This window comes from Entelurus aequoreus, linkage group LG16 (genome assembly GCF_033978785.1).
Source record: "Entelurus aequoreus isolate RoL-2023_Sb linkage group LG16, RoL_Eaeq_v1.1, whole genome shotgun sequence".
NCBI classification, from domain to species: domain Eukaryota; kingdom Metazoa; phylum Chordata; class Actinopteri; order Syngnathiformes; family Syngnathidae; genus Entelurus; species Entelurus aequoreus.
Window position 1 is genome coordinate 30004031 of NC_084746.1, and position 107508 is coordinate 30111538.

General features: G+C 39.7%; 4 protein-coding genes and 2 long non-coding RNA genes across 13 annotated transcripts in view; 2 read left to right on the forward strand and 4 right to left on the reverse strand.

The window, feature by feature from the left end:
• Positions 1 to 5926, reverse strand: part of LOC133630822 (bcl-2-related ovarian killer protein homolog B-like) — a 19639-nt gene extending 13713 nt beyond the window's left edge. Inside the window, exons 1-4 of one of the 3 annotated variants that reach the window (XM_062022589.1) lie at positions 5702 to 5926; positions 5491 to 5541; positions 4808 to 5109; positions 158 to 286 (exon numbers count right to left, since the gene is read on the reverse strand). In XM_062022589.1, the coding sequence (XP_061878573.1) occupies positions 158 to 286; positions 4808 to 5030 (352 nt within the window). In that variant the 5' untranslated portion in view covers positions 5031 to 5109; positions 5491 to 5541; positions 5702 to 5926. Of the gene's footprint in view, positions 1 to 157; positions 287 to 4807; positions 5110 to 5490 lie in introns of all 3 variants that reach the window. The other 2 variants (XM_062022588.1, XM_062022587.1) reach the window with 2 other exon arrangements.
• Positions 5927 to 17454: 11528 nt separating this feature from the next.
• Positions 17455 to 20489, reverse strand: LOC133631327 (uncharacterized). Of its 4 annotated transcripts, none has more exons than XR_009821442.1 (8): positions 19539 to 20483; positions 19342 to 19462; positions 19114 to 19248; positions 18707 to 19027; positions 18164 to 18624; positions 17932 to 18038; positions 17767 to 17839; positions 17455 to 17667 (listed from the first exon to the last, which is right to left on the reverse strand). It is a non-coding gene; the product is annotated as an uncharacterized LOC133631327 (long non-coding RNA). The 4 variants fall into 4 exon arrangements; XR_009821441.1 differs by having other exon boundaries at positions 18164 to 19027; positions 19539 to 20282; positions 20429 to 20444; XR_009821443.1 differs by having other exon boundaries at positions 18164 to 19027; positions 19114 to 19268; positions 19539 to 20489.
• A 4655-nt stretch (positions 20490 to 25144) lies between these two features.
• On the forward strand, positions 25145 to 44040 carry LOC133630823 (elongation of very long chain fatty acids protein 1-like). Of its 2 annotated transcripts, XM_062022592.1 has the most exons (8): positions 25145 to 25483; positions 25765 to 25859; positions 28166 to 28356; positions 28447 to 28527; positions 32438 to 32494; positions 32602 to 32707; positions 32786 to 32925; positions 43141 to 44040. In XM_062022592.1, the coding sequence occupies exons 2-8, from the start codon at positions 25799 to 25801 to the stop codon at positions 43456 to 43458; spliced, it is 954 nt and encodes a 317-aa protein (XP_061878576.1). In that variant the 5' UTR covers positions 25145 to 25483; positions 25765 to 25798; the 3' UTR covers positions 43459 to 44040. The 2 variants fall into 2 exon arrangements, with proteins under 2 accessions (XP_061878576.1, XP_061878574.1); XM_062022590.1 differs by having other exon boundaries at positions 32602 to 32925.
• A 2635-nt stretch (positions 44041 to 46675) lies between these two features.
• Positions 46676 to 70718, forward strand: LOC133630825 (uncharacterized). The gene is made up of 3 exons (XR_009821349.1): positions 46676 to 46876; positions 56329 to 56502; positions 70411 to 70718. It is a non-coding gene; the product is annotated as an uncharacterized LOC133630825 (long non-coding RNA).
• On the reverse strand, positions 67098 to 87342 carry cdc20 (cell division cycle 20 homolog). 2 transcript variants are annotated; one of them, XM_062022593.1, is made up of 11 exons: positions 87193 to 87342; positions 86760 to 86958; positions 83546 to 83691; positions 78883 to 78979; positions 77701 to 77826; positions 77414 to 77610; positions 77240 to 77334; positions 76945 to 77179; positions 74271 to 74396; positions 70743 to 70860; positions 67098 to 67515 (listed from the first exon to the last, which is right to left on the reverse strand). In XM_062022593.1, the coding sequence occupies exons 2-11, from the start codon at positions 86944 to 86946 to the stop codon at positions 67346 to 67348; spliced, it is 1497 nt and encodes a 498-aa protein (XP_061878577.1). In that variant the 5' UTR covers positions 86947 to 86958; positions 87193 to 87342; the 3' UTR covers positions 67098 to 67345. The 2 variants fall into 2 exon arrangements, with proteins under 2 accessions (XP_061878577.1, XP_061878578.1); XM_062022594.1 differs by having other exon boundaries at positions 87178 to 87329.
• Positions 87343 to 93322: 5980 nt separating this feature from the next.
• LOC133631328 (uncharacterized) lies at positions 93323 to 103615 on the reverse strand. Its single transcript, XM_062023508.1, has 6 exons — positions 103480 to 103615; positions 99065 to 99247; positions 98754 to 98993; positions 94361 to 94459; positions 94219 to 94236; positions 93323 to 94146 (listed from the first exon to the last, which is right to left on the reverse strand). The coding sequence occupies exons 1-6, from the start codon at positions 103544 to 103546 to the stop codon at positions 94052 to 94054; spliced, it is 702 nt and encodes a 233-aa protein (XP_061879492.1). The 5' UTR covers positions 103547 to 103615; the 3' UTR covers positions 93323 to 94051.
• Positions 103616 to 107508: the final 3893 nt, after the last annotated feature.

The following is a 107508-nucleotide window of genomic DNA, read 5'->3' on the forward strand; positions in this document are numbered from 1 at the left end:
GGGGCGATGGAGGCAGGTGGGGTTTGAAAACTCCCCATTGTCCAAAGTCGGGGATGACAAAAAAAGTTTGAGAACCACTGGACTAGTGCTCCTGATGTAGGCAAATGCAGCAGAGCTATGACGAGCAAGTTTGTGGCCAGTAACTCCAATTGTGTACCTGTGGAGAAGATCTCCGTTGCCACGCCGATGAAAGCGTCCGAAACCATGTTCTCCATGGAAACAGAAATGTTGAGCTGCCGAGCCACGTTCCTGTACAAACCGGGCAGTATGCACTCCAGCTCGTCACCTAGGAAACAGGGAGAACCCACAGACAAGAAAGAGGATCAAAGTTAATATGAATTAATGAAAAGTAATCATCACAATGTACATTATTCTTCCTTTAAAGATATTAATGCTTATGCTTAACGTTGCATTTGGACGCAACACAAAGTACACTGTGTGTGAGTTACAGATAGAAAAGCTGAGTCACTTTGTGATCTGTGGTTTGGTACCAACTTTTTGGTTTGGTTAACTTAATATGGTATCTTAGCAATTTTTTGGTGCAAAATATTTTTTCCAAAAACCCTTCTTTTAAAAAGGGGGCTTGTCCTATACTCAGGTTAATAAAGTACATCATACATCCCCATACAGACATTAGTTTATAAAAACATTAAGGAATAGCCGTTTAAGTCATGTCTTTTTTTCCAGCATTTTGACACAATCATTTGTATGCGTTGATGTCACAGCTTAGGATAAGAATATGCTTTGATATAAACATTGTTTGCTATTCCTTACGCATGAAGCGTCCTGACTGGTCAGTTTAATATGTATAACAGACCACTAAAGTAGTAGTATAGAGACACAGTTCTCCTATTGTAAGCAAACAGGTGTGTGTGTGTGAGTGACAGGAAGAAAACCTAATTTGGAAAGAAGTCATTTGGTCCATGTATGAAACTCAAAATAAGACGACCCATCTTTTTCCAAACGTATCCACATGCATGTGTGTGAGTGAGTGAGTGACGGGATCAAGCGCTGCGTTTCCCTTGATTGTAAAATATCTCAATCGAGAGGGGCGGCGGCGTGGTCGGGGGGGGGGGGGGGGGGGGGGCGTGGCCAAGGGCGTGGTTAAGAGGAGAGTATATTTACAGCTAGAATTCACCAAATCAAGTATTTCACATATATATATATATAATATATATATATATACAGTGTTCCGTTAGTTTCGGCGGTAACTAGTAATCTAACGCGTTATTTTTTATATTCAGTAACTCAGTTACCGTTACTACATGATGCGTTACTGCGTTATTTTACGTTACTTTTTATGTATTATTGGCTTGAAACAGAAGATCTGAGTGTGTTTTGTGGCAGCGCTACGGTGTCGTTCTTCTGAATCTCTTGTGTCACACGGAGGAGCCGCGCTGTGTGTGTCTGAGTGTGGGAAGGAGGGAGGGGAGGGAGGGGTGCGCGCAGCAGCATTCGTGAGGGAGGGGTGGAGACAGAGAGCGAGAGAGTTGTTAACGCGCATGCGTCGCCAGGCTCAGCTTTTTATCGATAGATTTATCAGATTTAATTTTTTATTATCTATAGCAGGGGTGTCAAAAGTGTGCCCTGGAGGCCATCTGCAGCCCACAGCTAATGTTTTAAAGGCCTACAGCACTTTCTAAAAATACTATTAAAATAAACAAAAACATAACAAAAGTGAAATAAAAAAGCTTAAAGGTGAAATGTAATTTAGAAAACGTTACAATGTTGACTAATAAAACAAAGCTGGGTTTTTTTTTTTTCAAACTGTCATTGCTCAAAACATAATATTGAATCAAAATCAATGTTATTATGAATTATAGTACACACACTCTGTCAATTCTCTTATATACTCTTTATTTCTAGACTTCTAGAGTGTTTGATTATCACATCACTCTAAATTAGGGATGTCCGATAATGGCTTTTTGCCGATATCCGATATTCCGATATTGTCCAACTCTTTAATTACCGATACCGATATCAACCGATATATGCAGTCGTGGAATTAACACATTATTATGCCTAATTTGGACAACCAGGTATGGTGAAGATAAGGTACTTTTTTTAAAAATTTGTAAAATAATAAATAAATTAAAAACATTTCCTTGAATAAAAAAGAAAGTACAACAATATAAAAACAGTTACATGGAAACTAGTAATGAATGAAAATTAGTCAAATTAACTGTTAAAGGTTAGTACTATTAGTGGAGCAGCAGCACGCACAATCATGTGTGCTTACGGACTGTATCCCTTGCAGACTGTATTGATATATATTGATATATAATGTAGGAACCAGAATATTAATAACAGAAAGAAACAACCATTTTGTGTGAATGAGTGTAAATGGGGGAGGGAGGTTTTTTGGGTTGGTGCACTAATTGTAAGTGTATCTTGTGCTGTTGACCTCTTGGCCAGGTCACCCTTGTGAAAGAGATCTTGATCTCAATGGATTTTCTTATCTGGTTAAATAAAGGTTCTATCTTGTGTTTTTTATGTTGATTTAATAAAAAAAATAAAATTTAAAAAAATTTAAAAAACGATACCGATAATAAAAAACCGATACCGATAATTTCCGATATTACATTTTAACGCATATATCGGCCTATAATATCGGCAAAAATAAAGTTCACAAACATAAAGAGGGATCCTAGTGGGCCAGGCCAATATTTCCTGATCTCTAAACTAAAACTGGGGAAATGTGTAGAGTGTTCTGGGCTTCAGACATGATTTTATTTCAGAATTCCTTGAGAGAAAAAACGCCTGGTTAGGCTTTGGTATGTAAAAATAAAGTTAAAGTACGTATTTCGTTTACAGCTATGTTGTTATTATGCTGTTTGTTTCTTATGTATGTTATGTTGCAGCTATTTAAAATAGTTTTGTCAATTTGTTCTGGCCTGAAATAAATTGGCCCTTTGAAACATATCTTTGTCTTTGTGTGTTGTATGTAGACCACATTGCTTAGCAGAGTTCAGTGATGCAAATGCATGTCAAGTTGATCAACAGATTGTATTATTCTCCAGTGTAATAACAGTACTGAAATGAAGGCTAAAAGGGCATTAATGGGAGCTTTAAAAAAAGAAGTAACTAAATAGTTACTTTTCACAGTAACGCATTACTTTTTGGTGTAAGTAACTGAGTTAGTAACGGAGTTACTTTTGAAATAAAGTAACTAGTAACTGTAACTAGTTACTGGTTTTCAGTAACTAACCCAACACTGTGTGTATATATATATATATATATATATATATTTATATATATATATATATATATATATATATATATATATATATATATATATATATATATATATATATATATATATATATATATATATATATATATATATATATATATATGTATAAAATACTTTACTTTCAGTGAATTCTAGCTATATATATATTTTATTTTAATTTTATTATACATATAAATAAAAGACATACTTGAATTTCAGTGTTCTGCAGGCTATCCGGTAGGTGGCAGTATTGTCCTGTTTAAGAGTGTCACAACATTGCTGTTTATGGCAGAGGAACTGCTTTACAGTAGACTAAACGTGACTGCTGTTGTTGTGTGTTGTTACCGCGCTGGGAGGACGTTAATGAAACTGCCTAACAATAAACCCACATAAGAAACCAAGAACTCTCTCTGCTTGTTGTGCACTCTACTCTCTAAAATCCGTAGATGTTATGACGTCATTGGGCAGGCAAGCTGCTGGGAAAGCGGACGTGAGAACGGCTGTCCCCACTCAGGTCCGCATTGAGCTGGAGGGGGCGTGGCCTCCAGCTCCGGCTGAATACCGGGAGTTTGTCGGGAGAAGGGAGGTTGTCGGGAGAGGCGCTGAATACCGGGATTCTCCCGCTAAAAACGGGAGGGTTGGCAAGTATGTGCATGGCAGCCCCGAAAAGTGTTGCATGTCACCACCCGGCAGCTAAGAATGAGGTTATGAGCACGCTGTGAAAGTAAACGTCAAGAACTCAGCCAACACGCCTCGTCTGCATTATTTATAATTAGACAGACAACACATATACAGTGTGATTTTGTTTTGTTTACAAGGAAAGAAAAACAAAAGTTAAAAAAGGGAGATCATGTCATATATGTTGTATATATATGTATGTGCTGCGGTTGCTTTAAGAATGTTGCGACAGCTGCCGTAAAGGAGGTGCGTTGCGAGCCTGGTTGCTATGTTTCCGGTTGGTCGTAAAAGTGTTCGTCATGTGTTTGTACCCTGCTCAAATCTTTCAGTAAAGTTATTCATTGGATTATACCTTTTGTTTTGAACTTTATTATGACTTGGAGCGCTTTTTCCGGTCCATTGTTTTTCCTGCTTTCCCTATCTGCGCCTAATGACTGAGCTACGTGACGTCATTTCTTGTGATGTCACACGGGGCATTTCCGGTTGGGACGGGATTCGTTCCCAGGGATTCGAATAAAGAACCAACTCTTTTCTTTACTATAGTGGTTTCGATAACGGGTACCGGTTCTCAAAAAGGGATTCGAGTCCGAGGACTCGGTTCTTTTCTTAACGAACAACCGGGAAAATCGGTTTCGAGTATCATCCCTAATTGTGAGGTTGTGTATTAGTGTTCCTAAAAATCAGATATACCAGCCCCCAGAAACATTTTTTTCTCTAAATTTGGCACCCCCGAGTTAAAATATTTGCCCAGGCCTGTCTTAGGTAGACTGATAGCAATGACAGACACAATTCTCCTTATCACAAGCCTGCAGAAAGATGTGATATTGCTGTTACTGATTGCTGCTTTAAGGTTACAAGCGTTCCCATAAAAAGGCATAACTTTCAGAATTGTCCTACCGAGAGATAGAAGCACAAAAGACACTTCGGCGAGGGCATCGTTCGAAGGCTGTAGGTTGAGTTCACTTTTGGACCATGCCAGCCCGTTTTGGTTGAGCCTGCAGAAGATGTAGTCCCGGCACAAGGCTTTGGACTGGGACACCAGCTCTTTCTCCGTCAAAGATCGGTCGAATACTTCCAGGACTTCTGCTGCAAACACCGTGGACTTGCGCCAAACCTCCATGACCTCCTGCCGGAGATCTGACTCAGGGAGTGTCCGGCGTCTGCAAGTGTGTGTCTCTCAGGAACAAACTCTAAAGCAACTGGGAGGATTTGAAAGGAGAGCATTAATTACATTGATAGAAGCAAGGATAATTGGTTTAAAAAATTCACTTTTTTATTGCTAGGCCACGCAAGTCACACCACATTCTTCCACACTAGACTCTTTATTTGAAGAATAATTACAGATAAAGACATCTAGGGTGACAAATCTGTGCAGAAACTTACATAAGAATAACGCTGTAGGCGTTATTATTGTGAGTCACATGGTCGAAATGGTGCTGTATGTCTTGCATTATGCAACACTAACCTCACAAAACATTACTTTTCTTGGTTGAACATTACATTTACATTCACAAATTTAAGGAAGATACAAATAAAAGAAGCAAATAAAATGCATGTCATTAGGTAAAGAGCACGCTCACCTTGCACATTCCTTGACGTGCGGTGCAGTTCTTTCTATCCACTCCAACAAGCTTTTGGTGGCGGTTTTAGCCGAGAAATGTGGAAAAATACAACTGAAAAAACACCAGAAATCGCCCTGCTAGTGCTCATTTCTAGCAGGTTCCATGTCGAGTTTCTGCCTCAAGCTCCTTCAAGACGCCAGCCGGCATTTCCTTGCCTACTTGTGCTTACCTGTTGTTCCACCTTGCAGGCAGGGTGCGCTCCATTCACTGACAGGAAACAGCCGGAGGGACGGGTTTGGTTTCGCCCATCCCATAAACAAATTCCACCCTCTACGGGCGGGCATTACAACATACAATCTCTTTGCACACATACATTCGCTTTGTACACAAAACATAATATAGTAGTCATTAAACTAGTGAAAGTCACATTGAAATCAATTTTTACGTAACTGTTCCCTGCTGGTGCGTAAAACAGAGCTCACCGTCATCCAAGTACCGTTGGATGATGTTCTTTGTTTGTCCGCTTGATGTCGCTGTTCACTCCAGTTTTTTTAGTTAAAAAAATAAAGAAAAACACAATTATGTTGCAGTCATTAATTATTTAAATATTCATTATTTCATACAACACATGCATTTTGGTCCGTGTACCTTCCGTTCGTTCTATTTAAAATTCTTACATGCAAATCCAAAAAAAAATTCGGACCATTTTTTCTATTTTAATTTCTAAAACAAAAGTTATTTAATGACGCTTTTTTAAAACGACAATAGTACTCCTGCTGAACAAAGATGTTCAGCATGTTTAGCGTTATGATAAAAACGTGCTAAAAGCAAAGGAAAAGCTAAAATACTGCTTCCGGTTTAATTTGTCATCACACAGATAACCACGCATTTTTGCATTTTGGATGAACATTTTTTTCAATTTTTGTGTTTATCTGGAAAAATAAAAATCCATAAAGGAAAAATAGCACAAAATCCAATTTCATGGCAATATTTTAATGAAAATCAACCCTTTTTTGTTTGTTTTAAATCTCCCATATATAATACAAATCGAAAAACGGCTCTAATTTTTTTTAAAATTGCGTTTCAGAATTGGAAAAAGAATGAACGGAAAGTACACGGACCCATGTTCATATTTAAATTGTACCTTCCGTATATTATATTTCCAAATCTGAAACGCAAATCAAAAAACAAAGTAAGGGGCTTTTTTTTTTTTTTTTTACTATATACGGCAGATTTGAAAACAAACAAAAAAAGGGTTCATTTTCATAAAAATATTGCCACAACATTTGATTTTGGACTTTTATTTTTCCAGATAAACAAAAAAATCCTATTCATGTTTGAACCAGAAGCAGTATTGTAGCCTTTCCTTCGCGTGTAGCATGTTTTTAGCGTAACGGTAACACCTTTGTTTAGCAGGAGTCCTATTGTCGTTTTTAAAAAGTGTCATTAAATAGTTGTCCAACTTTTGTTTCAGAAATAAAAATAGAAAAAATGGCCCAAAATATTTTTTTTTATTTGCATTGGCCAATTCGCAATCGAATGAATGGGATGTGCACAACTGCATACAATGGTGGTCCAAACATATAATTAAAGACTTTTGAAACCACATCAAAAGTCTAAAAATATGGCTTAAAAAGTGGAACAAAGTTAGCATAGCAAAAGATGAAATTGGAGCCTTAAGAACAATTATATTTGAAGTCCCCTCCCCATTACAAAAATGTTTACATTTTTTTAAATTGTAAAAAAATGTTCTTTTATATATTTTTAAAAAAAAATCTAATTTGATGCAGGTTTTTTTCATATATTTTTTTGTGAAAATAACAATTTCAACATAATCAAAACATAAAATTATACACCTTCCAATTAAATTCCGACCAAATTTTGAACTTCATACCTCTGCCCTGCAATATGAATACTATTGCTGTGCGCCACAAAATTTGACATCATAATATTGTCTGTCTATCCGTGTTGGCCCTGCGATGAGGTGGGGACTTGACAAGGATGTACCCCACCTTCCGCCCGAATGCAGCTGGGATTGGCTCCATCAACCCCCGCGGCCCAGAGAGGGACAAGCGGTAGAAAATGAATAAATGAACGAATAAATTCTATCAATAACAGAGCCAGAAGCAACTGGGTAAAATGTCATAATAAGCGCCTTGGCATTCATTCATTAACATTTTACAAGCACTTCTATATGCACAACGGGGTTCCCCAAATACAAAACACAAAACCAGTGAAGTTGGCACGTTGTGTAAATCGTACATAAAAACAGAATACGATGATTTGCAAATCCTTTTCAACTTATATTCAATTGAATAGACTGCAAAGACAAGATACTTAATGTTCGAACTGAGAAACGTAATTTGGCAAATTATCATTAACTTAGAATTAAATGGCAGCAACACATTGCAAAATTTGGCACAGGGGCATTTTTACCACTGTGTTACATGGCCTTTCCTTTTAATAACACTCAGTAAACGAGACCAATTTTTGAAGCTTTTCAGGTGGAATTATTTCCCATTCTTGCTTGATGTACAGCTTAAGTTGTTCAACAGTCCGGGGTCTCCGTTGTGGTACTTTAGGCTTCATATTGCGCCACACATTTTCAATGGGAGACAGGTCTGGACTACAGGCAGGCCAGTCTAGTACCCGCACTCTTTTACTACGAAGCCACACTGTTGTAACACGTGCAGAATGTGGCTTCGCATTGTCTTGCTGAAATAAGCAGGGGCGTCCATGAAAAAGACGTTTCTAGGATGGCAACATAAGTTGCCCCAAAATCTGTATGTACCTTTCAGCATTAATGGGGCCTTCACAGATGTGTAAGTTACTCATGCCTTGGACACCAATACACCCCCATACCATCACAGATGCTGTTTTTTTAACTTTGCGCCTATAACAGTCCAGATGTTTTTTTTCCTCTTTGGTCCGAAGGCCACGACGTCCACAGTTTCCAAAAACAATTTGAAATGTGGACTCCTCAGACCTCAGAACACTTTTCCACTTTGCATCAGTCCATCTTAGATGAGCTCAGGCCCAGCGAAGCCGGCAGCATTTCAGGGTGTTGTTGATAAATGGTTTTGGCTTTGCATAATAGAGTTTTAACTTGCACTTACAGATGTAGCGAGGAACTGTATTTACTGACAGTGGTTTTCTGAAGTGTTTCTGAGCCCATGTGGTGATATCCTTTACACACTGATGTCGATTTTTGATGCAGTACCGCCTGAGGGATCAAAGGTCACGAGCCTTGCCGTTTACATGCAGTGATTTCTCCAGATTCTCTGAACCTTTTGATGATATTACGGACCGTAGATGGTGAAATCCCTAAATTCCTTGCAATAGCTCGTTGAGAAATGTTGTCCTTAATTTGTTTGACAATTTGCTCGCACATTTGTTCACAAAGTGGTGATCCTCGCCCCATCCTTGTTTGTGAATGACTGAGCATTTCATGGAAGCTGATTTTATACACAATCATGGCACCCACCTGTTCCCAATTAGCCTGTTCACTTGTGGGATGTTCCAAATAAGCGTTTGATGAGCATTCCTCAACTTTCTCAGTCTTTTTTGCCACTTGTGCCAGCTTTTTTGAAACATGTTGCATGCATCAAATTCCAAATGAGCTAATATTTGCAAAAAATTAACAAAGTTTACCAGTTTGAACATTAAGTATATTGTCTTTGCAGTCTATCCAGTTGAATATAAGTTGAAAAGGATTTGCAAATCATTGTATTTTGTTTTTATTTACGATTTACACAACGTGCCAACTTCACTGGTTTTGGGTTTTGTATCATGGGGCCCTACGTGCTGCCTGTGATCTGCGTTTAAGGCGGGGCAGCCCTTCATAATACGCATGTTAACCTACAATGCTTGGCAAATGTATTTAACACAGTTTCACCCGAAAAATACTAACTTTCCAATTTAACATCTTTTTCCACAAAGCCTTTTATCATGTTATGTTGTAGTCCATCCATCTATTTTATTTTGCTTATCAGGGGGTCAGCAGTCTTGGTAGGGAACCTCAGACTTGCCACATTATCCAGTTCAACAGGTCCAAATCATCAGACAACCAAGTCATTCCCAGCTTATCCATCCAGCGTGTTTTAGGCCTCATCCCGTCAGGGCATGCCCGGAACACCTCACTCTCTGTCTGCAGGAGCAGTGTCTCAACTCTGAGTTTTTCGAGCATGGGCGTAATTTTTTCCCCTGCAATTTTTAATGTCCAAAAATAATGTTACGCTATTAAATGAGGACAAGTCAAACACTAGCGCCAGGCGGAAAACGGACGCTCAGGCTGAAGCTTGTTCCTTTACACCGCTCACTGTTATGATCCGCTGTCCGGATCATATTTCTGTTTACGTTTTGTAGTCACTTGTGTTTTTCCGTTAGTCTTGATCTCTTTCTAGTTCCTGTTTAAGCACTTCTGAGTTTGGTTACCATAGTTACTGATTGCTCACACCTGCCTCTGGTTAGTGTTCGTGATGCGCACCTTTTGCCCGGGCGCTAATCAGAGGGCTATTTAGTTTACGCGCTGGCCTCACTCGGCCTGGTGGTCTTGTTTGCTCCCATGCAACAAGTTACGCTCTCGTTTACGCTCATAGTCTGTATTTTGTTACTAGCATCTTTTGGCAGCTCTTTTGTTTTCCGTGCCGTGGGCACCGAGCAGCATATTTTGGTCTGCAACTAAAATAAATAATTTATTCTTACCTACAAGCCGCTTCCTGACATCCCTCTGCAATTTGAAAAGACGACCTCCAGCATCACTATGCCTCGCAAGCATAACAGAAGACCACCAGCAGACAGTCTTTTCGAAGAGGGCGTGGAGGATTCCGGCTACGAGACGTGGCTGGTTTTAAAGGCGATGGAGAGAGAGACTCTCCAGTATTCCCCTTTGGAGCGCGAAGACCTTTTGTGGGGGCCTAACGGTTCGTTGGTCCAAATCGACTCCATCTGGCCCGGGGATGTCCACTCACAGCCAGCCCGAACGCGTCAACAAAAGCGGAGGTCACCCAAGAAGACTTCGGCTCGTGGCAAAGACGCACCAATCCCACAACTTTTCCCTCCGGAGCACAGCCAGCTGCAAGCAGCCCAGGAATCCCCTCTTCACTGGTCTGGTAATTCCTTCGATCACTTTACCAAAGATTTCTCTGACTGGCCTGTCAATCACGGGAACTTCAGCTATGACGTCATTCCGTCGGCGCCCCCTGATGACACGCTCCCTGATGACGTTGCCCCGTCCACTTGTGATGACGTCATGGACAAAGACATTTTTTTAAATTCTGTTCATTCTTGCTGTCAGCCACTTCCTAATGACTTTAATTCAATGATTAAACACTATCAGGACATTTTTGTAAATTTTAGGTCTAGTCAGTCCCAGTCACCACCTGACTTTCAAGCTCTACCTCCAGTGACTTTGGTTACGCCCCCAGTAGCTATTGCTCCGCCCACATCACATATTTTTTCCCCCTGTTCTCCCACCCAGTCTCTAGTGGGGGGTGCAAATAAACAATTTGGAGGGGAGGATTCTGCCCTCCTCCTGACCTCCCTCCACCCACCCCTAAAGACTGTTCCAGACTGCACAGAACACGTCTGGTATCCGCTTCTTGAGGGGGGGGGGGGGGGGGGGGGGGGCTAGTGCTGGGAGCTGTGCTACGGAGGTAGCAGAGCTGCGCCCAGCCAAGCCGCAACCCCCTGCCCGGCCACCGCCACCAGTCCTTCGGCGTGCTAAGCCGCAACCCCCTGCCCGGCCACTGCCACCAGTCCTTCGGCGTGCTAAGCCACAACCCCCTGCCCGGCCACCGCCACCAGTCCTTCGGCGTGCTATGCCGCAACCTCCTGCCAGGCCACCTCCGCCAAAGTCACGACCAACACCTCCAAGTCTGGTTTCCACACCAGTACCTCCAAGTCTGGTTTCCACACCAGTACCTCCAAGTCTGGTTTCCACACCAGCACCTGCTCCAAGTCTGGTTTCCACACCAGCACCTGCTCCAAGTCTGGTTTCCACACCAGCACCTGTCCCCAATCTGGTTTCCACACCAGCACCTGCTCCAAGTCTGGTTCACGCACCAGCACCTGCTGCAACGACAGCGACTCCTGCTACAACGACAGCGACTCCTGATGCAACGACAGCGACTCCTGCTGCAACGACAGCGACAGCGACTCCTGCTGCAACGACAGCGACAGCGACTCCTGCTGCAACCACAGCGACAGCGACTCCTGCTGCAACCACAGCGACTCCTGCTGCAACGACAGCGACAGCGACTCCTGCTGCAACGACAACGACAGCGACAGCGACGACAGCGACGTCGACTCCTCCTGCTTCCACGGCGACGTCGACTCCTCCTGCTTCCACGGCGACGTCGACTCCTCCTGCTTCCACGGCGACGTTGACTCCTCCTGCTGCCACGGCGACGTCGACTCCTCCTGCTGCCACAGCGACGTCGACTCCTCCTGCTGCCACGGCGACGTCGACTCCTCCTGCTTCCACGGCGACGTCGACTCCTCCTGCTGCCACGGCGACGGCGACCCCTCCTGCTTCCACGGCGACGCCTCCTGCTTCCACGGCGACGCCTCCTGCTTCCACGGCGACGCCTCCTGCTCCCACGGCGATGCCTCCGGCTTCCACGGCGACGACGCCTCCCACAGCTTCCACGCCTGCTTCGCCGACGACGTACCGACATCCTCGTGCCCGGCGGGCCGCACCTCGGCGCCACCCACCTCCTCGTGTCCGGCGAGCCACACCACAGCGCCGGCCACCTCCTCGTCTATGGACTTTTTATGGACGCCTTTGGCGCCAACAGCAGCGACACCCAAGACTTTGTTGCAGGACTCAGAGGCTGCTGAACTTCTGGCGCCAATCACGCCCACCTTCTTGGCGGCCACAAATGTGGCCTTTCCGTGGTCGCCCGCCTCACCTGCGGCAGCGGCGTTCCATTTTCCGCCGCCACCTGACTCGTCCCCGTTGGATTCGGGGACACGTGGCCTGGCGACCCTCCGCCAAGACCACCCTCCCTTGACTTGTGAACTGCCTTGTAGTTGGGGAGGGGGGGGGGGGTTTAGTTTTTCCAGGGGACATCTGGGATCTGTCCCTTAAGGGGGGGGGGGGGGGGGGGGGTACTGTTATGATCCGCTGCCCGGATCATATTTCTGTTTACGTTTTCTAGTCACTTGTGTTTTCTGTTAGTCTTGATCTCTTTCTAGTTCCTGTTTAAGCACTTCTGAGTTTGGTTACCATAGTTACTGATTGCTCACACCTGCCTCTGGTTAGTGTTCGGGACGCGCACCTGTTGCCCGGGCGCTAATCAGAGGGCTATTTAGTTCACGCGCTGGCCTCACTCGGCCTGGTGGTCTTGTTACGCTCTCGTTTACGCTCATAGTCTGTATTTTGTTACTAGCATCTTTTGGCTACTCTTTTGTTTTCCGTGCCGTGGGCACCGAGCAGCATATTTTGGTCTGCAACTAAAATAAATAATTTATTCTTACCTGCAAGCCGCTTCCTCACATCCCTCTGCAATTTGAAAAGACGACCTCCGGCATCACTATGCCTCGCAAGCGTAACACTCACAAGCTCATTGATAGGCTTTCTGACGTCTGGACTCCTGGACCCCACGATGCACTACTCTCCGGCACTCTAGAATCGACCACCCCATGGAGGCTAACGAGTGTGATCCCCCTGTGGTTGGAAACGGTCATCTTTCTTGAAAAGAGGAACCGTTCCAGACTTCCACGCAGTGTTGAAGAGACATGTCAACCAAGACTGTCCCACTGATGTTATAACATGTTGTAGTATTTAACATATTGGCACCTCAAATTAAGAGTGTTTTGAGATAAGATCTGACCCTTCCCTAATTGTCATGCTTTGAGCAAAATAAGATAATTGACATTACGAATGTCACAGTGAACTCCACAAGATCCGCCCAAAACATCCGGACTTACTTGCCAGCATTACCTTTTAGCTCGATACCGACATAACTGTGTTTTTCCAACCATGGGAAATGAGTAGGTGAGTGTTAATGGCAGTGCTGAGCAGAAGAAGTGGATGATACACATGGAATAAAAGCATTTCTTTTAAAAAAAGAATGCCAGAGGGCCGTGTGTGCTTTATCAGTATCATGCAGTATCATGCTTCAAACCCCACTTTGAAAAACTGTACACTACAAAATGTGCTCATTGTAGCCATTAATCCTGATTTACTCATTTTCATTTAAAAAAAAAAAAGAACTGTTGATCTATATTTCTTTCTTTTTTGTGTGTTCTTTATTGTTAATAAGGATGAAAAGTGGTTCATAGGTGTTCTTATAACAATTTTATAGACAAATGATACTATTTATAGTTGCGGCAAAGAGTAGGGTGGGGTTGGGGGGGGGCACGAAATGTTTTCTTCCTCCGTAGGGGGGTCGTAACATAAAATAATTGAGAAGCACTGAATTCCCTGCTTGGCACTCAGCATCAAGGGTTGGAATTGTGGGTTAAATCACCAAAAAATAGAGATTGTCCGATAATGACTTTTTTGCTGATATTCCGATATTGTCCAACTCTTAATTACCGATTCTGATATCAACCAATACCGATATATACAGTCGTGGAATTAACACATTATTATGCCTAATTTTGTTGTGATGCCCCGCTGGATGCATTAAACAATGTAACAAGGTTTTCCAAAATAAATCAACTCAAGTTATGGAAAAAAATGCCAATATGGCACTGCCATATTTATCATTGAAGTCACAAAGTGCATTATTTTTTTTAACATGCCTCAAAACAGCAGCTTGGAATATGGGACATGCTCTACCTGAGAGAGTATGAGGAGGTTGAGGTGGGGGGCGGGGGGTAGCGGGGGGTGTATATTGTAGCGAGTTAGTGCTGCAAGGGGTTCTGGGTATTTGTTCTGTTGTGTTACGGTGCGGATGTTCTCCCGAAATGTGTTTGTCATTCTTGTTTGGTGTGGGTTCACAGTGTGGCGCATATTTTTAACAGTGTTAAAGTTGTTTATACGTCCACCCTCAGTGTGACCTGTATGGCTGTTGACCAAGTATGCCTTGCATTCACTTGTGTGTGTGAAAAGCCGTAGATATTATGTGATTGGACCGGCATGCAAAGGCAGTGCCGTTAAGGTTTATTGGCGCTCTGTACTTCTCCCTACGTCCGTGTACACAGCAGCGTTTTAAAAAGTCATACATTTTACTTTTTGAAACCGATACCAATAATTTTGAAACCAATACCGATAATTTCCGATATTAAATTTTAAAGCATTTATCGGCCGATAATATCGGCAGTCCGATATTATCGGACATCCCTACAAAAAATTATTCCCGGGCGCGGCCACCGCTGCTGCTCACTGCTCCCCTCACCTCCCAGGGAGTGATCGGGGGTGATGGGTCAAATGCTGAGAATAATTTCGTCACATCTAGTGTGACAATCATTGGGACAGTACTCGTCTGCACCATACTGAAGGAGAATGAGTCAATAGCGCCATCCGAGAATGGTAAAATAATATTTAAACGGCGGACATGTATTTATGAAAATATGGAAAAGCTGCTGATGGTGTATTTGACAGAGAAGCAGCTGGATAGAGATACCGCATAAGTCCACTGACTCTACAAGGTAAATGTTGTACATTATTATTATATCACTTCATAAATTACTGTAGTCGTTTGTACTACAATCAGTTGTATTGTTTGTTTACAATATTTCTTATCTATAAGTTTTTTAGTTTTTTAAAAGCATGTTACATGTTAAAATTGTGCTGTTTGGGGGAGGCAGTTCTAGCACCAGTTAAAATGGTTTCAATTCATTTCAAAGGGAGACATTGATTTGAGAGACAAGTGTTTTGAGTTAAGAGCTCTGTCACAGAACCAATTAAGCTTGAAAGCTAAGATACTACTGTATTACATTTTTAGAATATGCCTTAGACCACAGGTGTCAAACCCAGGGCCCGGGGACCAGATGTGGCCTGCCGTTTCATTTTTTTTGGCCCTCGAAATCCTGGAATTAATATGTATGAATAAAGTACTGTAACTTGTCTTACTAAATGTATTATTTATTTCTATTTTGGCAGAAAAAAAATACATGTACTCCATGCGATCGCAAATTTTGTTAAGTTAAATATTATTTAATTATGCAAAAATATATTATCAAACATTCAAACCATTTTTAAATACAAATAAATACTAATAATAATTATTTCAAAGCAAGTTATCCATCAAATTGTGCAATGTAAAAGTAACAATAGATTTCATGGTAAAATTGTGAAATTGACTGTGTTTTTACAGCATTTTTTTCTAAATGAAAAAAGCAGTACTTTTTTCAATTTAATAAACTGCGGTGTCGTTTTGGCATTTACAGTAATACACAGAAAAATCTACAGTTGTTGATTTGCGGTATAAAAATTTTTTAAAAAACCTGGCAGCTGAGGTGCCAAACTTTTACTGTAATAATGCAGTTTTTTTATTTACAGTAAAAAAACAAATATAAATTTTAAAGTAAAATTCTGGCAACTGAGTTGCCTTTTTTTTTTTTTTTTTTTTTTTTTTTACAATAAAAACAGCAGTACTGTTTTTCCATTTACAGTAAAATATACAACATTTTAAGGTGAAATTATTGCAACTTACCATATATTTTTTTTAATTTTGATTTTTTTTTTAAATCTAATAAAATGCATAAAACAATTGTGTGATAACAGTGTTCTCTGTTAAAATCAGCCATCTGGGGCCAAACAGAACTGTGAAGTGGCCCCCAATGAAAATGACTTTGACACCTCTGCCTTAGACCAATGAAAAACAAGATGTGGGCCAGGATCGGACACTGATGTTTTGACTTTTATCAATACTCAATGTACTTGTGCAATGTACTCTGTTCATACCGTAATTAAAACATCGACAACATGAATTGTAATCCAAAGAGGTTCATTAGGTCTTCAAAAAATTATGCAATTTTACGTGACAACATGAGGAAGGCAACAGTTGTGGTCGAAAACCGTCAGGTACGGAAATAATCACACAGGTCTGGCTGTAAGAATAACAAAATTGAACATACATTGTAAATAGAAAGAAAAAAAACATCCAACTCTTAAAAACAACACTCATGTTGCAGAAAATCTCCTTCCATGTGATTATAAAGCGTAAAAGAAAGTTGCACTCTATGAAGTCTCCATATCGTCATAGCAACCCAGGTCAACTTGCATGAGTCAATAGTTGCAATGTCTATGATTAACTACATTGAAACATAGCAATGTCACATATTGTTGTGGCACACACTATGACACACTTTGTTAAAAATCTTCCCAAACATACATGGAATCTTGTTTTTTCTCTCCGTCCAAACAAAGAGCGCATGATGGAGATTCCAACAATGTCAGTGTGTCACACTGAGCGGAATTTATTCAACCAGTTGGCCATGTGACGCGCGTGAAGTAATCCTGAGTGATGCACGTGTGTCCATTCATGAATCTTACAAACCACTTGACATCGCCATAATTGGCTAATTGACAACGAATGTTAATCCTGGGGGTTTAATTTGTTATCTGCTTAGTCCGTTGTGCACTCGGGATGGCATGCATTGTGGTGTCACTGTTTTGGAGCATCTTATTTTCTACTGAATAAGCAAAAAAAACCAAGAGTTGATATGCTTGCTGTGTCACAAGACCAGGGGGAAACAGATAGCTTGATTTAGTGCAAACCAATATGGCCGCTGGAAAACAGCTGACTATGTAGTTTTTCCTGTTAGAGTGACAATAGTGTTAGCGCTGCCCCAGGTAACAAGTGAACGTTATGTGAACGTTAGGACAACGTAGTGGCATTGTTCTGGGAACGTTAGTTTATAACGTTCAAAGAACGTGAGGTTGTGGCGTTCTAGCTTGGTTAGCAGAACGTTAGTCAAGAACGTTTGGCTAGAACGTTCAGGGAACTGTTTAGGAACATGCTATTTACATCTGTTTTTATGCTATATTGTCAGGAATAACACTCAAACAGAAATTTCAACATAATTAATTCTTTATTAGTGATAGTGATTTCAACAGAAATAATTCTTTATTAGTGATAACTATAATACAAATGGAATGGAATGCAGTGGGCTTGGTCATGCGCGTCAGGGTATCCTGGCCCTTCTTGGTTCTCTTCCTGGAAGTAAATCCATCCATATTCTTCCGCTTATCCGAGGTCGGGTCGCGGGGGCAGCAGCCCAAGCAGGGAAACCCAAATCCTGGAAGTAAATAATTATCACAAATACAACAAAGACAGCACTGGAATGTAGATTAATTGAATTGAATTAAAACATTGGCATAATTATTTTATCATTTACCTCTCATCTCACTCTGTTCTTTTGCTTGTTTCTTTTTCCTTTTTTGTCCTCCCTCTTAATTCCTCCTCTTCTCCTGCAAGTAGTTATAATTGCAAATTTAAAAGACATGCAGTGGAACTTCAATAAAATGGAATTCAAAATTGGGATATCTTATCTTCTCCGTACCTCAAATTTTGAACCTCCCTTTCGAAAAGTGGCCAGTTTCAGGACCTCTCCAAGCTCACAATCCACTTCAGCTGTGGTCGTCTGCTTGTAAACACCCCTGCATGCCTCTGCAATCACCAGCACAATTTAGAATTCCCTTTAGAATAAATACTGTAATAATAACAGCTAGATCGACCTTGTGAGCATACATGCAACATATGCTCAAAGATGCAAACCTATTATTAACACTTACTATTTATTATTCTGTAAAGGGGCAAGTCCTCAAACGCCACTTTTCCTGACTTTCCACGGAGGCCAAGCTGCTCCAGGACTTTGTTTGTGGCAATTTTCCTCAGCATTGTCCTCACCGTGTCTGCCAAATTCTGCCCACCAAGAGCAGTAAGAGCTTTCACCTATACAAATAAATAAACAACAATATTGTACTTGATTATAAATTGTTTTTTGATAACTGAGCAAGATATTTTTGCAGTGGGGAATTAAAACTAATTCCCAGCTGCTTTCTGAGCAGAAGATCAGTGTCGAGCCGTTCACAGAAGGCCTTCAGCTGCTCAAGAGTCTCGAAAGGCTTATCAATGAGATCTTGAACATCCACAGATTCTGGCCCCACAGACTGTGCTGCCAGCCCTCTCAGCATGCGCATAATTTCTCCCTGGTTCTCAAGTATATTTTGAACTTTCATGTTCAATTGGAAAACTGCAAAGACAACAAAAGTCAAAGAGGTAATTCGTATTACTGCCCGTTGTAACAGCCTGTTTAACACCACCTATCAACTAACGTTCACTGTCAAGGGCATTCCTGCTGCTTCTTGGAGCGGTCTGGTACTGACTCGTACTGGCTGGAGTGGTCTGGTACTTGCTTGAGCTGGATGCATTATTCCTGTCTGGACTGAGCCTGGAAGTGCTGCTTCTCGCTGGGCTGTGAGGTCGGCCTGGATGCCTTGGAGTGGTCTGGTATTGGCTGGTACTGGCTGAAGTGGTCTGGTACTCGCTGGAGATTGGAAAGTTAAATGGTGGGAGCTCTGGCAGTGGGGGTGCCTGGACGAGGATCTGTGGTTTCTCTTTTCTGCACTTCTTTTTTGGCCGAATTTCCTCTTCGTCTAAACCAACGAAGACAATAAAATTTATGCACCACTAAGTAGTGTTTGAGTATTGTAAGTAAACAGTCTTTGAAAAGTGACTATACCGTCAGCATCAAACACATCTTCCTCATCGTTTCTATAACGTTCAGGGGTGATGTGGCTCCGTTTGGTTGACACTTCTTCTGGGCTCGAAAACATTTCAGCTTGTTTTTCGTATTGAAGGGCCTTGTCAAAGTCTTCTGCAAAATTTCAAAGTATGCTGATGACTCAAGATGAATCTAACTTATGTTGTTTAAAACATACATGATATGACTTTGACAATATTCCCTTACCAGTCAATGTTTTCCTGAAAACTCGAATTGGCAGCCTATCCCAGACTTCTTTGTCAGGAATCTCAGCTTTCCGGATTCTGGAGTGGGTAGGATTTGGCCTTGGCCAATAGCAGAAGCTATTCTGAAGATAAAATAATCCAGTCATGATGAATGACATAATTAATAATAAGCTACAATATTATGCCTATGCACAGTACTTTTCAGAAAAAGTAATAACCTTTCCATGATCTTCTGTCCATATAGTTGGGACAACAGCGACTGAACGTTCACCAAGGAACTCAACGACCACAAAAGAAGGAGCCATCTGGAAAACTTTCTTGAGTAGCTTCAAAAGGCTGTCCAATGCATTATGTTTGACATGATATTCGGTTGCTAACAAACTCAAATGATCTTCAAAGCAGTCACTATCACTCTCATTTTCTGAATCAGATGACAAGGTGACATGATGGTCAATTAGTCTCCAATCAGCATCATTTTCATCAGGCTCATCACTATCAGGGCCACTGTAGGTGGCATTGTCAGCACCCGCGGCAGTGCAGGAAGCAGTCTCCGCAGCATCCATGTACTGAAGGGTTGTCACTGTTTCTGGAGTTGATAAGATTGTCGTGTCATTCTCTTGCTCGCTATCATCACTCTCTAATTCTAAAGTTGACTGTCGGCATTGCTTCTTCAAATGCCTAGTTGTGGCAGCCCATCTACGCTTATAAGCCCTCTGTTGAAACTTCTTCATTGTGTTTATTCTATAAAAAAAAAACCAAGGAAAATGGGTTGCCCTATTATCGCCCACACAGAACTATAACGTTCACGGAACGTTCAGGCAGCATTCAAACCATGACACTGACGGGACAAATTATTGTTTAACTAGGCTACAGATAAATCCACCCTTCTTCAGAAGTCATTCGTTGGTCTTTGGTCAGTTTGGAAACTTTATAACAGCCAACCTGCACGAGAAATGTATGCATTTGACACAACGCTAAAACCGTAAAATGGTCTGAAATTAATCATGTAGGTTGGAAATCGTTATACAAAAACGTGCTTCGTATTTCACTCTTTCAATCTACTTATATGTGATAAATGGATGGCGCACCAAATTGCTTTAAAATCGGGATTCTGGAAATAGTTAGCCTTCGTCCTTCTTTGTCTCACGGAGCAGCTTCAATTGTGAATGCGTGCAGTCTTCTTCTTCTTCTCCTTCTTCTTCTTCTTCTTTTGATTTTTATGGCGGTTGGCAAGCAACCTTGTGTGTGCATTACCGCCACCTACTGTGCGTGCAGCCTTGACTCAGCCGGCGTCAGATTGTTCACAAAACACAACACTTTCGCAGAAAGTTAGGGAAACGTTACAACATACTGTATAAAAAGTAAATTCGCGAAAAAAACACTTATAAAATCCTAACAGTTGCTGTTTCCATTGCAGGCAAATTATATTTGGTATATAGATGAGAACGTTCTAAGAATGTTCTAAGAACGTTCTTAGAACATATCCAAAACTATAGTTTTTGGATATGTTCTAAGAACGTTCTTAGAACGTTCATAACGTTAGGTGTTACCTGGGCGTTAGTGGCATTGTTCTAGAAAGATCTATCTATCTATATTTATAATTATGTATATATGTTTGTAAATAAATGTGTGTTTTTAATTTCTAGATCTTTTTTTTGTTCAAAATAATAAATTTAAAAAAAGTTTTTTATATATATACAGTACTATGTGTGGTGTAGTGAAAATATTTTAATATTTCAAAATAAAATATAATATAATATTTATTATTTTAAAATAAAGAAAATATTTTAAAATGTTAATACATTTTAACAAAATAATAATACCAATTCTATTGGTCATAAAATACATTTTGATTGTGTTTTTTCAACTACAAAAACACAATAAAAAAACAGAAAATTTAGTTTGGAAAACACTGTGTTTAAAAAATGTTTAATATGTTAATTATCTGAGTCTTTTGATGAAATTATAACTTTTATTGTCTGTTACAAAACACAAATTCATCTTCGACCTTCTAAGAAAACTTACAATAAAAGATGCCAAATAAAATTACTACATAAGACATTGACAGAGAACTAAGGGATGCAAAAGAACCAGTTTTATCTGTTAAATTGCCAGATAGTGATCTTGTACAACTATCTCATAGGGAATAGTGAAGAAAAAGAAAAAAAGAAAAAACAAGGACAAAACATGTTTCACTCAAACTGTAAATCAATGTCAAAAAAAGGATTGTATTACATTTAAATGCATTTGAATCTAATACAATCCTTTTACAAACCATATTTCACTCAAACTGTAAATCAATGTCAAAAAATGATTTTTATTAAATTTAAATGCATTTGAATTTAATAAAATCATTTTTTTGACGTTGATTTACAGTTTGAGTGAAATATGGTTTGTCCTTTTCCCCCCTTTTTTCTTGGTTAAATGTTTTTCTATTGCCAGTAGAATATGTGTTTTGTTTTTTTATATTAAGTTTAAAAATAAAATAAAAACTGTAAAAACAGCATGCAGTACATGTGTTTTTGCAAAAGATGTATATATTTGTTTGAATTGACATACAAAAGCCATAAGACAGTACCAGAGCAAGCACCGTATGTAAAAACCTAAATAGATAGAAAATAAACTATCCTCAATCATCTTAAATCAGTTAACATGTGTCGGTCACAATTTGTTGGCCAGACAATGCATGAACATTTAATAGTTTAATTGGCTTTTAATTGTTATCATCACATGTGAAGCCTTTTTTCTGGCAGAGAATTGTTCCTTTATCGTCAGCCTTCTCCAAAGGTCAATGCTGTGAAACTGAGTGGTTACGTATGCAAATGAGTTGAGTTTCAACACAATTTGAAGTATTTGGGGGTACCAATAGGAGAGGAAGTGCAGCAGGGGTTGAAAGCTCATTCATGCTATGCGAGTACGACTGCACACATAAGTCATCAAAAAAAAGCATTACTTTGATTGATTATTTTCATGAAATTATGTGCATTTGGCCCTCCATCAAACAATAACAGATAACCGTGGCATGCCTCCTGTACGGATTCCTTTCATGCTTCTAGGTCCATTTTTTATTTTTTTTGAGGCCTCACCCCCCTCGGGAAACAGGTTCGACCAGAGGCGCGGGGAACTCGTCACCGGCCTGTATAGGAACCTGCAAGGAGCTCCCATGTTGCATTGCTGCTGGAAGGGATGGGCCACATGTGACACTCGGTCACCTTTGGTTCATATCTGGCTGCAGGGAGCAACATGGAGCTTTCATGGCTGACAAAGCTTTTGGAAAAAGACACAAAATATATCCATTGCATGTGCTCACTTTATTGCTACACAATGTATGTTCTTTGCTCTCCCACTTAGAAAATGGTCACATGTTAAAGGCAGGACGTGAACAAATGATCAGTACCTGCTGAGACATGGAGAAGGGTTCAAATTAAAAAAGCTATGCTTCTTCCTTAAGAATTTCTAAAAAAAAAAAAGCATTTTGTGTGTTTCCAGGCATTATTTCTTTTTTTTCAAATGCAGAACAGTAAAAAAAAGAATATTTGGTTTCCAAGACAAAAAGTGTACTTTTTTTGGAAAAGCTAATACTTACACTCAAACTTTTTAAAATGTATTTTCTCAAATAAAATAAAAATATTTTTATTTTTCAGTAAAGTCAAATTGTACTGAACTATTTGTTTTGTGTGTTTTGACATAAGTGTTTCACACAATGTTTTTTGTTGGAAAAATGTTACAGCAATGCGCTTTTTAAAAAAGGATTGTATGAGTCCAAAACTAATTGTAAAATGTGAAAACACATCATGAAATTCTTTAGTTAAGTCAATTTAAAAAAAAAAAAAAAAATTGAAACTTTATTTCCTTGATAAAAAGACGTATATTTGTGTTTTATTTATTTTTAGTAAAACTGTTTTCTTTTATAGGAAAACATATATATATATATATGAACAGTAATATATACAGTACAGGCCAACAGTTTGGAGACACCTTCTCATTTAATGGGTTTTCTTTATTTTCATGACTATTTACATTGTAGATTGTCACTGAAGGCATCAAAATTATGAATGAACACATTCTCTCGATGAGTTTCAAACCTGAAATGGTTTTCCAACAGTCTTGAAGGAGTTAGCTCATCGAGAGAATGCCAAGAGTGTGCAAAGCACTAATCTGAGCAAAGGGTGGCTATGTTGAAGAAACTAGAATATAAAACATGTTTTGAGTTATTTCACCTTTTTTTAAGTACATACGTCCACATGTGTTCATTCATAGTTTTGATGCCTTCAGTGAAAATCTGCAATGTAAATAGTCATTAAAATAAAGAAAACGCATTGAATGAGAAGGTGTGTCCAAACTTTTGGCCTGTACTGTTTATACATAATTTGTTGCAATTTGTTTGTTTAAAATTTGTTTTCAATGTAAAGAAAATACGTTAAAAAAAATTGACAAAGTCAAATTGTACTATTTTTTTACATTTTTGTTTCAGTAAAAAAGTTTTTTCCCCATTCATAAAATGAGAAAATATTATGTATATATATAAATGGGTTATACTTGTATAGCGCTTTTCTACCTTTAAGGTACTCAAAGCGCTTTGACAGTATTTCCACATTCACCCATTCACACACACTGATGGCGGGAGCTGCCATGCAAGGCGCTAACCAGCACCCATCAGGAGCAAGGGTGAAGTGTCTTGCCCAAGGACACAACTAGGATGGTAGAAGGTGGGGATTGAACCCCAGTAGCCAGCAACCCTCTGATCGCTGGCACGGCCACTCTACCAACTTCGCCACGCCGTATATATATATATATATATATATATATATATATATATATATATATATATATATATATATATATATATATATATATATATATATGTATATATATATATAAAATTTTATTATATATATATTTTTTTTTTTTTTTTTTTTTTTTGCAATTTGTTTTTCAAAATATTTTTTCAATTTAAAGAAAATATGTTCGAAATGTTACTTTTTTTTACATTTTTGTTTCAGTAAAAAAGTTGTTTCTCTATTCATAAAAGAAGAACATATTTTTTTCTTTTATGTAAAAAAAATCCCTAATTGAAAAAAATATTTCTGTTCATCAAATATTTAAAAATTAAAATGTCTTAAATGTTAAATTGTCGTAAATTCTGTTATATCTTCTTCTTGTTTTTTGTTTTTTTTTCAATTAAAACAAAAAATATTTGTAATTTTTAATAAAGTCTAATTTGACTTCCCTTTACTTTTCAATGACATTTTTAACTTCAACTTTCAAATAAAATTCCAGTATTCAAACACCACTGCAGGAAAGAGTGAAAAACTGTTTTTCTCGAGGGGAATCTTGTATTTTTTAACAAGTAGAGTCAGGGGTCCCCAAACTTTTTGACTCGGGGGCCGCATTGGGTTAAAAAAATTTGGCCGGGGGCTATATATATATATATATATATATATATATATATATATATATATATATATATATATATATATATATATATATATATATATATATATATATATATATATATATATATATATATATATATATAGTCTTTATAATCCGTTTTGTCATTTGTCATTTAACATCAATTAACATTGATGTTCATCAACATCAAAATTTACTTGGGACTTCCTGTGGGCCGGATTTTGGATGCTGGGGTCCCGCGGGCCGTAGTTTGGGGACCCCTGAAGTAGACTCTTCCAAACTTTATAATTCCACACCTTTTTCTCGTGTATTTGTGTCTGTCTCTTTAAATCTCTCATTGATGAATCTGTCCAATCACAGACCAGCAGAGCGAGGCCAGGTGGGCGGAGCCTGCCAGTGAAACAGGGTGTGGTCCTGAAACTTGCCTGCTGTCTAGTAACACTTTAAATGGACTCGGGTGATTGTGCTCCCAAAGTCATCCCAGCCTCGCTTCTCTGACCTTCTTCCACACACGTTAGCGAGCGCCTAACACACCTTTTGAGCTCTTCTTGGATATTTGTTCCCGCTGGAAACTGAGCTCCAGGTGAGAAGCTGAGTTGGCTTCCACCCTACCGACCTCCTCCGTGCTGTGGCTGACCCATAGGCTCCCTCCTAGGGGTTGATTGCCTGCCGGCCCGCCCTGGCTCTTTTAGCTTCTTCCCCGCTAACAGGAGCTGAGGACTCAGCAGGTAAAACCCTAAACCTTTTTGTGTCCTTAAGCGGTAGAAAATGGATGGATGTATTCTTCACTATAAGTCTTTTAAAGTTTTTCTCATAAGCCTCTAAGTTGTTGGCCTCACCTGTCTGACTCGCTCAGTTACTATCTAATTTTATTGTACATGACGACACAAAGAACCATTCATATCTAATCTTGATCAAAAATCACCTTTTTATGGATTTACCTGCCTCCCAGCAGCTGCCTCCTGTTTGTTCAATGCTGTCTAAACATTGTGTTGAAATATTTGAACAGGCGGGTGTTTTCAGAAAAGAGCTGAGCATTCACCATGCTGTGGGAAGCCTGGTCGAATATTTTAGACTTCCACAACGATCTACTGTCAAAATGCGGTGAGTTTTCATTGATGTAAATGGAAATAATGACGCCAGCCCGCCTTTTGTAAGCGCGGCGACCGCTTGCCCAACAGGCAAGGTTAGTCATTGTATTGTTATGTGAGGATGCATATAAAGAAAATGCAGACTGAACGCACACACTTTGCCTGGAGACTGCAGTGTTTGTTGTACTCAGTAGTCTCCACTTGGCTGCAGCAGCCCTCAGTCTCCTCACAGTTAAAACTCCTGTTTGTCTTTTTTATTTTTTTTTCAGTTCCATGCAGTGTTGATACATTGTTTGAATACTGGACATTTACTAGAGGCTTTTTTATTGGAAAACAAAATATGAAAACACACACCAACAATTTCAGTTGAAATTATAAGTAAAATAAATTCATGAATACATTTTACAGTATGCTGTAAAAAAAAAACAAAAAAAAACAGACTGAGATCATGGTAAATAAAGGTAGCTCAGTCGTCAAAATTTAACTGTAAGAATAAAAGTGTAAAAAAATGGCATGTCAGCCACTAGAATTATACTTTGAAAAAAAAACTACTATTTTTATTTGATAAGAAAACATCCATCAATTGTATAGTAAAATTTCTGCATTTTTTTTTTTACCTAGATGTTTTTTTTATAGTCTACTCTAAACAAAATAATATTTTACTTATAATTTTAAAAGTACATTTTTTTATTTTAATTTCAAAAGGATCTACTTTTTTTCCTGCAGCTGTTACATATACTTTAATATTGTACATGGTAATTGGGATTTGTTATATTTTGTACATATTATATAGAAATATAATAATATAATATATCAGTATATATTATATACTGTATATATAATATGTAAATATTACATATGTTATATTTTATGTTGCTACTATGGTACATTTTTAGTCTACTTTATACCTGCATTACCCTTTCCATCTTTTGAAACTGAGCTACTGTGGACCAATAAAGTTTGTCTAAGTCTAAAAAAACATCTCTAATACTAGCCACAAAAATGAAGGTGTTTTTTTTGTTTTGTTTTTAACTTTTTTTTATCAGGGGGAAAAATAAAACCATAAATATTTGCTTTAATGAAATCCAACATCTGTACAGGAAAAATTAGTATCATATTTTGGGAAAAAAGAAACAAACAAAAATATTGAACGTGATTTTAGTTTTTATCATACTAAAGAGTATATTTTCCAACAAGAAAGAAAAAGAATGAAATAAGAAATGGCATATGCTTTTCTGGAAAAAATCAAATAAAAAATGCATGAAACAAACAATATTTTTCCTTTTTGGGGAGGTAAAATATTTGACTATTTTTGGAAAATTAAAAATACTGTACTTTACTTTAAAGTTTAAATATATTTAAATAAAAAAGATTAACACTTTGTTATTGACCGTAAATAACCTTTTTAATTTGAGAAAAAATCTAAAACCACAGAATATTCCTAAACAAACACACACGTTGAATATATGTTTTTCATTTTAATCAAACAAAGGTATCGTTTTAACAGGAAGGAGAAGAACAAAATAAAAAAGTATTTGATTTTCTGGGGGGGAAAAGGTAACACAATTATTTCACCAGATATATGTTTTAATTGGGTAAAAAAGTTGTAAAACCATAAGTATTTTCTTTTTCCAGAAAAGCAAAACATTTGTACTGGAAACAAAAAGTACCCTTTTTGGAAAACAAGTCTTTAAACAAAGAAACCGGAAATTATTTTAATTTTCAACGAACATTTATTTACAACAGGAAAAATTATGAAATAAAAATAATAAAATGTCCCTTTTTTTCTTTTTTGGAAGACTGGGGGCTATTTAACAAACACATCTTTGAATTAAAAAAAAAGATCTAAATATTTTTTACATGGAAAAACAAAATATGGTCGTAACCTTTTAATTTGGAAGAAACAAAGTCTAAAACATAATATCTCTAAAACAAACCAAAAATTAAAAACATATTCAAATCAAATTTTGGGGGGAAATTGGACATGATTTTCATTTAAAAAAATATTTTTAATGACATAACTTCAAACATTAAAATATATTTAATACAAAAGGGAAAAAAGCATTTAACTGGGAACACGATAACTTTTTAATAAAAATATATAAAAAATGTGAAATAAAAAAATGTTTGCGAAAATAATTGGAATACTTTTGTATATGTGCCATTACTAAACTCTATGTTCTAATTCAATCTTAAACCATCAAAATACCTGCAGTGCCATTGTTTAGATTCAGTTGTTTGTGTCCAGCATTGATTTAACTTCTAAGCGCGCCAGAATGAAACTTTCCTGTAGTAAATGCTCAAATGTGTCCTTTCCAGACCCGAGGGTCAAAGACTACCCGTTGGTAAGTTGTCCCGTCACGATGACCTCCATCTTGGTGTCCTATGTCATCTTGGCCGTTTACGTGGGACCTCGCCTGATGGCCAACCGCAAACCTTTCAACCTAAAAACGGCCATGATCGTCTACAATTTCAGCATGGTCCTACTCAACTCCTTTATCGTCTATGAGGTACTTGCATGAGTAAATAATGTCCCGCCACTGCGCCATAAATCTTTTTCATTGCGTAACGCTCCAATCTGTCCCCATTGGTACGCACAGTTCATGATGTCCGGATGGGCCACCACCTTTACATGGAAATGTGACCTCATTGACCCTTCCAGCAGTCCGCAGGCACTTCGGGTAAGACGGCAAATCTTTTGATTAGAAAGTCAAGTTTATTGGGTTAGTGTTGATGTCATGTTGTGTGCATTGATTACAGAATATTTTCACCGTCAATAGAAACCCATAAATGCGCAGAATTAGTTCTTTTAAACTTCTCAAAAATCGTCAAATGCCTAAAAACAAACAATCCTCCCAATTTCAACAAATATACAACTAATAAGTATAATAAGAGTGGATGAATAATTTTTTTTTGTTAATTTCTGACAGTTATCTAAAAAAAAAATGAGCAAAGAATTTACCGAATATTTCTCTAGAATTTTCAAAAAGATAGACATAATTCTGTTAACTAAACATTTTATTTTTTTTGAGAAATGAAAATGTCAAAACACCATATTTCTTTTCTTTTTTAGTATTTTTTTAAATTGGGGGAAAAAAAGGAAAAAAAAATGATCCTCCCAATTTCAACAACTATACAACTAATAAGTATAATAAGAATAGATTAAATAATTATTTTTTTAAATTTCTAACAAATGTATCTAAAAAAACGAACAAAGGATATACCAAATGTTTCTCTAGAATTAAATAGATATACATACTTCTGTTTTACTGTTTTGTTTTGTTTTTTAGAAATGAAAATGTCAAAACACCATATTTTTTTCTTTTTAATTATTATTTTTTTTAAGTTGGGGGAAAAAAATGCCTAACTCTTTGAATAAAGAAATAAAAAAACAATAAGATCTCGATATATGTATAAGAGTTTTAATTGTTTGTTTTTGAATGTATTGTAAACTGGTTATAATCCCTCTACGGGGAATATGGTGTCCAAAACTAAAATGTCTCGAAGATTTTTTTATTTTTTTTTTACAATCCCCCCAAAAAATAAAAATGTTTAGCCATCCTGGATTTTAATCAATCTAAAACAACAACAACAACAAATGGAAAACATAGAAAGCCAAAAAGTACATTTTTAAAAAAACCTGTTTAACTGAAAACAAAAAATATATATTTGAACCCTTGGGTTACAATTTAATTTAAATACCTCTTGTGATGTTAAAGGGGAACTGCGCTTTTTTTGGAATTATGCCTATTAATCTCAACCCTTATGTGAGTCAAGCACACATATATTTTTTTCTTTTTTTATGCATTCTAACTTGTAAATATACGCTAGCAAGAGTCCGCTAACAATTTAGGTATAATGGGATTCACTCTATTCTCATGCTTATAAAGCGCTATAAAGACTAAAAAACTCCAACATTTTATATAGAAGCTGTAAGTATATATGTAATGTAGTAACAGGCACATTTTAAATAACATTTAATATTTACGTATTTTGGTCATGTTAAACATGGGACGGCACAATAATTTCACAACGCTCACTATTTACTTTAGCAACAACTAATCACGGCAGACTTCATAAGAAACGACGACTCCTTTGTGACTAATGATGATCCAGAACGTTATATTTTTTAGCCTGAATATAAGGAGGATGATCTACAAGTTTTAGAAGCTGTGTGATAAGCAAACCCAGCAAGTAGCACTATTGCTAAGAGCTAAACAAGACATAAAAACTAAGAACATAATAAAACAATCACTTACTGTACAATGTCTGCTCTCAATGGGATGCCGACTGATGGGATGTTAATATATTCCCATTTAGATGAAGAATTAATCATACGCAGATTCAAAAATAAAAAATAAGTCAAAAATGGTGGGTGCAAACAAGCGTTTTGTGTGTCATCTCCAGGTCTACGTTAAATGACCAACTTCTTGGTTTATTGCCACAACCTGTGAGAGGCATGATTTATAATCTAGAATTAACTTTCACCAACTCGGAGGCGATGCAGCAGCTCACCAGCTCAATACGTCAAATTCTGCATAAGCTAATTAGCTCTCTGTGATCACAGCGTCGCTAAAAGTAGTTCCTCAGCGTTAATGCTTATAATAACAATATCACTAATACTGGGTTAGTATGTAGGTCTCACCATATAAATGGGGTATTGTCAGGTTTTGGATGCTTTTAGAGAGCTTAATGGGCGCAATAGACTACTCTAATTAGCTTCATTGTTAACCACCTTGTACTTGTCGAATATTACAAATTAGAATGCATGAAAATAATAAAAGTTTGTTTTGTTGTCTTACACAGGGATTGTGAATGATAGGCAAAAATCCCCCCAGAAGTGCCGTTCCCCTTCAAGGACAAAAGCGGCCTAAAATGGGTATAAAGTTATAAAAATAAAAGCTTTTAAAACATTTTTTCACTCAAATCAATTTGAGTGTGGGGAAAAGACAGACACATTTTCAATAATATTTATTATTTTGACCTTTTGAATAAATAGATAAAAAATATTAAAAATATATTGTATTTATTAATTTATTTGTGATGAGTATGAGATTACAAATTTTGGTTATATAATGGCTTAATGGGGACATTTTTGTCCTCACTAGTACATGTTGGGTTTAAATCCATTACCAGCATCAGATTTTTGATTGACCTACAAAGACATTTTGAATTGGAATTATAAAATTTAACATGAAAATAAATGTTAAGGAAAAATTATTCAATATGGAATAACAGAACCAAAATGATGGCCAAAAAGAAGCAACTCCTAAAATGACAAAAAAAAAAAATCTCTTATGTATTCAAAGGTTTGAAAAAAAAGGAAAATGTCAAAACGCTGTCGGTAAAATGTTTAACATTTAAAAAATAATGAACACTAAAACAGTTTTAATTTGTTTCAATAAGTGAACAATTCTGGAGGAACATGTTTGTAATTGCTTATTTTTCTTTCTTTCTTTCTCTAGTTTATTTCGAACATAAACACACTTACACTATAATACATCACACAATTTCATATCATTTCATTTTACATCATGCCCGAAAAGGAGTAGGAAAAAGCAAAGCTTATTTAATCCTACCCCTTTCCCCACTTCAGAGCGTTTACAAATATATAGAATCATTTACTGACCTTTTTATATAATAAAATAACATATGTGAATTAGTATACACAACAGTTTTGTAATATGTAATTAATTAATTCAGTCATTATTAACATACTGAGATGAAGAATATCTTATTTTCAATAAGGTTGAAAGTATTTCTCTTCTTTGTACTTTGTAAGCACTATTATTTTGAACAACCTCTTAAACTGGATCATATCAGTACAATGTTTAACTTCTTTACTTAATCCATTCCATAATTTAATTCCACATACTGATATGCTAAAGGTTCTAAGTGTTGTACGTGCATAAAAATGTTTTAAATTATTTTTTCCTCTTAGGTTATATTGCTCCTCTTTAGTTGAGAAGAATTGTTGTACATTCTTTGGTAGCAGGTTATAGTTTGCTTTGTACATATTTTTAGCTGTTTGCAATTTTACCAAATCACCGAACTTTAATATTTTTGACTCAATAAATAAAGGGTTTGTATGTTCTCTATATCCAACATTATGTATTATTCTAACTAATCTTTTTTTTGCGAATGTAGCGCACATTTGTAGTTATTTCCCCATATTTCTACACAATAACTCAGATATGGTAACACTAGCGAGCAGTAGATAATACGAAGAGATTTTTGGCCCAGGACGCGTTTTGCTTTATTCATTATTGAAATGTTTTTTGCCACCTTATGTTGTATGTTTTGTATATGAGATTTCCAGTTCATTTGATCATCTATTAATACTCCCAAAAACCTTGTTTCTTTTACCCTTTTTGAATGTATATTGAATGTAATCCCTCCAGGGGGGTTACGGTTCCCCAAACAAAAATACATTTAAAAAAAAAATGATGTATGCTATTGTGGATTTTTTATTTTCTAACGGATGAAATTTTCTAAATTGTGACTACGTGAGCCGTTTTGTAAAGTATAAATTGATGAATCCATGACCTGATCATCACAACTCATCAGCTCCTCTTTTACCCTTCCTTTTAGATGGTGAATGTTGCCGGGGTCTTTTTTTTTTCCAAGTTCATTGAACTCATCGACACAGTAAGAAATGTTTACATTTCTCAAAATCTTTATTTAAAAAATCTATTGTGTTTGTTAGCCTGATGATGTATGCTGCGTAACTTGAAGCCATCTCGATGTCATTTCAGCTATTCTTTGTGTTGAGGAAGAAACAAAACCAGATCACATTTCTCCACGTGTTTCATCACTCCTTCATGCCCTGGTCGTGGTGGTGGGGCGTGTATCTGACTCCTGGTAGGAAACGTCCAATACAAACCGCACAGTCAGTGTTAAACATAATGACAACCTCACATCAATCCTCACTATGTCCAGCTGGAGGAATGTGCTCCTTCCATGCCATGATCAACTGCGGCGTCCATGTCATCATGTACACCTACTACGGCCTGTCTGCCGCTGGACCACGCTTCCAGAAATACCTGTGGTGGAAGAAGTACATGACTGCCATCCAGCTTGTAGGTGTTGTATACACACTCACTGGGGTCACAACATTAGATACGTCTGCACAATTCCACAAAAAGTGTCCAAAAAAACATATTTTCTAGATCAGTGGTTCTTAACCTTGTTGGAGGTACCGAACCCCACCAGTTTCATATGCGCATTCACCGAACCCTTCTTTAGTGAAAAATAAAATGTTGGGGTTTTTTTCAAATTCAAGACAAAGTTATATGTTTTTGGTAACACTTTAGTATGGGGAACATATTCTAAGTAACAAAGACTTAATTTAGAGTTTTTTGGACACTAGGGGAACATATGCTGAGTAACAAAGGCTTAATTTAGAGTTATTTGGTTAGGGTTAGAGGGTTAGGGCCAGGGTTAGAGGGTTATGGGTTATACTTGTATAGCGCTTTTCTACCTTTTTAAGGAACTCAAAGCGCTTTGACACTATTTCCACATTCACCCATTCACACACACAGGCTTATGTTAGGCTTATAATAAGGCCATGCCGAATAATGCATTAATAAGTACTTAATAATGACTAGTTAAGAGCCAATATGTTACTAATTTGCATGTTAATAAGCAACTAATAAATGGTGAATTTGTTCTCCATACTAAAGTGTTACCATGTTTTTTTACTGGTGCACAAAATGAACCGTACATGAACATCACCTTGTTCAAAGAACAAAACCAACACAGTGCATAAACTCACAACAAATTACACACCTGCAAATCAGTCTGACTTCTGCTGTTGCCGTATCCGTAATACGCCGATAGGGAGAAGTTTTTATTTACACAATGAGTCGGGTGTGTCTTGACCTCCGCTGAACCCCTGAGCCCGACTCACTGAACCCCTAGGGTTCGATCGAACCCAGGTTAAGAACCACTGTTCTAGATGTATAATTAAGTTTATTTCAATTATGTTTAACCAATTTCTTTGAAGTGTAACACATAATCCAACGTGCACGAAAAGGAGTAGCAAAAAACAGAGCTTTTTGTATGTATGTATGTACGTGTACAGTATATATGTATGCATGTATGTACGTGTATTTATATACATTTTTCATGAGTTGAACTCGGGCAGCACGGTGGAACAGTGCCTCACAATACGAAAGTCCTGAGTTCGATCGTGGGCTCGGGATCTTTCTGTGTAGAGTTTGCATGTTCTCCCCATGACTGCGTGGGTTCCCTCCGGGTACTCCGGCTTCCTCCCACCTCCAAAGACATGCACCTGGGGATAGGTTGATTGGCAACATTAAATTGGCCCTAGTGTATAATTGTGAGTGTGAATGTTGTCTGTCTATCTGTGTTGGCCCTGCGATGAGGTGGCGACTTGTTCCAGGGTGTACCCCGCCTTCCGCCCGAATGCAGCTGAGATAGGCTCTAGCACTGCGACCCCGAACGGGACAAGCGGTAGAAAATGAATGGATGGATGAGTTGAACTCAAAAGATCTAAAACTTTTATTATATACCCTAAAGACCTATTCCTCTCAAATATTGTTCACAAATCTGTCTAAATATGTGTTCGTTAACACTTCTTCTTTGTCAAGATAATCCATCCCACCTCACAGGTGTGGCATATTAAGATGCTGATTAAACAGCATGATTATTGCACAGGTGTGCCTTAGGCTGCCCACAATAAAAGGCAACTCTGAAATGTGCAGTTTTGCTTTATTGGGGGGAGCGGGGCTGTCAGAAAAACAGTTGGTATCTGGTGTGACCACAATTTGCCTCAGGCAGTGCAACACATCTCCTTCGCATATAGTTGATCAGGTTGTTTATTCTGGCCTGTGGATGTTGGTCCACTACTTTTCAATGGCTGTGCAAAGTTGCTGGATCCTGGCAGGACCTGGTACATTCTGTCGTATACGCCGATCCACAGCATCCCAAACATGCTCAGTGGGTGACATGTCCTGTGAGTATGCTGGCCATGCAAGAACTGGTATGTATTCAGCTTCCAGGAATTGTGTACACATCCTTGCAACATGGGGCAGTGCATTGTCATGCTGCAACATAAGGTGAATGGTACAACAATGGGCCTCAGGATCTCGTCACGGTATCTCTGTACATTCAAAATGCCATCAATATAATGCACTTGTGTTCGTTGTCTAACATACACCTGCCCATACCATAACCCCCCACCCCTCCATGGGCCACTCAAGTCACAACGTTGACATCCGTAAACCGCTCTCCCAAATGACGCCACACACGCTGTCTGCCATCTGCCCTGAACAGTGAAAACCGGGATTCATCCGTGAAAAGAACACCTCTTCAGTGTGCCAGACACCGTCTAATGTGAGCATTTGCCCACACAAGTCGGTCACAACGACGAACTGTAGTCACAGCAAGACAGATAGATAGATAGTACTTTATTGATTCCTTCAGGAGAGTTCCCTCAGGAAAATTTAAATTCCAGCAGCAGTGTACAAAATTGTAAAAAGTAAATAATGGGGGTATAAATGGAGACAATAAATATAAAATAAGAATATAACAAGAGAAACTAGGCTGTAGTGACCATGTTATGAAAAAGTATTTCACTGTTCTTGTTTTGCATCCCCTGTCATCCTAGTACCCCCCCCCCCCCCCCCCCCCCCCCAATAGTCTATTAGTCCTGCACTTGGGATGAAGCAGTCTAGCACTAAACAGGCTCCTCTGGCTACTGATAACAGTATGCAGAGGGTGACTGGCATCATCCAGGATGCTCACTAGTTTTTCCACAGTCCTCTTCTCTGCCACCGTCACCAGTGAGTCCAGTTTTATTCCGATCGTAGAACCGGCCCGCCTGATCAGTTTCTCCAGTCTGGAGCTGTCCTTCTTAGATATGCTGCCCCCCCAGCACACTACGATGTAGTACAGAACACTGGCAACCACAGACTGGTAGTACATCCACAAGAGTTTTTTTACAGATGTTGAAGGAGTGCAGCCTCCTCAGGAAGTACAGCCTGCTCTGTCCTTTCCTGTACAAGTGGTCTGTGTTAACAGTCCAGTCCAGCTTATTGTCCACCCACACCCCGAGGTACTTGAATGAGTCCACGGTCTGTACCTCGACTCCCTCGATCACAATAGGTTGTGACCTTGGACTCGACCTCCCAAAGTCAATGACCAGCTCCTTGGGTTTTGTCGGATTGAGCTGCAAGAGGTTCCTGTGGCACCAGACAACAAAGTCCCTCACCAGACTCCGAAACTCCTCCTCTCTGCCGTCCCTGATGCACCCGACGATGGCTGTGTCATCCGCGTACTTCTGGATGTGACACAGCTCTGAGTTGTAGCAGAAGTCAGCGGTGTACAGGGTGAACAGAAGAGGGGCCAGCACCGTTCCCTGCGGTGCTCCGGTGCTGCTGATCACAGTGTCAGATGTGATGTCCTTCAGTCTGACGTACTGTGGCCTATCGGTGAGGTAGTCTGAAATCCAGGCAACCAGGCAGGGGTCCACTCGCATTCTGTCCAGCTTGTCCTGGAGAAGGCGGGGCTGGATAGTATTAAAGGCACTCGAGAAGTCCAGGCCCCGATAAAGACAACAAGTATGCGGATGAGCTTCCCTGAGATGCTTTCTCACAGTTTGTGCAGAAATTATTTGGTCATGCAAACCAATTTTGGTTTGGCTGGTCTCAGACAATAATGGAGGTGCACCTGCTGGATGTGACTGTCCTGGGCTGGTGTGGTTACATGCAGTCTGCGGTTGTGAGGCCAGTTGGATGTACTGCCAAATACTCTGAAACACCTTTGGAGACGGCTTATGGTAGAGAAATGAACATTCAATGCACGGGCGACAGCTCTGGTGGACATTTCTGCAGTCAGCATGTCAATTGCAGGCTCCCTTAAAACTTGCGACATCTGTGGCATTGTGCCATGTGATATAACTGCACATTCCAGAGTGGCCTTTTATTGTGCACCTGTGCAATAATTTTGCTGTTTAATCAGCATCTTGATTTGCCGCATCTGTGAGGTGGGATGGATTATGCCCACTAACACAGATTTGGACATATTTGTGAACACTATCTGAGAGGAATAGGTCTTTAGTGTATATAGTAAAAGTTTTTGATCTTTGAGTACAACACGTGAAAAATGGGAGCAAAAACAAAAGAGTTGCGTTTACTGTATATTTTTTGTTTAGTATATCAAGTTGTCATTTTCATTTATCATATTTGGATAATACTAATCATAATAATACATCATTGTTTTTACCTGGTGACACTCATACATATATATATATATATATATATATATATATATATATATATATATATATCTCAGTCACGATCAAAAGTTTACATACACTTGTAAAGAACATAATGTCATGGCTGTCTTGAGTTTCCAATACTTTCTACAACTCTTATTTTGGAGCACATACTTGTTGGTCACAAAAAACATTCATGAAGTTTGGTTCTTTTATGAATTTATTATGAGTCTACTGAAAATGTGACCAAATCTGCTGGGTCAAAAGTATACATACAGAAATGTTAATATTTGGTTACATGTCCCTTGGCAAGTTTCACTGCAATAAGGTGCTTTTGGTAGCCATCCACAAGCTTCTGGCAAGCTTCTCGTTGAATTTTTGACAACCCCTCTTGACAAAATTGTGGTTCAGCTAAATTTGTTGGTTTTCTGACATGGACTTTTTTCTTCAGCATTGTCCACACGTTTAAGTCAGGACTTTGGGAAGGTTATTCTAAAACCTTAATTCTAGCAATATGTTTGGAGGAGAAAAAGTGAGGCCTTTAATCCCAGGAACACCAAACCTACCGTAGAGAAAGGTGGTGGTAGTATTATGCTCTGGGCCTGTTTTGCTGCCAATGGAACTGGTGCTTTAAATGGGACAATGAAAAAGGAGGATTACCACCAAATTCTTCAGCACAACCTAAAATCATCAGCCTGTTGGGTTGGGTCTTGGGCGCAACTGGGTGTTCCAACAGGGCAATGACCCCAAACACATGTTAAAAGTGGTAAAGGAATGGCTAAATCAGGCTAGAATTAAGGTTTTAGAGTGGCCTTCCCAAAGTCCTGACTTAAACGTGTGGACAATGCTGAAGAAACAAGTCCATGTCAGAAAACCAACAAATTTAGCTGAACTGCACCAATTTTGTCAAGAGGAGTGGTCAAAAATTCAACCAGAAGCTTGTGGATGGCTACCAAAAGCACCTTATTGCAGTGAAACTTGCCAAGGGACATGTAACCAAATATTAACATTGCTGTATGTATACTTTTGACCCAGCAGATTTGGTCACATTTTCAGTAGACTCATAATAAATTCATAAAAGAACCAAACTTCATGAATGTTTTTTGTGACCAACAAGTATGTGCTCCAATCACTCTATCACAAAAAAATAAGAATTGTAGAAATTATTGGAAACTCAAGACAGTCATGCAGAAACATTTTTTAAAATGTTTTACTGGACTGCAAGTCATTGATTTGCTCAAAACCTGGTGACAATAAGGCCCAATCCCATGGTTCATTCTCTCTTATTATCACTAGCACTCATCCACTACCACTACACCCTCGAAACGAAGCAACAAGAGGTAGAGCTTTGTAATCTTCCCTCAGAATTGTGAAACCACTTAGGGCCAGTCCCAATATACCCCCTCGTCCTACTTTTTAGTCCTATCCCTACATTTTGCCCATTCCCGTGAGGGTAGTGGTGTCCCAATGACTCTTTGCATGTAGGGGTCGTGGGCATAACGAGAGGTAGGGGGTATGAATCTAGCCCTTCAAAGCGAGGGATTGATCAGATGCTGACTTGTTCAGGTCGGGCCAGAGAATATTGTACGTTAGTTAGTAACATTAGCCACGCTAGCTAACGTTAGGCTAAAATACTGACGAAAAGCTTGCAAATGTGAAACCTTTAACGTTACATACCTTTTTTTAAAAATACAACAGACAACAGTTGTCGATGGCTGCTTCTTCTCTGTGTAGTTCTTCGTTTATTCATCAACCGAAGCATGATGAATGTTAAAAAACAACCTTGTCCGTTAACTCTATGGTGGGACTAGGGTTGTATATAACTAACCCTAGATATTGAGGTACTAATGAATGAAAAAAGGTGCTACTGCCTTTGAAACATACTGGTCCTCTTTTCCATCCACATATGCTGCTGTGCGGCGGTGACGTTGCTGAGCCGAGGCACATGAGTGTGTCAACGCCCACACGGCACATACAAGCAGAAACAGTGTGGCGAGGTAGAATGGCAACAAAAACGTCAATTCTACTTGTTAATAAAGAGGATGCGTGAAGCTCAATATGGAGATATTTGGGCTTCAAAACTACAGATAAAGGTGACTCTTTAAACATAGAAGCGCTGCGCTGCAAGTGATAATATGCCTCACCAATGCTGGCAATACAGTATTATCACATTTGCTTCAAACTTAGGTAAACATTTATACAACAAGCATTCAGTCGTGCACAAGGAGTTTAAAGAGTAACAGGTAATGTAGTTGCCGACATGAACGACATCTTGCAGCACTTGGTCTTCACAAATGTTAAGTCGCCTACATGCGTTGGCTGTCCATTTAGAAAAAGGTATAATGTTTAAAGCGGAACTGCACTTTTTGGGGAATTTTGCCTATCGTTCACAATCATTATGAAAGGCATGACAATGGATGCATTTGTAATGCATTCTAAATATTAAATAAATGCAATGTAAAGTCTGCTTACAATGAAGCCTATGGGAGCCGCTCTATTTTGCCTATAAAGCTCTTAAAAACACCCAAAAACCTCCATTAAGGTTTCATAAGTATATATGCAGACCCGGCTGCAGAAAAATATTTAAGAATAATTATAGAGTTGGTCATTTCTATGGTATTAATTGTAATGGACTGTTTTAGATCCAATAGTGATGTGCTATACCCTATTCTTGAGAAGCTACATAGAAAATCAACTGTTATTTGTTGATGCACATAATAAATATTAATCAAGTGTTTGGATGTATTCATTAAATCAATGTTTTCTTGGTTGCCAAAAAGTTATTCAAAGTAAAATTATAATGACACCTAATCTGTGCACACATTACTAGAATGCCCTTAGGAGATGCACAGATGACATGTGTCAATATCAAAATATTACTCTGCATCACCTTGGTAAACATAAATTGTTTGGGGTAGATTGCAGCTTTTTAAAGGGTACTTCAACACGTAAACAGTAAAGTACTGTAGGTATTTTTTAATCATATATGTAACCCTCTTAAATGAATACATCCAAACACTTGATTAATATTTATTATGTGCATGAACAAAGATCAGATGTTATTGTATGTGATTTCTAAACAAGAAAGAGGTATTAGCACATGAACATCGGATCAATAACAGTGCTTTACAATCTCATTATTACCATAGAAAGGGGCCAACTCTGTCATTTTTCGGACACAATAAAGGCTTAAATAATTTCAAACACATAGCCTTACGATAACCACAACTATAAGAGTTTTCCCTACATGTAGTTAGTAATCAGTTGTGAACAGAAGAAGCCCGAAAGCGGTATGCGCTTTTGCAACGTGGTGACGGGAATCAATTTTTGACACTGAATCAGTTGTTGGCGCAACACTGATAGTAGCAAATAATACATTGGACTTACAGCTGTGTCGATGTCAGAATCGATGACTGGCCTGCTGATGGCATAATGGCAGTAAAAACTAAATGTGTCCTGTTCGCTGTCTCCCTGGTGTGCAAATATTACATGTTAAAGCCACACATATTGGTTTTGGTGGTGACTTCCTTATCCCGCAAGGAAAATAATCTGATTGGCTCTCGTTAATACCTAACCCCCACCCGTCTTTCAACGCCATTTATGAGCTGTGATTGGATATATTCCGATTGTGTTCCACCCATCGGCAAGACGAAATTAGATATGATTGGATTTCGTTTTGTCTTGTATTTATACTTTTACTAGCATGTCAATTACCATATTTTTCGGACTATAAGTCGCTCCGGCGTATAAATCGCACCAGCCGAAAAGGCATAATAAAGAAGGAAAAAAAACATATATAAGTCGCACTGGAGTATAAGTCGCATTTTTTGGGGAAACTTATTAGATAAATTCCAACACCAAGAATAGACATTTGAAAGGCAATTTAAAGTAAATAAAGAATAGTGAACAACAAGCTGAATAAGTGTACGTTATATGAGGCATAAATAACCAACTGAGAAGGTGCCTGGTATGTTAACGTAACATATTATGGTAAGAGTCATTCAAATAACTATAACATATAGAACATGCTATACGTTTACCAAACAATCTGTCACTCCTAATCGCTAAATCCCATGAAATCTTATACATCTAATCTCTTACGTGAATGAGCTAAATAATATTATTTGATATTTTATGGTAATGTGTTAATAATTTCACACATAAGTCGCTCCTGAGTATAAGTCGCACCCCCGGCAAAAACTATGAAAAAAACTGCGACTTATAGTCCGAAAAATACGGTACTGGTTTTATCGTCTTAGTCAACGTGCCTTTGTTTAGATTACTGATCATCTTATGTTTACCTGCTCTGATGTAAAATAAATTAAACAGTTTCCAGCCGAGGACTGTATATATTTAATGTAGTAACAGGCACATTCACAATAACATTTAATATTTATATATTTTGATCATTTTAAGCATACGCAGCACATTCATTTAAAAAACGCTTCACATCGTTTGCTTATTTTTGAACAACATCATTGATTATTACTCACTGCAGACTTTATGAGCGCCAGCAAACACAATAAAACATCACTTACCCTGCAAGGTCTTTTCACTGGGATGCTGACTGCTCGGATGTTCATATATTATTATTAGATTAAGAATAGCTCATAATCCTCATGAAGAAAGGGGGAGTAGAACCACGTATCTTTTTGTGTTGTTCTTGCCATTTCCGGGTATACATTCATTAATTTTTTCATTAATTTATTTATTTCAGGCAATGACATAAAAAAGTACAAAGTTGACAACACATAATAATATAAATTAATATAGTGCAAAAGGTAATGTATAGTATGTAATGCATGATTGTCCAGTTTTGCCTGAAAGGGAGTGGGAAGAAGATAACTTGGCTGTCAAGGTCAACTTGTCAGGATATGTCCTCATCCTTCTACTATCCGGGTGAGAGGCATGATTTATGATCTACAATAAAGTTTGACGAGCAAGGAAACAAGGAAGCAGCTGATGATGTCAGCAATGCCGCGCAAACTCGTGATCACGGCGGCGCTATAAATAGTTTGTCTGTGTCAGCGCTTATAATGGCAGTATCACCAATACTTGGTTAATAATCAAATCATGAAATTAATCAATCATTCAATCAACGTTTATTTATATAGCCTTTACTCACAAATGCTTCAAAGGGCTGCACAAACCACAACGACATTTTCGGATCTGATCCCACATTGTAAATGGAGTGTTGTTGGCGCTTTTTGGATGGTTATTTATTGGGTTTTATGAGCCGATAGAGGACCTCCCATTGGCTCCATTGTAAGCGGACTTTGATTTACAGTCATTTAAAAGTTAGAATGCATTAAAATGTGTGTGTGTGTGTGTGTGTGTGTGTGTGTGTGTGTGTGTGTGTGTGTGTGTGTGTGTGTGTCTCTCTCTCTCTCTCTCTCTCTCTCGCTCAAAAGTTTGGAAACACCTTGTCATTCAATGCGTTTTCTTTATTTTAATGACTATTTACATTGTAGATTGTCACTGAAGGCATCAAAACTATGACACCTGTGAGGTGAAAACCATTTAAGGTGACTACCTCTTGAAGCTCATCGAGAGAATGCCAAGAGTGTGCAAAGCAGTAATCAGAGCAAAGGGTGGCTATTTTGAAGAAACTAGAATATAAAACATGTTTTCAGTTATTTCACCTTTTTTTGTTAAGAACATAACACCCCATGTGTTCATTCATACTTTTGATGTGACAATCTACAATGTAAATAGTCATGAAAATAAAGAAAACTCATTGAAATGAGAAGGTGTGTCCAAACTTTAGGCCTTTACTGTATATATTACTTTTCACATTGTCATTATGGGGTACAGTGTGTAGAATTTTGAGGACAAAAAACTGTTTTATTTTGAAATAAGGATGTAACTAAAGTAAAACCGATAGATTATTTTATTACTAATGATTACTTCACTGACATTGTTACTCGCAACTGTGCATTTTTTAATCCTCTGCGAGTATTTCCTAATACAAAAATGTCCACTGAGTTTGACAGATTTTTTCTTATTCTTTTTTTCCTTTACACACTTAACAATTTCCGCCTGCTGGTCCACACAGATGCAGTTCATTCTGGTGTCGGTGCACATCAGCCAGTACTACTTCATGGAGAAGTGTGACTACCAGATGCCCCTGTGGATCCACCTCATTTGGATGTACGGCGTCCTCTTCTTCATCCTCTTCTCCAACTTCTGGGTGCAGGCCTACATGAAGGGGAAACGACTCCCCGTCAAGGACCTCAAAAGCAGTCAAAAGAGCTCAGTCGGCGAAGGCGTCGGCGTGGTAGCCAACGGCAATCCCCAGCAGCTCAATGGTGATTTACACCACCACCACCTCACCAATGGGAAAGTGCAGCTTGGCAAAGTGAAGGAGATCTAACTCTACTCTACCACGGCTGTAAAATCACCAAGTCTAGTCTTTTGCTGATTCACTTTTGTTGGGATATGAATGGCATGTTGTGTTGTTTTGCCAGTGCTCTGGTTTCTCTCGCCACGCTTGTTGTGTTTGTTGCCACACTGTAATACGCACGCACACACACACACACACACACACGCGCACACACACTAAGTATGAACATTGGTGCTCCCCCTCTCACGGGGATAGTGTTCCAATTTCTGACAAGATGAGCCTCCTTTATAGAGAGTATCACACACGTTCCACTAAAGACTAGCATGTGTTGTGTAAATAACCTCTGCCAAGTTTACACCGAAGGAGTTAAAAAAATGTGCATTGTGTGTCATATTTAGATTTTGTTTATTTATCTTTTTGAAATAAAACACATTTTAGATAAAGGTTGGTGTCATTTGGAGCGCAGCCACAGTTCAAGTTTAAATTTCACTGTTTTGTTACTGTATATTAGGTTTTGCATTTATGCTTAACTCATTAAGAACAGACGAGGATTTATTTTTTCATGAAGATGTAATTTTTTTTTCTTGTCTAACTGTTGCAAATTTTTTTATTTTTTGAAAAATTCAATTCACTAGCTGACTGAATTGACACTGCACTGATACTGTCTTGGTGTTTTATAATGGCGCTAGCTGCTGGATTAAAAATGTCACTACATTTGACCTGTAAATGTAATTAATAATTAGAGATGTCTGATAATGGCTTTTTTGCCGATATCCGATATTCCGATATTGTCCAACTCTTAATTACCGATACATACAGTCGTGGAATTAACACATTATTATGCCTAATTTTGTTGTGATGCCCCGCTGGATGCATTAAACAATGTAACAAGGTTTTCCAAAATAAATCAACTCAAGTTATGGAAAAAAATGCCAACATGGCCCTGCCATATTTATTATTGAAGTCACAAAGTGCATTATTTTTTTTAACATGCTTCAAAACAGCAGTTTGGAATTTGGGACGTGCTCTACCTGAGAGAGCATGAGGAGGTTGAGGTGGGGGGCGGGGGGTGTATATTGTAGCGAGTTAGTGCTGCAAGGGGTTCTGGGTATTTGTTCTGTTGTGTTACGGTGCGGATGTTCTCCCGAAATGTGTTTGTCATTCTTGTTTGGTGTGGGTTCACAGTGTGGCGCATATTTGTAACAGTGTTAAAGTTGTTTATACGTCCACCCTCAGTGTGACCTGTATGGCTGTTGACCAAGTATGCATTGCATTCACTTGTGTGTGTGAAAAGCAGTAGATATTATTTGATTGGGCCGGCACGCAAAGGTAGTGCCTTTAAGGTTTATTGGCGCTCTGTACTTCTCCCTACGTACACAGCGGCGTTTTAAAAAGTCATACATTTTACTTTTTGAAACCGATGCCGATAATTTCCGATATTACATTTTAACGCATTTATCGACCGATAATATCGGCAGTCCGATATTATCGGACATGTCTATTAATAATGTAACGCACCCCTTATAGGGGCCCCTGGCAGGAGCCTCCAAAGCCCACAGTATGTTCAGAACAGCGTGGCCAGGGTCCTGATGAGCGTGCGAAAGTACGAGCACGTCACCCCAATCCCCGCCTTCATTGAGTACCAGGTCCCCTTGCATACCCACCACTGTTTGCACGGTGATGCCCGCACTTACTTCACCGACCTCAGGAACACATCAGAAAACCACTGTCTGAGCTAAGTGCAAGTTAAAAGTGTAATATACAAAGCCAAAGCCATTTATCAACAACACCCAGAAACGCCGCCACCTTCGCTGGGCCCGAGCTCATCTACTGTAATATGGACTGATGCAAAGTGGAACAGTGTTCTGTGGTCTGACCAGTCCACATCTCAAATACATTTTAGAAACTGTGGATGTTGTGCCAAGCCGCGTGTTACAACAGTGTGGCTTCATAGTAAAAGAGTGCGGGTACTAGACTGGCCTGCCTGTAGTCCAGACCTGTCTCCCATTGCAAATGTGTGGTGCATTATGAAGCCTAAAATACCACAACGGAGACCCCGGACTGTTGAACAACTTAAGCTGTACATCAAGCAAGAATGGGAAAGAATTCCACCTGAAAAGCTTCAAAAATTGGTCTCCTCAGTTCCCAAACGTTTACTGAGTGTTGTTTCAAGGAAAGGCCATGTAACACAGTGGTAAAAATGCCCCAGTGCAAACTTTTTTTGCAATGTGTTGCCATTAAATTATAAGTTAATGATTATTTTGTCCCAAAAAATTTAAGTTTCTCAGTTGGAACATCAAATATCTTGTCTTTGCAGTCTATTCAATTGAATATAAGTTGAAAAGGATTTGCTAATCATTTTTATTTACGAATTACACAACGTGCCAACTTCACTGGTTTTGGGTTTTGTAGTAAAATGGAAAAGAAGAACATTTACCTTACCTGACGCTGTAAAATCAAAAATAATCTCAAACATCTCATGAATTTGTTATTTTGATTAGATGACAAAGAAAACGACTGGAACTGAATCCTAAAAATTGTGTTTGCACGGATGACAAAATTGGAAGCTTTTTAGAAAAATGCTCAGAGCTAAACTTCACTTTAGGCTTAGTGACATATCCTGTTCCTTTACTGTGTGAGATATTAAAAGTGTTGTTATTACTAGTGGTGACTGTGTGGCACACTCACTGACTGCATTGACACTAGCACCGCTCACGCTGCACACCAAATCGGATTTGTGTTTGCCCTCAAGTGACAGACAAAAAAGCCAGTCTAAAAGCTGCAAAGTGTTTTAAATCTGATCTTTTCGCATCAGATTCAGTCCAAATCCGATTGGAATCCGATCTTTTCCAATGTGACTCCAGTCTAAATGCAATGTATGTGACTTTTTCGTCAGCTTTAGGCAAGCTATGTCACCCGTGTGCGCGGGGAAAGACATGGTCGCCAGCGGAAGCGGATATTTCATCACAACAACCGGTTTCGGTCTATTGACCGAATTTTCGGTGCATCACTAATAGGGATGTAACTTTAAACGGTATAAATTCCCGACCGTTAATACTACCGTTTAAATGTTTAATTACCGAAAAGTTGTCATTTATTAATGCATTTTAGGCAACGCTGCTTATTTCCTGGTAACGGAGTCACAGCAGCGCCGGCGCATGCGCAAAGGCGTCATTCGGCTTGAAAAAACATGACGTAACACAGCTACACGGACTTTGCTACGGAGATTTACCCTCGGAGTAAACAGAGGGGCCGTTTTCTTTTGCTTCGTTTTCGTGGAGCCTCGTGTGCGTTCAAGAGCGCGCTGCTGCAACATGTGTGGACAATATTGGAGACAGATGCACTTGTTCCCACACTAAAAGTGTACAGCGAAGGAGAAAACTTTTTGATGTTGCTTTTATTTTGTCAATACGGCGTCCATCAGCTGCTGTGACTGAGAGTTAATGAGGTGAGGAAACATGCAGCAGGCAATGTCACAACTTGTTTTTAAAGTTTTTTACTTTGTTTACTGGGATGCTCACTCGTTCTTTATTTATTTTTCTAACTGTATCAGTGTTCAAATAACATCAATACTATCTCATCAAATTGAACGCAGGCTGTGAAGATTGTGTATTTGATGTGCGAGGTATCACTCCTGTTTATTTTTGTTGGCCAAACTGTTGCACTGAACCACTTCATGTTGTTAGAGAAGTTCAAAGCTTGTTTATTAGACTTTATTGCCATTAGCCAAACAGCTTTGTGTTTTATTTGTATATCAAAATGTAAACTTTTTTTTTTTTTTACATTACTAGTGGGGTTTTTTCATATCACAAAGGTATTACTTGAAAAAACATTTATATGACATAGCGTTTTGTTAATGTTTTATTGTTTTGTGTACAGTGATGTCGAGGCCCCATTGGGGCTACTTTGGGGCCACAAGCGCGTTTACATTGAAGGCATATAAAAATCACATTTTACTTGCGAAAAATCTGATTGAAAAAAATCAGATTTGGGCCAATTTGGCCTGCAGTGTAAAAGTGTGTTGATGTTTCATAATGGTGCCACCTGCTGGATTTTAAAAAAGTCATTACATTTGACCTGCAAATAAAATTAATAGCAGGCATATGTTTATTTTAAGGAAATGCAGGCCCCGGCCCTAACCAATCTGGCGCCCTAGGCAAGATTTTAGGTGGCGCCCCCCCCACATCGGCAGTGAAGTGTATATACTCACAAGAAACCGAATAGCTTTGTCTTTGACCTTTTTTTTTACTTAAAGAAAGCAAATTAACAATCAGAATAGTTAACAAGATTTTAAAAAATATGGATGAATAAATGAATACAAAAAATAAAAAATGAATATATGAAATACAATGTTTTTTACATACATAAACACAAAATAAAACGTGTCAACAAGACTTGTTGACACGTTTTATTGCAAGTTGCATAAAATAAATTAAAAATATGATATAAATAAGGCACTGCACAAAACAAGATATCAAACCAGTATGACTTTAACAACTATATTACAAAAAAAGGGGATCTACAGAGTTCTCTATCTGTGCTTTTTAATATTGCATTAACTAGAATGACTTACAAATTACTGTACACCAGGGAGTACTGTAATTACCTAACGCTACATTATTATTTTCCATAACAATTTAGCCTCCTCCACAATATTAACCCGACGTTAAAACAGAACTAGCTATTTATTGATTAGCAATTGCCGAATCATGTAGCATTAGCTTAATACTAAAAAGCCAGGTTACTATCACATTCTGTAACAGACAAATAATTTCATGTAGGCTAACGTTACCTACCTGCTACCTCTGTCTTTTTCTCGTTTCTCCTCCTCTTCTTTTATCTTTTATCTTCCCTGGGCACCTGACAGTTTTGGCCGTTTTGACATCTTGTGTTGATTTTTTTATGTGGTGACGTCCAAAAAGAGTCATGATATGGGAAGGGAGGGGGCGCACCGTGCGGGGGAGCGTAATGTTGTAACAAATAATATTTATATTAAATAGGTTTTATTTTGCATTTTAATTAACGTGGGATTATTTTATGTATTTAGAAATAATAGTACCAACTTTTTTTCTTTTTTTTTCCCTCCAACATTTGTGGCACTGGCGTGGCGCCCCCTGATGGACGGCGCCCTTAGCATTTGCCTATACGGCCTATGCCACGGGCCGGCCCTGAGGAAATGAATATGAAAGGCACAACTCTGATCAATGACTCAAATAGTTTAAAAATGGACATTTACATTATTTGGCGCTACAAGATTCAAATAATCCCAAACTTTTTCTGAAGTTGACAGAGGTGAACAAAGTATACTGTAGGAAGTGACGTACGTCACTTCCGCCTACCTATCCCCTAGCAACCGGGAATTCGTTGAAAACAAACCAGCTCACAGCGAACACAGCATTGACAGAAAAAGCATTTAACGAGCGTTGTGGCTTGGAAGTCGGCGTTAAATCCTTCATTCACGCATTTTACTTATTCGCATATCGTGTGAAAAAACTAAAATGTATTATTTGCGTCAGACTCGTCTCAGTGAACTTTAAAGCTTCTCAGGCTTAGCTTAGCTTGCTAGTTAGCTTAGCCTGCGCGCTACTAAGAAAGAGACGCGGAAGTTATCAACAACAAGATCAAGTGTTAGTGTATAAAATATTGAGAGATTTGAGGGCTACATGTATTGTTTAACTACAACAAAGGAGAGTTTAAACAGAGAAGGGGGAGGTGGCAAAATAACCTAATAAGGAAAGTAATACCAAGATTAGGGGTAAATAATACTGGAATGTCCGGCAAAAAACCCCAAAAGAAATCAGACTGACCCCTAGTAGCCCGGTCCTTGTAAGTTGTAGCCTTATGAAGGCGCAGTACAGCAGGCGAATAATGTACAAAATATATGTCTTTGTATTGAAAAGTTTTGCAGACAGCATTTTGCAACTGTCTTGAAAAGTTGATTAAATGGCAACATGAAAATTATAGGGTTTATTGGTTTTTAAAAACCCAACTGTTAAGTGCAAATTTAAACGAAACCGGTTTTCGAAAATAGCTAGCTAGGCTATAGACTATATAGTATATACCGCATGTTATTTTTGTACAACAACAACTTCAGCTGTCGAACGTTATAAGGTACAAATTCAACAAGTACAACGTTAGCACGGACGGTATAGCCAAGTTGTGGTTAAGAAGGTGGATTTTTGTTCCTTATATTTACCAGAAACGAAGTGATCCAAACACACGACCCGGGACTTTGGGGGACTCCAGTGAGAACCGTCCTTGTTTTCCCGGTGTAAAGCTGCGGGCCATTTGTCTCGTCTCTGTGGGCTTTTATCACGCTTTGGCAGAACAAAATACAACCTTTGTTTTCCCTGTTTCCAGTTGTGGTTAGCACAACCAAAAACAACACAGTTTTTCGGCATTTTGGAGGCAGAATGACGGGTTTAACCAGCGTAGGTCGACAGGTTAAAGAGCAGAGGTGGGACCAAGTCATTGCTTTGCAAGTCACAAGTAAGTCTCAAGTCTTTGCCCTCAAGTCTCGAGTCAAGTCCCGAGTCAAGACAGGCAAGTCCCGAGTCAAGTCCAAAGTCAAGACTGGAAAGTCTCAAGTCAAGTCACAAGTCCTGCATTTTGAGTTTCGAGTCCTTTCAAGTCCTTTTAACCACAGACTAATATTTTTACACAGATTGTGTATGCTTTTAAACCGCTGTATTTATTTATTAAAACAAGTGCATTTGAAATAGCAGGAAAAAAAATAGTACTGACATTGCAATTCATAATAGCACTATTAACCAGTCATTTTAATAGTTTAAACAATTTTAAACATTTAACTCATTCCTTTACAGAATAAACACATTTGCAAAAACAAGTGCAACTGTACTTATTTGTACAAAAGTGTTAACATTGTATTTCCATGGCATATTGCATTGTAACTAGTTCCACAGCAGTTTCTATTCTGTTCTTACCTTATCTCATTGATCTCATCTCATACTGTATGTGTGTTTATGTGTGCATACACATGAAAAACATAACAAATACATGAACATAACAATGAACAGAGTTGTACTTTTTAGATGTCAGGGCCCTATGCAATATGTACACATATTCTTAATATAGTATACATTTTAACTGACCTTTATTTGACTATGTTTGTCTTTTTGTAGGTGGCTAAAATATGCTGTGCTGCTGACCGCCGTCTAACGTTATGTTACTGTGTGTGATACATTGACTAACGTAACATTACATGTAGGTACCTCATGCAACCCGGCTTAAAAAAATCACTTGACAAAAAGTATGAATAAGGTGGCAAACTGCAGTGGACGCAACATATTCCTGTGTTTGAAATGACGTTATAACCACAGACATCTTGTAAGTAGACGCAGTATTGGTTGCTGTGACGCGAGCAAATTGCATCTTGAAGTGGTGATGAGGAGCCGGCGAGCAGCCTAAACTGACAGTTGACAGGTAGAAAACAAAGATGTCGGGCTGGTGTTCAGCGTTTTCCTGCTCAAATGAGCGGACTGTTGAAAATAGGGAATCGGGGGATTACTTTTCACAAGTAAGATTTAACATTAATGTACTATTGGTTGTATTTTATGAAAATAACATTACCACAGAGTTGAGAAGGAGCAAAGATCTTCAATATTTGTATGTGAAAATCACAAATACATCTTCTGGGGGAGGATGACGCCCCTACAGGGGTTTGGTTTACAAACTTTCAGCCCCACCTAAAACAAAATTCACAAGCCGCCACTGATTATGATGCATTCTCATTTTAGGCAAAATATAAGACAATACTTTCTTAACAGTATAATTGTAAACAGGAATAAGTCTTCAAGTAACAATATTCAAATACTAACATTGTTGGGTAAAACAGAATTTGGTTTTATTCTGAATCCAGTGAAACAGATTGGTGGTTTTAGCTGATATAAAGACTTTCAGGTGTTTATATATGTTTAAGTATTTGGCAGACGCTTTTATCCAAAGCGACATACATAAAAAATACATATATAACAATCATTGTAAACATTATCATTTAAGGTAAGAATGTAATACAAAATATCAATACAAAGTGTCAAGACAGAATAAACTCTCTGCTGCTGCAGCAACAGAGATACGGTCTATAAGATATATAGATATCTAATGTATTCATACATTGTTTATGTAGGATATACGCATGTATATATAACGTAATCATATTGTTTCTTCAACTTAAAAATAGCTGACCGTTTTTTTCCCCCTTCTCTGGGTTTATATTCCCAGTTTTGATCTCGGACGTCTGGTCACTTATAGCATATAAGAATATTATATTACTGTTAAGCAAACTATGAATAATAAAACATGTGTCCGTTATCATAGCTACACGTATGACAAAAAAGCGCGTGAAAATGAGTGGTATTCAGTGAGGTAAGATGAATTAAATGCGCTGACAGTTCATTGCTCCTGCCAAATGAATTGCACTGAGTGGAGCGGATCACCACTCCAAGATGGCGGCCCCGCGTCTCGTCTGCGCCAGTAGGCAGTAGCGCTCGATGCTGCGTACCCTTATAAGATGTCTATGGTTATTACGTTAGCAGTGAGTTTACAGCCTCACTGATTTAACTACACAGCAAATAAAAGTCATGTTACTTAGCCAATAAACGTTAGCTTACATTCAAAACTTACCCTTCTTTGTGCAACTTCAAATGTCGAACGAAGTTGGAAGTTGTTGCGTCTTCGTCTGTAATATTCGAACTGCGTGATTTGCATACGGCAATTCGTTTTTTGTAGACCAAGTCGTAGTTTTTATACCCGAACGAAACCAACTTTGGTATAAATCTTTCTCACTGGCGCGTTGTTTGACAACTCTTGTTCATTTGTTGTCCTGCAATTTGATTGGCTGGATGCTGTGTGATGAAAACAATGTAGATCTAATTTGATTGGCTGTTGTACTGAGAGCACACACACTGACACGCAGCACACACGCTGATAGACAGACACGTACAAAATGAAAGCTACGGAGCGCTCCCAAATAACTTTTTAAGCTTTAGGTTTTGGGGAAAGTAGCAAGTCATGTCAAGTCAAAAGGCTCAAGTCCAAGTGAAGTCACAAGTCATTGATGTTAAAGTCTAAGTCGAGTTGCAAGTCTCTTTACATTTTGTCAAGTCGAGTCTAAAGTCATCAAATTCATGACTCGAGTCTGACTCGAGTCCAAGTCATGCGACTCGAGTCCACACCTCTGTTAAAGAGTAATGGCAACGGTTTGTTTTCAACGCCAGTCTGGTTGCTATGGCTCGAAGAACCCGTATGTAGCTCGGTTGCCCGGATGTCGGCCCTCACCTATTCAATTAATAATTATTAAAAAAATAAAAAAGGCTGGAACTGAATTCTAAAAACATTTGTTTGTATTGATGTCAAAATGAATGCACAGCAGCTGAACTTTTAATTTCTACGGAGCCCCCAAATTTTTATTTTATCACTTTTTATTTCAACAGACTCTTGCGCCGTACCTGCTGTCAAAACTGTAAAGATCGACTGCACACAGTTTCTGTCTTCACAATAAAAGCCTTGCTTCATCCTGCATACGCTAACAAAATAAGAGTCTCAGAAAGCTAGCGTGCACAAGCGGAGTTTGCCGCAAATGTACTTCTTGTAAAGTGTATTTTAAAAAAAGTATGGAAGTTGGACAAATAAGAGGCCAAAAAACAACCGAAAGGAGGACTTTTTTTCTCCTCCATTTGAAAATGTGGAGAAAAACCCCCCCACCCCCGACGAAGGGGGTGGGGGCGGGGGGCGTGGTTATTTTGATTGATTGATTGATTGATTGAGACTTTTATTAGTAGGTTGCACAGTGAAGTACATATTCCGTACAATTGACCACTAAATGGTAACACCCGAATAAGTTTTTCAACTTGTTTAAGTCGGGGTCCACTTAAATTGATTCATGATACAGATATATACTATCATATATACTATCATCATAATACAGTCATCACACAAGATAATCACATTGAATTATTTACATTATTTACAATCAGGAGTGTGGAGGGGTGGGGGGTATGGACATCAAGTAGTGGACATAGAGAGAGAGAGAGAGAGAGAGAGAGAGAGAGAGAGAGAGAGAGAGAGATCAGAAGGCATAAGAAAAAGAATCTGCATTTGATTGTTTACATTTGATTATTAGCAATCCGGGGAGGGTGTTAGTTTAGGGTTGTAGCTGCCTGGAGGTGAACTTTTATAGCGGTTTTGAAGGAAGATAGAGATGCCCTTTCTTTTATACCTGTTGGGAGCGCATTCCACATTGATGTGGCATAGAAAGAGAATGAGTTAAGACCTTTGTTAGTTCGGAATCTGGGTTTAACGTGGTTAGTGGAGCACCCCCTGGTGTTGTGGTTATGGCGGTCATTTACGTTAAGGAAGTAGTTTGACATGTACTTCGGTATCAGGGAGGTGTAGCGGATTTTATAGACTAGGCTCAGTGCAAGTTGTTTAACTCTGTCCTCCACCTTGAGCCAGCCCACTTTAGAGAAGTGGGTAGGAGTGAGGTGGGATCTGGGGTGGAGGTCTAGAAGTAACCTGACTAGCTTGTTCTGAGATGTTTGGAGTTTAGATTTGAGGGTTTTGGAGGTGCTAGGGTACCAGGAGGTGCATGCGTAATCGAAAAAGGGTTGAACGAGAGTTCCCGCCAGAATCCTCAAGGTGCTTTTGTTGACCAGAGAGGAAATTCTGTAGAGAAATCTCGTTCGTTGGTTAACCTTTTTGATTACCTTGGTTGCCATACAGCTAGAATTCACCAACTCGAGTATTTCATATATATTTCATATGTATATATGTATGTATGTATGAAATACTTGACTTTCAGTGAATTCTAGCTATATATATTTTTATTTTATTTTATTTACATAGAAAAAAAACAACAACTTGAATTTCAGTGTTCCAGTGGCTATCCATTAGATCAGTGGTCCCCAACCTTTTTGTAGCTGCGGACCGGTCAACGCTTGATAATTTGTCCCGCGGCCCGGCGAGGGGGGGAGGTGGGGGAGGAGGGGTGATTTTTTTTTTTCATGAAAAAAGTAAAATAATAAACGTGAATCCACTGTGTACTCATATGGACCTTTATCAGCACATTGCGCCAACAACATAACATGAGTATAACATCAACGTCTCTGGTAACTTCCTCTCCGCCCATTACATAAATAAAAAAAATCACGTGGAAAAATATATAAATGACAAGAATTAGCAATTCCACACTACTTTCATTATGAATGTTATTTTTCAACAGCTGAAATAAAGTTGTCAGTTTGAACCGTCAGATAAGCCTCCTGCATGTTTGTGTGCCCGAGTCGACTCACAAGCTCCTCCTCTCCCTCACCTCCGTCTGCCCAAACGCGCTCTGATTTTCGTTGCTATGGTAACGTTTACATGCCTTCAAAATAAGATGCAGATACAACATTAAAAACAAATATAAAGTGCATGAGATTTTTAACTCACCGTAACGCTAAATCAATGGGAGCCCTGAGCTTGTTTCTCTGCAACGAGACGGTCCCAACTGGGGGTAATGGGAGACAACTGGGGGTAATGGGAGACAACTGGGGGTAATGGGAGACAAAGACACCCGAAGTGTGCTTATATGTCCAGTCTGCTACGTTGTTTTGTTTTGGTGGCTGTCACTGCAGAAAATCCCGCTTCACACAGATAGGATGTTGGAAATAGCAACAGTGTTTTCAGTGCTGTGGTGGCGATCTCGGGGTATTCTGCCATGACTTTAATCCAGAAAACAGGCAGAGTTTTTGTCTGAAACACACTTTTAAGGCTGCCGTCATTTGCGATCTCCAGCATTTGATCTTACAGACATGCTGGGTTCATCTGATTTGTTGACAAATGGGTCGCGGATCCATTCCTTGGTAGTTCGTGGGTCTTTTGAAGTTGGGAAGTGGCGCTCAAACTCTTTTAAAAGCACAGACAGGTGATCGTGCAGCAGCTTGGTGAATGAAGGCGCAGGCTCAGTCTCACGCCAATGTTTGAAACATGTCCAGGTTTTTGGGTTGGTGCACTAATTGTAAGTGTATCTTGTGTTATTTATGTTGATTTAATTAAAAAAAAAAAAAAAAAAATTAATAAAAAATTCTTCTGCGGCCCGGTACCAATCGAGCCCGGTGGTTGGGGACCACTGCCCTAGATGTTATGACGTCTTTGGGCAGGCAAGCTGTTTATTTTGTGGGAAAGCGGACGTGTCCCCACTCAGTCTCAGGTCCGCATTGAGCTGGAGGGGGCGTGGCCTCCAGCTCCGGCTGAATACCGGGAGTTTGTCGGAAGAAAATTTCTGCCGGGAGGTTGTCGGGAGAGGCGCTAAATATCGGGATTCTCCCGCTAAAAACGGGAGGGTTGGCAAGTATGCTGCGTGTGCGTGCATCTGCGTGTGTGTGTGTGCGTGCATGTGCGCGTGTGTGTGCGTGCACGTGTGCGTGCGTGTTGAGAGTAGTTTGATGCAGAGATGTCTTTTTTTCATGTTGTGTAGTCGTTTTCATGAGAGTAGATTTTGAGATGAAAGATTTTGCTCTGCTGTTGTTATTTTGTAGAGGAAAATGAAAAGTTAAAAGTCAATGCTTTATCAGTTATATTTGGTGATGGTAATTATGCATTTCTATTTGTGTTTACACTAAAGGAGTGTCAGTTCTGATCTGATTAGCTATTGATAAAAATATGATAAAAATAATATATATTTTTACAGATTAAAGTTCCAGCACAATGCTTTATTTTTCTACTTCTTTCATGTTTTGAATAGAGAAATGTAATGCTTAAAAAAAGAGTAATGTTTAAAAAGGTGCAATGTTTAAAAAGTATTGTTTAAAAGTGTATGTTTTTGGAAAATTGCATTACAGACTGGACTTGAATGAGTGAACATCGTGTCCGTGTTTCTGTTCAATATTCCCCCCTCTACAGGGCTGTAACATTTTGGAGGCACCGCTGGGATCGGGTGAGACGAGGTTCGACTTCTGCCAGCGACAGACGTCCCCAGCTCTCATTCAGTCCCGTTCAACTTACCCAGGGAGGCAGCATCCAGTGACTGAAACGGAGACGGTTGGAGTGTCTACAACACAGCACAAGCAATCTGAGGTGAACTTAAAGCACCAGGAGCGCCATTGCCAAGGTTTAGCACACAAACTACCACTGCAACAGTCTAAAAGAACTGTGTGTCTCTCTTGCTATTGCTGGAGATGCTCTTAAACATGTGGAAGGAAAAAATAGAGCATCGTTAATTACAATGATAAGTAACCACCTGCAGAGAGAGGAGTTAGAGCAACTTGAGGATATGGGAATGGCAGAGCTCCTCCCCTTCAAAGACGAAGTAGACAAGATCTGTAATAAGGTAGTACCAAAGGAAGAGCCAAAAGGACCTCAAACCGCCTATCTCCTGGCACAAAGAATTTAAAATAGCTGGACAAATTGGAGAACCAGGACAAAAGGACCGCCTCACATTTTCCAGCTTAGCCCGACAGATTGAGCATGGCCTTCTCAAAGGTTTCCCAGAGACTGAAATTGTTGATGCTGTCATAAGAGCCATTGTTCCAGGAATGCAGTTACGCAGCTACTTAGAGGGGAAAAGTGACCTCACGTTACCGACTTTGAGAAGAATACTTCACTGTCATTACCAAGAAAAGAGTGCCACAGAATTATATAAGCAGCTGTCATCTGAAGTCCAAGGCACAAAAGAGACTTCTCAAAACTTCCTCATCCGTGCTCTCGATCTAAGACAGAAGATTCTGTTTGCCTCACAGGAGGCGGAGTCAGGCTTAAGGTACGACCCAGTGCTAGTGCAGAACATGTTCCTTCACTCAGTTATGACTGGCTTGCAGAATGATAATATCAAACGGGATCTCCAGCCATATCTAGAGCAAGCTCGTGTTCCTGATGAACTCCTGTTTGAGAAACTGAATACTGCATGTGCCTACGAAAGTGAGAGGCAAGACAAGAAAAAAATGACAACACCACAGCGACCTGTAGCTGTTCACTCTGCTCAGTCTGACCACAGTCCAGCTGAAAAGAAGGAGAAAACAAGCCAGTCAAGTCACAATAAGAATCAAACTGATATTCTCACAGAACTGCAGGAGATGAAAGCTAACATGTTCCTCTTAAAATATCTTAAAGCTGAAGTGGCTTCCATTAAAGAGTCTATGCAGCAGCCCTCTTACTTCCCCAGACAGCACCCAGATCCATCAGCTGCACCAGATTGCCCTCCACATCAGTCAGCACCAGTTCACTATCACCCACCACAGAGACACTGGGCCACTCCTGCCCCCGCAGCACAACACTGCTATCTTTAAGTCAACCAAAGGTTTGGCAATCAATATGCTCCGCCCACACCTGCACCACAGCGTAGAGCAAGATGTTATGCTTGCCAGCAGACAAACACTGAAGACTGCATTCACTGCTTCAAGTGTGGCAGTAGTGAACACTTCGCAGCTGGTTGCAGAATGGGAAGATCAGGTCCATTCAGAGGGAGTGGTTTAAACGGGCAAGGGTCACCCCAGCGGGGCAGGGAGTGACCGTCTCATCAATCGTGTCCCGAGTTTGTGCAAAGTGTGGTGTACATGGAAGAAATGTGAGGCTGAGACAATGTGCAACATGTAAAGGTGTGTTATACTGTTCAAAAACATGTCAACATGAACATAGGGAAGACCACAGGAATGAATGTACAACAGCCTCATGCAATACAGTCCGAACTCCACCACAAAAGAGAAAACAGGTCAAAGTCGCTCCACTCGTTGGAAGGAGATATTTAATTGACTGCCATATTCAAGGTCAGCAGGTTAGAGCTCTGTGGGACTCTGGCTCACAAGTGACTGTAGTGAGTGAACAATGGAAAACAGAGCACTTACCACATGTAACATTAAGGGACATTTCTGAACTTCTTGAAGCTGATGAAACTTTAAACCTCATTGCAGCTAATGGGGGAGACATGCCATACACAGGATGGATAGAGGTGACATTTAAATTAGCTACAGAAGGAGTCCCTACAGCAGAGGTCATTGTTCCCACCCTGATCATTAAAGGTAACAGTCTTTCTCAACCTATCATTGGCTCAAATGTGATTGGACTGATAGTTGCTACTGAACTGCAGCACGATAATGCCACCAATAAACAGCAGCTAATCAAAACTGTCCAAGCAGCTTTTCCTGGCTTTGGGATGGATCAGGCTGAAGTTTTTTTAGAGCAAATTACTGCTGAGCAGCAACCTCATGAGCATGTAGTTAAGACGACCAGAGAGCGAGTGCACATCCCCAGACACACCTCTGTAAAAGTAGAGTGTCAAGTTTTGACTGCACCTTTACAAGAGGAGACAACACTGATCTTTGAGCCTAGTGTTAATCCACAATGGCCAGAGGGCCTTGAGTTTACTGACACTGTTGTGATGTTGAGGAAGGCTGCAAAACCATTCATACTTGTCGACGTGCAAAACCCAACAGATCATGACATCGTGTTCACTGGCAGAACTGTTATTGGGACGGTACAGCAAGTTCAAGCAGTTTATCCAGCGACAATCTTTGAACGGCCCTGCACCACCCCTCCAGTAACAGTGAGTAATGTGGGAGTAAGGAATGAAGAAGGTTCTGGTGGTGAATGGGATCCCCCAGTCAACTTGGATCATCTCAGCTCACCTGAAAAAGAAATAGTGAAACAAATGTTAAAAGAAGAGTCAGGCTCCTTCTCAAACTCTGATGACGACATCGGCTGTATTGAGAATCTGCAGCTCACCATCTCACTGAAAGACACAGAGCCAGTGGCCAAGACCTACCTCTCTGTACCAAAACCACTGTATCAGGAAATGAAAAGCTACCTACATGATCTCATCACACAAGGTTGGGTGCGCAAATCAAACTCCCCCTACGCGTCCCCAGTTGTGTGTGTCCGAAAAATTAGGATGGGAGCTTACGACTGTGTATAGACTTCCGTGAGTTAAATCGTAAGACTGTACCAGACCGTCAGCCCATCCCCAGGGTGCAGGACATCATGGATGGCCTGGGTGGCAACTCCTGGTTTTCACTCTTAGACCAGGGGGAAGCCTACCACCAGGGGTTCATGTCAGAAGAGAGTCGCCCCCTCACTGCTTTTGTGACCCCCTGGGGTTTATATGAATGGATTCGAATCCCTTTTGGTCTAATGAATGCACCGGCTGTCTTCCAGAGGTGCATGGAAGAATGTCTTGAGGGGGTTCGAGATGACATTTGTGTACCATATCTTGACGATGTCCTTGTGTTCAGTCAGTCATTTGAAAACCATGTTGAAAATGTCAGAACTGTGCTGAGGCGACTGAGAGAGAACGGTATAAAGTTGAAGCCGTCCAAATGTGAGATGTTTCGACGAGAGGTTCGCTATCTTGGGCGGGTCATTTCAGCAGAGGGTAGCAAAATGGACCCTGCTGACACCATAGCTGTCAGAGCCCTAAAAAACAAGCCACCAACCAATGTGGGAGATTTAAGAGCTATAATGGGTCTCCTGAGTTATTACCGTCAGTATATTCGGGATTTTTCTCAAATCGCTGCCCCTCTCTACGACCTCATGAGAACCCCTGCTGATGTACAAAAGACTGACGAACGTGCTAAAAGAACAAGACAGCTTAAAAGAAAACACAATGGCGCGCCATCCAACCAGCCCATTGTATGGACAAAAAAACATCAACACTTACTTGAGGAACTGTTGGACCACTTAGTTGAACCACCAATCCTTGCCTTTCCTGACTTTAACAAACCTTTTGTTTTACACACAGACGCTTCCAACCTGGGCCTGGGTGCAGTTTTGTATCAGGAACAGGAAGAAAAACTGCGTGTAATAGCATATGCGTCCAGAGCCCTGACCACATCGAGAAGAACTACCATTTTCATTCTGGAAAACTAGAGTTCCTCGCCCTTAAGTGGGCTGTGTGTGAAAAATTCAGGGACTATTTGATCAGCTCATCATGCACTGTGTACACGGACAATAATCCGCTCACATATGTCTTGTCTACAGCTAAACTAAATGCAACTGGATGCAGGTGGGTTGCTGAATTAGCGGATTTTCATCTCACCATTCGATACAGGCCAGGAAAAGAAAACGTTGATGCCGACACACTCTCGAGGATGCCATTGGATATTGAGACAATGTTTAAAGACTGTACTAAGGAAATGTCCTCTCGTTCGGTACAAGCAGTCGTACAGTCAATTGAGGACCCAAATCCTAACACAGTGTGGTCCATGGCTCTGTCTGCTCAGTGTAAAGACATCAACAAGCCAGAACATCAGCCTCTCTCGCTAGCGAAGATTTGTCATGCTCAGAAGGAAGATAAAAATATCGGCCCAGTGATGGAGTGTCGTCAGTTAAATAAGAGACCTGAAAACAAACAGTTAAAATCATTCAGTGCGCAGAGTAAAAGACTGATGAGTGAATGGGAAAAACTTACCTTGGATGATGGCGGCATCCTGCGTCGAAAAACAGCTACACGAACACAGCTCGTTTTGCCAGAAAAGTACAAAGCAACTGTTCTGAAGGAGCTGCATGATGATATGGGGCACCAAGGGATTGACCGAACCACCTCGCTGATAAGAGAACGCTTCTTTTGGCCCTATATGCAACAGGACATTCAACACTATGTGGCTCGAAGCTGTTCATGTTTGAAAAAGAAGAAGCCCAGCCGAGAGATTAAGGCACCCATAACCAACATTGTCACAACTCAGCCCTTTGAGTTAGTTCTTCATTGATTTTCTACATGTTGGCCAGAGTGCAGGCGGGTATGAGTACATTTTGGTAATTATTGACCATTACTCAAGATTTGCCCAAGCGTACGCTACAACCAACAAGTCAGCAAAAACAGTGGCAGATAAACTTTTCAATGATTATGCACTGAAATTTGGATTCCCTCAACGTATCCATCATGATCAAGGTGGTGAATTTCAAAACCAGCTCATAGCACAGCTGAAAAAGACTTTTGGAGTGTTAGGTTCGCGAACAACGCCCTACCACCCTGAAGGAAATGGACAAGTCGAACGTTTTAATCGTACATTCATACAGATGCTGAGAACACTGACAGAAAAAGAGAAATCAAGCTGGAAAGACTCATTGAATAAGTTGGTTTTTGCATATAACTGGTTTTTCGCCCTTTTATCTTCTTTTTGGGAGGACGCCAAGACTACCTGTCGACATACTCTTCCGCCTGACACCAGCAACAGGTACACCTGACCACAGAGAGTACATGCGGAAGTGGCGAAAAGGGATGCAGGAAGCCTACGAAATTACAAAGAACAATGCAAGAAAGTCAGCTGAAAGAGGAAAAAGAAACCATGATCGAAAAGTGAGGAGCTCAGAGTTGGAACCAGGAGACTGTGTTCTTGTCAGGAACTTGACCCCAAGAGGAGGAACTGGCAAGCTACGCAGCCATTGGGAGGAAATTATCCACAAGGTTGTTCGTAGGGTGAATAAGGATGCTCCAGTTTACGAAGTTGTACCGGAACAAGGAAAAGGGAGAGAAAACAGGATATTACACCGCAATCTCTTGCTCCCGTGCGATCACCTGCCCTTGGAAGTTCCCCTAAAAGTTGCTAGACCGCAGAGAAAAAAACCGACAAATGAGGGGACGATCAATACTCAGCAAGAGGATGACAGTGATGAGGACTCAGAGGATGACTGGTTTTATTACCTCCTTCCACAGCCTCCTCAAGATGCACAGCCACAGACATGTAATGAAGAGGAGCATACTGGCCAGTCGGTAGGCACTGAACCTACAAGAACACATGACAAACAAGGAGAGGAACCGGAAAGACTACTACAGCCGGAGGAGGATCACAGCAGGATTGATTTGCTGAATAGCGATGAGGCACCTGAGAGACTTGGAATTCTTGGAAATGACCCTGTGCTGCCACTTCTGTCACTCCCTGCACATGAAAGCCACAGTGACAACAGACAAGCACAAGAGCGCTCAAGGAGGGAACGACGACCACCAAAGTTATTCACCTGTGATGAGTTTGGTAATCCAGCCTGCTACAATATGGATGTCCCAGCCGGATCCATGTACCCGATGCAACATTACGGAGCCTATCAACCAGGGACCCGGTGGCCAGATTATATTCAGGCCCCCACCTACCAACCTGTACTTCTGTACGGGTAACCACTCACATGGACTCTTGTGAAACTGAACACATCACACCCATATACATACACATACATTCATGGACTCTTTGACACGCACATTCATACTCACATGGACTTTTGCGAAAGCAGAGTGCTCACAAACAAACACACATCCCACTACACTCATGGACTTTTGCGAAAGCAGAGTGCTCCCAAACATACACACATCCCACTACACTCATGGACTGTTGCCAAAGCGGAGTGCTCACAAACATACACACATCCCACTACACTCATGGACGGTTGCCAAAGCGGAGTGCACACAAACACACACATCCTGCTACACTCATGGACTTTTGCGAAAGCAGTGTTAATACACACGCACACTCGTCCTGGACTGTTGAAACAGCTGCGATTTAGAATAGACGTTACCGGTTAAGCACAAGGACTTTGGGTGGGCCGATTGTCTATGCACGAACTGTTGAGAATCTAAATTGTATACTATGTGACTGCCTTACTCGATGAATGTCGAGGACGACATCTATATTGAGGGGGAGTGTGTAGTAGTTATAAAATTGCTGTAAATGTGAACATGCAGACAGTAAACAGGAAGGAAGAAAAACAAAGCTTTAATTCATTATAGTATCTGGTAAAAGTAAGAAAAAAAGGGAGAAAGAACATCATAATACGGAGCCCCTAAAGGGACATGGGAATTTTTTTTTTTTTAGACATGTATCTCGTGGCCACGAGAAAGTATCTCGTGGCCACGAGAAAGTATCTCGTGGCCACGAGAAACTTTCTCGTGGCCACGAGAAACTTTTTATAAAAAAAAAAAAAAAAAAAAAAAAAAAAAAAATTTTTTTTTTTTTTTTTTTTTTTAATAAAAAGTTTCTCGTGGCCACGAGAAACTTTCTCGTGGCCACGAGAAACTTTCTCGTGCGCACGAGAAACTTTCTCGTGGCCACGAGAAACTTTCTCGTGGCCACGAGAAACTTTCTCGTGGCCACGAGAAAGCATTGGATGCGTGCTGATGGTTTAGTGTGTGTTAAAATGGCAGTTTAGGAGTTAATATGGCTGTATTTCCAGATAGGACTTTCCCCCATGTGTGTTGTGGCAAAATGTGAATGCTTGATTAGTAGGTGTGAGACAAACACTTTATCTTCCTGGTTATTGTAACGCTACGTGTTTGACATTATTTAAGACTTTATCATGCCCGGGAAAGGACAGTTTTCCTCTTCTGTGGCTGTGGGGGGTGGGCGTGGCTTGCGGACCTGCAGCGAAGCGGAGTGTGTCAGTTAGTCCCATGTTGATGTGATCAAACTTCTTTCTTGCTTGGAAGATACACACACAATTGTAACTGTTATTTCTTCCTGCACATAATAAATATGTACAACGTGTTTGGATGTATTCATTTATGTAAAATTGTCATTAAATGTAATATTGCCTGACAAAAAGTGATACGACGTACGTAATATTTTGATATTTACACATCGCATATTTACACACGCGCATCTGACTAGAATACCCTTATGTGCATTACATATATCAACATCAACTACCTACTGTACTGTTTACTTGTTGAAATACCCTTTTTAGAACAAATATCTACCCACATAATTTATATGTGTATATATATATATATATATATATATATATATATATATATATATATATATATATATATATATATATATATATATATATATATATATATATATATATATATGCGCGTGTGTAAATATGCGATGTGTAAATATCAAAATATTACGTACGTCGTATCACTTTTTGTCAGGCAATATTACATTTAATGACAATTTTACATAAATGAATACATCCAAACACGTTGTACATATTTATTATTTGCAGGAAGAAATAACAGTTACAATTGTGTGTGTATCTTCCAAGCAAGAAAGAAGTTTGATCACATCAACATGGGACTAACTGACACACTCCGCTTCACTGCAGGTCCGCAAGCCACGCCCACCCCCCACAGCCACAGAAGAGGAAAACTGTCCTTTCCCGGGCATGATAAAGTCTTAAATAATGTCAAACACGTAGCGTTACAATAACCAGGAAGATAAAGTGTTTGTCTCACACCTACTAATCAAGCATTCACATTTTGCCACAACACACATGGGGGAAAGTCCTATCTGGAAATACAGCCATATTAACTCCTAAACTGCCATTTTAACACACACTAAACCATCAGCACGCATCCAATGCTTTCTCGTGGCCACGAGAAAGTTTCTCGTGGCCACGAGAAAGTTTCTCGTGGCCACGAGAAAGTTTCTCGTGCGCACGAGAAAGTTTCTCGTGGCCACGAGAAAGTTTCTCGTGGCCACGAGAAACTTTTTATTAAAAAAAAAAAAAAAAAAAAAAAATAATTTTTTTTTTTTTTTTTTTTTTTTTTTATAAAAAGTTTCTCGTGGCCACGAGAAAGTTTCTCGTGGCCACGAGATACTTTCTCGTGGCCACGAGATACTTTCTCGTGGCCACGAGATACATGTCTAAAAAAAAAAAAATTCCCATGTCCCTTTAGGGGCTCCGTATCATAACTAATTACTTTACAAAGTTTAAAAAAGGGTATGAAGACAAACAAAGCTGTAATAAGGTGATCTGCCATCTATTACTGTTGCCTGGTGCAGAAGAGTCTAAAAAGACCAATGAAAAAATAGTAATCTGTGTCAAAAACATTCTGTTTATTTGGAAAATACTTCCTGGTTTTATGCTTAGTTGTTTTAGTCACCGATCGGGTTTCAACTACTTTTGCCTGGGGAGACACGTTCTTTCATTCAGCCATTAGACTGGACTTGAATGAGTGAACATCGTGTCCGTGTTTCTGTTCAATATTCCCCCCTCTACAGGTAAAGAAATGTGGTTATTCAACACTTTGCAATGTATTTTTGCTCTCTGTCTGTAAGGTATATACCTACATGCTTAAAGCTGCCTGCGTGTGGATAACCACGTGTGACTGCGTGCGTGTGCGCGTGCGTGCATGCGTGCGTGTGCGCGTGCATGTTGAGTAGTTTGATGCAGAGATGTATTTTTTTTATGTCGTGTAGTCGTTTTCATGAGTAGATTTTGAGATGAAAGATTTTGCTCTGCTGTTGTTATTTTGTAGAGGAAAATGAAAAGTTAAAAGTCAATGCTTTATCAGTTATATTTGGTGATGATAATTATGCATTTCTATTTGTGTTTACACTAAAGGAGTGTCAGTTCTGATCTGATTAGCTATTGATAAAAATAATATATATTTTTACAGATTAAAGTTCCAGCACAATGCTTTATTTTTCTACTTCTTTCATGTTTTGAATAGAGAAATGTAATGCTTAAAAAAAGAGTAATGTTTAAAAAGGTGCAATGTTTAAAAGTGTATGTTTTTGGAAAATTGCATTACAGACTGGACTTGAATGAGTGAACATCGTGTCTGTGTTTCTGTTCAATATTCCCCCCTCTACAGGGGTGTAACATGGGCGAATGATATTAGATTAGGAAAGATGATCACATCTGAAGGGGTTGCACTACCTGAGGGCAACAAATACCTGGGAGTAACGAGCTTGGTCAGATACAGCTCATTTCCTACTGAGGAGTCATCTGAGCAGCAAGAATACAATCCAGGCTCTACCACTATTCAGATAGCCGGTGGCATAATGCCCTGCTAACTGAAGGAGACACAAGCCACTGCTATCAAGACAAAGCTCCTTACAATCAGTGTTGGGACTAACTGTTACGCCGTTATTTTCAGTGGTAACTTGTAGTCTGAGTTATTTTTTATATTCAGTAACTCAGTTACCGATACTACCTGATGGATTACTTTACGTTATTTTTTATATAGTATCGGCTAGAAACCCAACACTGCTTACAATGCATGCTGGGTTCAGCATCCTGAAGCTAAACACAAAGTGAGCAGATGGCGGCCAAAGACTAGTGAGCACCACAGGCACTATGTAGGAAGAAAGATGCCTCCAAGATAAAGGTAAAAACTACATGCCAAGTGGATACATCAGGCAACAGAAGCCCAGTAAGGAGGAGGAGCCAGATGGTCTGTATACAAGACAAGCCCCATGCATGGCATGTACCACAAACACATTAAAGTGTCTGACATCAGGAGAAGATACCAGCTCGGAGACACCAACCATGGCATTACAAGAAAAGGTTCTATACACAAGATCAATAGCAGCCAGTCTTCTATATCATAAGACCTCCAGTGCAGGCTGGGCAAATACGCCCCAGAAACCAGTGAGGCACATCACAGCAGGGGGGTAAAATGCTAACCAAGGAATACATCGCACACTATAACCAGGTAGCAAACTCTGTATAACAGAACATCTGTATGAAATATTGTCTGGCGGTCCCAGCGTCAAGATGGCAGACATCACCGACCTCATTGTTTTGTATAACAAGGGCTATGCTAATGTGGCTGAGAACAAGACCAACATCCTGTGGGATCTTTGAATACATGATGGTAGTGTTTTAAAATGGAAAGAGTATGGAGAGATGGACATTGTTTCGTTTGGCAGTCACCATGGAGGCTTTGACAAAGTTGGAAGGCTGGGCATACATTTTTTTGTGTCATATACAGTACACTTGTATACAAAAACAAAATCAAATTTGTCCAATAGATTTATTGTTAAGTTGATTGCAAAACTATGGCAAATATGATATACAGTGTATGGATAACACACCAAAATTAATAAACTCAAACTGCTGCTTGGAAGTAAGCAAATCCAGTTGAACACCAGAATAAAATTTGAATATGACCCAATCACGGGTATTAAAAAGCTGCCATTGCTAAAACACTGGCTAGAAAACTTTATTTCACATTTAAGTGTCCATTGCTGACATGGAGTGACATGGTTCATCTGATGGACTGGCACAAGGCGGTCCTCAGAGATCGAGCTTCCTTGGGCTTCTTGCTGGGGTCCTCTTCGAAGCTCCGCCATAGGCGGATCGTCTCATCCGCTGCCACGCTAGCAATGGTGGAACAGTCTGGGCTCATGGCCAGATTAAGAATTCGGTCTTCGTGTCCTGAAAAGACAAGTGCATGGATAAAACCCTTACATCGGGGATGTCAAACTAATTTTAGCTCTGGGGCCACATGGAGGAAGATCTATTCGGACTGATTAAAATCATGGCTTGATTAAAAATAACGACTACCGTATTTTTCGGACTATAAGTCGATCCGGAGTATACGTCGCACCGGCCGAAAATGCACAATAAAGAAGGAAAAAAACATACGTCTCACTGGAGTATAAGTCGTATGTTTGGGGGAAATTTATTTGATAAAACCCAACACCAAGAATAGACATTTGAAAGGCAATTTAAAATAAAGAATAGTGAACAGGCTGAATAAGTGTATATTATATGACGCATAAATAACCAACTGAGAACGTGCCTGCTATGTTAACGTAACATATTATGGCAGCGTTTCTCAAAGTGTGGGGCGCGCCCCACTGGTGGGGAATAGAGACATGACAGGTGGGGCGCGAGGAACGGAAGGAAATTTCACTTTACTTTTTTTTTTTTTAAATTATATTCTTAGATTTTTTTTTTACTATGCTTTCATTTTCTATACACACTGTAAATCACTTTGTGATTCTGTCTGTGAAATCCGCTATATAAATAAATGTAAATTACTTATTTTTCCTGTAGGCTTTAAATTTCTAGGTAGGAGCGAAAGTTTGACAGACATAGCAACAGTAACTAATGGGGGCGGGGCTAAGCGGAAGCTTTGTGAATGGCGACTTGGCGAGGATTTGCTGTTTTGCAAATACATAAAAAATAGAGCCACTGCTGATGAGCTGTTCGAGATAATAGAGTTTCCTCAAAGAACACAACCTTAAATGGGAAAACTGTGTGGGCTTTTGCTCTGATGGCGCACAGGCCATGGCAGGGTAAAGAAACAGGCTGCAGGCTCTAATAAAGAGGGTTGCGCCAAATGCGCATTGGACACACTGTCATTCACCGGGAAGCACTCGCGTCAAGGCAGCTCAGCCCAGAACTCAATGAGGTTTTAACAGTGGCAGTATCAAGCCTGCAACCCCGATTTGAAAAGCTGTGCAGTGCAAAACAGGCTCATTGCAGCCACTAATGCTGGAGTACTATAAAACTCATGTTCACTTTCCCTGTCTTGCCAAAATGCATAGCTCCTCTTTTTTTTGCAAAGATTGCAAAGTGTCACTTTTATTTTATTTATTATTGAACTTGATGCAAGTTATTTGATTTATTATTGAACTTGATGCAAGTTATAACACTTTTATTTGATTTATTATTGAACTTGATGCAAGTTATAACAATTGTTTTGATTTATTATTGAACTTGATGCAAGTTATTTGATTTGTTATTGAACTTGATGCAAGTTATTTGATTTGTTATTGAACTTGATGCAAGTTATACCACAGCTGCACAGTTATTTTATTTATTATTGAACTTGATGTTATTTTATGTTATTAAGTTTGAATGTATACAACTTGATGTTAAATAAATTTGAAAATGTTAAGCTTGGCATTAGCGTTCTGATGGGGCGATGGGGGCAGGTGGGGCTTGAAAACTCCCTTGTCCAAAGTGGGGGATGACAAAAAAAGTTTGAGAACCACTGTATTATGGTAAGAGTCATTCAAATAACTAACATAGAACATGCTATACGTTTACCAAACAATCTGTCACTCCCGATCGCTAAATCCCATGAAATCTTCCTCCCCGGTGTTGCCTCTGCTATGTCCTTTCTGCTGCTCGATCGCCGTTCTCTGCTGCATATTTCACTACGTCCAGCTTGTAATCTGCAGTATATAATTTCCTTTTCGGTGCCATTTTAGTTCAGCGTCTCAGTTTTTATAAGTTACAGCTAATGTTCATGTGATCCATTTTAATAACTACAGTAGTAGCGTATAGCATATAGCAGTTAGCATACCATGACCCTCCCCAACCGAATTCTTATTGGTTGACGTGTGAGTGACGATTGCTGCCATTTGCTTCGTCTCTTACGCGAATGAGATAAATAATATTTGATATTTTACGGTAATGTGTTAATAATCTCACACATAAGTCGCTCCGGAGTATATGTCGCACCCACGGCCAAACTGACAAAAACTGCGACTTATAATCCGAAAAATACGGTACTTCAAAATTGTTATGTCTTACTAAAATAGAAGCAAATTCTGAAAATGTACACATTACAAATAATCCTCTTGGCAAAACAGTTGAAAATTTAGAGGGAAAAAAAATTGGTGACGTTTGAAAACATTAAGAACTTATGCCATTAAACTTTAAGCACTTCCTGTTTAGCATTCTCATGTTAAATGATAAATGGGTTATACTTGTACAGCGCTTTTATACCTTCAAGGTACTCAAAGCGCTTTGACAGTATTTCCACATACACACATTCACACACTGATGGCGGGAGCTGCCATGCAAGGCGCTAACCAGCAGCCATCAGGAGCAAGGGTGAAGTGTCTTGCCCAAGGACACAACGAACGTGACTAGGATGGTAGAAGGTGGGGATTGAACCCCAGTAACCAGCAACCCTCCGATTGCTGGCACGGCCACTCTACCAACTTCGCCACGCCGTCCCCAGTCGCCGTTGACAGTTTAATAAAGACGTTTGGAAAAGCAATCAAGTGTTTCCTCAAACCGCCACATTGGTGACATTCGCAACTGCCACGACACATTCATCTATCATTAAAAAATTTAAATAAAAAAATTGTCAAAATGACACCATAATAGCCAAGTTAAAAAGGTAACATAACCAAACTATTAACCAATGTGAATGTGGTGGATTGAAGCATAAAATAGAACGAACAAACTGCACGTAACTAAAACGATTGTCATGTTTGACTTAAGTCTCTGCATCTTACCGTTTTATTTAATCTGTTGGATGGATATTTACAAAATGAAAAAAAGAGGTATTGTGCTTTCTGCTTCCAGCCAAAACATGAGCAGCTGGCAGCCAATCCAGAGGACACATCTTTAAACAATGTGATGCAGCTGAGATAGGCTCCAGCACCCCCTGCCACCCCAAAAAGGGACAAGAGGTAGAAAATGGATGGATGGATGTGGGTTACACTGGTATTGCACCATCCAGTGGACACATTTATAACAGCAGTTTAAAAAAAAAACATTTGCAGCTTATTTTTATACTAAACTTATTTTGCCGGGCCCTTAAACCTGTTTGTGGGCCCGTATGTTTGACACCCTTGGGTTACATGATCAAAAGGCATCTATTTTATGACTTTCTGAAAAATAAAACAATTATATACCTCTGAGGTCTGCCACTTTTGTCAGGGATGGGTACTTCCAGATCATCACACTATTGTCTGCGTAACCATGTGCAGACACCAGCTCCTTGTAGTTAGGAGCAAACAAAAGGGCGGTGACCTGAAAAGACAAAAAGTTCAAAACTTTACATTAGAAAGTGTTGAGGAACGACAGGAGGAGCAAGTCTGCACATTCTATGCATACACACCCTCTAAAAGGCTATGAATACCACCCACTTGTTAAAGGGGAACTGCACTTTGCCTACAATTCAGTTACACAAGACAACAGGTCTTTTTAATGCATTGTATCTCAAATGTAAATAAAACTTACATTGGCACCAATGGGAGCCATGAGGTCTTTGAGTCTATTCTGACCATAAACCCAAATAACCACCCAAAAATCGCCAACAATACTGTTTACATGCCGTGACCTGAATATTAACCAAGTATTGAAAATATCATAAGCGCTAACATTAAGGACCTACATTTAGCGGCGCATTGATCAGAGGCAACTTTGCTTATGCTGCTGTATTGATGTTTAAAAAAAAAAAATGTAGCACTGCATTCAAATAAACACCATGAATAGGATACCAATCATTAAATAGTAATAAAAATGAAATCAATAAAGCGCAAACTTAAAACCTCTGTTTTGAATATATTACAATAAAAATGTATTGTAAAATGTATGCACATAACACATTGAGATGACTATATATATTTATATCTAGAGATGGATCCATCGATCTATATAGAGATATATTGTATCTATCTTTACCTCTCATACATACACATTTTTTAAAAATAGTCTGCAACAAAAAACTTAATCTTAAAATAGTCTGCAACAAAAAACTTAATCTTATCGATAAAATCGATGTATCACCCAGGCCTACAACAAAGGAAAGACTGTTTGCACCAACCATTTTTATTATCCCTTCACAAGGATCATGAGTCATTCAGTTCATCTGGGGCCGTACATATCAAGCTTCTTAGAATTACTCCTAAGAAGTCTGCTAAGAGTTGACTTAAGAGTAAATACATTCTTTGCTGAAAGCTGCACTTAAAAGTTAGTTATCAAGCGTCTTACTCACACTTTTAGCGAAGTGTAGGACTGAATCTTAAGTGTCACACTCAGAGCTGAATTACGACATTACTATGTGCCGTAAACGGAATTTTAGGTGACGTCATTTCTGTGTCCATAGAAATGACCAATCACGGAAGGGAATCCGTTGTCTAAGAATAAAGAAATATCTTGGAAATATTTAAGTGGACAATGGGAGTGTATATTTTGACAAACTACAAAATAATACAAAACAAACTAGTCCCCGCCGGCACTCACGCTACCGCTCCCTCTCTTCTATCGCCCACACACTCACTGACGTCACTCACCTCACGGCCACACACATACGCTACTGTCATAACATTTTCTTTCCAATTCATTAATTAGGCAACTAATTTGAAACTGGTGTGGGTGGCTCTATATATACTAGCCCACTGCAGACACATGCAGAAATCAACAAGGAATCGAAAAGTATTAAATCTGTGACAAAAATAATATCCGCTCTGTCTAAACGATACCGCTTGATCAGGTGCTCGTCATAAAAAAAAAAAAAAACATTGTTCCGTTCCCTGAACGTTCGCGCACGTCTCTCGCCTCAGTGCCATCCCCTGCTGGCAACTCCTAACCACTTAAGACACCTCTGAAGGTCTCTTAAATATCGTGGAGAGTAGGAGTGATTGTCAGACTTAAGAACGTTGATAAAAAGCTTGTATTCTTAAGTTTGAGAGTAGGACTAAATTTCGCAAATTCTCAGGACTTAAGTGTAAAATGGCACTCTAAGAAGCTTGATAAGTACGGCCCCTGGAATATATGACCATCGCAGTGAGAGCAGACATTGTACAGTACGTGACATTTTATTATGTTGGCTCTCAGGAAGTCTGCAGTGAGTCGTAATCACTTAATGCGCCCCCCGTACACTTAAAAGAAAAATACAGAAGTATTACATATGAATGTGCCTGTTACATCATTACTTATAGCATATAAAACATTGGAAGTTTTATTTATAGCGCTTTATAGGTGAAATAAAGCGATTGGCATAGGCACAATTGTAAGCGGACTTCTGATCGCATTTACTTAGCTAGCAAGCACAAAAAAAAAAAAAATGTGTGCTTGTCTTTCATAAAGGATTGTGAATGATAAGCACCATTTTTTATTATTATTTTTCCAAACAGTGCAGTGCCCCATTGAAATGTTTGCGATCCAATAACTCAGACATTACTCTGCAGTGACTTGTGTTTGTGTGGGGATAAACCAAAGTGTAAGAAAATTCAGTTTAAAAAGTTAATATTTTTAGTAAAAGTTGCTGGTATTGAAATTGTTGCACAAAGCATTTGTACAATTTTAATTTATTATATTACTACTTTCATACCATTATAACTATTGTATTTTATGGACACAGGCATGTGATTTGAACTTAATGAAGAAGACTGAAAATAAGCCGGGGGCCGCAGGAAGGGAAAACCGTAGTTGTTGGCAGTTATGGCGAAGAGACGGATCAAGGTTTTAACACATTGTAGGTCAGAAAAAAAGTAAGAAAACTGAAAAATATTTTTACAGATAAAACGGATTTCAGACTATAGGAGCGCACCGGTATATAAGTCGCAACCCCCAAATGTTTTAAATACAAATGTTCTTCCATATATTAACCGCATTGGACTATAAGCTTTGTGTAATTACATATTCACAGATTTCAAAATTGTTTACATACCTTAACCGTTTCCAAACGATACCTTTAACACGTCAGTAAAACGGCCGATAAACAAAATCGAAATATTTGTCATGAACCCACGAGCTGCAGAAGCTAGCTTTCCAAACAGCTAAACACACTCAACTCCCTGGTGACATTTTAGTGAATTTACTTAGATTTGTGAAACTGAAATACGAAAACAATGCAATTGTACTGTTACTACTAAAGTAGATGCTTGTAAACATGTTAGCATATTAGCTAATGCCAACGACACTATCTTGATTACGGATATGGCTAAGTTTGTAGTTATGTTACGATTAGCCGCAAGGCTCAAAGCTTGGGAAAAAAGCAGGGGCTTATTGTCCGAAAAATATGGTAGTATAATAAAATTAATCAGAAGTAACCTATACAACAATTCTTGAAAGTATATGATTGCAGGATGGCATATTACTGAGTGCTAGTGCACGCTGTTGCAGCGCATCCTACTTGTCTGGATTTTCTCCAAATTTTTTTTTTAAATTTGTGTTATCTGTAAAAGCATGGAAACTTCATGCCATTGAAGAACCTGAAAAAATGCAGTAGGGGTGTTGGGTAAAAATGTATAAATTCAGATGAGAATCGCAATTTATTCAGATTCCAAAATTATTCAATTTTGAAAAATCAATTAACATACAAACAAAATAGCATTTCAAAAAGATTGTGAATCCATTCTAAAATAGTCAACCCTAAAAACAATCAAATTGTGAGTTCTTGTAAGATACACCTCCCCAACATGCAGTGTGTTTACCTGGGACTGCGTGTCTAGTGAACTGAGGCAGGCGCCACTGGTGACGTTCCACACGCGGATGTGACAGTCAGTGGAGCCGCCGCCAGAGGCCAGGATGTTTGATTGCCACGGACACCAGGCCAGGGCCTACAAAAAAAATCCCCAAAAATATTCTTAAAAAAAAATAAAAATATTCACAGCGAAAAGTAAAAACAAAAAGGGGCACATAACTGTTCTGCAAGGTCTAATCCTTACCGCGTCCCTTCAGTAAATAGTACTTCAAATTCAATACTTTTCTCACAATTATTTTTAACCACTGATGTGCTTTTACTTGAAATAATCCATACACTATTGTTTGCTTAACCCACAGCTCTTTAGCCTAATTGTTAGAATGCAAACTGTTTAATATGTTTGTGTTTATGCTTCACTAATGACAGTATTTGGCCAGCGCCGTTTTGTCCTACTAATTTTGGCGGTCCTTGAACTCACCGTAGTTGGTTTAAGTCAGGGGTCGGCAACCTTTACCACTCAAAGAGCCATTTTGGCAAGTTTCACAAATTAAAGAAAGTAATGGGAGCCACAAAATTTTTTTTAAAATGAAAAACACCGCATACAAAGCTTAAATGCTTTGTGCTATGTTAACCAGGGGTCTCCGACACACGCACCGGCATGCACTTTAATGTGGAAATTTGATGTTAGTGCAGCCCGCGAGTTTTGAATGAATGGCGCTTGATAGCGTCATACTTGCCAACCCTCTCATTTTTCCCGGGAGACTCCCGAATATCAGGGCGTGATGACACTGCATTTGGCGCCCTCTACAGTCTGCCCTAACAGTGTACCTGCTCGACCACACGTAGATTGCAATTTCAGCTTGCTCACGTAAGTGACAGCAAGGCGTACTAACTCAGCAGCCACACATCTTACACTGACGGTACCAATACCCAGAATCCCATGCAGCCCTAACTCTTCCGCTCAACCAACGCACGGAGAGGGGGGTGGGGGGGTTGATGTGTGGGGGGATTTGGTGGTAGCGGGGGTGTATAATGTAGACCGGAAGAGTTAGGGCTGCATGGGATTCTGGGTAATGGTTGTGTTGTGTTTATGTTGTGTTACGGTGGGATGTTCTCCAGAAATGTGTTTTTCATTCTTTTTTGGTGTGGGTTCACAGTGTGGCGCATATTTGTAACGTAACAATGTTAAAGTTGTTTGATACGGCTACCGTCAGTGTAAGCTATGTGGCTGATGAGTAAGTATGCTTTGCTGTCTCCTGTGTGTGCAAGTAATAACATGCAACATGTGGCTGGACTGGCACGCTGTATGTAAATGCTATAGAGGACAATTACTGCAGTGCAATTAGGGCATGCCCTTTATTTAGTAATTAGAGTGTAAATAGGATTAATTTTTCCCTGGGAGTAATCTATGAGAGACACTGAGATCCATAAGTCTCCTGGGAAAATCGGGGGGTCGGCATGTATGTAGCTGAGCCGCATCAGAGTGGTCAAGGAGCCGCATACGGCTCCGGAGCCGCGGGTTGCCTACCCCTGGTTTAAGTGTACAACTTTCACCGCCACTGCCACAGAAAGAAGTGTTATGCCATTCCTTCTTTGTCTCATTTTGTCCACCAAATGTTTTATGCTGTGCGTGAATGCACAAAAAGGTGAGCTTTGTTGATGTTGACTTGCATGGAGTGCTAATAATCCATGTTAACATGCTATTTAGGCTAGCTGTGTGTACATATTGCATCATTATGCCTCGTTTGTAGGTATATTTGAGTTCATTTAATGTCCTTTACTTATGTCCTCTGTATTAAATCAATATTTGCGTGAATGTGAGTGTGAATGTTGTCTGTCTCTGTGTTGGCCCTGTGATGAGGTGGCGACTTGTCCAGGGTGTACCCCGCCTTCCACCCGATGGCAGCAGAGACAGGCTCGGACAAGCGGTAGAAAATGGACGGATGGATGTCTGACACATTATCTGTATGTAATATTGGCTGCATTTCTGATTGTGTGCAATGTTGATCCAAACTACAGCAAACATTACCATGTTGTTCCAGACCACAGCAAACATTACCCAGCTCGCAAAGATTGTAATAAATCCATTAGAAGACAGCCGTCCTTTCCCTTAACTTGGGCACACACATCTATACCTTTGGCAGTTTTAAGCCAGTCATTTCCAGGAGTTCTCACCCTCAGACACTTAACACTTAATGTTTTGCCTTCATTATAACACTTCTAACTTTTTGCGGCTCCAGACAGATTTGTTTTGTATTTTTGGTCCAATATAGATCTTTCAACATGTTGGGTTGCCGACCCCTGGCTTAACTGAATAGTTGTTTGCATTTGTATGGCCACTTGTTGCTAGGCGACGATGCCAAAGCCAAATAGAAAGTCAATTCATGCACAGGATGCTGATTAGGCAGTTACTACATAGCAAGTAAAGGAGGTCCAACTTTTCAACTACAAAGGTGCCCGGGGCTCACTCAATAATTGACACTGGATTGAACATTTTACACTTGATGTGTATTAAAGCTGCGAAAAAATTTTTTGGTGGAACAACAATGGCCTTTTGGTTAAGAAACACTGACAAAGGACACGGAAAGATGGCAGGAAAAGCTACAGGACCTTGGGAGAATTACCCCAAAAAGGCAATCCCATCAAAAAGTAGTAAATTACTTTGTGTGTGAGAGGGAACACACCTTGACAGCTCCTTTGTGGAGATCCCAGGAGCGCACCGGAGTGCTTACTTCGCCACGGCCCTGTGATATGCGAGGCCAAATGCACACCGTGTTGTCATTGCCTCCGCTGGCCAGGTAGCGGCCGTCCGGAGACCACTTTAGGCCGCACACCTCCTGAGAGTGGCCTTTCAAGGTGAAAATGTGGTGATCTGCCACCCTCACATCATGGTGGTGAATCTGCCCTGACCTGCTGCCACTGCGCGAAGGGAGGAGATTAGCTTCCATGCGACAAGTAGAATGAGAAAAGAACAAATACCTTGAAAGGATGTGTTGATTCCAACTCATGCTGCAGACTCTTGCAGAGTGGCTCGCCATACTGCGCAGGCATTTCTCCTGCTCTACGTCCCACAACTACACAAGCAGAACAATGAGTCGTTGACCTGCAAAAGGTTATGTGAATCCCTATTAACATGATGGCGCGCACACTGACTTGGACAGCGCAGTCACTGGTCCCAATTGAGATGTAGCTTCCATCTTTGCTCCAAGACAAAGAACTGACATAGTCTGTTTCCTGCTCCATGGTCATGAGGTGGGTGATGTTTCCTTTACTAGCATCCCACAAATAGACACTATTGTGGAGCGCCACAGCCATAGTATTCTTACAGTTCCAGTCAAGCAGATTTAAATCTAGAAGGTATGGGGGTGAGGGTGCACTATAATCAGTCTTTTAAACCACACTTGACTTTTAGAACACTTGTGAGGAGTGGCGATACTTACAAAAATCATTTCTAATCTGAGGAGCATCAAGGATTCTATCGGGTGTTGAAGATATGCATCGTGTTTTCTTGTTGGACATGGGCGTGACGGTCTGATTGTAGAGGGCCTTCAAGGCACTGTGCTGGCCTGTAAAGCAAACGTCTATTAAACCACTAGTGGAAGACGCACTCCATCTAATGCAGTGGTTCTCCATTTTCTGTAATACCCACTAGGGCTGCACAATTAGACGTCGACATTGAGGTTTTAATTAGTAAAATATTAAATGAAAGAGGCTGAGGCGTCTTTGAATCTCAATTTTTGGGCCCTGTGTCCTTAGCCTGTTGGCCCATCAAAAGTGGTTACAGGAAACTGCAAGTTTGTCAGGGTCAGACCTAGGCTTTTGTGGCCCTAAACAAGATATGGTTTGTGGAGCCATTTTTAATATTACTACGGAGGGGCTAGAGCTGACTGCAGCCGAGTGAGTATAATTAGTAGTCACTTGCCACATGGCAATTATAAGGTTTGCGGCTAATGGGTGTTATTTCATGTCTAGTGGGCTTTAACGTCAAAAACTGTATTTGCTAAGTCAATCAGGTTTTTAAACTCTACTTATAAAATAAAATTATATAATTAACAAATTCCCACGGCCAGGTTCGGAACAAACGATAAACGAGGGTTTACTGCTCTTGGCAACCAGAAGTAGATTTGGCTACGGGAGTATGAGGATTTCCAAAATACACAAGAAAATACAGCTCAAGTACATTCATCAAAAGGTAAGAAATAATGTATATTTTTGGAATAACATTACAATTTGCATTTACTGGAAATAATCACATGAACAATAAACAAAGTCTACATTGACAGCAATTCAGTCCAATAGTCATGTTCTTGTATTCCAAATTATGACAAGGCCTGTCAACTGAGTTTGAATCTTTGATGACAAACATGGGTGTTGTACACAAACTCAAATCTTTTTGAAAGTAAATAGCATATTTTTAATTTTTGGGAACTTGAGACAACGTTAACTGAGCGTCCAAAAGTAAGCAGTTTTAAGCATTTAAAAGAGTAAAAATGTTAAAGTTGCAAATCAACTCAACGCATTTTTTTGCAGAAAAATTGCAATTAGTTTCTTTCCCCTCATAATAGTGCAGCCCTGATGCCCACCTTGGGGAAAAGATATTTTGCACAACAATATAATATTACCATCTGGAAGAGCAGCTGGTTTTGCACTGAATTGCAAGATGCGGGCTTCTTCTATGTTGCATCCATTCAGGGCCATTGACAATGCTTTCTGCTGTTCCTTTAACAAAAAAAAACATGGATTACAGCAACCTTAGCCACTCATTGATATAGGCAGATTTTCGTGAAAAAACTGATTAGTCATCGCCGATTAATACCAATCAGCTCTAACGGTCAAGCACAGAATAAATAACAGTTAATACATGTGATTGTATCAGCTGAACTCACTTGTGGATGATAGGTATTACAATTGGCAGCATAAAACCTTGATCGGATCATTGCCAGAGCATACATGTCAATAATCTATTTTTCTTCGGAATCAAAGTATATAGTATGTATCTCAATACATTTTATATATAGCCTAGGACAGGACGATATGCCCAAAAAACTGATCACTATTAATTTTTTCATATCATCCGATCTTAAAGAATATCACAATTTTTTTCCTCTTTATTAAAAGGCGGACTGCCCATGCAGGATTATACAGAGTACTGCATCCCTACTGCAGCATCTTTTAACAGACATTTCTGCCATGTTTGATTGAGGCAATATATGCCAACACCTGACAACTGTCATTTTGTGCTTACTAGGAGGTGCAATGGTACAGGTAATCTACGCTACGGTCTGTCCTGGTTTTAAGGCCACAGTTTTGAGCTGCAGTATATATTGAAACTAAAGTCTGTCACTAAAGTTGCTGCTCCTTCTCAATGTTAAGTTTCAACTTATGCTAGTGTTATTCATATTTCTTTATTTTGTTCTTCTGGGTGATATATCGAATATACTCGATATATTGCGGGTTTGTCTCTGTGCGATATAGAAAATGACTATATCGTGATAGTCGAGTATATGTTCTCACGCAGTTGATTTTAGCTGCGGGCATTACACTACAGGCGTTTCTCACTTTTTCTTGTCTCTCCACAGAGACATAAAAAAAGTGCACCTTCTTACATACGTCACATACTGTCGTGCGTGCAACATCATACGCCCGCGGAGCAGAGCGGTAGCGGAATGGGTAAAGTTAGCTTTTATGCTAGCGGAGTGGTGTGAGAGAGAGAAAGTGCGAATCTGGTAACAAATGAAGGAAGAATAATTCATTCCCAAGAAAAACAGCACGGGGTTCATCGTCTGGCGGTGGTTTAGCTACAAGCAGGAAGATGTTTGACAACCGTAATATGCCAAGTATGCGGCAAAAGCATTGCTACAAAAAGTAGCATTACTGCTAATGTGTAGCATCACTTGAAGTCACCCGCTAGAGAATGAATGCTTGAAACTCTACCTGTCAACATCTCCGGCCGGTGCCACCCAACAAAATGCCCAAGCAACCATTTCCAGATCAACACCGTATGAAAAAAATAGTCAACAGACGGAGATAACGTCCGCAGTAACCTACCACATAGCGAAGGACATACACTATTTGATTTCCTATTATGCAGCTCATTTTCATTTGACAGTTATTGAAATATCTTGTGTGACATCATGCATAAAAGTGCGCTTTATTTGTTTTAAACTTTTGTAGTGGCGTTCTGTACAAAAAAATCCACTTTAATTTAGTGTTATGATAAGTCCTCTTAGTGACATCATGTACAAAAGTGCACTAATAGCTTGTTTTAAAAATGTCTGACAATCTTGCACTTTCTTTTGAAATTACATGAATGTTTTTGCCACTGTTTAATAAATACAGTATTGGTAAATTGACTTAGTTGTGGTTTCCCTCTCTGCATGAAAGTTTAAAGGCCTACTGAAACCCACTACTACCGACCACGCAGTCTGATAGTTTATATATCAATGATGAAATCTTAACATTATAACACATGCCAATACGGCCGGGTTAACTTATAAAGTGACATTTTAAATTTGCCGCTAAACTTCCGGTTCGAAACGCCTCTGAGGATGACGTATGCGCGTGACGTAGCCCGGGGAACAGAGGTATGCCTTCCCCATTGAATACAGTACAAAAAAGCTCTGTTTTCATTTCATAATTCCACAGTATTCTGGACATCTGTGTTCGTGAATCTGTTGCAATTATGTTCATTGCATTATGGAGAAAGAAGCTGAGCAAGCAAAGAAGAAAGTTGTCGGTGCGAAACGGACGTATTTTTCGAACGAAGTCAGCAACAACAGTACACAGCCGGCGCGTCTTGGTTTACATTCCCGAAAGATGCAGTCAAGATGGAAGAACTCGGATAACAAGAGACTCTAACCAGGAGGACTTTTGACTTCGATACACAGACGCCTGTAGAGAACTGGGACAACACAGACTCTTACCAGGATTACTTTGATTTGGATGACAAAGACGCAGACGTGCTACCGTGAGTATGCAGCTTTGGCTTCTAAACATTTGATCGCTTGACCGTATGTGCGCAACTTTTTTTTTGCGTATGTACGTAACTTTTTTTAAATATATAAGCTTTATGAACCTTGGGTTAGGTGAACGGTCTTTTGGGCTGAGTGATTGTGTGTGTTGATCAGGTGTTTGAATTGTATTGGCGTGTTCTATGGAGCTAGGAGCTAGCATAGGAGCTAGGAGTTAGCATAACAAAGACGTAGGTGTTTTTATGCAGGATTAATTTGTGTCATATTAAATATAAGCCTGGTTGTGTTGTGGCTAATAGAGTAAATATATGTCTTGTGTTTATTTACTGTTTTAGTCATTCCCAGCTGAATACCAGGTACCGTGAGTATGCAGCCTTGGCTGCTAAACATTTGATAGCTTGACCGTATGTGCGCGTCACGTACGTAACTTTTTAAAAATATATAAGCTTTATGAACATTGGGTTAGGTGAACTGTCTTTTGGGCTGAGTGATTGTGTGTGTTGATCAGGTGTTTGAATTGTATTGGCGTGTTCTATGGAGCTAGCAGAGGAGCTAGGAGCTAACATAACAAACACGTAGGTGTTTTTATGCAGGATTAATTTGTGGCATATTAAATATAAGCCTGGTTGTGTTGTGGCTAATAGAGTATATATATATGTCTTGTGTTTATTTACTGTTGTAGTCATTCCCATCTGAATATCAGGTACCGTGAGTATGCAGCCTTGGCTGCTAAACATTTGATAGCTTGACCGTATGTGCGCGTCACGTACGTAACTTTTTAAAAATATATAAGCTTTATGAACCTTGGGTTAGGTGAACGGTCTTTTGGGCTGAGTGATTGTGTGTGTTGATCAGGTGTTTGAATTGTATTGGCGCGTTCTATGGAGCTAGGAGCTAGCAGAGGAGCTAGGAGCTAGCAAAACAAACACGTAGGTGTTTTTATGCAGGATTAATTTGTGGCATATTAAATATAAGCCTGGTTGTGTTGTGGCTAATAGAGTATATATATGTCTTGTGTTTATTTACTGTTGTAGTCATTCCCAGCTGAATATCAGGTCACCCCCGGCTCTCACAGCATCTTCCCTATCTGAATAGCTTCAACTCCCCACTAGTCCTTCACTTGCACTTTACTCATCCACCAATCTTTCATCCTCGCTCAAATTAATGGGGAAATTGTCGCTTTCTCGGTCCGAATCTCTCTCACTTCATGCGGCCATCATTGTAAACAATAGGGAACTTTGCGTATATGTTCAATTGACTAGGTCACGCTACTTCCGGTAGGGGCAAGCCTTTTTTTATCAGATACCAAAAGTTGCGATCTTTATCGTCGTTGTTCTATACTAAATCCTTTCAGCAAAAATATGGCAATATCGCGAAATGATCAAGTATGACACAGAATAGATCTGCTATCCCCGTTTAAATAAAAAAAATTCATTTCAGTAGGCCTTTAAATTTAACATATATTAATGCAATATGAACAAGAATGTTTTAACTTAGACACAAAATCAGCATATCGGTGTAGTTATATGCATCAAATGTTAATTCAAGGCTAAGGCAAAATATCGATATATACCATGTATCGTGACATGGCCTAAAAATATTGAGATATTAATAAAAGGCCATGTCACCCAGCCCTAGTTGCACTGTGTCAGGGGGGAAAATAGGCAAAACGCTGGTTGAACATTCAATAGGTCGTGACGATCCTCACTGGTATTTAGAGTGATTTAGAGGTAGAAATGGGGGCGGCATTGCGTGGTGGGTAGAGCGGCCGTGCCAGAAATCTGAAGGTTGCAGGTTCGCTCCCCACTTCTTGACATCAGAATCGCTGCCGTTGTGTCCTTGGGCAGGACACTTCATCCTTGCCCCCAGTGCCGCTCACCGGTGAATGAATGATAGGTGGTGGTCGGAGGGGCCGTAGGCGCAAACTGGCAGCCACACTTCTGTCAGTCTACCCCAGGGCAGCTGTGGCTACAAATGTAGCTTACCAACACCAGGTGTGAATGAATGATGGGTTCTCACTTCTCTGAAACACTTTGTGTCTAAAAAAGCTCTATATAAATCTAATCCATTATTAGAATTGATTGCTCCATTAGCTGTATTGCTAGCCACCAAGTCTGAGCCTATTTTTATAAGTTAGAAAAAACAAACAAAAAAAAAACAACACCTTTTGTCTTTCTCTCTCATGATTGTGAACGACAGGCAAAAGTCCAAAAAAGCACAGTTCCCCTATAAAGGTATAACAATGGATTTGGTGTGCAGTGTAAAGGGGGCCCCCCAAGACTCCTTTCGGCTTTTAAGAATACTAATTATTTACCAATGTTGCTGCTGAAGTGTTGGCATCCTTAGGCTGATTGTCCTTTGTCAGCAAGAAACTTGCCATTTCCATTTGCTTCGTATTTCTGACCGGGATGAAGCGGTCACCTCCCATCATCCTTGTCGGAGTTGCTTTCCTCATTCGGCCTGCAAATACAGGAATTATTATAGAAATACAGAACGATACCCGGGACCAGGTTTTGAAACGAGTCCACTCTTCCGCGATCTGTGCAAGGCACAGGGTTATACAAAGTAAGGTGGTACAGAGTCCACTGGTCCAAAAGCAAACTGGCTTGTGTTTTCCCTAGACTTGATCCTATTTGCGATAAGTGTCATCAAGGGGTAGCCGATCTTACCCATATGTTTTAGACCTGCCCTGCTCTGTCCCAGTTTTGGAAATCTGTGTTTCTTTCACTCTCAGCTGTCACTTCAGTCCACATTGGTCCCTCTCCCATAGTGGCGTTATTCGGAGTGGTAACTCCAAACACTTCCTTGCCGATCTATTTTGCTGATCTTGTGGCTTTTCTTAGCCTGCGAGGAGGGCCGTCCTAATGCATTGGAAGAATCACAGCACCCCCCTCTCACTCAACGTGGATAAGAGATGCTGTCCTTTATGAGGTTGGACAAGATAGGGCACTGTCTTCGGGGCTCTGGTGCAAAGTTCACCAAAATTTGGCATTCATTACAGAAACATGTTGATTCCTTGAACCTGGATGCTGCTTCTATTGTTTAGGCCGGGGGTCGGCAACCCGCGGCTCTAGAGCCGCATGCGGCTCTTTAGCGCCGCCCTAGTGGCTCTCTGGAGATTTTTCAAAAATGTATGAAGAATGGAAAAAGTTGAGGGGAAAAAAATATATTTTTTGTTTTAGTATGGTTTCTGTATGAGGACAAACATGACACAAACCTCCCTAATCGTTATAAATCACACTGTTTATATTAAACATGCTTCACTGATTCGAGTATTTGGCGAGCGCCGTTTTGTCCTACTAATTTTGGCGGTCCTTGAACTCACCGTATAGTTTGTTTACATCTAGACCTTTCTCCGACTTTGTAGGACGTGTTTTATGCCACTTCTTTTTCTGTCTCATTTGGTCCACCAAACTTTAAACGTTGTGCGTGAATGCACAAAGGTGAGTTTTGTTGATGTTATTGACTTGTGTGGAGTGCTAATCAAACATATTTGGTCACTGCATGACTGCAAGCTAATCGATGCTAACATGCTATTTAGGCTAGCGATATGTACATATTGCATCATTATGCCTCATTTGTAGCTATATATTTGAGCTCATTTACTTTCCTTTAAGTCATCTTAATTAAATTTATATCTCATGATACATGTAATATGGCTTTTAATTTTTTGCGGCTCCTGACAGATTTGTTTTTGTATTTTTGGTCCATTATGGCTCTTTCAACATTTTGGGTTGCCGACCCCTGGTTTAGGCTCACCCCATTGATCAACTTAAAATTCTGTTTACTAGCTAAACATTATACATTCCAAGGTATAGTAGCAGCACACACTAAATTGTATTATTACTTTAGTAGGTTTTTTTTTAAGGGGGGGGTTCATGTATGTGTGTGTCAAATCAAGACTCCAAACACCCCAGAACAAGCTAATCAGGTTACTTCTAGACCTCCACCCCAGAACACACCTCACTCCTACCCACTTCTCCAAAGTGGGGTGGCTCAGGGTGGAGGACAGAGTAAAACAACTTGCACTGAGGCTTGTCTATAAAATTCGCTACACCTCCCTGATACCGAAGTACATGTCAAACTACTTCCATAAGGTAAATGCCCGCCATAACCACAACACCAGGGGGAGCTCCACAAACCACGTTAAACCCAGATTCCAATCTAACTAAGGTCTTAACTCATTCTCCTTCCATGCCACATCAATATGGAATGCACTCCCAACAGGTGTAAAAGAAAGCGCATCTCTATCCTCCTTCAAAACCACACTAAAAGAACACCTCCAGGCAACTACAACCCTAACCTAACCCCCTGCCCCCACCACATCCCCGGATTGTAAATAATCAAATGTATATACTTGTTTAACTTGTATGATGACTATTATGCTGATAGTATATATTTGTACCATGAATTGATTAACGTGGACCCCGACTTAAAGTTGAAAAACTTATTCGGGTGTTACCATTTAGTGGTCAATTGTACGGAATATGTACTGTACTGTTTCATATAATGTATTCCCTTCCTTTGCAATGTACTAATAAAAGTTTCAATCATTCAATCAATGTTGGTATACATATATGCGTATCCTTGGTTTTAGGTTTTCATAACACTTTACTGTATTTGTGTATGTGGGTGTGTGTATGTATGCATATATATACACACACTTTTTTCTCTCTTCACTGACTGTTTAGTCCAGTGGTTCTTAACTTTGTTGGAGGTACCGAACCCCACCAGTTTCATATGCGCATTCACCGAACCTTTCTTTAGTGAAAAATAAAATGGTTTTTCTTTGCCTATTTAAGAAAAAATTGTTTTTTTTTACTGGTGCACAAAATGAACTGTGCATGAACATCACCTTGTTCAAAGAACAATTACACACATTCACATGAATTGATTAACGTGGACCCCGACTTAAACAAGTTGAAAAACTTATTCGGGTGTTACCATTTAGTGGTCAATTGTACGGAATATGTACTGTACTGTGTAAACTGTACTGTTTCATATAATGTATTCTCTTCCTTTGCAATCTGCTAGTAAAAGTTTCAATCAATCAATCAAAAAACCTGCAAATCAGATGGAAAATTAGAGGGAACATTGTTTGGGGGTATCCATAATACGTCGATAAGGAGAAGTTTTTATTTACACTATAAGTCGGATGTGTTTTTACCTCCGTGGCAGAGGCTCCGCCGAACCCCTGAGGCCGACTCACCGAACCCCTAGGGTTCGATCGAACCCAGGTTAAGAACCACTGGTTTAGTCTTACTGAATTGTCTTGTTTTCTCCTTCCCCCTGTTTGTGATGTTTTGTGGACATTTGCATTGCCAACATTTCAATGTATGCTGCTGTATATGTGTTGTAAATAAATAAATCTTAAAAAATACAGGCATGATTACAATTTTGTAAAATGAAAAAAGACATAGGGAAGTTTAAAGTCAGGCAAATGTTTACCAATACGCAACACAGTGGCCATATTTCCATTCAATACTACATTATAAAACGGAAGACTGACAAACTAGTTTCTATCATACCTGGTGTTCTCCCAGGCGTCTTGGAGGAATTCTGGGAGACATTAACAGACTTCCCAGGGGACAAACCGTTCATAGACATGTTGGACGAGCTCGCCTTCCTCTGCCAGCGGGCAATGGGCGCGTTTGTGATCGGCACGTCCAGCTTCAGGGTGTTGCTGATGTCGTTCTCCAAACCAAACTGCGCCATTGTGAGGAGTCTCTGCAAGAAGCCGCCGCATAACCTGCCGTTAACCGTTCAAATCAAGATAGCTAACCGTCATGCAAACCGATTTAAGAGACGTTGAACATGACTGCTGAATAAGCATTTAGAGGCAACTTAACATGAATATACACACAACTCCCCAAACGTGATGCTAGTAGCAGCTGTAAGCCAGCTAACCTAACTACCCACCGTCGACTATGTAACACAAACCCTCACCTTTTAGTTACTCACTTCTCTAGTGTTGGTGTAAAACAGTCACGCACACAAGACACGTCTCTCCGGCTCCCAGGTCTCGTGAAAAGTGTTTGAAATGTTCAAAAAAAAAACCTCACAAGATTTAAATGTCTTAGAACGCTTCACGATTGGTTGCTTGCCCAACGGTCGTGATTGCTGCAATGTAATTGGTGGAGAAGGACTTCCGCGTACGTTTTTTTAAAAAAAAAGGTTGCCACCTGCTGGAGAGGAGGTACCATTCATTATATATTATTTAATCCAAGTTTGTCTGTTTAAACCAGGGGTGTCAAACTCATTTTAGATCGGGGGCCACATGGAGAAAAATCTACTCCCAAGTGGGCCAGACTGGTAAAGTCACGGCACGATAACCTAAAAAAAAAGACGACTACAGATTGTTTTCTTTGTTTAAAAATAGAAGAAGCACATTCTGAAAATGTACAAATCATAATGTCGTTGTTGTTGGTTTTTTTACACTTACATGTTGCGGTTAATAGTATTCGATCTTTATTTGTCGTTTTTTATACTTTCTAAATAAATTATGTGATAATGTAACAAAATCGATATCCGATATTCCGATATTGTCTAACTCTTTAATTATCGATACCGAAATCAACCGGTACCGATATCAACGATACCGATGTATACTGTCGTGGAATTAACACATTTTTATGCCCAATTTGGACAACCAGGTATGGTGAAGATAAGGTCCTTTTTTTTTAAATTAATAAAATAAAATAAGATAAATAAATTAAAAACATTTTCTTGAATAAAAAAGAAAGTAAATTAATATAAAAACAGTTACATAGAAACTAGTAATTAATGAAAATGAGTACAATTAACTGTTAAAGGTTAGTACTGTCAAAGCGCTTTGAGTACCTTGAAGGTAGAAAAGCGCTATACAAGTATAACCCATTTATCATTATTATTTACTATTAGTGGACCAGCAGCACGCACTATCATATGTGCTTACGGACTGTATCCCTTGCAGACTGTATTGATATATATTGATATATAATGTAGAAACCAGAATATTAATAACAGAAAGAAACAACCCTTTTGTGTGAATGAGTGTGAAAGAGTGTAAATGGGGGAGGGAGGTTTTTTGGGTTGGTGCACTAATTGTAAGTGTATCTTGTGTTTTTTATGTTGATTTAATTAAAAAAACAAAAAAACGATACCGATAATTAAAAAAAGATACCGATAATTTCCGATATTACATTTTTAAGCATTTATCGGCCGATAATATCGGCAGGTCGATATTATCGGACATCTCTAATAATGTTCATCATTGATATTAATTTTCATTTTATTTTTATTTTTTTTACATATTGTAATATCTGTGGTAGTTGTGTAAGTGTACTGTGCCTTTAAGGGTTGGTGAACGCGCATGCACGGGAGAGTGAGTGAGAAGCGGAAGGGTGTGAGCATGAGTTGTGGCTAACAGCAGCTCGTGTATGTATGTGTGTGCGTTACTTTGGAACTACCAACAAGTTACCGCTTGTAATAAAGCAATTGAGCAGCGCTTCCTCGTCTGTGTCACTCCTTCTTCACTGCGGGGCATTACAATATGTAGCATAATCTACAAAGATGCAAATAATTGCTATTGTGACATCTAGTGGACACATTTAGAACAGCAGTTTCTTTCATTCAAAAATGTTGGCTCATTTTTATACTTCGGAAACTCATCCCGCAGGCCGGATCAAACCTGTTCGCGGGGCTTATCCGTACGTTCGACACCCCTGGTTTAAAGTATAGCTGTTAAATTAATAATTTGTTCAATCAGATTAATCACATTTTGGAATTTGGATTAATCATGACCAGTGTTGGGACTACTGTAACTTACTGTAACGCCGTTATTTACGGCGGTAACTATGAGTCTAACGCGGTATTTTTTATATTCAGTAACTCAGTTACCGTTACTACATGATGCGTTACTGCGTTATTTTACGTTATTTTTTATGTAGTATCGGCTAGAAACTGAGAAGATCTGAGTGTGTTTTATTGGAGAGCTGCGGTGTGTCGTCCTTCTGATTCTTCCTGTGTCACAAGAGGCGCGCTGTGTGTGTGTGTGTGTGCGTGTGTGTGTCTGTGTGTGGGTGGGTATATATATATATATATATATATATATATATATATATATATATATATATATATATATATATATATATATATATATATATATATATATATATATATATATATATATATATATATATATATATGTATATATATATATATATATATATATATATATATATATATATATATATATATATATATATATATTTATATTTATTTTATTTACATTAAAAAAAAAAAATACTTGAATTTCAGTGTTCCTGTGGCTGTCCATTAGATGGCAGTATTGTCCTGTTTAACTTCTCCGTTCTTAATGAGTATATCATTTCGGCCACTGTGTTCAATGGAGAAGTCTGTTCTACAAAATTTACAGGCAACATACACCTTCCCCTTCAAACTGTCCTGGATGAACTGAAATTCTTGTTTCCATTCGTTTTGGAACTTGCAAGCGTATTTCTTCATCTTGCCCCCACGCAGTCTCAGGTCCGCATTGAGCTGGAGGGGGCATGGCCTCCAGCTCCGGCTGAATACCGGGAGTTTGTCGGGAGAAAATCTCTGCCGGGAGGTTGTCGGGAGAGGCGCTGAATACCGGGATTCTCCCGCTAAAAACGGGAGGGTTGGCAAGTATGACCTAAGGATTTTAACGAGGCACTGCTAGCCAGGACAAGATTGATAGAGCCATTGCAGCGTATGTGCAAGAAGACATGCAGGCTATTTCTACAGTGGCGTCACCCGCTTTCAGGCAGCTAATTAGCATAGATAGCGGGCGTCAAACGGCAAATGGCACGAAAACATGTTCCAAGTTCCTGGACACAGTGGACAGTGAGCACACAAAAATGGAAAGCAAGCTAATGAAGACACTACAAACTCTGCCTCTGCTCATCATTCAGCACTGAAGGTACACACACTCAATTCTTTAATATACTCTTTCATTCTAGACTTCTAGAGTGTTTGATTATCACATCACTCTAAATGTATAGACTATAAAGTTCACAAACATAAAGAGGGATCCTAGTGGGCCAGGCCAGTCTTTCCTTTTCTCTAAACTAAAACTGGGGAAATGCGTAGAGTGTTCTGGGCTTCAGTACAGTGTTGATCTCATGAAGACATGATTTTATTTCACAATTTTTTGAGAGAAAAAAAAAACGCCTGATTAGGCGTGTGTATAGCAGTATGTGTGCAGTATATAGTGAAGTTTTTGTTTTAATATATTTTCTGTAGGAGAACAAACATGACACAAACCTTGGTAATTGTTAGAAATCCCACTGTTTATGTTATACATGCTTCACTGATGAGGGTATTTTGCAAGCACCAATTTGTCCTACTAACTTCAGCGATCCTTGAACTCATCGTAGTTTGTTTAAATGTACAATTTTCTCCAATGCTGCCACAGAAAGACGTGTTTTATGCCACTCCTTCTTTGTCTCATTTTGTCCACCAAACTTTTTATTCTGTGCGTGAATGCACAAAGGTGAGCTTTGTTGATTTTATTGATTTGCTGGAGTGCTTATCAGGCATATTTGGTCAATCCATGACTGCAAGCTAATCGATGCTAACATGCTATTTAGGCTAGCTGTATGTACATATTGCATCATTATGCCTCATTTGTAGGTATATTTAAGCTCATTTAATTGCCTTTACTTATGTCCTCTGTGTATTTAATTTATATTTGCATGTCTCATGACACATTATTTGTATGTAATATTGGCTGCATTTCCCATAGTTGTTTGTGTGACATGTTGTTCCAGACCACAGCAAACGTTACGCAGCTTGTAAAGATTGTAATAAATCCATTAGAAGAAGACAGCCTGCTGTTTCCTTAAACTTGGACACTTACATCTATATCTTTGGCCATTCTAAGCCAGTAAAATTTTTAATTTTCTGTCAACAACAGAGCGACACAGTCATTTTGATAGTAGGCTAATATAGCTAATATAGACACTTATATCATGTGTTGCCTTCATTATAACACTGAAATAAGCCTTTTGAATTTTTGCGGCTCCATAGAGATTTTTGTTTTGTATTTTTGGTCCAATATGGCTCTTTCAACATTTTGGGTTGCCGACCCCTGTCCTAGTAGCAGGAGAAGTACAATGTTTTATTTCGCTTTGCAGTGGTGGTCATACTGATTTTTTATATCTTTTTACTGTCATGTTGTGTGTAATTTGTTGCAATGTTACAAGTCACAACAACCAACATATTGCTCCAAAGAAGAAAAAAGACGTATATATATATATATATATATATATATATATGTGTATACAGTATATGTGTGTGTTTAAAGACAGCAAGACAATAGTACATTGGCACTTTTTATCAACACAATAATAAGTGTACAGTTGAAAAGTATTGGTCAAAATCATCAAATTACTTAATAAAAACTACTGTGAGTTGTAGGTATTAAGTTCTGAATACACAATACAATACAAACATTGTACACAAACAAAGTTTTTACTATTTAAATTAAAGCCCCACCTAAAGTACCAGTGGAGTGGAAAAACAAGATGTTTAGTTTTGCATGTCTCATGACACATTATCTGTATGTAATACTTGCTGCATTTCAGATCGTTGTTTGTGTTGTTCCAGACCACAGCAAACATTTTACCTAGCTTGCCAAAGATTGTAATAAATCTATTAAAAAAAGACAGCCTGCCGTTTCCTTTAACTTGGACACACACGTCTATACCTTTGGCCATTAAAAGCCAGTAATTTCCAAGAGTTATCTCACCTTCTGAGTAGCATTTGATTTAATGATTTATAATGTTGTAAAAATGTGTAAGTTAACTATTAAAATTCAACATTTCTGTCAACGAAGATTTGCTTCAGCCTGCGACACAGTCATTTTGATAGTAGGCTATTATAGCTAATATAGACACTTACGTCATGTGTTGCCTTCATTATAAGACTTAAATACGGCTTTTCATTTTTTGCGGCTCCACACAGATTCGTTTTTTGGATTTTGGTCCAATATGGCTCTTTCAACGTTTTTGGTTACCGACCCCTGTCCCGGTAGCTGTGTGCTTTCTGCCTGTTGTACCTCGTCCAAGATTAAAAAGTAAAGGTGACCTTTGAGTCAGTTGCTCCTAAATAGTGGCGTGCACTCCCATATGATCTGAGAGATGCCAACTAGTGACGTAATAAAGTCGTTCGTGGCAGATTACGTCCTCTACAAAGCGAGGCTACAATGCACATACTTGTGGATCCACAAGGTAGTAACGGACCCACGGCAATTATGCCGCAAATCCGTAGATTTTAGTATTGACCCGTGGCGCAGGTGTCACAGGTCCGTTCCACCTTTTGTCGTACATCCGCTTTGGTTCCAGAACGCATACTTTTTCCTCTAAAGTAGCATACACTATATTGCAAAAAGTATTTGGCCACCTGCCTTGACTCACATATGAACTTGAAGTGCCATCCCATTCCTAACCCATAGGGTTCAATATGATGTCGGTCCACCTTTTGTAGCTATTACAGCTTCATCTCTTCTGGGAAGGCTGTCCACAAAGTTGTGGAATGTGTTTATAGGAATTTTCCACCATTCTTCCAAAAGCGCATTGGTGAGGTCACGCACCGATGTTGGTCGAGAAGACCTGGCTCTCAGTCTCCGTTCTAATTTATCCCAAATGTGTTCTATCGCAGTGGTCCCCAACCTTTTTGTAGCTGCGGACCGGTCAACGCTTGAAAATTTGTCCCACGGACCGGGGGGGTTTGTAAAAAAAAAATACAATCATGTGTGCTTACGGACTGTATCCCTGCAGACTGTGTTGATCTATATTGATATATAATGTAGGAACCATAAATATTAATAATGGAAAGAGACAACCCGTTTGTGCGAATGAGTGTGAATGAGTGTACATGGGGGAGGGAGGTTTTTTTGGGTTGGGGCACTAATTGTAAGTGTATCTTGTGTTTTTTATGTTAATTTAATTAAATAAATAAACAAATATTAAAATATAAAATTGTATTTTTTTAATTTTTTAATTTCTTGTGCGGCCCGGTACCAATCGATCCACGGACCGGTACCGGGCCGCAGCCCGGTGGTTGGGGACCACTGTTCTATCGGGTTCAGGTCAGGACTCTGTGCAGGCCAGTCAAGTTCATCCACACCAGACTCTGGCATCCATGTCTTTATGTACCTTGCTTTGTGCACTGGTGCACAGTCATGTTGGAAGAGGAAGGGGCCTGCTCCAAACTGTTCTCACAAGGTTGGGAGAATGGAATTGTCCAAAATGTTTTCGTATCCTGGAGCATTCAAAGTTCCTTTCACTGCAACCAAGGGGCCAAGCCCAACTCCTGAAAAACAACCCCACACCATAAATCCATCCATCCATCCATTTTCTACCGCCTGTCCCTCCTACACCAAATTTCACACTCGGCACAATGCAGTCCGAAATGTACCGTTCTCCTGGCAACCTCCAAACTTAGACTCGTCCATCAGATTGCCAGATGGAAAAGCGTGATTCATCACTCCAGAGAACGCATCTCCACTGCTCTAGAGTCTAGTGGCGACGTGCTTTACACCACTGGATCCGACGCTTTGCATTGGACTTGGTGATGTATGGCTTAGATGCAGCTGCTCGGCCATGGAAACCCATTCCATGAAGCTCTCTGCGTACTGTACGTGGGCTAATTGGAAGGTCACATGAAGTTTGGAGCTCTGTAGCAACTGACTGTGCGATCCTGATCATTTGGATGGGTGGCCAAATACTTTTGGCAATATAGTGTATGTACATTTATTGAGTGACTACAATAAAGCAATTAAGATACAGGATAAAAGTTAATAATTTATAAAGGTATGATAATCATTGGATTTTATCGCTGAATTCAGCCCTGCCATGTTCTTAGGGTAGTGTACGATAGATCCAAGAACCCCTGTGAGGATAAAAAAAGCGATTATCCAAAAACACACACTGATGAATTGCTCTACACAGAATATTCTCTTACCCCCAGGGAAAGTCAGACCTAGGGAAGAATGTGAGAGAGACAAAACACATGACCATGCTAAACTCCTGAGTATGTACACTCTTAAAGAATCCAAAGCAATGATAAGAAACAGTAAAACAAACAAAGAATGTAATTGACTCACCCTGTTTAGTGGCGAGGAGGAAGCTGATGCCAACAAGCCCAGTGAAGGCCAGAAGTGCCAAGATTGAGATCAAAAACTGCGGGGAAGGAATCTCTGGCTCTAAGAAACATTGCAAGATGTTACATTATGACATGACAGATGTAACGGTAGACCCTGATCACAGTTTGGTACACGCCTCTCTGTTAAGACCACGGTTCAATTTATTTTAAGTACAGTAAGGGAACAAAACACAAAACATAAAACTGGTTAGCGTTTGTGCAAACAGCTTTTATGCTTTAAAAAAAAACAAAAAACATAATGAGGGTCTTATGGAATAAATGGTAATTCAACATTGTATTTGAAATCAAAATGGGAAAATGAATTAAGGGTGATAATGACATCTGAGGAATGGTATGATATATGGGAAACCCAGTTTACTTCCACTAGTTTAAAACAATTGATGGTGTTTAATTGGAAAATGAGTCTTTTTTTCATTACACCCAAGTTTGTGGCTCCTTAAATTCACATCAGGCATACATTTTTTGAGGTTGTGCAAAAGTTAAATCATTTTGGGAAGAAGTACACTCAGTCATGTCTTAAGTGCTGGAATATAAAATTCCAATGTCATGCGTGACTATGTATATGGGACTTGCAGTGTCAGTTGTACGCACAGAGGATCATTATTTGCCTAAGGTGCTTTTTACAGCTTCTAGGAAAGCCATCACATGATGGATGCGGGTATAAACTCTAACCTCCTACTCAGAACCTGTGGCTAGACATTATTAAGGAAATATGGACAATAGAGAAAATATATAAAATATCATCGTTATTTTGGGGCGTCATGGCGTAGTGGGTAGAGCGCCCGTGTCAGAAACCTGAGGGTTGCAGGTTCGCTCCCCGCCTCTTACCATGCCGTTGTGTCCTTGGGCAGGACACTTCACCCTTGCCCCCGGTGCCGCTCACACCGGTGAATGAATGTTGAATGAATGATAGGTGGTGGTCGGAGGGGCCGTAGGCGCAAATTGGCAGCCACACTTCCGTCAGTCTACCCCAGGGCAGCTGTGGCTACGAAAGTAGCTTACCACCACTAGGTGTGAATGAATGATGGGTTTTTAACATGTAAAGCGACTTTGGGTACTTAGAAAAGCGCTATATAAATCCCAGTTATTATTATTATTATTATTATTTTAAAAAAACTATGCAATTTGGTGTTGTCTGTTTATCTGTGTTCAGCTCTGCGATGAGGTGGCGACTTGTCCAGGGTGTACCCTGCCTCCCTCCCCGCAGCTGGGATAGGCCCCTGCCCCCCACGATCCCGAGGGACAAGCAGTAGAAAATGGATGGATGGATCTATTATCTTTTATTTCCAAAAGGCATGTTGCATGTTAAAATGGTGATGTTTTAGGGGGAGACAAGCACCAATTAAAGAGTCCCTAGTATGCCAAACCAACTTGTCTTACCTATTGGTAACTGCTGTTGTGTATTTGGGATCTGCATAAGTCCGAAAATTTTAAATCAAACAGTAAAGGTATTGCAGAGATATTCATAAAACAATCTTGCCTAGCTTCATACGTCCTGCAAACGAGTCGTTCAAAATTTGCCAAACCTGTGACGTTTTTAGCACCGATGACATCACCGGATGATCCATAAATGGTATTATATATGCTCGAACTGCTTTGAGCGGGTCAACCACTGTTGTAGCCAATAAACTTATTTTGGCTCGTATATGCACATCCATCCTTTGCGGACTTTGAAGGCTACAACGGTGACTCCCATTTGTCACATATTCCAAACGTTTTTTTTTATCATCTTTAAAATCCCCCCCAAAAAAGACATAATGATTGTGAATTATCGGCAAAATTCAAAAAAAAAAGTGCAAATCCCCTTTAAGTTCTGCACTAGTTCATCCAAGATATCTTTATCATAATGTATTTATTCATTATTTATCCATCCATCCATCCATCCATTTTGTACCTCTTGTTCTTTTTGGGGTTTATCATTTATCAAGTCTATGTGTATTTAAAGGCCTACTGAAATTATTTTTTTTAAATTTAAACGGGGATAGCAGATCCATTCTATGTGTCATACTTGATCATTTCGCGATATATTGCCATATTTTTGCTGAGAGGATTTAGTAGAGAACATCGACGATAAAGTTCGCAACTTTTGGTCGCTGATAAAAAAAAGCCTTGCCTGTACCGGAAGTAGCGTGACGTCACAGGTTGAAGGGCTCCTCGCATTTCCCCATTGTTTACAATGCAGCCAGAGCGATTCGGACCGAGAAAGCGACGATTACCCCATTAATTTGAGCGAGGATGAAAGATTTGTGGATGAGGAACGTGAGAGTGAAGGACTAGAGTGTAGTGCAGGACGTATCTTTTTTTGCTCTGACCGTAACTTAGGTACAAGGGTTCATTGGATTCCACAATTTCTCCTTTTTCTATTGTGGATCACGGATTTGTATTTTAAACCACCTCGGATACTATATCCTCTTGAAAATGAGAGTCGAGAACGCGAAATGGACATTCACAGTGACTTTTATCTCCACGACAATACATCGGCGAAGCTCTTTAGCTACGGAGCTAATGTGATAGCACATCGGACTTAAATGCAGATAGAAACAAAAGAAATAAACCCCTGACTGGAAGGATAGACAGAAAATCAACAATACTATTAAACCATGGACCTGTAAATACACGGTTAATGCTTTCCAGCTTGGCGAAGCTTAACAATGCTGTTGCTAACGACGCCATTGAAGCTAACTTAGCAACGGGACCTCTACAGAGCTATGCTAAAAACATTAGCTATCCACCTACGCCAGCCCTCATCTGCTCATCAACACCCGTGCTCACCTGCGTTCCAGCGATCGACAGAGCGACGATCATAGATGTGGTCGGCGGCCCGGAGACGGAGAAAGTCAAGGTGAGGTCACCGGCTAGCGCGTCTGCTATCCATCTCAAAGTCCTCCTGGTTGTGTTGCTGTAGTCCGCCGCTAATACACCGATCCCACCTACAACTTTCTTCTTTGCAGTCTTCATTGTTCATTAAACAAATTGCAAAAGATTCACCAACACAGATGTCCAGAATACTGTGGAATTTTGAGATGGAAACAGAGCTTTTTGTATTGGATTCAATGGTGTACCAATACTTCCGGTTCAACGATTGACGTCACGCGCATACGTCATCATACATAGACGTTTTCAACCGGAAGTTTAGCGGGACATTTAAAATTGCACTTTATAAGTTAACCCGGCCGTATTGGCATGTGTTGCAATGTTAAGATTTCATCATTGATATATAAACTATTACACTGCGTGGTCGGTAGTAGTGGGTTTCTGTAGGCCTTTAACACATACTGCTAGTATATTTATAAAAATGAAATAAAATCAAATGTAAAAAACTGCAAACTGCTCGCAGGTTGTTCTCCTCAGGTAGACGAGTGCTTCTAAAATATTTTCTGACACCTTGCGCTTCATTCAACCAAACTGTAGTAACGAGCCACTTCATATTCTCAGTAATGGCAATGGCGTTGCAACGATGGGAACAGTAAATAATTTGATTACTCGTTACTGAAAAAAATAACCCCGTTATACTCTAAAGCCGTTATTACCAACACTGCATGCCGAGGTGTTGTTTTCCATGTCTTTTATTAACATACTGTATTTCTTTTTAAGCCCCAGTCTTGTCTATAGAGTTTCGCTTTTTTTTAGTTCAACCAAGACCGCCGACTTCACGTGATACTTGAAGATGCTTCATAATGAAAGCGAAACAATGCGGTGTTTACATACAAACTTAACCAATGTGAACATGGAAGATGTAATTATAAAATGAAATAGAAAAACAACAAATATAGAAACACACATTTTTACAATGGAGTTCAGGGTGCACATCGTGCCGTCAACAAACTGCGAGCACTGCACAAAAATCTAACTACAAAGATGACGGTCATGTTGCATTTTACTGTTTCATTATTCTTATCTGTTGAGTGGATAATTTACAATAAAAAAAAAGGTATTGTGCGTTGCTACAGCATTAGTCTGTTGCCAGCCACAATCGATTGGAGTAGCGGCAGCCAATCCAGAGGGCGCTTAAAGTCAGCTGACACGTCATCTTTAAACAGTGTGCAATGTGACGTGGGTTACACTTGAATTGCTATTGTGACATCCAGTGGACACATTTAGAACAGCAGTTTCTTTCATTAAAAAATTGCAGCTCACGTTATACTTAAACTTATTTTGCGGGCCATGGGCCGGATAAAACCTGTCTGCGGGCCTGATACAGCCCCCGGGCCGTACGTTTGATACCCCTGACCTAGACGGTAAGGTCAAATCAAAAAGTTTGCTGAAATATGAGGGGTGTACTCACTCGAAATGTGATAAAATACTGTATGTTTGTGACATAATAATGTATATACCTGGCTGCTCTTCAGAAAGCTTCAATTCCCTCATCAGGATCATGCATTCATCCTCCAGTGAGCTCCGCCCCACTCGCTCCCACAACGCTTTGAGGGCCGCTGCTTGGGGAGTGTGAGCTGTCCAAGTGCCATTGTGGTTCAGAGACAGGTAGACCACACCGTCGTAGAAAAAACGATCTGTCCTCTGCAGCTCGGACCCCTCCAGTGTGCAGTCACGAGACCAAATGTAGCTTTGGTTCCCTGGGGTGTACAATATAAGACATGAAGACATATATGAGGTTTCATTCCTTGATAGTTCATTATTATCTTACCCAGCAATGCCGACTGGTTTCCACTGAGGAGTCTAAGAGCGAGTAAATCAGCTGACATTCTTTGAAGAATGTTGCTGAGCTCCTGGTTGGTGGCAAGAAGGGGGACTCCATTGAGAAGAACTCGCCCGGTGACGGGCCGATGACCCAAAACGACCGGCTGCTGGATCTGAACATTAATCCTATCTAAAACAGATGGCAAGGTGAATATGCGCGTCAAGGGTTTGCAAGTCACAGGAGAAAGAAAGCAGGTTAAAATGTAACAAACTTTAAGTCTAAAGTGCAGACAACAAAGTGGAAGTATGCATTTATAATGAATAATGTTATTCCCTTCAATCAGAGGTGTCCAATGTTTAACTCGGGTTCATTTGAGGCCAGTGGATCAATAGTTATTGGCCCATGTCATGGTCTAAAACAGGGGTCTCAAACTCATTTTAGCTCAGGGGCCACATGGAGGAAAATCTGTGTACACGGTATTAAAACAAAAATAAATAAAGACAACTTCAGATGCTTTTCTTTGTCGTACTTTGATCAAAAATAGAACAAACACATTCTGAAAGTATTACAATAAAAATATAGCAAAAAATACCGGCAATGGTAAAATTTAGATCCATGAAGGAAAGAAGAAAGTGAATGAATGTTTACAACTGAATACATTTACATATGCATAAAAATTTAATTTTCTTTTGTATTATTTTTTTTAATGAATTAAGTAACATTTATGACAACCTTTTTCCAAAACACAATATAGAATGTGAGATGTAACAGTATAATGCATACATTTATCATTTGTTTTCAAAACGGTTACAAAAAAGTGGGACCCCAAAAATGTACAGTGGGACCCCATTTTTATGACTTGATGGGGTCTCTGGGACCCCATCAAGTCATAAAAATGGGAGTATTGATGGAATATTGGTGTGTGCAAAACAGCAGCAGGCGGCTTTGGCCTGCGGGCCGGTTCTAATACTAATCAAATATCATCCTGGGGGCCATAGATAATTCAATCGCGGACCGGATCTGGCATGAAAAAGCGCAGATTCCAACCACTGAAATACTTTGTATCAGAGGTGTGGACTCGAGTCACATGACTTGGACTCGAGTCAGACTCGAGTCATGAATTTGATGACTTCAGACTCGACTTGACAAAATGTAAAGAGACTTGCAACTCGACTTAGACTTCAACATCAATGACTTGTGACTTCACTTGGACTTGAGCCTTTTGACTTGACAAGACTTGCTTCTTTCCCCAAAACCCAAAGATTAAAAAGTTATCCAGGAGCGCTCCGTATCTTTCATTGTGTACGTGTGTGCCTGTCAGCGTGTGTGCTGCCTGTCAGTACAACATCCAATCAAATTAGATCCACGTTGTTTTCATCCCACAACATTCATCCAATCAAATTGCAGGACAACCAACAAAGAAGAGTTGTCAAACAACGCGCCAGTGAGGAAAAATTATGCCAAAGTTAGTTTCGTCCGGGTATTAAAACTACGAGTTGGTCGACAAAAAACGAATTGCAGTATGCAAAACATGCGGTTCGAAGATTACAGACGGAGACGCAACAACTTCCAACTTCGTTCGACATTTGAAGTTGCACAAAGAACGGTAAGTTTTGAATGTAAGCTAACGTTTATTGGCTAAGTAACGTAACTTTTATTTGCTGTGTAGTTAAATCCGTGAGGCTGTAAACTCACTGCTAACGTCATAACCATAGACATCTTATAAGTAGACACAGCATCGACCACTACTGCCTACTGGCGCTGACGAGACACGGGGCCGCCATCTTGGAGTGGTGATCTGCTCCACTCAGTGCAATTCATTTGGCAGGAGCAATGAATCAGTGCATTTAATTCATTCTACCTCACTGAATACCACTGATTTTCACGCGTTTTGTTTGTCATACGTGTAGCTATGATAAAGGACACATGTTTTGGCGTGTTTTGTTATTCATAGTTTGCTTAACAGTAATAGAATATTCTTATATGCTATAAGTAACCAGACGTCCGAGATCAAAACTGGGAATATAATCCCAGAGAAGGGGGAAAAAAACGGTCAGCTATTTTTAAATTGAAGAAACAAAATGATTAGGTTATTTATACATGCGTATATCCTACATAAACAATGTATGAATACATTAGATATCTGTATATCTTAGGGACCTATAGACTGTATCTCTGTTGCAGTTGAGGGGATCCGGTTTGGTAGCTGCTGGATTAGGTCTCTGCTTTTTGCAGATGATGTGGTCCTGATGGTTTCATCTGGCCAGGATCTTCAGCTCTCACTGGATCGGTTCACAGCCGAGAGTGAAGCGACTGGGATGAGAATCAGCACCTCCAAGTCTGAGTCCATGATTCTCGCCCGGAAAAGGGTGGAGTGCCATCTCCAGGTTGGAGAGGAGATCCTGCCCCAAGTGGAGGAGTTCAAGTACCTTGGAGTCTTGATCACGAGTGAGGGAAGAGTGGATTGTGAGATCGACAGGTGGATTGGTGCGGCGTCTTCAGTATTGCGAACGCTGTATCGATCCATTGTGGTGAAGAAGGAGCTGAGCCGGAAGGCAAAGCTCTCAATTTACCGGTCGATCTACGTTCCCATCCTCACCTATGGTCATGAGCTTTGGGTTATGACCGAAAGGACAAGATCACGGGTACAAGCGGCCGAAATGAGCGTCCTCCGCCGGGTGGCGGGGCTCTCCCTTAGAGATAGGATGAGAAGCTCTGCCATCCGGAGGGAGCTCAAAGTAAAGCCGCTGCTCCTCCACATCGAGAGGACCCAGATGAGGTGGTTCAGGCATCTGGTCAGGATGCCACCCGAACGCCTTCCTAGGGAGGTGTTTAGGGCACGTCCGACCGGTAGGAGGCCACGGGGAAGACCCAGGACACGTTGGGAAGACTATGTCTCCCGGCTGGTCTAGGAACGCCTCTGGATCCCCCGGGGAGAGCTGGACGAAGTGGCTAGGGAGAGGGAAGTCTGGGCTTCCCTGCTTAGGCTTCTGCCCCCGCGACCCGACCTGGGATAAGCGGAAGAAGATGGATGGATGGGCCTGAGCTCATCTAAAATGGACTGATGCAAAGTGGAAAAGTGTTCTGTGGTCTGACGAGTCCACATTTCAAATTGTTTTTGGAAACTGTGGACGTTGTGTCCTCCGGACCAAAGAGGAAAATAACCATCCGGATTGTTATAGGCGCAAAGTTCAAAAGCCAGCATCTGCGATGGTATGGGGGTGTATTAGTGCCCAAGGCATGGGTAACTTACACATTTGTGAGGGCAACATTAATGCTGAAAGGTACGTACAGGTTTTGGAGCAACATGTGTTGCCATCCAAGCAACGTTATCATGGACGCCCCTGCTTATTTCAGCAAGACAATGCCAAGCCACGTGTTACAACAGCGTGGCTTCATAGTAAAGAGTGCGGGTAGACTGTCTGCCTGTAGTCCAAACCTGTCTCCCATTGAAAATGTGTGGCACATTATGAAGCCTAAAATACCACAACGGAGGCCCCGCCCGGACTGTTGAACAACTTAAGCTGTACATCAAGCAAGAATGGGAAAGAATTCCACCTGAAAAGCTTCAAAAATTGGTCTCCTCAGTTCCCAAACGTTTACTGAGTGTTGTTAAAAGGAAATGCAATGTAACACAATGGTAAAAATGCCTCTGTGCCAACTTTTTTTGCAATGGTGTTGCTACCATTAAATTCAAAGTTAATGATTTTTTGCAAAAAATAAAGTTTCCAGTTCGAACATTAAATATATTGTCCTTGCAGTCTATTCAATTGAATATAAGTTGAAAAGGATTTGCAAATCATTGTATTCTGTTTTTATTTACGAATTACACAACGTGCCAACTTCACTGGTTTTGGGTTTTGTACATACATCTATAATCATAAGTTATTCACGGTTACAAGCAGCCCTCTGAGTGTGGGCAGCCATAACTGCCCTGGCATAAAACCTAATTAGTATACAGTATAAAAGTTCAAGTTTTCCTTTTCTTTTTGATACATGCAACAATCACTTTGCTGGATGTGATAGCTCCCGAAAAAGGAAAAATAGACCAAAGGGCATAAAAGGTAACAATAACTACAAACCTTTGTCTTTAAACATGTACAGGATATTTTCTTATTTTACGACCCCAAATCTTCCTGTGTCCAACACCATTGACGGAGTAAAAGTAGCGTTTCTTCTTGACAAAAATGTTCAAGTCAAAGTAAAAAAATATGTTGCATTAAAACTATTGTGACGTGACGTATAATATTCCAAAACGTTACATAAGTAAATATAACAAGTGCAACAAATACAGTAGCCATATAGTAAACAGTGTGCATTAACTTTTTTTAAAAAAAATTAAATACGTCATGCATTTATACATTTTCAGTTTTTGCATACAAAATGACATATTTACGATACGAGGCGTAAGTGTTTCTTACCGACAAGAGCCGGGAGAACCAGCGATGTTTGAGCCAACATGAGCAGAATAAGGCATTGAAAATACATGTCTGTTCAGGTTTAAGTCCTCAAACGTCTGCAATATTAAAACTAATCACAACTTCTAAACAGACATTGACTGACCACAACTCCGACGTGCGCCTCATAAGAGTCTCCGCCAACGCGTGTCATCTTGATCGCTTGTGATTGGCTCTCACTTGTGGTCACGTGGGCTGTACCACCTTGTTTCCCCCAAAGGTTTCTTTAAAACGGCAGCGCATGTGCCTCACAATACAAAGGTCCTGGGTTCGATCCTCGGCTCACAGTCTCTGTGTGGAGTTTGCATGCATGTTCTCCCCGTGACTGTGTGGGTTCCACCTCCAAAGACATGCACCTGGGGATAGGTTGATTGTCAACACTAAATGGTCCCTAGTAGTGTTGTAACGATACCAATATTTTGGTACAGGTAGTAAAAATGTTTTCGGTACTTTTCTAAATAAAGGGGACCACAAAAAAATGGCATTATTGGCTTTATTTTAACAAAAAATCTTAGGGTACATTAAACATATGTTTCTTCTTGCAGTTAAGTCCTTAAATAAAATAGTGAACATACTAGACAACTTGTCTTTTATTAGTAAATAAACAAACAAAGGCTCCTAATTAGTCTGCTGAGGTATGCAGTAACATATTGTGTCATTTATCATTCTATTATTTTGTCAACATTATTAAGGACAAGTGGTAGAAACATAATTACTTGTTCATTTACTGTTAATATCTGCTTACTTTCCTTCTTCTCTTCTTGTCCAGCTCCTCCCGGGGAATTCCGAGGCGTTCCCAGGCCAGCTGGGAGACATAGTTTTCCCAACGTGTCCTGGGTTTTCCCCTTGGCCTCCTGGACGAAGTGGCTGGGGAGAGGGAAGTCTGGGTTTCTCTGCTTAGGCTGCTGCCCCCGCGACCTGACCTTGGATAAGCGGAAGAAAATGGATGGATCTGCTTACTTTCTCTTTTAAGATGTTCTATGTCTACACTTTTGTTAAAATGTAATAATCACTTATTGTTCTGTTAGTTGATACTTTACATTAGTTTTGGATGATACCACACATTTAGGTATCAATCCGATACTAGGTAGTCACAGGATCATACATTAGTCATATTCAAAGTCCTCATGTTAGCATCGATTAGCTTGCAGTCATGCAGTGACCAAATATGCCTGATTAGCACTCCAACAAGTCAATAACATCAACAAAGCTCACCTTTGTGCATTCACGCACAGTATAAAACGTTTGGTGGACAAAATGAGACAAAGGAGTGGCACAAAACATGCCTTTCTGTGGCAGCATCGGAGAAAGTTGAACATGTAAACAATCCACGATTAGTTCAAGGATCACTGAAATTAGTAGGACAAACCGGTGCTTGCCAAATACTTTCATCAGTGAAGCATTTTTAATATAATCAGTGGGATTTCTGACAAATAGGAAGGTTTGTGTCATGTTTGTTTTCCTGCAGAAAATGAATGTATGAAATAGGTTTATTTCGGTCATATAATCAACCATTAACCATTTTGTGTGACCGTTTAACAGTACAGATTATACATTAACAATCATACACATTTACACACAAAAAGAAAAGAAAAGAAAAGAAAAAGAATGACCGAAAAAAGAAATAGGCTGAAGCCAAAGCTTATATTTTCCTATCCTAAAATATATTAAAACAAAAAATGTTTTTTTTTCTTCATCTTTTTCCATTTTCACACATCTCTGAAAGAGGTCCAGAGATATAACAAAGGTCTTAACTCATTCTCCTTCTATGCCACATCAATATGGAATGCACTCCCAACAGGTGTAAAAGAAAGGGCCTCTCTACCCTCCTTCAAAACCGCACTAAAAGAACACTTACAGGCAACTTCAACTGTAAACTAACAAACTTCCTTTCACATCCTACCTCCCCGGATTGTAAATAATCAAATGTATATAATCAAATGTAGATACTTATACTTATTCTTATTCTTGTACTTTCTGATCTCTATCTCTATGTCCACTACTTGCTGTACATATCCTACCAAGTCAGTCCTACACTATTCCAATGTCCATTTCTCTGATGATGCAATTGTTGATTACTGGAGTGTTGATATCAACCAAACCGGGAGGGCGTGGCGAAGTTGGTAGAGTGGCCGTGCCAGCAATCAGAGTTAGCTGGTTACTGGGGTTCAATCCCCACCTTCTACCATCCTAGTCACATCCGTTGTGTCCTTGGGCAAGACACTTCACCCTTGCTCCTGATGGCTGCTGGTTAGCGCCTTGCATGGCAGCTCCCGCCATCGGTGTGTGAATGTGTGTGTGAATGGGTGTATGTGGAAATACTGTCAAAGCGCTTTGAGTACCTTGAAGGTAGAAAAGCGCTATACAAGTATAACCCATTTATTATTTATCATTTAACCTAACCCCCCACCCCCTCCTCCACACCCCGGATTGTAAATCATGTAAAGAATTCAATGTATATACTCTGATGTTTATCTTGTGTGATGACTGTATTATGATGATAGTATATATCTGTATCATGAATCAAATTAAGTGGACCCCGACTTAAACAAGTTGAAAAACTTATTCGGGTGTTACCATTTAGTGGTCAATTTTACGGAATATGTACTGCACTGTGCAATCTACTATTAAAGTTTCAATCAATCAATCAATCAATCAATCAATCAATCAAAGCCACTAGGGCGGCGCTAAAGAGCCGCATGCGGCTTTGGAGCCGCGGGTTGTTGACCCCCGCCCGAAACTGATACTGTGGGCAAATGCTGGTACGACATAATGCTGGTACATAACGTGCAGCTCCAAAATAAAATACAATAAAATAAAAATAAAATAGAGCAAATGACATAAATCAGGGATGTCCAAACTTTTTCCACTGAGGGCCGCACACGGAAAAATTAAGGCATGTGGGGGCCATTTTGATATTTTTCATTTTCAAACAATAACAAAAATATATGCATTTTTTATTTATTTTACCTTTAGGGGTCCCGGGGACCATAAAGGGTCTCAGTCATTAAAATGTTAAAAATAAGTCAGATTATTATTTTTTTTAAATTATTTAACGCTTACAGTAAATCTCTATATCAACTTCAAGTTGATATAAAGTAATACAAATTAAAAAAAAGGTTTTATGGCTTTTCTGTCAAAAACAACTTAGTTTTTTTTTATAGTAAAATTGAAATATGCAGTGTTTAGTAATTAGAGCCCTAAAAGATCAATAATGCAGGACACCATTGATTTTGATTATTTCATATTTTTAAGTAATCACAGTGAAAAGATAAATAAAAAATCACTAAATATATTTGGGATCCAAAAGGTGCCCTACTCATAAAGTGATACATTTTTATTAGGTTTTTCTTTTACTTTCAACACTTAAGTTACGAGATCAACTTCAGATATATCTGTCGATTTTATGCTGGAACTATTATTTTGTTTGTTTTATGCGCTTTTGTCAAAGAAAACTTTGATGTTTTTATATGGCTACTACACAATTTATGCAATATTTACCACATAAAACATTTTAAAGTGAAATATTTGAAGTAATTGGAGCCCTGAAAACAATTCATTATAACATGGGTGAGGTGAGGTGGTTCGGGCATCTGGTCAGGATGCCACCCAAACGCCTCCCTAGGGAGGTGTTTAGGGCACGTCCGACCGGTAGGAGGCCACGGGGAAGACCCAGGACACGTTGGGAAGACTATGTCTCCCGGCTGGCCTGGGAACGCCTCGGAATCCCCCGGGAAGAGCTAGACGAAGTGGCTGGGGAGAGGGAAGTCTGGGCTTCCCTGCTTAGGCTGCTGCCCCAGCGACCCGACCTCGGATAAGCGGAAGAAGATGGATGGATGGATGGATGGATGGATGGATGGATGGATTTTTTGTCATTATTTTTTTTTTTTGAGCAATGGCAAACAAAGAAAAATGAAGAAAGACTTAAGAAAAAAAACAGCCTGCATGGCAGCTTTTGTGTCAACATTGCAACTTTTTCTCGTTAGATTTCAC

What these genes read in the sequence shown, in the direction of transcription:
- LOC133630823 (XM_062022590.1), top strand. Translation starts at nt 25,799, where the DNA reads ATGCTGTGGGAAGCCTGGTCGAATATTTTAGACTTCCACAACGATCTA. An exon ending in CGATCTACTGTCAAAATGCG is followed by an intron (nt 25,860 to 28,165) that starts GTGAGTTTTCAT and finishes TGTCCTTTCCAG; the next exon opens with ACCCGAGGGTCAAAGACTAC. An exon ending in GCAGTCCGCAGGCACTTCGG is followed by an intron (nt 28,528 to 32,437) that starts GTAAGACGGCAA and finishes CCTTCCTTTTAG; the next exon opens with ATGGTGAATGTTGCCGGGGT.
- cdc20 (XM_062022593.1), bottom strand. Translation starts at nt 86,946, where the DNA reads ATGGCGCAGTTTGGTTTGGAGAACGACATCAGCAACACCCTGAAGCTG. An exon ending in CCAGTGACTGCGCTGTCCAA is followed by an intron (nt 77,335 to 77,413) that starts GTCAGTGTGCGC and finishes CTGCTTGTGTAG; the next exon opens with TTGTGGGACGTAGAGCAGGA. An exon ending in TCCACAAAGGAGCTGTCAAG is followed by an intron (nt 74,397 to 76,944) that starts GTGTGTTCCCTC and finishes TTTTTTTTGTAG; the next exon opens with GCCCTGGCCTGGTGTCCGTG.
- LOC133631328 (XM_062023508.1), bottom strand. Translation starts at nt 103,546, where the DNA reads ATGTATTTTCAATGCCTTATTCTGCTCATGTTGGCTCAAACATCGCTG. An exon ending in GGTTCTCCCGGCTCTTGTCG is followed by an intron (nt 99,248 to 103,479) that starts GTAAGAAACACT and finishes CATCTGTTTTAG; the next exon opens with ATAGGATTAATGTTCAGATC. An exon ending in GCTTTCTGAAGAGCAGCCAG is followed by an intron (nt 94,460 to 98,753) that starts GTATATACATTA and finishes AATGTTTCTTAG; the next exon opens with AGCCAGAGATTCCTTCCCCG.